General features: G+C 43.5%; 1 protein-coding gene, 1 long non-coding RNA gene and 2 pseudogenes across 2 annotated transcripts; 1 reads left to right on the plus strand and 3 right to left on the minus strand.

Moving 5' to 3' along the window:
• Nucleotides 1-21,691: 21,691 nt before the first annotated feature.
• On the plus strand, nucleotides 21,692-50,046 carry LOC123485574 (annotated as a pseudogene).
• A 1,272-nt stretch (nucleotides 50,047-51,318) lies between these two features.
• Nucleotides 51,319-55,810, minus strand: LOC121551001 (annotated as a pseudogene).
• A 1,723-nt stretch (nucleotides 55,811-57,533) lies between these two features.
• LOC123485573 (protein FRG1-like) lies at nucleotides 57,534-73,714 on the minus strand. Its single transcript, XM_045216571.1, has 9 exons — nucleotides 73,566-73,714; nucleotides 73,281-73,348; nucleotides 73,049-73,171; nucleotides 61,020-61,077; nucleotides 60,622-60,736; nucleotides 60,201-60,305; nucleotides 59,886-59,977; nucleotides 58,223-58,333; nucleotides 57,534-57,784 (listed from the first exon to the last, which is right to left on the minus strand). The coding sequence occupies exons 1-9, from the start codon at nucleotides 73,622-73,624 to the stop codon at nucleotides 57,748-57,750; spliced, it is 768 nt and encodes a 255-aa protein (XP_045072506.1). The 5' UTR covers nucleotides 73,625-73,714; the 3' UTR covers nucleotides 57,534-57,747.
• A 1,441-nt stretch (nucleotides 73,715-75,155) lies between these two features.
• LOC121551551 lies at nucleotides 75,156-81,668 on the minus strand. The gene is made up of 2 exons (XR_005997081.1): nucleotides 81,414-81,668; nucleotides 75,156-75,200 (listed from the first exon to the last, which is right to left on the minus strand). It is a non-coding gene; the product is annotated as an uncharacterized LOC121551551 (long non-coding RNA).
• Between the last annotated feature and the right edge of the window lie 62,511 nt (nucleotides 81,669-144,179).

Genomic DNA, 144,179 nt, shown 5'->3' on the forward strand with positions numbered 1-144,179 from the left:
GCCAAAGGAAAGGCCACTAGTAAGAAGATGATATTTCAAGAACAGAACTTAGAAGATAACCTTTTGAAGAATACTGATATGTCAACAACGAGAAAGAACAAGACGAAGAAACTCTGAAAACTCAATCATACAACTGGTGGAGAAGAGAAGTTTTGGTTATGAAGAATCAGAGTGAACCAAATCAACAATCACTGTTACAGCTTCAACTGAACAATATCCGGAAGGGGGTATCAGCTGAGAGCATCGATTAGAGAAGAAGAGAAAATAGCCAACAATTGAAGTAAAAACAACCGACCATTAGAAGTGATAGTGAATAGGGGAAAAACTTATCTGGGTTCAGCCTAAAGAGGTTAAACATATCACTCTGTAAAATAAACTAATTAGGTCAGGATAGGGATTGGAAGTAGTAAAACAGTTTAATTACTCTTAAGGAATCAATTGAGCTCTGCTATAGAAGTCAAATAGGAATTAAAAGAGACAATATACCAATGACATTGTAGGAAGAGATGCATGGTGTAAATTGAAGTGTTCAATCAGAGGCACACTAGACGACTGACTGTCTGGTAGAATATTTTAAGAAGTAGGGTTTTTGGGAATCATTTGCTTAAAAGATAATGTCATAGGAAGGATGATAATGTATTAGATTGCCTGTTAGACAATCTGTCTGGGAAAATAAACTTAATAGAGTGACTGTTATTCTGGGTTACATCCTTACACCAAGAGATTTGAGGTTAGGCTAAAGGTGTTTAGTCGGTTTTGCCAAGTCTGTGTGTAATGAGTCAGAAGCAGGTGGGGAACTTTCCCAATCACGTATTCTAAAAATTGGTGGGGAAGGAATTTTGTCAATAAATCAGTGGGAAAAGGTTTTAAATGTTATGAGAGAAAAGATTAGATTAAAATAAGTTAGGAGTAGATTAGGGTTGAAGGAACTCTGAGACAGTAAGCTAAGTTTTAAAGTTAGTAGTAAGAGAGAGAGAGAACAGTAATGAATGACACTTTAGAATAGGAAGATCAAGGTAATTGTGGATACCTTTTGTTATAATCAAAAGGTTTAAAGTTTAGAGGTAGAACTGAAAGGGGGAAAAAGTGACACTAGTGGTGATGGATGGAAGTACAAGTAAAGAGTTCAGAGCTTTGGGAAAACTAGGTTGATTATAGGGGTCCAGCACCAATTATAGGGGGAAAATACTGTTATTAGAGTTAGGATAATAATAATAATAATATGTCATTTAGGATGATGACGTTTCTTTCACAGAGAGAGAGAGATAATTATGAAAGCATAGACATTTGTTCCGGTTAAGAATTATTGGTTAAAGGGCTATGTAATTCGTAAAGTGAAGCTTATAATGGAAGATTTGAAGTCTGTAGAACGTTCCACAGTCATAGAGGGAGTTAAGGATAAGTTTATTACAGTAGTCACTCCAACAGGGAATAATCGAATAGGATGTTGGTAGTTTCCCACTAGAGGGAATTAAGGGTTTTAATTCATCGACTAAATCAACAACGTTAATGGTAACTTTGGGAAGGGATTAATGATACGATGGTAATAGCAAATGTAGGAAGGATGACAAAAACTTTTCTGAAATTAGAGGTAGCAAGAGGGACTCAGGAGGTTATGGAAAATAGGAGAGCAGATAGAAACAATATAGATTAATCTGAAATGGAGAAGAGAGATTCATCATGGAAGCTGCAGGATGGGGTCTTTTTGATTTTGATGACAGAGGGGGGCATCTGATCAGTGCTGCTCGTTCCTCTGTTGTGAAAATTAGAGATAGATTAACTCATTCTGTAAGAATCAGTGAGGAATCTTGAGGTTGATGTCTGTTGGGGATGCCAGCCCAAGACGTGTTGGACTCGGTTGCGCAGCCTCTAGCGGGTATGGGTCAGTGTTATGCTTTGTCATAACTGTGGTATCAGCAACAGTCATTGACCGATAAAATAATGTAGTTGTCAGAACAGTAGGGTTTAAGTGTTCTTGGGTAAATGGATTACCCTATGGGAATTGTTAGATGGAAAGTAAAGTCAGGTAACCGCAAACTCTGAAGCATTTGAGGTGTAACCATTGAGGGATAAAGGTTGTTGTTGTTCTAATAAAACATATGAGGTAGGGGGTATGTTTATGGGAATATAGGTTACTTTTTATATATCAGGTAGTAAGAAGAGCAGGACTTTGATGGTTAAAAGATTAGCTTTTGACTGACAGTGTGACTATGGGGAATTTTAGAGATATTTGGAGGGTTTGTGATGATAAAGCATCTATATTCTTACATTAGGGATGGACAGGATTTTGTTACATGTCAACGTTGAAGCTTCCATATGAGGTTTCTACTATTATAAGAGGGATAGCACCGGACACAGCTAAATCTAGGGTTAAAAGGGTGACATGGCTACATGTCATAGTCTTCAAGCCTATCATTGAAGGGTAAGTTTAAGGGAGAAGGGGGACTTCATTCATGGTATGGTGTAACATTTGGGAAGATCATTTTAATAAATATTAGTTATACTTTGAGTCCAGATAGTTCAGATAATATCATTGGGGTTATAGATGCATTATAAGGGATTGTTTGGGAGATTTGATAGGATTTGGTTGCAAGATCAGTTAGGCCAGTAGGGGCAGTGATGGGTCAGATTTTAGTCGCAGCTCTGATAGCGTTGTGTGTCATGTTTTGTTTTTGTACTTTGTTACTGACCTTTGCAAAAGCTATGATATTAAGATGGGTTGGAGTTGTGATGCCTGGAGACAACACTCAGATGCCGTTGTTGATTGTTCCTGATCTGGACGAAGATGGACGAGGGGATCTAGATGGACTACTGATGGATAAATATCCTTTTTGATTATTTGATCATTTTTACATTTTTTTCAATAGTAGTGTGATTTTTAGTATGATTTATGAATCAAGGGGGAATGGGTTTATGTGATTCATGCATCATTTATATATCATTTTTAGATTGTTAGTGGATATTGATGTTTAATTTCAAAATGTTGTTTTGCAAAAGATACTGTTTGGTCGTTTCTTTTCTTTTCATTCCAGAAGCATTTGGGGGAACATGTGACTCAAAGACAATATGAAGGGACAATATGACTGGAGGAGATGAAACAAGGAGGGTGTGGCTGATTCCATCATCAACAAGTCTATTGGAGGAGGAGACTACGGAGGAGATGAAGTGTAGTGGACTACATTCCAGTGGATGCAATGAAATATAGACATATTTGATGTGTAATACATAATGGTGTCATATTCTTAGGTATTGATTTTAGTAGAATGATGTTTGATGTTATTGAATGCAGATGAGGATCTTAGATGCTTTTGTTTATTTCGATGGGGTTAGGAAAGGGACGTTTAGGCAGGGAGAGATTCCCTTTCAAGTCCTATGGGTTGACCAGCCTGAGAGTGGATGTTTCTGGATAGGATTTTGTTTGCAGGGGAAACATGTGTATTTGGTGGCATCATAGTTTCAAATGTATTTACATGGTTTATGAGTTTATCTGGAGTACCGCGGTGGTTGCCTGGGGCAGAGGGACCGTGAGAGAATTTTACTGTCTTGATTGATGGATGGATGGATTTGGAACAAAGGTTGCCGGACAGGTTTTTCGCTCTCACACTCCATAAAGATTTATTCATAATTCATAGTAATGTTCATATTTCATAGTAATGTGTTAACATTTCATCAACAGTTATTCATATTTCATAAGAAAGGTATTTACACTCTAGAGGAGAATGTTTTTGGGTTTAAGGTTAAGGATATTCAATAAGATAAATTGTTACTGGTCATAATTATATTCTGTTTGTTTTCGAGACTTAGTTTAGTCTCGAAGGGGGAAATGTAGTGTATGGAAATTATGACTGTTTTAAATGTTTTTCATGAAGAAATGGAATGTTGGTTATGTTAGTATCAAAAGGCAATGTTTAGTATAATGTAACATATAATAGACAGGAAGTGTGTTGTAAACTGGTGATTGGCCAGAAGAGGGAGCCCATCTTGTTGCATTGGTTATAAATAGGGGTACATTTCGAAGAAGATAGAGCAGAGCAGACATTAGAATTGGAGGACACTGCTCTCCGGACCTCGCGAGTCTGTAATCTATGCTGTAACCTCGTGGTATGAATAAAAACTTCTGACACGATGCAGCATGGATGGACTCTTTGTTGACAGCGATGATTGCCACCATTCATCATATACGACAAGCACCTACTCATTCCAGGGTTTTTCTTTATTTTTACTATTTTATACATTGTAGAATAATAGTGAAGACATCAACACAACAAATGTTAGTCCCACTAAGCCCAAACCAGATGGGATGGTGTATCGCTGCAGAATGCTGTGGTAGCCATGCTGGTTAAGTGTGCCTTGAATTCGAAATAAATCACAGTGTCACAGCAAAGCACCCCACACCATAACACCTCCTCCTCCATGCTTTACGGTGGGAATTACACATGCAGAGATCATCCGTTTACCCACACAGCGTCTCACAAAGACACGCGGTGGGAACCATTAATCTCCAATTTGGACTCCAGACCAAAGGACACATTTCAACCTGTCTAATGTCCATTACTCGTGTTTCTTGGCCCAAGCAAGTCTCTTCTCCTTATTGGTGTCCTTTAGTAGTGGTTTCTTTGCAGCAATTCGACCATGAAAGCCTGATTCACACAGTCTCCTCTGAACATTTGATGTTGAGATGTGTCTGTTACTTGACCTCTGTAAAGCATTTATTTAGGCTGCAATTTCTGAGGCTGGTAACTCTAATGAACTTATCCTCTGCAGCAGAAGTAACTCTGGGTCTTCCATTCCTGTGGCGGTCCTCATGCGAGCTAGTTTCATCATAGCGCTTGATGGTTTTTGCGACTGCACTTGAAGAAACTTTAAAAGTTCTTGAACTGTTCCATATTGACTGAACATGTCTTAAAGTAATGATGGACTGTCATTTCTCTTTGCTTATTTGAGCTGTTCTTGCCATAATATGGACTTGGTCTTTTACCAAATAGGGCTATCTTCTATATACCCCCTACCTTGTCACAACACAACTGATTGGCTCAAACGTACAGTTAAAGTCGGAAGTTTACATACACCTTAGCCAAATACATTTAAACTCAGTTTTTCACAATTCCTGACATTTAATCTTAGTAAAATTACCTGTCTTAGGTCAGTTAGGATCACCACTTTATTTTAAGAATGTGAAATGTCAGAATAATAGTAGAGAGAATGATTTATTTCAGCTTTTATTTCTTTCATCACATTCCCAGTGGGTCAGAAGTTTACATACACTCAATTAGTATTTGGTAGCATTGCCTTTAAATTGTTTAACTTGGGTCAAACGTTTCGGGTAGCCTTACACAAGCGTCCCACAATAAGTTGGGTGAATTTTTGGCCCATTCCTCCTGACAGAGCTGGTGTAACTGAGTCAGGTTTGTAGGCCTCCTTGCTCGCATACGCTTTTTCAGTTCTGCCCACAAATTTTCTATAGCTTCCTGAGCAGTATGTCGGCTGCGCGGTCCCATGGTGTTTATACTTGCATACTATTGTTTGTACAGATGGACGTGGTACCTTCAGGCATTTGAAAATTGCTCCCAAGGATGAACCAGACTTGTGGAGGTCTACAATTCGTTTTCTGAAGTTTTGGCTGATTTCTTTTGATTTTCCCATGATGTCAAGCAAAAAAGGCAACGAGTTTGAAGGTAGGCCTTGAAATACATCCACAGGTACACCTCCAATTGACTCAAATGATGTCAATTAGCCTATCAGAAGCTTCTAAAGCCATGACATCATTTTCTGGAATTTTCCAAGCTGTTTAAAGGCACAGTCAACTTAGGTGTATGTAAACTTCTGACCCACTGGAATTGTGATACAGTGAATTATAAGTGAAATAATCTGTCTGTAAACAATTGTTGGAAAAATTACTTGTGTCATGCACAAAGTAGATGTCCTAACCGACTTGCCGAAACGATAGTTTGTCAACAAGAAATTTGTGGAGTGGTTGAAAAACAAGTTTTAATGACTCCAACCTAAGTGTATGTAAACTTCCGACTTCAACTGTATTAAGGAAAGAAATTCCAGAAATTAACTTTTAAGAAGGCACACCTGTTAATTGAAATGCATTCCAGGTGACTACCTCATGAAGCTGGTTGAGAGAATGTCAAGAGTGTGCAAAGCTGTCATCAAGGCAAAGGGTGGCTATTTGAAGAATCTAAAATTTAAAATATATTTTGATTTCTTGAACACTTTTTTGGTTACTACATCATTCCATATGTGTTATTTCATAGTTTTGATGTCTTCACTATTATTCTACAATGTAGAACATAGTAAAAATAAAGAAAACCCTTGAATGAGTAGGTGTTCTAAAATTCTTGACAAGTAGTGTATATTTTGGGATTCCGTCTCTGTAAACATAATTTGCCTCATGACACGCGAGTGGGAGACGCCTCTCCTCAATTACCTTTTTCAAAAGGAGGCGAGGACAGAGGTGAGGACGCGAGAGTCAAGCACAACCAATTGAGATTCTCCCGTTGTTTGCGTCCCAATTCTCCACACTTCTCTCAAAGTGTGCACTTAAACACTGCCCGTAATGGATTTCAATGCATTGGGTTGGTGTTAGCATTGGCTGGAGGCAGTTTCCATCATTATTAAATCCATCAGGACTCTAGAGAACATAATAGAACAGTGTTCCTCAATCCATTCCCGAGACCCCCAGGGAGTGCACATTTGTTTTAGCCCAGCACTAATCAGGGACTTGAATCAATGATTGGTTCATTAGTTCACCCCCTCCCCCCTTTTTTATTCTGAAAATTATAACATGTTTAATGTATTGATAACATCAGTCTTGCCATTCTCTCATAGCCTTGAGAGATATATATAAAAAAAAAGAAAGGAATTCCTGTTTCTAATAAGGTGAAAAGATCAACATACTTTGAACAGCCTTGGAGTTTCCTCACAGACTAGGACTGGTTTCCTACAATACTCTGCACTCCTTGATCATGAAATTAAATCAAACTCGTTTTACAAAAGTAAATGAATCACACATACTGTATATTTATCTTGAACCTACAACATGAATGATCCAGAGTTGCTTTGCTTTCCTAACAGAGTTGTCCATATCTTGCTTTCTTATTCCCAATCTCCTGACACTCTCCTGATCTCTGTCTTAATTGTCTTTATTTTTCCCAATTTTGTTCTGTTTTCTTTCTTTGTGGATGTTCTATAATTACTGTCCAGGTTCAATGAGTGTCTGAAGCTTATCCCACAGTCTCACCACAGTGAAAGGGTTTCTCTACAGTCCCTTTATGAGTCTGTAAATGCACAGGTAGGTTTTCCTTGAGTCTGAAGCTTATCCCACAGTCACCACAGTGAAAGGGTTTCTCTCCGTACCTTTATGAGTCTGTAAATGCACAGGTAGGTTTTCCCTTGAGTCTGAAGCTTATCCCGCAGTCACCACAGTGAAAGGGGTTTCTCTCCCGTACCTTTATGAGTCTGTAAATGCACAGGTAGGTTTTCCTTGAGTCTGAAGCTTATCCCACAGTCACCACAGTAAAAGGGTTTCTCTCAGTACCTTTATGAGTCTGTAAATGCACAGGTAGGTTTTCCTTGAGTCTGAAGCTTTTCCCGCAGTCACCACAGTGAAAGGGTTTCTCTCCCGTACCTTTATGAGTCTGTAAATGCACAGGTAGGTTTTCCTTGAGTCTGAAGCTTATCCCACAGTCACCACAGTAAAAGGGTTTCTCTCCAGTACCTTTATGAGTCTGTAAATGCACAGGTAGGTTTTCCTTGAGTCTGAAGCTTTTCCCGCAGTCACCACAGTTAAATGTTTTTTCTCCGTGTGTGTCAGTAAATGAACAGTTAGGTTCCCCTTCTTGTTGAAACTTTTCCCCGCAGTCATCACAGCTAAATGGCTTCACTCCTGTGTGAATCAGTGTATGTTTAGTTAGGTCTCCTTTATGCTTGAAGCTTTCCCACAGTCGCCACAGCTAAATGGTTTCTCTCCCTGTATGAGCCCATATATGCCTGTTAGGGTAACCTTCTGTCTGAAGCTTTTCCCACAGTCACCACAGCTAAATGGTTTCTCTCCTGTATGAGTCAGTATATGTGCAGTTAGGGTCCCCTTGTGTCTGAAGCTTTTCCCACAGTCACCACAGACAAATGATTTCTCTCCTGTGTGAGTCATCATATGCCTGTTAAGGCTAACCTTCTGTCTGAAGCTTTTCCGCAGTCACCACAAACAAATGATTTATCTCCTGTGTGAGTCAATACATGCCTGTTAAGAGAAACCTTGTGATTGAATCTTGTCCCACAGTCACCACAGCTAAATGGTTTCACCGGTGTGACTCGGATATGCTCAGTTAGGTTCTTCTTGTGTCTGAAGCTCTTCCCGCAGGCATCACAGCTAAATGGTTTCACTCCAGTGTGACTCGGATATGCTCATTTAGGGTCCACTTGCGATTGAAGCTTTTCTCACAGTCACCACAGCTAAAGGCTTTCCCTCCTGTATGAGTCTGTATGTGCCTGTTCAGGGGCCCTTGCAATTCAATATTTTCCCGGTGTGAGGTTTTTTAGACGTGGTGCTGGGTTTCTTCAGTGGTAGGGTTGGGGATCCAATGGTCGGCTGATGTCAGGTCCTACTGCATCACTGCTTTGCGGCTGATCTGTGGCTGGAGGCATTGTCTTGATTATATGGATCACTGGGATTGTCAAAGTGGGTCACAGCGACAAAAGGTTTGCGATTCACTGGTTTAGAGTCACTCTCTCTGTACTTGACCGTTTGGGGAAGAGTCAAAGACTGAAGTTGATCTCCTCCTGATCACGTTCACTTTTCACACAAGGAGGAGTGAATATGAACTCCTATGATGTCAGCCTGCAGCCCTTGAATCTTCCCTACCTCCTCCTGTTCCTTTTTAATCTGTATGGGAGCTGGGTCCTCCAGACTGTGGCTCCATTCCTGTTCATAGTGCTGCTGCTCGGGGATAACTCCTCCTCAGAGACAGCGAGAGAGAACTGGAGGGAGTCTATTCTACATAGTTTTATTTCTGGTGTGATCCGTAGAAGTCTCCGTAGCCGGTCATTCTCCTCTTTAGATCCAAATCTCCTCCTGGTACTCGGCGACCACTTTCTCTACAACGTCTAAAATCTCCACTGCAGCCACAGTTAAACGTTCATTAACAAACACAATCAAAGACTGTAATTTTGCCATTTTCAGTGGATTGACATTCGGTAATAAGTTCAGGGACTTTTGTAGTCCCAACAACGAATATTCAAATCCAAAACAAACTCGCCTCCACTGAGGTATGCTTGCCTCCAATTCTACTTCCGCGTTGTCGTCTTCTTTTGAGTTTTTCATAGGATGGCGCGCCTCTAGCTGGATTACCGCCACCTACTGTACTGGAGTGTGGGCCAGAGACAAGGAGAAACTAAATCCTACCTGCCAGCCAAGTTGCTCTTAAAAAAAAGATAACAAAATATTTGAGACTATATCTAATGACGTTCTACTCAATATACTCTTTAAACTCATTTCCTGTATCCCCTTCTCCCTCATACTAGATCTCATCCTCTCTCTTTCCCTCTCATACGCCCACACCCCATATTGTTATTTATTTTGCTCTTTTGCACCCCAGTATCTCTATTTGCACATCATCTCTTGCACATCTATCAGTCCAATGTTAATACTAATTGTAATTTTTTTTTGCACTATAGCCTATTTTATTGCCTTACCTCCATAACTTGCTAAATTTGCACACACTGTATATTATATGTATTTCTGTTGTATTTTTTGACTTTGTTTGTTTTGCCCCATAGTGTAACTCTGTATTGTTGTTTTTATCGCATTGCTTTGCTTTATCTTGGCCAGGTCGCAGTTGTAAATGAGAACTTGTTCTCAACTGGTTTACCTGGTTAAATAAAGGTGAAATAAAATAAAAATAAAATAAAAACTGTAGCAATACATGCTCCCACGGTCTCTGTTTCCTGGACAATAATCACACTTTCCTGTTGGATGCTTTCCTATCACATTTAATGTCTTATTCAACTGGCTGTGTCCCACCCTTAATCTTGTAAAAATAGCCTCCTCTCTTCTTGGTCCCTCCTGCCGTCCCTCCCCTCCCCGACTTTCCTCTGTAATTGAAATAAATGCCTTCCTTATTATCTCTATTCCACTGCTCCTGCCATCTCTGCATCACTGTATATATCAGTCTTTTTGCCTCTACCTTGCTCAATGAAACTTCAACATCAACATCCCCACTACTAAGTGCTTGTTTAGCCAGTACATCTACTGCCTGGTTTCCCCTCCACCCCCTACCGGGCTGGGACCCAAGTAAATCTTATCTGTATACCCATCTGTTTAATCCTGCCATGGGTTTGTAGCACCTCATGAAGCAGGTCTTGTCTGCTACGTGAGCTAAAGGATGGAGACTCATAACACGGCACTTGAATCAGAGCAAATAACTACTAGTTTGTTTGGACTTCCTCCACCCACTGCAAGGCCGCCAACAGTATGGTATGAGCTCTGCCGTATATACAGCAGATGATCTGTAATACGTTTCCTGACTTCCACCCCACATTCCTGCACTACAAATGCTGACCCAACTACTGGAGGGGGAGTAGCATGGTGGATTTACAGAAATAGCTACAGTTGGATTATACAAATATTCCTTCGCCGGGTATTACCCACCCACCCAAAGCTCGTGTTCTGTCTTCGCTCATGTTCCAGCATGCCTGTAAAATCAATTTGCAGGATGAGACACCCCATGTAGCTGGATGAGAGTTGTAGAAAAGAGTGCGGGTGAGGTTGGTGTCGGGCACATCTTATTCTGTAAACTTAAGCAAATCTTTGCAGTGGGTTTTTGATATCTCCAGTCTCAATTTATTATTAATATAGATTATAGGGGAATACAAGACACAATGTTTTATGTGTCTGTGAGTGGCAAACTTTTCAGCTCAGATGATAAGGTAGGTCTATTGCTTCACAAACGTGTTTTATCAATAATAGAGTTGTAACAGTTAGAATATTTAAAATTTTTCCATGGCAGTAGTGTGAGTGGAATACTGTAAATCATTGACCAATTTGAATAAATTCATTTAAACTTGATGTATGAAAAATGCAACATTTAGGCAAAACACTGACATTCTTCAACGTAACGCGTACCATTAATTAACCAATTCGAGAGCCTAAATAGTACATTCAATAGATTGCCCGTATATTAGTAAAATATGGCATACATAATTACAGTCACTTTGATATATCTTACATATGTGTGTGTGCATTTGAGAAAAAACATAACAGTATTGACGATGAGGGCTCTTGTTCAAGTAGCACTACTATTTTATATCACCTTCGCCTCCTTGAACAGGGAATATAATGGCTGACACTGGCGATAGCGTACGTTGACTGAGTGGATTCATCATCAACACCGAAACGACTTATTTGTGTTTATTGAGACACAGCCTTTCTCCTGGCTGTTAGAATGAGCCGTTGACTATAAAGTGTTACGAGAATTTCTCAAAAACTCACTGAGGTAATTCATTTCCTTTACACTACTTTTATTAGCCAAGCCAGGGCAAGTGGCTAGTTCACCACCAGCTAGCTAGCGTAGCACATCACGTAGCTCTCGCTATCAAGTTAGCTACCTCCTTACCCAAACAAAACTAGGTTGGTGCTGTATTTTCGAGTAGGCATTAGCTATTGTATTTAACCAGCTACGTGTACACATTTTGAAACTGTTATAGCCAACAAGAACTAACTAGGTAACTAGCTATCTAGGCATGCAATCTTGTCAGGCCGTGAAATCTTGTTTGTTTTTAGTTGGCCAGCTAGCTAGGTAACGTGAGCTACTAGCTACGTTAGCAAGTTGACGTTACCTAGCTTAACTGTAATTCCTACTACTGACAATACTTTCCCCTCCGAATTTAACACCAGCTTTGTTTTGAACATCAATTGTTCAAACTTTCCAAGGGCAGTGTATGCAACCATTAACGTTAGTTAGCCTTCAATGTATTTTCCATTGTCGGAATTTCACCTCCAGTTTTCGCGGGGAGGGGGGGGTGGTGGTGGGGGGGTCAAGCGTTACCATGGCGTGCAATTTCATGTTGCCAAACAGTGACAAAGGTAAACTAGTTTAGATTTGCATAGCTACATTGGTATCCCAAATGATGAATAAACCGCATCGATAGGCTATTTGAGTGGATATCGATGAAGGTTTTTGTCACCGTACTTCGTTAAGTTAGAACTTCTTAGGAAGGGGGGGGTTGTTAGTTGTTGCTACTGACAGTTGGCTCCCGCGAACTCGCTGAAGTGGGAGGGAATTCTAGCGGTCTACAAGGCTAGAAGTGCCTTTGTTGGGAAATTAGCTAGTTACGTAGTCAGCAAGACATCGCCCCTCAATCCGCGACCTCCCCAAAAGCAAACCAACACATTTAATAGTGGGTGACTGAATACACCGCACAGGTACGTAATCGATAGGTAAAGTAACGTTATTGATATCGGTAATGTTAATTATTATTATTATTATTATTAGCTATGTCATACAATGGTTTGTAGCTAACTATGGTGTTTTGGATTATTAACGTTATGCCTCACGTTATGGTTTAGTTTACTGTAATACTTGTCATACTAAGGGTAAGGTCTGTGAATGTTGTTGCTTAGTTGCAGGAACATTCCTCCAAACAAGCCACCGTTTCTGACTGGAGGATGTTTCTGAAAGCAACAAACACCTCTAGAATCATGCACTCTGTCAGTGTCATAACTGTGAAGCTACTTCGGAAACACATCTTGTTTGTTTTGACGTGTGTGTGTGGGTTTCCATTAGGAAAATGTGGCGCCATACAACGTGACATTAAATAGTTTAATTTGCTGCCAATTTGAGAAAGTACCTGACCCATAATGTTATGCATTGTGTGCATAACCCATTAGGACGTCCACCCACGGTGCTCAAAATGTCAGAAATTACATTTAGATTATGGTATTCATCTTAACAGAACATCCAACTCCTGTAATGAAGGAGACACTAAAACGTTATTTTCCAAACATTTGCCTTTAAATGCAATTCTTGGGAAAAAACACCATTCCAACAGTACACCTGATGCCAAAGGACGTTAGAAACTTAGGTTGATAATATGACCGGGATTGTGCCATTTTGGCTTCGGACAATGAAAGAAAGGTGATATGAATACCAACAGGAGAGATGCTGGTTTCAATGGCATATGAGGAAGTCCTTTATAAAATAATTGCCTCAATGTTTCTATGGTTAGATTTTTCCCCATAGTGCTTTGAAGAAAACATTCAGGTTTCAAACAATTAATTCGATTTTTCGAAATTCATACTGCCTCCAGTTCACATTGCAAAGTGGTGGGTGATGTGCTGATAGCATGCCTGGACTTGCCTTTTGCACTTGAATGGGAGGCGCGCCAATCGTGCCAGTTGATAGTAAATAGTAGTTATTTTTAATGGCCATCAAAACTGTTTTTAAGACAGGTGACTGTGTTCAGAATTGTTGCCCAATGACTGGTCTTATAAAAGTACATGTTTTACTCCAGCAGCAACGAGCTGAGGAGAGCATAACACGGCTAAAGCAGCAGTTCTAGCATTGTGCGCGGGTAAGAAATGATACATTACGAACAATGTTCCCTCTAATTATTTCCAGCACTGAGAATTTCAAGTCTGCTGAGTGTAAGCTTGAAAGTTGTGAAAATTCTGTGCAACTTCAGCGTGCGTTTACTCTGAACATTGAGGCTGTTTCCGCTTTCGCTAGTTTAAACAGTTGGCCATGTGGTAGACTACTGTGGCTATTTGATCATAATGTAGGCCTACCAGGAGTGGCCTACCATCAAAAACAATGAAGAAAATGCATCCCATAACATCTTTAACATGGATACTAGCTGTTCTATCATTCAGCCTACAGTAGCAGCCAATGTGTGGTGTTCAATGTAGGTTTACATTCCAATGAGAATTTTGAAAAAAAAAAAAACATATAGGGCTTGACAATAACCTGCGTTGATTCAATCCACAATTGCCACAGTGAAGGGAAACGCTGATAATGTTAACAGGGAAAACTCTAGAACAGTGGTCACCAACCTTTTCTGAGTTAAGATCACTTTCTGAGTCAAAATGCAAACTCGAGATCTACCTCTCAGATTTCTTTTTAACATGCCTTAAAAAATGTAAGCCTATGCAACATTAACCAATTAAAAACAGTACTGTAGCAATGAAGGTTGTGTGCAGTAAGCTATAGGCCCGAAACATTATCACTTTATATTAGCTTTGCTTGAATTACCCTGCCAATGCATTGTTGTTGGGCCATTTTAAAAAATATATATATACAGCTCTGGAAAAAATTAAGAGACCACTGCACATTTTTATTAAATCAGCATCTCTACATGTATGACAGCCATTCCATTCCAGTGTCTGTTGGAATTCCAACACAGGCACACAACATTCTACTGAATTAGGTACTGATTAGGTGATCACCGAACCAAATCTTATTTAACGAGGCAAAGTATAAAACCACTGCTGTGGTCATCACTAACTCTCTCTTGCAATAGGACCAGCTGGATGGCAAAAAATAGTTCTAATAGTATCTCAAAAAGTAATATTAATCAAAAAAATAACTATTGACCAGCCAAAAGAGTTGAAAAGGAATGTTTTGAGTGAGGAAAAGGTTTCAATTCTGGCTTTACTGGCAGAGGGATACAGTGAGCGCAGGGTTCCATCCTTAAAATTTCCAGAGACGGCGGTTCATAAGAACAAGGTTAAGCAGCAGACATTGGGTTACAAAGCTCAGACCGGCAGAGGGCGTAAAACGACTTCTACTTGACCGGGTTTGACCGCCATCTCATTCGAATGTCACTCCAACAACCGTAGGATGGCACATCCAAGTGACGTATAAAGAGAATGGCAAAACAGCAGCTGGGGGTGAAGTGCACGCGAGGACCCTGTTCGAAACAGGCTCTAGGGGAAGGGCTGAATGGTCGTGCAAAGCTAGAAAAAAGCCCTTCATCAATGAGAAGCAAAGAAGAGCCAGGCTGAGGTTTGCAAAAGACCATAAGGATTGGACCGTAGAGGACTGGAGTAAGGTCATCTTCTCTGATGAGTCCAATTTTCAGCTTTGCACAACACCTGGTCAGTCTAATGGTTAGACAGAGACCTGGAGAGGCCTACAAGCCACAGTGTCTCGCACCAACTGTGAAATTTGGTGAGGATCGGTGACGATCTAAAGGGGGGTGCTTCAGCAAGGCTGGAATCCGGGCAGATTTGTCTTTGTGAAGGACGCATGAATCAAGCCACGTACAAGGTTGTCCTGGAAGAAAACGTACTTCCTTTTGGTCTGACATTGTTCCCCAACTCTGAGGATTGGTTTTTCCAGCAGGACAATGCGCCAATGCCACACAGCCAGGTCAATGAAGGTGTGGATGGAGGACCACCAGATCAGACCTCTGTCATGGCCAGGCCAAATCTCCAGACCTGAACCCATTGAAAACTTCTGAATGTGATCAAGAGGAAGAGATGGTCAAGCAAGCCATCAAACAAAGCGAGCGCGAATTTTTGCGCCAGGAGTGGCATAAGGTCACCCAACATCAATGTGAAAGACTGGTGGAGAGCATCCAAGACGCATGAAAGCTGTGATTGGAAATCAGGGTTATTCCACCAAATGTTGATTTCTGAACTTCCTAAGTTAAAACATTAGTGTTGTTTAAAAATGAACATGAACTATTTTCTTTGCATTATTTGAGGTCTGAAATGCACTGTTATTTTGACCAGTTGTCATTTTCTACAAATAAATGCTCTAAATGACAATATTTTTATTTGGAATTTGGGAGAAATGTTGTCAGTAGTTTATAGAATAATACAAAAATGTTATTTTTACCCAAACACATACCTATAAATAGTAAAACCAGAGAAACTGATAATCTAACTTTTTTCCAGAGCTGTATATATATATATTTCAACATTTGAGGTAGGTATATGATCGCACCAGTAATATATCCGGTTATTGTTTTACTTGTAGGAGGCACAGCTGAGTGAGCATACATTTTAAATAATTTGCTTTTTTATTTGTACTTGAGCTGATTTTGCCTGCATCTGATGGTCAGTCTCAGCGGAGGTAGAGAGCAGCAGACTGAGGGTCCGCCTCCTAAACATCCCTCCACCTCTCCTGAGACTGACCAAAAAGGGACACCGTCTTCCAGCTGATGGCGAAACTCAAGTCGCACTGCAACATTTCTGCCTCATGCACAAATTCATGTTACTCCTATGGACAAAGAAAGTGAAATATTCCTCGGTATTAAAGAAGACCCAGCCACTAATAATAACAGCAAGACTATAGATACACTTTCCTACTCATTCATTACAGCTGCAGTGCTTGTTGTAGTGCTGAGTGGAAATAGGAAGAACGCACATTTTATGGCTTATAAAAAGTGTTGAATACAAAGTGTTGACAGTGCTGGGAGTAAGAACTTAAACATTAAGTCATTCATTAAAAACAGCAGCTCTTTGCTGTATTCGTTGACAGTTTCTTAGTATGTGTTTTGAAATCTCACAGTATCAACTTTGCTGTAGCTTTCTTTTATGCCTGCTACATTACTACAGACACGGGTAATCTGAGCCATCCGATTAGCTGTGAGGGCCTATAGTGCACTTGATTTGCTCTCCGAGCCCGCCCGGAAGGGCAGAGATTGTACCTTCAGACACATGAAATATTTCAAAATGTCAAAGTTGGCCTACACCGGCGTCGTGGGCAGGTGAATCGGGTGCACCTACCACCAACATCCCGAGACGAAGAAAAAGAAAATAGGAACACAAGGCTTTATCAATGACTTTTTTCACAGAAATGTTTGGCGTTCACTATGAATGGCAGTGGAGGTTGATCTGATCAAGCTGGTTGGTGACCACTGCTCTAGAAAGTTGAGTGAAGTTATCGTTGTGAGCTGATGTTTTCAGCAGTCCGCTACTTAGCGCTCCGCAGCTTAGAGGGGACATTGATGACTAATGAAAATACACACACCCAAATTTTAATTCTGCTAAATGTAACAAAATAACCTAATAGACCGATAAGCACGACTGTGAAATGTATTTCCATCAATTAATAAAAAGCATTATTTTGCACTGGGAGGAAAACAATTATCCTGGTCAATTTTGGCTGGCAACAATTTTTACTTACGTCTTTTTCATTTTATGGCCCAAAAAAGCCGGCAATACCGTAAACGGAAACCCTGGTGAGTGTGTGAGTGAATGAGTTGTGTACAGTATGCCAATATGAAAGAGACATACTATGTGTGTGTGTGTCGTGCACATGCTTCTGTCTCCAGTCCAAAGCCGTTCTAGAGTGTTGACTGACGATGGACATGTCAACGACCTTCTAACAGGTGCGGCGAGCCGAGGAGGACATGGCACAGGGGGCGTCCCGACGACTGCGCAGACGAGCAGGAGCTGCACAACTGGACCCGTTACCAACGGCAGCAGCCTAGAAGACCACGCTCAACAACATGGTACAGAGACAATGGATGCGTCCCAAATGGAACCCTATTCCCTATGTAGTGCACTGCAGTACTTTTTGACCAGAGAGCCCCTGGGTCCGGTCTGAGTGTGAAGTAGGGCACTACTGGAATAGGGTGACATTTGGGACGCGACATTGAGAATGGACACTAAAAGGCTGAATCCTAACTGGAGATTTGTAGAGCACTAAAATCTTTGTGTGCATTAGTTGTTTGTGGCGATGATATAGCCCCAAGTGGAGGTGTCATATTACCCATAAAACTAGCGGTCAAACAGGGAAATGGTTCCAATCATTTTTCCACCATTCATCTACACGAAACACAGCCCTTATTTGAAGTGTTTCTAAAAAAATGACCTATGGGGAAAAAAATAAATGGTGGAAAAACAATTGGAACCATTTCCCTGTTTGACCGCTAGGTTTTTATGGGCATTATGACTCTATACTGTGGTACTCTATAGCTCTAGTAAGGATTCAGCCCCCTCACTGACTAGCTCTAGAGTCTGTCAATCTACCTACAATGCTGATCAAAGCGAGACATGGATTTGAAATGGTCTATTACAAGTGTGTTGTAAATGGTCCCCTTTGGGGAACCATGATGTGCTTATCATCAAGCAGAAGTACAGCATTAAACAGTACATGTTAATATATAAAACACATGCAAGGACCTCTGTCCTTTTTAAAGCTCCAGGGTGAAGTTTCCACTAGGTAAATGTCAAGGATCAGCCCTTTCCCAATCCCAACCTTAACCACATTGTGGGGGAAATCCAAAACCGACCATCAGTGTTTAGTGATAACTTCACCCTACACCCCTTTTGAAAGCTTCCTGTCCCCTTTCAGGACTGGGGCATCCAGCAGAAGAAGGCCAACCGCTCGACGGAGAAGAACAGGAAGAAGTTCTCAGCCAGGCGGCGTGGCGAAGGAGAGCCGAGACCAATGAAATCTCCCCGGAGTCCACACCTGGCACGGGCGGAGGAGAACACACCCTCACTCCCCGCACGTCAGTCCACCCAGATCGTTCGGTGCCGCCGACCAGGCGGAGCTGGACCGTCTCCGGCAGAGGATCAACTTCACTGACCTGGACGAGGTGAGAGGGTTCTCCTTAGAGCTTTCTGAACTGTGCGTTTCTTCTTGGAGGATTCATCTGTGATTGTTGGGGTCTGTAGGGGTCCTAGTTAACATTTTAAAGTCCACCAAAGATGTTGTGGAAGTGTACTGGTGGTCCTCTGTAGCTGGGCTTGGTAGAGCACGGCGCTTGTAATTGCTGGTGGTAGTGGGTTCGATCCCCGGGACTACCCATACAAAAAAATGTATGCACGCATGACTGTAAGTCGCTTTGGATAAAAGCGTCTGCTAAATGGCATATTATTATTATTATTATTATTATACTGTTCATGTACAAAAATTAAGCTTTTTTGTTGTCTTTAGGAATGTGAAAGTTTTCCAATTATTAAATTGTTCCAAAGAACCTTCTTTCCAGCTTTTTATATACTTGAGAGGTTCTGCAGCATTGTTCTGTTTCATAGTACTGTAATTTAGACTACGGAAGCCAGGTTATGACATCCTCGCTCTCTCCCAGAGGAGCGTCGGCACGTGACTCCCAGGGCCGCGATCACAGCAGCCAACAACCAGCGACAGCTGGCGGCGGAAACAAAAAGCCCTTCAAATTCCGCCGCTGCACGCGCAACACCAACAAGAGTCGGGAGGCCCCCTCGCTTCTCGGCCCCGTAACCCCTGTCGCCGCCACAGCCAAGAAGCCGAGCCCTGGCTGGGTCTCAGGGGACGCTGTCAGCCCCCTCCTGCCCAGCAATGACACCCCTGGGCTTGGTAGTCGGGCCGAGAGAGGGCTTCTTCCCTCTAGGGAGGATGGGGAGAGGAGAGGTCCAGCATCGACAGTAGCCAGGTAGGTAATGTCTAGGCACTTTGGTTTAGTGAAGGATTAGGGCTTTTCAGGGCTTGTTTTTTTATACTGTCTCTATGTAGTCTTCGTTTTTGTTTGATCAACCACTTATTGCACAATGCAAATGATTTGGAAGTTTGTAGTTGTTTCAATACTTAGTTACAATAGAAACAAACAGGACAATGCATACGATAAAAGGTAGTTTAGTTGCTCGGTAGATGGAAGAAAAAGTGGGTAAATTTTTCCTACTCAGTAACACACATTTTGGACAAATCTCTATAAATAGCATACTTTGGAACAGCATTTTCACCATTCAAGTCTGTGCTTGCACTTGATGATCGTCCTGTACTGTCTGCAGACGATCACAAGGGGTGCCGTGCTCTACTCTGTAAAAATAAATAGTAGAACAAGGATGGGAGGACTAAGTGAGCAAGATGACGATGAAACCAGTGTGTATTTAGGGCAATTTAAAAATAAGCCACCACCGCAGGTTCCCAAGTGAGTTCTGCCCTCGCGCAGCTCAGTCTGCACTGAGCGGATTGGTATCCGCGCTCTCACACACGATTTCTCGCTCTCTGTCTCGCTCTCTCTATCATTTACACATGCACGCACACATGCTCTCTCTCTGTCACACTATCTCTCACACACCCTCACACTCTGGTGTCCCGGTCAGGTGGTGAGCAAGCTGGACTCAGATCCGGGAGTACATCGGCAAGGCCAGCTCCATGAGGGATGATCTGTGTGGAGAAGAACGACATCCGGCCAACGTGGAGGCCTCACCCACCTCTCATGCTCGCCCACCTCAAGGAGCAGGAGAGGTCCTACTCCGCTTCCTGCAGAAGATGCTGGTCAGGTACAGTATACGCCGGCTTATCACGGCTTTCTCTTACCTGTCTCTCTTTGGCTTTGTGTCTCTCTGTTTTTCTAATTTCTCCTTCCTCTCTTTGGCTTGATCTGTCTGTCTTTTTTTTATATATTTTTCTCTTTCTTTTGGTCTATCTCTCTTTCCATCCTTCTGTCATTTAAGGATGAGAGGGGCTGTTTTCGAGATACATTTTTAGTTTGAATTCACTCTGTGTCTGGTAGTGATTAGTAAAAAATAAGCTTGGGCTTTTGCCTGTTAAAGAAGCCTGCTACGTTCACTGCTATCTTTCTCACATTGATGTTGATAGTTCAAGGTGTTGTGTTTGGGAACTCTTCACTGCACCCCTGGTCATGTATTTTATGCCAAGGCGTCTGAAACACGCGACAGACACAGTCTGTATCTTGTTCCATTTGGCAGATAAATCTAGGACATGACACACATTGCTTTCTGAACTGCTGGATGGCATGTGTCATTTGATCTTGCTGTCAGCGCATCTTGCTATCAATATTAAATACGATACCCCCTCTGGCATATGTGCGGAGTACCTATGGCCAGTCCTAACTTTTTCACTCCAACCACTGTTCAAGTATTACATTGAAAAGCGAGGGGAAGGAAACGGTTGAGAAGACCTGGGTTCCCATAGCCACTACACCCTCAGTGTCCATAGCACCATAGTTGGGGCCAAGGAGGGAGACTGCTTTGCAGTCTGTGCCTACTATTTTACTGACGCCCCGTCTTCTGTAGCGCGAGGGGAGGACGAGGAGGACGAGGCGGGAACACTGGACTCTGCCGTGGGTTTAGGCTCATTGCAGAGAGCACCTCTCAAACAGAGGTGCGCTCCTCAGACTGCCTCCAACGCCACCGGTGAGTAGCCTTCCTCTAGTTCTGACAACCCTCCTGCTTCTGCAATTTTTTGTTTTGTAGAGGAGTTTGGATTGGTCGAGCAAACGAGATCATCTAATACGCTGCATAGGGATATGCTTCACCATCTCTACTAGATAGTAAGACACTGCTTCTGAAGTAGTGCCACCCAAGCAGACCGAGGCTAATCTTATTGCTGTCATCCCTCGCTCTTCCTCTCTCCCTCCATCTCTCCCATCCCTCCTCCACCTTCCATTGCCGGTGCTAACACCAGGAAATCTTAGCTGTTAGCGTCTGACCCAGTTCTGCTTGTTGCTGGCGTTTTTTCTTATGTGTGTGTCTAAAAACAGGGCTGCGTGCAGGGCCGCAGTGACCAGAAGGAGGAGCTGGAGAACTTGAGGAAGCAGCACGAGCTCCTGAAGAAGATGCTGGAGCAGCAGGAGCAGCTCAGGGCTCTGGGGCCGCCAGGCAGCACTACTGACCCTGCAGCACAGCCCCAGCACGCCTCCCACACTATGGCTGACACCGGTGAGACACGGACCACATAGAGAGAGAGCACACACTCGCATAGGTTGTAAAAAACACACACACACAGCGCACATGCAGAGCAGGTACCTACACACACGCGTAACCTTTTTCATTTGGTGTGTATGTTTGTGTGTGTTGTTCCAGTTCGCCGACGGAGACCACAGGCAGTGTGGTCAGGGCTGAGACATCACCTCGAGCTGAACGATGAGCTGAACGACCTCATTCAGCGCTTCCACAACCAGCTGCACGACTCCAGGTACCAGCAACATACAGTACTGGTCGTATTAATTAGGCACACCATAGCCAAAAGTATTAGCATTTTCTGTCTGGTGCCTAATGAATACAACCTGGCAAACATAAGGTAGCACTTTACAGCACGGGCTAAAGTTGCAATAACATGGTATTGTTACCTCTATTACATACGTGGTGAATAACCCTATAACAAGAATCATTCCATTTAAATGAAGGGATAACTGGGCAAAATGGGAAGTCTCCATGTTGAGTAAATGAACTTAGCGTTACCATGTTATTACCACTTTATCCCTTGTGGTAATGTGTGAAGTGCTACCCATCAAAGTAATAAATGATGAGTTGAATGTTTGTGTTTATGCGCCTACTAACATCCTGTGTGCCTTTCCTTCCTCAGACCAAGGCAGTAGTCCCAGACAACCGCAGACAAGCCGCGAGCTCTCCCTCTCTCGGAAGTCTGCCGCTCCCGCTCCTCCCAGCCTCCCCTCCTCCCCGCTCTGCCTCCTCCTCCTTCCTCCATCCCACCCTCTCACCTCCCTGACCTCCATCACCCCCCAGCGTCGGCCTCGGCGGCGAGCGCCAAGCTGACCAGCTGCAGGAGCTGCAGGACAAGAAGCAGACCATGGACAAGATCCTGCGGAGCTGCACTGCTCCGCGACCAGACCCCTCAACAACAACTCCTGTAAGTTTGGTTCGTCTCTGTAGCTGACTAGGAGTAGGATAACACCGTCAGGGATGGAGGGTCGGAGGGTCAGTGATATTTTTAGATTTTTTCAGAGATTATTGCTTATTTGAACACCTGCAAAGCTGTTTCCTGCAATCTAGAGCCTTCAATGATAACAAACTTTTTAGATGTGTTTTTTTATTGTGTTTACATAGTGGGCGCAGCTCCCATCTTACCCATTCTTTGGGGAGAAACGTGTTTTTATGATAGAAGCTTGTAAGTTTGCAGCCGTGCTTGTGTGAGTGACGCGTGTATGTTGTTCCCTCAGGTCGCGGCGCCGTTGTGTCTGTGTCCTCTCAGCGTAGCCTGGCTCTGGGCGCGGGGCCCTCCTCGGACCGCCCCTCTGCCCTGTACCGGGAGCCCAACGGGGCCTCAGCCGAGACGGGACCCCTCCCCTACCACCCCGCCACACACACCCAGCACCCCCCCAGCATGAGGACGCCCAGCAGACAAACTCCGGTACTAAACTCCAACTATTATTAAGATCGGTACACATCACACCACGGTTGTATTCATAAGGCACCAAATGGAAGAAAACCTGAAACACAGAGGAACTACCTGGACTTGCCCCAAATCCAATTTTATTGGTCGCATACACATATTTAGCAATGTTATTGCGGGTGTAGCGAAATGCTTTGTGTTCAACAGTGCAGTAGTATCTAACAATTCCACATCTCAAAGTAAAATAATGGAATTAAGAAATGTATATAAATATTAGGACGAGCAATGTCTGAGTCCGGAGTATATGTATGTGATGGGATGTATAGACATTATGGACAGTATGTGGATAGAATATTTAGTTATCTGTGATACGTAGGATTGAATAGTATTTATACAGCAATAGTTGAATAGGATCGGCTTGACTAGAATACAGTATATAGCATATGAAATGAGTAAAACAGTATGTAAACATGATTCAAGTGACCAGTGTTCCATGTCTATTGGGACTACCTGGACTTGTGCCCCTAATGAATAAAACCCAGTGGTGCCCTAATGAATACAACCCAGTGGTGCCCTAATGAAGTACAACCCAGTGGTGCCCTAATGAATACAACCCGTGGTGCCTAATGAATACAACCCAGTGGTGCCTCTAATGAATACAACCCAGTGGTGCCCTAATGAATACAACCCAGTGGTGCCCTAATGAATACAACCCAGTGGTGCCCTAATGAATACAACCCAGTGTTGCTAATGAATACAACCCAGTGGCAATGAAGCAAAGGAGACTAGTAGAGGGAACCAGCTCAGACTATTAGCATGCACCCTTTCTATCACTCTGGTACCGGCAGCTGAAGATCCATACTGTACTGTTCCTTCAGACAAACTCTATCATCCATCACCCTTATCCCTCTTATTCATTCATCAGTCTGAGCAACAATGGATCCAATTAGTCAAGTGTCTCTCCTTCATTGAAGCAGTTGTCCATGTATCAACCATAGTCTCTTTCCCCCCATTCCATTTCTCCCCATTCATTCCCCCACACTGTTTCTGAAATGTGACTCAAAGGGGAATAGACTGCTTGCAGCTCACGTGAGGTGCTGTAAATTCTTGGGTGTGGGGGGTTGTGAAGAGGTGCACACTTTGGGCAGAAGGCCAATCCAATGCTTTTAAGTCTTTGGACATTTAAAAAACGGAATCAGGCCTAAGTCTCTCCCCCACACCACCACAGGAAGCTGAAGGAGGTGCACAAAGCGTCTGAGCGAAAGCTGCGTGAGCTGGTGCAGTACTACGAGCAGACATCGGACATGATGGTGGACACCGTCAACGAGGATCCGTGAAGGAGGAAGAGGAGGAGGAGGAGATAGGAGGACGGCTCCATGCTGGAGACCATGTTCGACTCGGAGCAGGAGAACCGCCCCCCCATCACCAACATCAGGTACTTGAGGGGACACGGACAGAGTAGGGTGACGTCGTTATTATTCCGCATTAGAGCTGTTTATGGGTGGGCCCTGTCCAATTCTGATACTAAGCATCACAGACCTAGGATTGAACCTTGCAACCACTGACAGTCACTGGTTAGTTTCAAACCAAGCATATCATCTGTTCCCTTCATGTGCCCCACATTACCAGGTCTTTATTGTAAAATATAGCTTGTTCTCAATAACTTGTCTGGCTAAGAAATATTATAAAGGTTTAGCTAAATACAATTCCCAAGGGCAAATCACGCCGGAGAGTGAAATTGAGACTTGACCCTCTTCTCCATCTCTCTTTCCCCTGGTCAGAAACCCACGAAAGCGTTCTGGGAACTGGACAGAAATGAACAGTCTGACCAACGCCCGAGGAGGAGGCAGCGCTAACAACCGCGCTGGACGGGAGACTCAACACCGAGTGTGAGATCAACAACCGCTCTGCAGCAACAAACCTCCGCAGCCTCAACATCCCCTCAGCCAGTAGGTGCACGACACACATACGACATTACATGCTGTACACCCCCCATGCTGTTCACACACAACCCACTCTCATCTCACTAACCCTCATTGTCTCTGCCTCCAACAGAGTGCCAGTACAACCGCCCCTACAACGAGGTCAAGGACGACGATGATGAAGAAGACGATGCCCTGGAGGATGAAGAGGGCGCAGGGGCCGGGGGTCGGGACAGCGAGGGCTCGGGGTCGAGCGGAGGAGCAGCCTGGGGAACGGAGGACGCAGACTACGCCCACAAAGTCCACCGGCTGCAGACGGCCACAGAAACTACGGCAGCTCCAGGAGCTGGTGGCCATGGTGCAGGTGAGAGGACTGACCTAGAAACAGAGAAACATAGCATATGGAAGATAAAGAATCTGAAATAAATTGTAGGCTCCAAAGTCCAAGTCCATTGTCTGAAAAAAGGCACTGTGCGCTGACACAATATACCCATTAAATCATTGGGAGTTAGAGCATTTGCAGTGAAAAAGTATTAGCCCCCTTTCTGATTTTCTTTATTTATGCATTTTTTTTTATACGTATTTATTATCAGATCTTCAACCAAAACCTAATATTAGATCATTTTAAAATAAAAACACAAATTATACTTATTTTATTGATTTTAATTAACAAGTAATGCAACACCCAATTTCCCTGTGTGAAAAAGTAATTGCCCCCTTACACTCAATAGCTGGTTGTGCCACCTTTAGCTGCAGTGACTGCAACCAAATGCTTCCTGTAGTTGTTGATCAGTCTCACACGCTGTAGGAATTTTGGCCCACTCTTCCATGCAGAACTGCTTTAACTCAACGATATTTGTTGGTTTGCAAGCATGAACTGCTCGTTTCAGAGTCCTGCCACAACATTTCAAGTGGGATTAGGTCTGGACTTTGCTAGGCCATTCCAAAACTTAAAATGTGTTGCTTTTTAGCCATTTTCATGTAGACTTGATTTGTATTTTTGGATCATTGTCTTGCTGCATGACCAGAGCTGCGCTTCAGCTCACAGACCGATGGCCTGACATTCTCTGATACAGAGCGTAACTCATGGTTCCTTCTATTAAGGCAACGTCATCCAGGTCCTGAGGCAGCAAAGCATCCCCAAACCATACACACTACCGATGAGGTTCTTACTGTGGAATGCAGTGTTTGGTTTTCGCCAGACATAATTGGACCCATCTCGTCCCAAAAAGTTGACTCAAGTTTGCCAAAAAGCACCTGGATGATCATCAAGACTTTTGGAAGAATGTTCTATGGACAGATGAGTCAAAGTATAACTTTTGGACGACATGGGTCCCATTATGCCTGGCGAAAACCAAACACTGCATTCCACAGTAAGAACCTTACACCAACGGTCAAGCATGGTGGTGGTACTGTGATGGTTTGGGGATGCTTTGCTGCCTCAGGACCTGTATGACTTGCCTTAAAAGAAGGAACCATCAATTCTGGTCTGTATCAGAGAATTCTACAGGAGAATGTCAGACCATCCGTCTGTGAACTGGAAGCGCAGATCGGTCAGGCAACAAGACTGATCCAAAATAAACAATCAAGTCTACATGAAAATGGGTAAAAAGTAAACATTTGAAGTTTTGGAATGGCCTAGTCAAAAGTACAGACAAAATCCCAATTCAGATGTTGTAGGACTTGAAATGAGCAGTTCATGCTTGAAAACCCCAAAATGTAGCTGAGTTAAAGAAGTTCTGCATGGAAGAGTCAAAATTCCTCCACAGCGACGTGGAGACGATCAATAACTACAGGAAGTGTTTGGTTGAGTCATGCAGCAGAAGGCGGCACAACCAGTCACTGAGTGCAAGGGGCAATTACTTTTTTTCCCCATACAGGGGCCAAATTGTTGCATAACTTTCTTTTGAAATAAATGTGAAATAAGTATGTAATTGTTGTGTTATTTGTTCACTCCGGTTCCTTTATCTAATAGTAGGTTTTGGTTGAAGATCTGATATCATTCAGTATAACAAATATGCAAAAGAAAATACAATTTAGAATGGCGGCTACTTTCTCACAGCATTGTATATAGAGCGTATCGAGTAGAAACATATCAACACGTATAAGCAAATAATACAAAATAGAACACATGGTATATAATGTAATATGACCATGGTGCAGCTGAGTGGTCTAGACAGTTCAGAGTGGAAGAGGATCCTTTACAGTCCAAGAAAGTAAAGAGCTGGAATTTGAGTCATTTGAAGATGGGTGATGGCCTTATGGAATAGTAACCAGGTGACTTCCTGTCTCCCAGAGTGATGATACAGAGCGCCACCACGGCCAACGAGGACGAGGGTCACCACCAGCAGCCCAACAACACCAGAGTGCTGCTGCCTCCTCCTCCTCCGCAGCCAAGAGCCCCAGAGACCTCACCCTCACAGAGCAAGGCCAGGTAGGGAGACTCCCGCACGCCACACGGAGCACTAACACATACATAGTAGAGGCTGTTGAACCATCAGAAGTGTATGTGTATGAGCGTGCCTGCGTCTATTTATATATTGAGTGAGTGCATTCCTGCATTTAAGCATGTGTGAATTACACAGCTGGTGATTCTGTTTGTGAATCTAAAAGATGTTGTGTGTGTGTCTCAGGGAGAAGCTGTAACGAGAGAAGCTTCGTCAGCAGCAGCAGGAGTTGCAGCAGCTCCACGAGGAGCGCCAGCGGCTGATGGAGATCCAGGACAAAATCCAGGACCTACAGTGGGCCTGCCCCGACCTGCAGGTAACACACTGAGCACACATCGCCCTATTTCCTGATTGATTGTTTTGGTGTCAGAACTTCTTTCTGAACTTCTTCCTGGACTCTTTTTTAACAGTAGTGCCCTATATTGGGAATAGGGTGTTGAGACAGTCACTCTCTATCTCCTCCTCTCTCCTATCATTCTCTCTCTCTCTCATTCTACCTCTCCCTCCGCTCTTCTCCTCTCCAGTCGTCAGTGTCCAGCAGCACAGTGAGCCAGCAGGCCCTGATGAGGAAGCTCGGCTGCAACCTCCACCCCGGCCCCTCCCCCTGCGCCGGCTGCAGCCCCCAAAGCCAACGCTTCTCCTGCCGCCGCCGCCGTGCTCAAACCCACAGCCCAGGCCGCTGCTAACGCCTCTGTCACCGACAACGAGGTGGGTTCTTTATTTTGATTTCATTGACAGGTTCACAAAACATCAAGGCTAGTACAAACTTAAAGTGATGGCTCGTGAAACACTTGTATCACCCGCTCAGTGCAAGGCTTTTCCTGAGAGTTAACTGGTAAGGGTTAGCGTGACCGAGTTAGCCATGGCTAGATGTCAGGGAGCTCTTATAGGAGTGTGTGGGTTATCATGCAGATGTAACCATGAAAATGACTCCGCTCATTTACCTTCATGGTTCCCAAGCAGCTGTGGTGTGAGATGCGGCGCCACCAGATCTGCGGGAGGAGCTGCGCCAGCGGAGGAAGCACCTGGAGTCCCTGATGGCCGAGCACCAGAGGAGGAGCGGCCTCAGCGACTCCCCCTACAGGATGGAGGACCCAGATGGACACGCCGCCGCCCGCAGCCACTCAGCAGGGACGAGAGGTGAGAAAAGCGGTAGATTATTCACAAAGGCCCCCAAATCTACATCGGGGGTCAATTCTATGATGTGAACCGTTCTGAATGTTGCAGATAGAAATAGAATGATGCTTTTAGCAGGGGTGTAACGATTCGTTTTAACAACGATTCGATTTGTATCACGATTCGTGGTTGTCGACACGATTCAGGGCGATATTGGTTCATTTAGAACGATACGATCCGAAGCGATTCAGTGACTTGAAATCGATTCAGTAACCTTTTAGCCAAAATTCAACCAGTGTGACTGGAAATAAATACCTGGTAACCAGTTGCATTTTAATGGCTGGCAATAGTCTTGATATTTTTAACAGTGTTTCATGCCTCCATGCAGACCATCTGGTATTATGAAACTTACCCAGTTCCACAAAGGAGATCCCATTTTCTTCACATAGCTTTATTCAGTGCAGCAGTTTTTTTTGCTCCCACCTTTTTGTAAATAAAACTGCAGCAGCTTGACCACAGAGCGATGAAATGTCTCACAGTAAGGAACGTTGCGATCAGCTGATTTCACGCAATTCTCGGTGTGTGTGCGGTGCACAGAATGTACACAAGGGAGTCTCCAACCGCAGCATGTTGCCGGAGTTTTGGCACAACGCCGTTGTAGATACCTACGTTGACAGCAGCCCCGTCTGTGCACACAGCGACCAACTTTGTTGTCCAGTCATCCAAGCCTGTGTCCTGGAAAAGTCTCACAAGTCCGTCTGTTATGGCCTGTGCGGTTCGGTCAGCACCCAATTCAATCAGTCCAATAAAGTCCGAAGTAAACTCTCCGTTGCTGGACACAGACACAATGTAAACTATTTCCTGCTCCAGTTTTTGTGATGTCCTCAGATCCATCAAAAAGCAGCCCCCCAAAATTCAGCAGACTGCAACTTGCTCGTAACTCCCCGCTGATGGTGTGAGCGTGCTCTGCATGATCCGTGTGCCCCCTTCACGTGAATGATATGCACCTCCGACATTTACTCCTAGCTGCTTCAGTAAACGAACATCCTCAGAATAGGAAGACATGGGACGTGCGTGTTTAGCTTTATGGAAAGAGAAAAATATTAAACAGAGCTTGCCGCTGTTCTTCATTCAGCTTGTCTCGCCATCTGGCAGAGTGGCGACTGGACATTTATTCTCGGCTAGCTTTTAGCAATGGCTTGCGCCACATTCGTGTGCTCCTTGCTCTTTTCATGTTTGTCAAATAAAGGATGGTTGAAATTCTTTGAGCCTTTATAAAATGCACCTGTTTTGTCTGCTAGATGTGGATTTGAGCGGCAAATCTTGCACCACATTTCAGTGCGCTCATCGTTAGCTTCAAGCCACTGCACATCTTGAGCCACTTTTCCGAAAAAAGTATTTTCTTCGGCTCTGGCTCCAGTTGGCGTTTCTTTGTAGGTGGCGAAACGCCAAAGAAGCTGCTTAATGTCTGTTGCTTTTTGGACATCCCTGACAGTAGTTGACAAGCAACATGTCATGTGGAAGGTTAGATGAGAAGATCGGTCAAGTACGCAAAGGCGCGTAGTAACACAAGTGGCATTACGCATTCCTGATTTTTGTCGCGCTTGCGTATCTGCATACCAGTTATGTGCACCCCTGCATATAAAGTCTGACGTGCTTAAATCCAATGGGTTATTTCCTAGTATCGATACAATCGATTTATTACATTTTAAAAGCGATGTTAGATCGATATATGTTGTCCAAAAGGCCAACTCGCTCGAGCACAGATCGATGTAGTTGGATCATATGAATATAAATCGATACATCGATGTAGTAGATGGATCGTTACACCCTAGCTTTTAGCCATCGTATGCTCTCATGTCTACATGAAGTGCCTAGATCGGTTTAGTCTCTGAGTGGGGCCTTAAGCGACTTGTTACCCTCCTCAGGACCATGGCCACGTGGGCGGCTCCACCACCTGTCAGCTGGATGAGGACGGCTACCCCTCTGAGATGGGCGCTGAGGAAGAAGAAGAAAGAGGAGGATGAGGAGAAGAAGAAGAAGAGGAGGACGGAGCAGAGTCCAGCTCAGTGATGACCTGCATCTCTACTCCACTAGGAAGCAGCGATCCTACAGCAACAGGAAGACACTGGGCAGGTCTGTGAAAGATGTATACAAGGATACCCATTGTTTTTTGTATTAATTTTCGATTCAGGATAAAGATACAGGGCACAGTACTCTTAACCTCTAAAAGTCTAAGCCGTTGGGGTGGGAGGAACAAGCTACATATGGAATTGTTTTAAGATGGTCAGACCATTTAGCTGTTTGATATAGAATTTTAGGACCCCTTTAGCTTTAAAAAATATATAAACTACCAGTCAAAAGTTTGGACACACCTACTCATTCAAGGGTTTTTCTTTATTTTTTTACTATTTTTGACATTTGTAGAATAATTGTGAAGACAAACTGAAATAACACATGGATCGTAGTAACCAAAAGTGTTAAACAAATCAAAATATATTTTATATTTGCCATTCTTCAAATAGGCACCGTTTGCCTTGATGACAGCTTTGCACACACTTTGCATTCTCTCAACCAGCTTCATGAGGTAGTCACCTGGAATGCATTTCAATTAACAGGTGTGCCTTCTTAAAAGTTAATTTGTGGAATTTCTTTCCTTCTTAATGCGTTTGAGCCAATCAGTTGTGTTGTGACAAGGTAGTGGTGGGGGGGGTATAGAGAAGATAGCCCTATTTGGTAAAAGACCAAGTCCATATTATGGCAAGAACAGCAAAGAGAAATGACAGTCCATCATTACTTTAAGACATGAAGGTCAGTCAATACTGAACATTTTCAGAACTTTGAAAGTTTCTTCAAGTGCAGTTGCCAAAAACCATCAAGCGCTATGATGAAACTGGCTCTCATGAGGACAGCCACAATGGAAGACCCAGAGTTACCTCTGCTGTGGAGGATAAGTTCATTAGGTTACCAGCCTCTGAAAGTGCAGGCCAAATAAATGCTTCAGGGTTCAAGTAACAGACACATCTCAACATCAGCTGTTCAGAGGGGGACTGTGTGAATCAGGCCCCTTCGTGGTCGAAGTGCTGCAAAGAAACCACTACTAAAGGACACCAATAAGAAGAAGAGACCTGCTTGGGCCAAAAACATAAGCAATGGACATTGGGGCGGTGGAAAATTGTCCTTTGGCCTGTAGTCGAAATTTGATATTTTTGGTTCAAACCGCCGTGTTTTGTGAGAACCGATGTGGGTGAGCGGATTTGTAGTTCCACCGTAAAGCATGGAGGAGGAGGTGTTATGGTGTGGGGTGCTTTGCTGGTGACACTGTCGTGATTTATTTAAATTCAAGGCACACTTAACCAGCATAGCTACCACAGCATTATGCAGTGATACGCCTGGTTTGGGCTTAGTGGGACTATAGGTAGTTTTTCAACAGGACAATGAGCCAACACACCTCCAGGCTGTGTAAGGGCTATTTGACAAGAAGGAGAGTGATGGAGTGCCGCATCCAATGACCTGGCCTCCACAATCCCCCCGACCTCAACCCAATTGAGATGGTTTTTGGGATGGTCGGACGGCGGAGTGAGGAAAAGCAGCCAACAAGTGAGTCAGCATATGTGGGAACTCCTTCCAAGACTGTTGGAATTCCAGGTGAAGCTGGTTGAGAAAATGCCAAGTGTGCAAAGCTGTAATCAAGACAAAGCGGTGCCTATTTGAAGAATCGCAAATATAAAATATTTTAATTTAACTATGATTCCGTATGTTATTTCCATAGTTTTGATGTCTTCACTATTATTCTACAATGTAAAAATAAAGAAAAACCCTTGAATGAGTAGGTGTGTCGAACTTTTGGCTGGTACTGTATATGTATTAGGAGATTTAAGAAAGCTCAGGAAATATTTTTGTTTTTTTGTACATATTTAACCCCTTATTTTTTGTTGGCACTAAACTACCTCCATACTTCTATTCGTTTGTATGGATTACCTTCCAGCGAGGCCCGTGACATTTGTAGAGCAAACGGAGAACACCATCGTGTTCGTGACAGTCTACTCTTTCCATAGAGTTGTAGTCGGCGTTCCGGCGCTACAGGCGTTTTAGTGATGTCGGGATGTCTCATGGTCTGACACACCGCTATAGCTCAGCCACCTTCCACCACAGATGCGGAAAGCCGACATTAGTGTAGGCGGTGGATTGGGGGGCATCCAATTCAAAAAAATATATCTCTACCTTAAACTGACGGATTTTGATGGATGTTTTTTTATTACGGGTTCGTTAATAGACTCTTAAGGATGAATCAAACTTGGTGTGCAGGTTTTGATCCACCCCATGGATTCTATTGATATATGCTAACATACAGTATTCTACTACCATTTACTTTATGTTCGTATTCTTATTTTTACAATTTCCTATTGATGCATTGTCGAAGGAACTTGCAAGTAAGCACTTCGTTGGACAATGTATACCATCCGTAGCCCGTACATGAGAATAATAAAACTTGAATCATCATAAGACTAATAATACTTGAATCCTGGCATCATGAAAGTTCAAGGAAAATTGGGTCTGCATTCCCAGCAGCACCCACAACTCGTTGGACACCCAATAATACAAATATATCACTCTCCCCCCTTCGTTTCTCTTTCTCCAGCAAAGTTCTGAAGCCGCCCCAACAATTCGCATCCGAAGCTGGTGGCCGACCCTCTCTCGTTCTCGAGCCAGAGCCAAACAACCACAGCAGTCCCAAGCCCACGGCGCTCAGCATCGGGGTGCGAGGCGCCAGGAGAACCTGCGCTGGGCAGCTGAGCTGTCCTTCCAGGAGGGTTCTGGCACTGGGTCTGGGTTGGCATCACGCCACTGGCAGGAGCAGGTGGGCACACTACAGAGGCAGCTGGACTTTAGCACCAGCATGTGTCAGACCCTACTGCAGGACCACAGGTTGGTATAGCAGTTGGCACACACTTCAGTCACCTCACACACTAATATGTAGGCTTATCTCAAGCATTTGACATGGTTGAGGCGTGCCTGGTTTAGCTTGTCAGGTATGGGGCCAGCTGGCATGAGGAGTTTGGTTCCATTGTACCTGACAAGCTAAGCTATATCAAGGGAACCTCACATGTCAACTTTTTGGAATGTATTGATTTTAACTTGTCTGGTATGAGGGGTGTACATGCTTTTTGGATTATTCCATTGTTTTCATTGTACCTTCCAAGCTATTTTTTTTGAAGTGCCCAAGTATTTCAATATTTGGAATACTTATCCGAACCAGGTCTGAATTCACCTTACCAAATGAGGTACTTGAGGTTAATTTAGCTTGCCTGGCATGAGGAGTTTGTTTCCATTTTACATGACCAGCTAAGCCAAATAAAGTACACCAAGTATTTCAAATATTCTGAATATTATGTATTCGACCCTGGTCTGTTTCACCCAACCTACAGAAAAGGTAGCAGCAACCTAAGGCACACCGCCAAAGAATGTCTGGCATTTCTGCTCGCTTTCCTTACTGTTCAATGTCTATTACATTTCACTAAGGTTGAAAAAAGTAAGTTAATAAAGAAAATGTATTACTCACGCTAGTCTTGTGTTAAGAGGTGCCTAAATGGATTTTCTCCACATAGTCATTGATATAGCATGGCGGCGGTGACACTTATTAACCTATAGGGCATGGTGTTGAGTTTATTCAGGGTGCGTCGTCCTGATGGAAATGCCAGCGCTGCTATTCCTTTATAGAAATCAGCCGTTGGCTAGAGTTCCTATTTGACTGGGTGTCAGAACCTGTATGGAAACCAGCTGACTGACAGGTTCATGAATACCATTTTCTCCCCCCTTCTCCTTCCCTTCTCTCTCTCTATCTGTCTTTCCAAACTCTTTCTTTCTCTCTACACACTCTTTCTCCATCTCTACCTCTCCCTGTCTCTCACTCTTTCCTTGTTACTACCCCCCCCCCATCCATCCAGGCGTTGTCCTACATGCTCCAGACCCTGCTGACAGGACCGTACAGCGCGCTGCCCAACAACCTGTCCTCCCCCCAGGTCCACCTGGTCGTGCACCAGCTCAGCCAGTGTTACACACAGCTGGCCTGGCAGAGAACAACGTCGAAAGGTAGAGCGAACACAGACAGACAAAACAACAACTAGAAATGTGTATTCTATTGGTTTATTTACGTTCTAGTCATTTAGCAGACTTACAGTAGTGAGTGCATACTTTTTCGTACTGGTCCTCCATTGGAATCGAATCCACAACTCTGGCGTTGCAAGCGCGTTGCTCTACCAACTGACCCACGCGGGACCCGTTTGACACAGATAATGTACGACAAACATTGCACCATATTTTAGCTATACAGTATACTGTAGTTAATTTCCATCTGAAATCCCCAGATACTTTATTAGTTTACTAATATGTTAATGTCACCGGCTCAATGTACTGCATGGGGGAAATGATCAGTGTCTGTTTTCAAGACCTTACAATTCAGTTTATGAACATTTATTCATTGCAGCTTTCGTTAGTTAGGTTCACACGCATGTCATGTCTACATTAGTGTATCGTTCTAAGTGCATAGTTATTTAACCATGACTGACTATCTGCAGTATATGTGAACATGATATCCGGTTTAAACATGACTTGTGAATACATGAATGTGAATATTATTACGTTTTTAGCGCTGGCTTGCCTGTATTTGTCCGTTTGTCCCCAGACTGAAACTGGTGCTGAGCGACCTGCTCCGTCACAACAACAACAACAACAACAGCCCTCGTCGTCGTCAGGTCAGCAGGCCCAGAACCAGGGTTCCACGTCCCGGGACTCCGGCAGTGCCTGTCCCCCCCCCCTCTCCCCCCACCAGCCTCTTTCTCCCCTTCACCTCCTCCATGCCCCCCTCTGTCAACCAGGCCCTCAACCTGCCCCCTGGCCTGGCCGGATTCTCGCCCCTCTCCTCCGGTGCGACTTCCAACACCCCCTTTTATAAATGCACCTTCCATCCAATGTTTATAGATCCTTCCTCCTTGATGTTATGACATACAGTTGCAGTCGGAAGTGTACATACACTTAGGTTGGAGGCATTAAAACTCGTTTTCAACAACTCCACAAATTTCTTGTTAACAAACTATAGTTTTGGCAAGTTGGTTAGGACATCTGCTTTGTGCATGACCACGAGTAATTCTTCCAACTATGGTTTACAGACAGATTATTTCACTTATAATTCACTGTATCCACAATTCCAGTGGGTCAGAAGTTTACATACACTAAGTTGACTGTGCCTTTAAACAGCTTGGAAAATTCCAGAAAATGATGTCTTGGCTTTAGAAGCTTCTGATAGGCTAATTGACATCATTTGAGTCAAGTGGAGGTGTACCTGTGGATGTATTTCAAGGCCTACCTTCAAACTCAGTGCCTCTTTGCTTGACATCATGGGAAAATCAAAAGAAATCAGCCAAGACCTCAGAAAAAATATTGTAGACCTCCACAAGTCTGGTTAATCCTTGGGAGCAATTTCCAAACGCCTGAAGGTACCACGTCCATCTGTACAAACAATAGTACGCAGTATAAACACCATGAGACCACGAGCCGTAATACCGCTCAGGAAGGAGACGCATTCTGTCTCCTAGAGATGAACATACTTTGGTGCGAAAAGTGCAAATCAATCCCAGAACAACAGCAAAGGACCTTGTGAAGATGCTGGAGTAAACAGGTAACAGTAAACGCGAGTCCTATATCGACATAACCTGAAAGGCCGCTCAGCAAGGAAGAAGCCACTGCTCCAAAACCACCACAAAAAAAGCCAGACTACGGTTTGCAACTGCACATGGGGACAAAGATTGTACTTTTTGGAGAAATGTCCTCTGGTCTGATGAAACAAAAATAGAACTGTTTGGCCATAATGACAATCGTTATGTTTGGAGGAAAAAGGGGGTTGCTTGCAAGCCGAAGAACACCATCCCAACCGTGAAGCACGGGGGTGGCAGCATCATTCTATGGGGTGCTTTGCTGCAGGAGGGACTGGTGCACTTCACAAAATAGATGGCGGCATGAGGAAGGAAAATTATGTGGATATATTGAAGCAACATCTCAAGACATCAGTCGGGAAGTTAAAGCTTGGTCGCGGGGGTCTTCCACAATGACCCCAAGCATACTTCCAAAGTTGTGGCAAAATGGCTTAAGGACAACAAAGTCAAGGTATTGGAGTGGCCATCACAAGGCCCTGACCTCAATCCTATAGATCATTTGTGGGCAGAACTGAAAAAGCATGTGCGAGCAAGGAGGCCCCTAAATACCTGACTCCGTTACACCAGCTCTGTCAGGAGGAACTGGCCAAAATTCACCCAACTTATTGTGGGAAGCTTGTGGAAGGCTACCTGAAACATTTGACCCAAGTTAACAATTTAAAGACAATGCTACCAAATACTAATTGAGTGTATGTAAACTTCTGACCCACTGGGAATGTGATGAAAGAAATAAATAATAATAATAAATAATTATATCTACTATTATTCTGACATTTCACTTAAAATAAAGTGGTGATCCTAACTGGCGTAAGACAAGGAATTTTTACTAGGATTAAATGTCAGGAATTGTGAAACTGAGTTTAAATGTATTTGGCTAAGGTTTATCTAAGCTTCGACTTCAACTGTATCTCTATTGTATGAGTGAAAGTTCTCAAAGGAATGAAACATCCAAGAATGTGCACAGAGTATACCAAACATTAGGAACAACTTCCTAATATTGAGTTGCACCCCACCCGTTTTGCCCTCAGAACAGCCTCAATTCATCGGGGCATGGACTCTACAAGGTGTCAAGTGTTCCACAGGAATGCTAGCCCATGTTGACTCCAATGCTTCCCACAGTTGTGTCAAGTTGGCTGGATGTCTTTTTGGGTGGTGGACCATTTTTGATAAACACGGGAAACTGTTGGCGTGGAAAACCCAGCAGTGATGCAGTTCTTGACACAAGCCGGTGTGCCTGGCACCTACTACCATACCCGTTCAACAGCACTTACATTTGTTGTCTTGTCCATTCATCCTCTGAATGGAACACATACAAAATCCGATGTCTCAAGGCTTTAAAATCCTTCTTTAACCTGTCCTCATAGCTTTAACCTGGATTCACCTGATCAGTCTATATGTCATGGAAAGAGCAGGTGTTCTTAATGTTTTGTATACTCAGTGTATAGTTAGTGTTCAAATATTGTCTCTTTCACTCATCACCTTGGACCAGTTCACTTCAGAGGTTCGCTTTGGAAATTGGAAGCTCCTGGCACATATGGGCGTGATTGGGGACTAGAGGGCATACTGGAATAGTAGGAAATTCCGGTTTGATAAGTTTGTAACCAAGTTGTTGTGTTCCCAGATCACAATATCGCAGGTTGGCGCTTGTCATCAGTCTTGTCCTGGAGGCAGAACTAAGCGATTTCCCCTTAAGTTACCCAGCTGCAAAAAAAAATAAAAAAGGTCTATATTGTAAAACTCATTAACATAAAATGAGCTTTTTGGTCTTAATTTAAGGTTAGGATTAGGCATTAGGGTTAGGTTTAAAATCAGATTTGGTGACTGTGGCTGTGCCAGCTAGTGACCACTCTGCAGAGCTGCCTCCAGAACAAGATTCATGACGGAAACGCGCTAACCTGCACAATATACCTCAATATGTGTGCTCCACATCACTTATTTTTCTCCTACACAGGGTTTAACTTCAACCCCCTGTTCCCTTCTGCTATGGGTGAGTTCCCTCACAGTGCTGGTAGCCAGGCCAGCCCAGACAACCAACAGCAGCTGGATCCCAACACCTCAGTCAAGACAGAGTACCTGCTTCCCCCCGCCCCTGCAACGCTCCCCACTCAACACTGTAGACAAAAGGTGTGTGTTAGTGATGGGAGAAAAAAATCGATAGTTGCATATTGTGATATCATTTTTGGGCCGATATTGTATCGATATTATCAGCGTTTGACTCCCAAGTATCGGTTTGTAAAATCAATGTAGGTAGCGTTAGCTGGCGCTGTCGGCTGTACCTGTGCCAAAACTCCAATATTTTTCATCCTATAGCATGTTCTCCATCTTTTTAAATAGTGAGCCAACATGTTTTCAGCACTTTCCCTGACTGATCAAAACTAGTTTTCTCATGCTCTGTCTCTCTGCAGCAGACTTATAGTGAGCTATATGTTTGGAACATCAAATCACAATAAAATCTTTGTTTATTCGCAATACATGTAGAATCGTGCGAGTCGCAATACATATCGTATTGGCACCTAAGTATCGTGATAATATCGTATCGTGATGTCCCTGGCAATTCCCAGCCCTAGTGTGTGTGTGTGGCACATTATTACTACTTAGTTCTCTTTACTCACACATACAAATTTCTTCCTTCATTAGTCCAACCGTCGTTCTGTCTGTATCCGTCCCACCAGGCCCCAAGGCAGAATGAAGGAAACAGCAGTCGTGGCCATGAATCTGGCTGGCTCAACGTCTCCCAGCCTCAGCTCCTATCACCGAATCCCCCTCCCCTTTACCCCATAGTGGGGCTAACAACACCCGGCCCCAGGCCTTGACCAGGCCTCCCAGGAGAGCTTTAGCAGCATGCCGGACCCCGCTGACCCCACCACCGTCACCCAAGACCTTCAGGGCAGGGCGCAAGGCCTCTGCCCAGGCCAGCCCCTGGCCTCCCGCGACAAGGCGCCCAACTCCAAGAGGGGACCCGGCGGGCCAAGGACACCACAAGAACGCGAGTGCGGGGACAGGGGAGACAGTGTAGGGACATGTAGTGATTTATATTGAGCGCTTTTTCTCTAGTACTTGACATTTCCTTCCTCTCCGGCAGCTCAGTTAGGAAGGCCGGGGGGGTAACTCAGCTCCAACCACCACCACTGTGTAGCACCTGCCTGTTTATATATTTAAAACATCATAAGAATAGAGATTTGAGGACCTCCAAATATTTAGGAGACACAAGCTGAAACAGTATTGCTCAAGGCTACAATCTATCCAAAAGACAAATGCACGAATAGGGTCTTTTTTTAAACATACGATGTGTGTAAATGTTTATTTGCGTATCTCACACTTTCTCCCCTCTATTCGTTTTGAATGTCTACTTTCTCTTTCCTTGCTTGTGTATTCCCAGGAGTGGAGAGTGACAGCGTGTCTAGCACGGCCGACTTTGTCCAGGAGAGGGCGCCGCAGCCCCATCGCCAGCGGGACCAAAACCAGAACCAGAGCCTGCTGGACAAGCCGGCCCAGGAGAAACTGGACAGCAAGACCAAGACTGGCAACAAGCCCAGCGACCTCTCCTCCGGTACAAAACCTTAACCTCATCACACCACACCTTGTCCACTCGCATCTTCAGTTTCATTATTATTATTTGGGTTTAATCTTGGTTTAATTGGTTTCATGTCCTCACCTTTTTTGTAACGTGACCACGTTTTACTTTCGTTTGTTTGTTTATGTCGTCACTTTTTTGATTTTCCTCACAGCCTCTGCTTGGAGAACACCTTTCCTCTCTAACAGAATTGCATGCACTGAAGCGCCAGGTAAACTCACCCCTAGCACACAGCTAAGCACCAGCTAACACTGATTGTCACTGATTTAAGTTTTGGGTATTTTTTCACAACTTTTTGTGTAATATCGGTCATCCAAGCACCTAATGCATGTAATACAGTTAATCTTTTAACGTACTCAAACTAGGTCCCAACCTTTGCTAACCTTGGAGTCTCTAGCTTTAGCTAATTAGCTTGGCTAACAATTAAGTAATATGCTTGGCATTTTAATTGGCTTTAAAACCATTAAAACAATTCAACTGCTTTTTTAGAAACAACCTAAATTTATTACAGTACTATCCAATATGGTTTAATATATCCCAGTATCATTGCCTTAAATAAAACTACATTGCTCTTAGAGAACTACTAGGTATGCAGGTTTTGCTCCAACTCTACTAACACCTCTGATTCAGCTAATCAAGGTCCTAATGAAGATTTGGGTATGTTTCAGCAGGGCTGGAGCTAAAGCCTACACCGCCACCTCTGCAATACTGTATGGAAACCTGAGATGTATCCCCAATAGACTGCCACAGATGACTGCTTCTTATACCCGTGAGAACATCTTCTTGAGTGTCTGTCTTGTGTTTCACACCTCCAGATGCCAGCAGTGACTTCTCCCTGTTTGAGTTTGGGAGACCATCTACTCGGAGGTTGCCACACTCATCTCCCAGAGCGAATCGCGGCCCCCACTTCCTCATCGAGCTCTTCCCCGAGCTGCAGCTGCTCAACACCGACTATCTGCGCCAGAAGGCACTCTACTCCCTACAGGTAAACATCTCCGAACAATGATCTAGTGCTGATCCTAGATCCGCTCTCCTACTATGAGACTGTAAATAGTATTTCCATACAATCTATGGGTAAACCTCATTGGAATGGATACAAGCCACAAGGAGCTGCTGATAAAGACCTGAGGGGTCAAATGTTGTGGGGAATCACGTAGGAGCATAGACTGCAGTGTGCAGGTATGTTTTCATCATTTACAGCTCATGCTTGTAACCTTGTTCCTTGCTGTTGGATTCCCATGTTTGACCATGTCTCTCTGCCGTTGACCTCCAGGACATAGTGACCAGGCACCTGACGGAGAAGAGTGCGGCCGAGGACCAGGCCTCCTCCCTGGGCCCCGTGGCCTGGGCAGCCGGCTCCCAGTCAGAGCTCACCCCCAGCGAGAGCCTGGCCACCAGCGACGGGGGTGAGACAGACGGATATATACACACACACACACACCTGCCGCCTCATTAAATCACTTGGCTGTCATATCACCCACTCCCTCCTTTCTCTTCTCAAACTTTCCCCATCTCTCTCACTCTCGCTCTTTTCTCTAGCTCTCTCGCTCCCATATCTCATTCCCGACACCTCTCACTTTCTCTCAACATCTCTCGCTCTCTCTAGGCATATATCTTAAACACTCTGCCCATCTCTCTCTTGCTCGCTCTCTTTCTCTCTCGCTCTCTTGCTCTCTCTCTCGCTTTCTCTCTCTCTCTCATATCCATCTTAAACACTCCGTCCGTCTCTTTTTTTCTCTCTCCATACCTCCTTTGTTCTCCGCCCCCCTCTCTCGTCTTTGAAATCCAGTCTTCCAGTTGTCAGTAAGGCTGTGCCTTGCGGCCCATCCGTCAGTCTGAGCGAAGCGTTGCGGTTGCTGCCTGCTGGACAGATTAGATGAATGGCTGTGCAGGTCTTTGTTCTAGCCCAGGTACCCAGAGGTTTCGCTAATTAGAACCGTCCTTTTTGTCTTTGTATATCACTCCTTTGTTGCCCAGTGATGGATGAGACACCCGATTTCCCCATGTTAGGAGAAAAGGATAGAAGGGCAGATGCGCTGCCAATTGTTGTTAGTCTATTGCATCCCTTGCTAATTTAACGAGATAGAACAGACGAAATCCGTCAAGGGAGTTTAGCAGAGGTGTCTCCGACGAATCAGCGTTTTTTGTACGTCGTCCCCCCTCCCGTTCGAGACAATGAAGGATGAATGGGTTCTCTTTTTTGAAAATGTATTTTTTCTCTTCTCCCTAAATTGTGTTTGTTATCCCTCCATGGGTGAGTGGTGTGTAACTGAATTCCATTTTTACCTCTGTCTCTCAGGACGTGTCAGAGAAGAACATCCGGGTCATCAAGCATCACGAGCCGAGTAAGAAGCGGAGCGCGCAGAATCGGTGGACAACGAGAGCACCCTGTCCACCACCTCCAACCTGGAGCCGTTCGCTAACGACGACTTAGGTAAAAAATATAAAATACAAATGCATACAATGCTCTAATCCACAGCACATTAGGTCAAAAGAGAACTTCAGCTTGTGGCAACTTAACTTGAGTTTATTATCCCTCATTGCTCTTCTAATATCCTTCTCTTGCGTTCTCTCGCTCTCTCTCCCTCCTCTCTCCTGCCCCTTGCTGTGCTGTGCTGCCAGGTAACACAGTGATCCACTTAGACAAGGCTCTAGCCAGGATGAGGGAGTACGAGCGCATGAAGCTCAAGGCTGAGTTTAGCCCCAACACAACCGCTGCTACTGCCTCTGAGGCCTCTGCTAACTCCTCTGCTAGTGCTGCTCAACTGCTGGAAGGTACATCTCTCGCTCTCCACATCTCTCTCTCTCTCTCTCTCTACCTCTACACCTCTCTCTCTCTACATCTGTCTACATCTCTCCCTCTCTACATATATCTCTCTCATCTATCGCTCGCTCGCTTTCGACATCTCTACATCCTCGCGCCTCGACATCTCTCCATCTCGCTCTACATCTCGATCTCGCTCTCGCTCTACCTCTCGCTCTCGCTCTACCTCTCGCTCTCCATCTCTCGCTCTTCATCTCTAGCTCTCGCTCTACATCTCTCGCTCTCTACATCTCTCGCTCTACATCTCTCGCGCTCTCTCTACATCTCTCTCTCGCTCTACAGAAATGGTAGAAATGCGTAACGCTTGCTCCCCAAAGCCATGTGCCTCGTCCCACTCTCCGGTCTTGTGGTCTGAGGGTGTGAGCACTCCCACACACGTGTTTCCAAGTGCAAGGCACTTTGGCTGTCTGCGATCTCATGTAGAGCCCTTGAAGTGTGCAGTCGTCCCCTCACGCTCGTAGTAAAGAAAAATGGGACGTGGCAATGGTGTGTTGAGCTGTTTAGATTTCTCTTGATGTCAGCTTAAAAAACACACACCTCAGATGGGAGATGTGCTAATAAATGTGTGTGTGTGTGTAAAGGTGCGGGAGTCTGGTCAGGTGATGTCCACTGTCCCCAGATCGACACCCAGCAGCTGGACAGACAGATTAAAGCCATCATGACCGAAGTCATCCCCTTCCTCAAGGTAGGAACCCAGGACACACCTTAATACTCTATAGTGGTCTCCTTCCCTTTCATCTCCTCTCCTTCATTTATACTAGGGGTGGTCAATCCTCATCCTGGAAAGCTACTGGTCTGGATGTGCAGGCTTTTTGTTCCAGACTTATTCTACATTTGGAGTGAGATAACATAAGACTATTGTGATGTATGTTTTGTGTGACTTGAGCAATGATTCACATAATGTTCTAAGAACAGACATTTTCACTCTTGGAATGAAATGCTTGGCAGTGGAATAGCCCTTGTTTCTGCCTTAGCCAACTTGTTGATGTCCCAACAAACAATTTGGCAAAGCTAGCATGATTTGAATCCAACAACAGTCATGTACCCAGGCTAGCAATATTGAATGTTGTTAAAGTCAAAGAACTGAGAGTGGTTGTTTTTGTTCTTGTGGTCTGTCAGGAGCACATGGACGAGGTGTGTTCCTACCAGCTGCTGACGTCGGTGCGGCGCATGGTGCTCACCCTCACCCAGCAGAACGACGAGAGCAAGGAGTTTGTCCGCTTCTTCCACCGACAGCTGGGAGGCATACTGCAGGTATGATAAGCATTATGATATTGTTTCAAATGTAGGGAGGGGTTTTCCCCCACTGTGACTCAAACCTCAGATTAGTTTCTTTTGGTAGAATAAGAGCTGAAAACGTCCACCCAAACAAGTTAACAAAGTGCAGACTAACATAAGAATATGTATCCAGAAATATTGGTTCAGCCATTTTAAAATGCGTAGTATCAGCAAAGATTTTTTATAACTAAACCAAGATAGACCCACAGCCTGTCGTTTCCAATGGGAACAAATGAGCCATAGTGGGCAGAACAAGCAAGTAGGGGGCAGAGCCAAGCACGAGCTAAGCGAGATCCTATTGGTTCAGCCATAAAAAAAATAAAAATATAAAAAATAGTATCAGTGTGCAGCTTTTTCGATTTTCTCAACACCTATTCTGTCTATTATCTAGTGCAGTTTTAGCTTATCATTATTATCAAAATGGAGCCCTAAGTTTCTCTCCCTCCCCCTCAGGACTCTCTGAGTAAGTTTGCAGGACGTACTCTAAAGGACTGTGGCGGGGACCTGCTGGTGGAGATCTCTGAGATCCTGTTTAATGAGCTGGCCTTCTTCAGACTCATGCAGGATCTGGACAGCAACAGCATCAGTACTGCTACTATAGCTAACTCCCAGGCCAGGCACAAGAACAGGAGACAACCACCTAATAACCAAGTCAAGCAGGAACACAGGAATAATGAGGTAGGTGGAGGGAAGGAGTCTGGGGAGGGTGGGTGTGTGTGTGTGTGTCATTCGATCTATAATGAAATGAGGGAATCCATTTCAAGACTGGTAAACATTTGTCTACTTTCAGGAGAACAAGTCGCGGAGGTCGAGAAGGCCTTTTCCCCAGCATATCTCGATGAAGACAAAGTGAGAAATCAACATTCAACATCTGATTTTTCTAGTGTGGTTTCAAGCCAGATCTGTCTCTTTTTAGACTACACATTGTGTAGTCCAGGGGTGTCAAACTCAGAATGTGTTATTTCCTCAGCGTCAAAATCAGCAAAAAATATTCCAGCGTTTTTGTTTTTTTTTACGCTCCTGACTGTCTAGCTTTCATTTCAGTGATTATTAGCAAGCTGGACACTGTATGAATGTAGGTCCATTTGTATAATTTCTACACAGTTTCAATTTGGTTTAGTCATTTTAAAGTATATTGAGTAAATGTTCTACCCCAAGAAATTGTCTAAAGAAAATTCTAATTTGACACCCCTGGTGTAGTCTAAAGGTTGGAAGGATAGTGTAAATGTCTTTAACTGTTTACATCTCCCTCTGTGTGTAAATGTCTTAAATAACTGTTTACATCTCCCTCTGTGTGTAAATGTCTTAAATAACTGTTTACATCTCCCTCTGTGTGTAAATGTCTTAAATAACTGTTTACATCTCCCTCTGTGTGACAGGATGAAGATGAGACAGAGCAGAAAGAGACCGAGAGGGAGCGGCACGGAGGAGAGAGGAAGGACAGCAGGAGCAGCGAGGCCTCCGAGGTGGAGGTGGAGGAGGAGGAGGAAGAGGAGGATGGAGAGGGACTGCCACTCTCTATTAGTGAGTGAATACTACAATGCGAGAAGCCTCAATTAGCATAAAAGCTACTCTGTAAAGTGAGTTCAACCACAGCGAACCTTGCTAGTGACCGTAGCTACTAGAGGAAGCTTGTGAACGAGTGTTCTGCAGGTTAACAATGGAGGATTTGTTGTGAATTTTTATTGTCGTGGCTTTACAAGTGCCGCCTACCTATTTCCAACCAAGTAAACTCCTACTACTACTAGGATTATGAAGAGTGCCACACCCTAGACTAGTTACCTCCCAGTGCTAACCCTTCATGGTTTATGTTCTTGGCCAGATCTGTCCAAGGCGGAGACCCAGGCCCTGACTAACTACGGCAGCGGGAGGATGAGAACGAGGTGGAGGAGATGGAGGAGTTTGAAGCTGAGCCCCCGGACGTCCAGACCTCCCTGCAGGCTAGCAATGATGGCGGAGAGCAACGGGTTAGGAAACACACACTCAGTACACACACTTCCATTAGACTGTCTAGTTACCATCTTCTCCTGTATTTCAGGGAGCAAATGAAGCCCCGTCAAATGGAAACCGAGAGACAAAGTCGGACCAAGAAAGCTCTGAGAGTAACGATGGTAAGAACGTTCACTGTCTCTTAGCTTTTAGCCAGCCAAAATAGTGCCCGTTTTTCTTTACGTCTACCTTTTTGCTGTGTACATTGTCCACATTTTGATAAATGGCTGTCGGGTGTTTTCATTATAGCAGTGTTTGGTCTGATGGATGTCTTTGTGTTTTCAGCCCCTCTGATTCTCAATTAACCCCATTTCCCCCCGCTTTCCTATCCTTTACAGTGGGGAAAAAAAGTATTTAGTCAGCCACCAATTGTGCAAGTTCTCCCACAAAAGATGAGAGGCCTGTAATTTTCATCATAGGTACACGTCAACTATGACAGACAAAATGAGGGAAAAAAATCCTGAAAATCACATTGTAGGATTTTTAATGAATGTATTTGCAAATTATGGTGGAAAATAAGTATTTGGTCAATAACAAAAGTTTCTCAATACTTTGTTATATACCCTTTGTTGGCAATGACACAGGTCAAACGTTTTCTGTAAGTCTTCACAAGGTTTTCACACTGTTGCTGGTATTTTGGCCCATTCCTCCATGCAGATCTCCTCTAGAGCAGTGATGTTTTGGGGCTGTCGCTGGGCAACACAGACTTTCAACTCCCTCCAAAGATTTTCTATGGGGTTGAGATCTGGAGACTGGCTAGGCCACTCCAGGCCCTTGAAATGCTTCTTACGAAGGCACTCCTTCGTTGCCCGGGCAGTGTGTTTGGGATCATTGTCATGCTGAAAGACCCAGCCACGTTTCATCTTCAATGCCCTTGCTGATGGAAGGAGGTTTTCACTCAAAATCTCACGATACATGGCCCCATTCATTCTTTCCTTTACACGGATCAGTCGTCCTGGTCCCTAGCATGATGTTTCCACCCCCATGCTTCACAGTAGGTATGGTGTTCTTTGGATGCAACTCAGCGTTCTTTGTCCTCCAAACATGACGAGTTGAGTTTTTACCAAAAGGTTCTATTTTTGGTTTCATCTGACCATATGACATTCTCCCAATCCTCTTCTGGATCATCCAAATGAACTCTAGCAAACTTCAGACGGGCCTGGACATGTACTGGCTTAAGCAGGGGGACACGTCTTGCACTGCAGGATTTGAGTCCCTGGCGGCGTAGTGTGTTACTGATGGTAGGCTTTTTTACTTTGGTCCCAGCTCTCTGCAGGTCATTAACTAGGTCCCCCCGTGTGGTTCTGGGATTTTTGCTCACCGTTCTTGTGATCATTTTGACCCCACGGGGTGAGATCTTGCGTGGAGCCCCAGATCGAGGGAGATTATTAGTGGTCTTGTATGTCTTCCATTTCCTAATAATTGCTCCCACAGTTGATTTCTTCAAACCAAGCTGCTTACCTATTGCAGATTCAGTCTTCCCAGCCTGGTGCAGGTCTACAATTTTGTTTCTGGTGTCCTTTGACAGCTCTTTGGTCTTGGCCATAGTGGAGTATGGAGTGTGACTGTTTGAGTTTGTGGACAGGTGTCTTTTATACTGATAACAAGTTCAAACAGGTGCCATTAATACAGGTAACGAGTGGAGGACAGAGGAGCCTCTTAAAGAAGAAGTTACAGGTCTGTGAGAGCCAGAAATCTTGCTTGTTTGTAGGTGACCAAATACTTATTTTCCACCATAATTTGCAAATAAATTCATTAAAAAATCCTACAATGTGATTTTCTGGATTTTTTTCTTCTCAATTTGTCTGTCATAGTTGACGTGTACCTATGATGAAAATTACAGGCCTCTCTCATATTTTTAAGTGGGAGAACTTGCACAATTGGTGGCTGACTAAATACTTTTTTCCCCCACTGTATGTCTCTCCCACCCTCCTTTTTTCCTCACCTTCGCCTGTCTGTCCTAAACTTTCCTGCTTGATTATCCCCCCCAGTCAAGAGCAGTAAGTCCGAGTCCATCGAGGTGGTGGACTCCCCAGAGGAAGAGCGTGAGGCGGAGGGTGTGGAGCGCGGGAGGCCAGAGGGGGAGAGCCAGGGAGGTACGGCCTCAGCAACCACCAACAACCAGGAGGGCTCCCACTCCCAGGGCTCAAACAGCAGCAGCAGCAGCCCCGACACAGAGTCACCCGTCATGATCAACATAGACGTAAGACCACTACACCGACCTATGGTCCTTTTTTTCCCTCTTTTTTTTTTTGCTACAAAAATTGTATTGGATTCAAGTCTGTAATCAGATTTTTTTTATTTTATGTATTCCAATGTCTTTATTACTTCTCCAAATGCTCTTCATGATTTATACCCTTTAAATCTTTATGATTTATACCCTTTTAATTATTTATGCTTTATACCCTTTTAATTCTTTATGATTTATACCTTTTTAATTCTTTATGATTTATATACTCTAACGCTTTAATTTTAATTCATGCAGGAGGTGGGATCAGGAAACACGAGCCAGAAGTCAGACGAGGAAGATTTTGTCAAAGTGGAGGACTTACCCATGCAGCTCAGTGTCATATGTGAGGTGGGACTAGCCAGAATGACTCCATTTCCCCTGTTGTCGATACGTCCACTTCCCTTTTCCTCTTCTTACAAACTGTCTGATCATTGGTCTTATGAAATCTAATAATGTTCTCTGTGTGATGAACAGGAGGCGCTCCAGAAGAGGATAGTCGAGGAACAGCAGAATAATAATCTGTCTGCTGAGATCCTCAGTGGGAACACTGACACACTGGCTGGACTAGTGGGAAATGGACACACACTCAAAGAACCAGGTAGGTACAGACAAGTACCTAGTGAAATGATGCACTGTCTGGCACAGTTTTCAATTCAAAATTGTTTCATGAAACCGGTAGAGCGCAACTTCTTCACAGAATGTCCAGGTAAATAAATGTATGTTGCAGAACTGATATTATTCTGTCATGTAGACAAGTAAATGTTGCCTATATACTATGTTATGAATGACTATTTATACTTTATACTATTGTATCTATCTGCTGTGTTTGCGATATCTCTAGAAAGATAGAATCCTTCTACTACTTTTTTCTCCATCTTTCTTACAGAAACGATAGGTGCACAAAGTGCATGAAGAGACTGTCTTGTACAAACGTTGTCGAATGACCACCGTCTCATTGACCACTACAGAATAACCCTAAAGATGTTCAGACTCCTATTGGTACTTAATGATTTGATTATTGGACGGTAGCAAGGGTTGGCGAGAAATGTCAGGACGTGCCAGTGACTAAGCTGCGCTCGAAACAGTTCAAAACAACTACAATGGTTAAAACAACTATAACTGTAATGTAACCAATACGGTTTTGTTTATTTTAACTCCTGAGGCTGTATCTATTAAGCTCATCAGAGTAGGAGTGCTGAAGATCTAAGGTCAGTTTGGGCTTTTAGATCATAATACATATTGATTGTATGGACAAGCTGGACCTGATCCTGGATCAGCACTCCTGCTCTGAGACGCTTGATACATATGGCCCCTGATTCCTGAATGTGTTCTATGATTTGTTGCTGATTTGGGGTTTTAGGGTGGGGTCTCTCTCTCGCTCTATGCTGCTGTGTTACGTATAAAGTTTAACAAGCCTCGTTTGAATCCTCTAGTCTAGCAAACTTGTTGAAAATCGCCTTAGTTCTGTTTTTTCCAGATATGGGATCAGTTTGAAATCGGTTTTGTCATGTTGAATTGTTTTATTTGTTTGTGTTCTTGGCCTTGCCTTATTCTCTCGCTAGCGCCCATGCTTTTCAAGCAATTGACCCTTTGAACTCTTAAGAACTACAACGCTAAAGAACTACAAGTACGACTTCAAACTAGATTCAGGCTGCTGGTGAGGCGTTGCATCACCTTTGGCTGTAAAGACTACATTGGCACCTAACATCTTTTCCTTCTCATGTCATGGGGCTGTTGGTCATCTTTACTGCACTATTTTAATGTTACCTTTTCCCTTCCAAATCTTAGTTTTACCTTTTGTAGGCATGTTGATATCTCTTTTTGTTTTGCTTTTGTTTCTCGGGGCAGTTTCCCATGATTTCCATGTAATTAAAGATGTTAACCACTATGTAGTTTTAAAGAATAAAATGATGGAACTTTTCAAAGCGGTGGCTTGTCTTTAACTAGTGTAGTTTACTGGAAGTCTGTAGACATAAAAGACCCATAATCAGATTACTTGAATGCAAAAAAAATTGGAACTATGAACTGATTGATCAATGTTTTCATGTGCCCAGTTTATACCTGGCGCTAACACGTGTCCTGGGCACTTTCTCAATTGGGTAAAAATCTGTCCTCTTCTTAACTCCTTATGTCCTCTTCTCTGTGACCCGTAAATCGAAAAGCGGTCGCCATATAGAATAGGTGAACGGAGGCGTTTCCTCACCAAGCACTCATTACATTTACGCTCCCTTATCATCCCTACCGCGGTAGAACGTGTAGGCTCTTATCGACGATAGAAATAATGATGGGCTAATATAATTGTGTTTTGTTAATTTGTAACAAAGCAGTGAACAGCATACAAAAATTGAGGTGCCATTTGTTAACCCTTTACACTTGTGGGAATTAGCCTATATGGATAGCATATGCATGACCATGGAAGCAATTGAAAGGGAACAGTATGGATATAATGGGGAAATTATTAGACCAAGGAGTACACAACCGTTCACCTGACAACTGAATCCAAACTTTACACATTTTTATTTGCATTTTAGCCATTTAGTGTACTTTGAGTACATTTGATAATGAAATCTAAAAATAAATAAAAATCCGGATATTCCTGGAAAATGTGGGGTATGTGCAACATAAGACCATTTTTACAAGGGTTTGAGTGAGGACTACCTGGTGTCTCGGTCCACCCACCTCCAAAGCATGGACAGTTCCTAAGAAATGTCAATGCACTTATGACTGTCTGCAACTATAAGACACTTTTTTAGCTCTCCTAGCTGTGCCGTTGAGGAACTAGAGCACACTTGTTTCGTTTGGAACGCAACCCTGTATCCCCGCCATCACACAATTACTGTTTATGCAATCCAAAAACTGTCCATTATAAATTGCAATCTGGGTCAGGTGGGCATGATTTTAATGCTTGTTCTATTGCCCACATGACTAGCTAAGTTAATACGATCTTAGTTAGGCTTTCAAGGCAATTCAGAGAAACAGATCGTAATTTTGGTGCGCATAGAAAGGAGTCTTGAGTGCATTCAGGTGCAGTGAATTTTCTTCAATAAACAAATGGGCTCATTCTGTTCAGACCAACCAAGGGTATGATATGTCATCTTGTAACTACATCAAGCATAGTGATCATAAACGTTGACACTGTATAGACATGAGATTTATGATTTGGAAATGTGAAGTGCACATTTGGACTCTCAGGTGTTTGGCTTGCTTATATGACATCAAAGCGGTATTTATTATAATCCTCAACGTCTCATCTTTCAAAATGCATAGTCATTTTAAATTTCCAACATTTCCCTTTTTTTCTTCTTTAATTTTTTTACAAAGGTTGCCCCCAGCCCTTCCGGTAATTAGGCAACTTCTTTTAGTGTGGTGCTCAAGTTCAGAATGGCTGTCAGTCAAAACTCATACAGAGCTGTGAAGCGGAGAACCAGAGCTCTGACGTCATGTATAGCATGTTACTGTACAGCCACTATGTTCCAATTTAGGGGCTTATTAGTGCCCAAATCTGCCATTTTTACCCTGTATACGGATACGAGTGTTACAGGTTAAGCAATTGAGGTTGAGGCAATATTTGGATCAGAGCAGTTAGTTACAGTGCAAAGACTTGAAATATGTACAACATGATTCTCCAGTTGTGTTTCTGAATCAGTTGAAGCCACCACCGTTCTGTGCAATAGATCATTTAGAAACTGATCTGAGGTCTGTGTTGGAGGCTTCACCAGGGCATACAGGGGTTGGGGCAGTCACGGATGTAGGATTCCAGTTTTCCCTTGTTCACGTCCATCAACGTGGTGTATGTGGTCAACTGCAATGACGAGAAGAAGTCAATGTCACTCCGGACTTATGCATTACACTTTTTATTGAATCGATAGAAATACTTTGAATGGTTCATTGCGATATGGTTGATTAATGATAAAACAGTAAATAAGGGCTCACCTTGTTCAAGACTGGTTTTGTCGACAGCACGTCGTACACGGTCTTCAGTGAGATGTTCTGAGGAGAAAGGAAAGGGGAAAAGAATCTTAGCACTTTGTTTAGCACAAAGATACTTTCTTGACTGAGTCCGATTTCCTCTTGTACAGGAAATTAAAACAAACATCCAGAAATATAATGTAAGGAGCAGAGCCAAATTATAGAGTTGACTTTTTGTTCAGCCATGGAATGGTTGGTAGTCTGCCCACCTATGCATCTATGGCTTATCTATGGTTGTAGTACTCAGTACTCACTGCCTGCATGGTCTGGTTCATACACTTCATGGCTGGAGTCCTGCGGTTGTCCAAGAACAGAGGCTCATTCCAGTGATCGTAGTTGGTCTCCAGAACGTACCAGCGGCCCAGCTTCAGATCAATCCTTCACAACAAACACAGGAGTACAATGTTTAGGAATTTGATGCTTCCTGTTTAAATCAGGAATATCTACATGTATCCTTATGTAATAGAAACGAACCTATCGGCTAGACAGATTTCCCTGCTTTTGTAGTCTTGATCACATCCCTGAATGTTTTACAAACCCAGTGTTTAACAATATGATTTGTATGACTATTGTGATGCAAGGTGATCTTGGGCATCATTATCTACTTTCATTAGTTGAAATTTGGACTCAAGGATTTCCAACAGCATAAATGTGGTATTTTGGAATAGAATGGTGTGCCGTCTTTTGTTCCCACCCCCAAGACCTTTTCAAATCAAACATGCTAGTGCTGGGCTGGAACAAAGCCTGCATCCAGTGTTTCTCCATGACAAGTTAGAGACCCCTGCTTCACTAGTAGTGTGTTTATAGACAATTTCAGTAGTTGAAATTGGATAGTAATATAGTGTTTTTAGCCACTCACTCCCAGATGTCGATGCTGAGGACTCTGGAGCGGGTGATGACACAGCCCTGGCCCGTCTGGTTCCCTCCCAGGATGAAGTAGGCCGGGGCCAGCAGCTTGGTCTGGGCCAGAAGGTGCTTAGCCTCCTCGTAGCTGCATACACACAGGGTTAAAGAGAGGGTGTGTTTGTGAGACCAAAGAAATGTCCATTTCAAAATGCTGGTCTTGAATGTACTCAGGTTTTCCTCCATAATACAGCCCTTATCTCTGATTCCACTAAGTATTGCCATCATATTAAAGCAAGAATAAGAATGGGTATTATTACCTTCAATAACAAAACATATACATATAAATACGGTTGACATGATATTGTAATTTGATACTTCCATGAAAGTGGAAAGATACCTGGTAGCATTCTCTAAGACTGAGCGAGTGAGGAAACTCATCCACATCCCATCTCTATTCCCCAGGATCCACTCCACGATCCCTGAGAAAGGACAGACACACTTAACATTCCCCGCTCCGCATTCATCACAGGTCTATAATGTACTGATTGAGAGACCGGGAGAGTTTTATAGCTCACCGATGTATCCTCCATCAAGGCTGAAGCGCTCATTCATGGTCAGAGTGAAAACATGCTTCAAAGAAAATGAGAAATGTAAAAAAAAGTGTCAAACATTACACTGTTTCACAACTACCATGATATTAAAACAGATGTAAGAAAGCCATTTATTTTTCTGTCATCATTGGCTAAAAAGACACCACTTCAGGGTCACGTTCTAAAGGCATGAAAAGGGATTTCTGACAATGTTCCCATTTGAAAATGTTGCTTTCTTCCATTTGTGCCTGCTGAATGCAGCCCGGAGCAGACTGGAACTCACCGGCTTGATGCCAGTCAGCATGCCCACATAGCCGGCGAAGTTAGTGGACTTGAAGACCGTCTTGTTGCCTCTCTGGAAGTCGATGTTGACCACCAGAGGCTTGAGTTTCTCTGTTATCAGCCAGGACCTGTTCTTCATGTCCCACCTGGTAGAGAAAGAAACAATATAAGGGGATTCTTTTCAGTAAAGAATAAAACGGTGTAGCAACTGGGAAAAAAAAGTTGACAGAAAACCAGTGAAAAACAAATCACATTGGTTAGAAGGTATTGTTCATCCAAATAACAAATGCAAACCACATTATATAACCACATTATATAAATCAGTGACTGACTAGTGATTTGGGTTTGTAATAGCTACAGTGTCCTATTAACACAATGGAGCACAAAACAATGTGTGGTAGGACCCTTGATATGCCTTCTTTTGTCACTAAACCGTAGCAGTGACATTCTTACCCCATGAATAGTCCAAAGTCCATATTCCGCCCATGGATAAGGTTACCTATGACAATGCAAGGAGAAACCAAAATGCTGTGTGTACATGAGAATTTCAAGCATCACGTCCTACTATGATGACATGTACTTGCTGCATAACTAAAGTATTGATTCAAATGTGTCATAACATAACATGAGTTACTTACCATTTGAGTCCTCTGCCACTAGAGAAGTGCACACCGTGAAGACCTCATAGAAGATGTTGAAGAGGACAACCTCGCCTGGAATGAAACATGTATAATACAATCAGAATAGGAGGGAGGTGAGACAGAAACTAGAGACCGAATGATAGTGAAGTTACGGTCATGGGTTGAAATTAGGCAATTGTGGGTTACTGTATATTACCAAGGGGAACACCGAGGCAGTCGCAATTCCTTTTATTTCCTCGTTGAATGGGTAGGGAAGGGGTACTCACTATCAAAGGCTGCAGAACACACAAAACCATTAGTCATGGAGAAACAGTTACATGATCAAATTAAACAATAATTGAAATGATTTTATGAGACGAGGTGTAATAGAGTTTTCCAGTGAAATGATCAAACGCTCTCACCAAGTCCTTGTCGACCAAATCTATTAGTTTCCCACTAGGAACGAAAGCGTTGGCCAAATCCCTGATAGCCTGGATCATGCTGACCAACTGAAGAAAACCAGACAAATAGTGAATAAGAAAACAGTACAAGTATTGATCCTATAGTAAATACATTTACGTAATTGAAATTGATATGAACAAGACATGTAATACTCTCACCTCAGCTTTTTTGTCAGTGATGATTAGCTTCCATCTTTCGCTGGGGGGCAAATCCAGGTCTATTGTGTACCAGGTGACGGACCCTTTGAATCTGATCAAAACCGTGACATGAGACATTTTAGATTGATGCATAATGACATTGAGGTCACTTTACTATCCCCTGAAAGTGGTATTGCATAATATTGTCATGTGAGACTCATTCACATTAGTCACTAAAGTAGTCATAGTTGCCCCAGTGCAATTACAATGGACAGAGGCAGGTAGCTAATGACATTATGCACCTGGTTATACACAATACAAACACTTCCTGTTTACCTTGCATAAGGTGTGCCGCCTCATGCATGAGCTAGGAGCTTGTGCCAGGTGTTACAAAACTTATGCAAGTTGTTTAGTTGGACATTTGACAGCACCTTGGACAACTAGCAAGCACACTGTGACTAACTAATGGCAATACTTACGTTGGACCTTTGGGAGGGTACATGCCCGTCTGACATTCTTCGGTATACTGTTAGAGGGCGAAAGAAAGCAAAGCTTTGTTCAGGTGAAGACACACTTTCTAGCTAGCACTCAGGCTAACTAATATTTTGATGACAGAATAGTCAGTATTTGGATGCACTTACCGGTGGCACAAACTGTGCCGATACTGCAGATAAGGACACCAAGAGAAGAGAACACAACCAATTCATCTTGTGCCCCGTTGTTTGTGTGTGAAGCTTCTTCTAACTTTTGGTCCGCTTCAAAATACGGAAGTGCATGCTTTCCTCGTGATTTGAGAGGAGCGTACCATTACACTATGGGCAGGCGGCTTCAACAGATTTTATACATTAATTTTTCTCTGATTCAGATACATTATTTGTTTTGTTTATGTCGCTTATTACACATAAAAATGGTTAAGTGTATAAATAGGCTTCTACTGATGTGAAAATATATAAATATGTCCTCCCATCCCTGATACTGGTACATTCCTGATTGTTATACTGAAGTGAAAACAAGCACATGACATGACTGGCAGTAAAGAGCAATAGAATGGGCTTATTGTAGTTAAAGTTCGGCACAGGTTACTCATAAAACAACTGAAAGGGGTTGTGTGTGACAAATTACTTTTTAAAGCAAATTCGCTTGTCATCAAAGGCTGTTAAAAATAGTTTAAAACTGAGGAGCTTTGCCATATTCACACCTTGAAGCTGTAGTGGAGAGTGTGGTAAATTGAGCCAGGGGTAAACTGAGCAACCGTTGTTTCTAGGAAACCGAATACAAAATAAATAGTATGTGAGGAAAGAAACCGCATGGAAAAAGTAGTAAGCAAGTTAGGTCCAAAAAACAGATTTTCAACAAGTTAAATTAATTTGTGTTGAGGTTTCATGACGCTTGTATCAAAACCAAAGTAAATTATTGTAAGATTGTTCTATACATCAGTTTGTGCCTCTATAAGCTTCAATATGAGGCCATAAAACTAGCATTAAAGTGCATCCTTGTAGCTGTGTGGGCTAATATAGTCAAAATGTTGGGATAAGTTGAGAAAATTGAAGTATGTTTTCTTCCCAGGTGTAATGCAAGGCATTATTCCTGGGATATGAGGTAACAACAGGGCCTAGCCTATGTTAAAAGTACCAAGTGTTTGTTAGGTGTTAAGCCTGTGTTAAAATATGCTTAATATGATTAAAAGACAAAAAAGCAATTGTGATTGTGTTGAATTGTGAGTGTGTGAAAACCTTGTGAAGACTAACAGAAAACGTTTGACCTGTGTCATTGCCAACAAAGGGTATATAACAAAGTATTGAGAAACTTTTGTTATTGACCAAATACTTATTTTCCCCCATAATTTGCAAATAAATTCATAAAATCCTACAATGTGATTTTCTGGATTTGTATTCCTCATTTGTCTGTCATAGTTGTGTGTACCTATGATGAAAATTACAGGCCTCTCTCATCCTTTTAAGTGGGAGAACTTGCACAATTGGTGGCTGACTAAATACTTTTTCCCCCAATGTACCCGGGGTAAGTTGTCAAGACACCACTTTTTCTGGACAAGCTATGTTTTCAAAACTGTAATGTTTACATTCATTCTGATTATTTCCAGGGATACACAACATCCTGAAATATATGTAGATGTCTTTGTTAGAATTAATACTATATTTCCCTTGACAGAGTGATGCTGAAAGCAAAAAATGGCTCAACTTACCCCACTCTTCCCTACAGTATTTCCTAATAAACAAACATCAATGGACTGTCCCAACATCTGACAGATCTACTGATCTGCAGTTTTTTAGGGCAAAACAAAGATAGTGGTAGTAGGCATGTTGGCAATGATTTACAGGAAAATGGGTCACTGGGTAATCTCTCGAATACAATCCAGTTTATTATCTGAGAGATGACGCCTAGGGAAACCCAGTGAAACAAGCTACTCCGTCTTCTGAGCAGCCAGCTAGGGAAGGGGTTTAGGGATTGAAATTACACAATAATCCCACAATTTACTCTCTCTTAAACAAATACAATTTATTCATGATAAAAAGTTACATCAAAACAAATTCATCAATGCCAGTCAAACAATCAAACATATTCATCAATGCCAGTCAAACAATCAAACAGATTCATCAATGCCAGTCAAACAACCAAACGAATAAAAAGGAAATACTTTTTGATTTTAACATAAGAAATTCAAAGACGAGTGGACAATCCATAAACTCTTGTATCTTCACTTGCAGTATCGGTCTGCTTTCATCTTGGCTCTCCTGTGGACAAACAAAAAAAGGCACGAGTGGTTATTTTCAGTCCTTACATCACCACTATCCACCAGACAATGTAAATAGCTATCACGTGACAAGTCAGCTTGTCGCAACATGTTGAATTGAAACAGGTTTGTGCAAATAGGTTTCGAGTGTGTTGGCAGTTTGACCAATTATCTGACCAACTCCTGCTATTAAATGGCCATCAGTAGGAGTCATGTCAACAGTCATTTGGACCAGTTCCAGAGTGATTTCTTGGAAAGGATGTTTGGATTTGTTGATTATTAAAACCAGTTTGTGTGTGGTTGTTTCCTTTGGGGAAGCTACCTCCACTGAAATCAAATTTTCACTTAGTCATGCATTGATGTCAATGGGAGACTGAATGAAAATTAGACTTAAGTAGAAGTTTAGGATTTGCCTCTTTATGAGATGTTTTTCCCCTACCTGTCTAACAGCTCTTCGTGGAACTTCCCGTCTTTCCGGGCCATCTTCAGTGTGGTGCTGTCCTCCTCGTTCAGCCTCAGCCGCCTGTCCTGGAAACTCTGGAACTTCTTTCTGTAATATCAGAAATCTGTGTTCAGTGAGACTTATTACACACACAAACAAACAAACACACAAAGTCATCATACAAAGCCTCATGATAAGACATGGAAGGACCAGTCACACACCACTATCAAACACAAAGAATAACGACACTGAACAAAAATCTAATCAATTTTATTGGTCGCGTACACATATTTTGCATATGTTATCGCGGGTGTAGTGAAATGCTTATGTTCCTAGCTCCAACAGTGCAGTCATACCTAACAATACACACAAATCCCCAAAATAAAAATAAAGGAATTACGAAATATTAGAACGAGCAATGTCAGAGTCCGGAATATAAATAATATTGCACTCTCTGGGGCATAAACCTGACTACATTATCAATGACAAATGTGAATGCAAACGTGTATAGAAGCGACTTACACTCGTTAGTACCGTGCCATTTCCATTGAAGTAAACAATCCTGATAGTAGATACATACAGAGTGCAATGGGGCCGCAAACAAACGCATTGGTTTTTACCAGGCGCTTTAACGACATTTAGTCCCTCTAGCAGTGGTTACAGTGGTTTATGATTCACGGGCAGCGCTCTGTTCATGCAACACGCTCGGGGATGCTAAGCACTACATCACGATGACGGGCTCAAGGGCAGCCATTATCTTCATGTCAACATGATGAGTCCATTTCCCCTGTGTTTTCCTCCTCTACAATAAAAAACTATGGCGAGAACAGGGGAAGATAAAAAATTGAACACGAAGTTGAGGGTGGAAGAGGAGAAATGGAACACAATGACAGCCTTGTTCACGCTTAGCCCTCAGAACTTAATGGGCCGCCGCAGGCCGTAAAAGCGGCAGCGGCGTTCCGTTCTCATTCCCGTTTCCATCCCCGTAGCGTTGGCCCATCAATCGGCCTTTTAAGGGAGCGGGATTGATGAGGTGGCACCTGCTCCTCACGCATCAGGGCCTGTGATTTAGTTGTCAAAATCTCACCAGAGCGGAAGGTTGTCGGGTGAAAACGGAGGGAAATCACTGTCTGTCTACAGAAGGTCAGTGTTCAACCCCTCCACCTTCCTCGCTGTCTTTTCTACATAAAATGCTTCACCCCCCCACTGTGAGAACTGGTAGGTGAAGTTTAAAGGAAAATTCCACCCCAAAACTATCTTTTGGTATTTGTTTCATTAGTCCATTGTTGATATAGTCCCAAAAAAACAATCACGTTTAAGATATATAACTTTCAAAATACAGATATGCAGCCAGTGATGCAAAATGAATCATACTGGCTGTATTTCTGATTTTGAAAGTTACACATCTTAAAACTTGATTGCTGACATGCAAAACATTTTGGGACTATATCAACAATGGACTAATGAAACAAATACTAAAGATAGTTTTAGGGTGGAATTTTCCTTTACCATTTCTTATGTTCATTTGGACAAGATGAGCCATACAACAAGGGTTACAACCTCTCTAGACTAGAGGGCATGGAATCCCCACCTTGTATGATTACCGCTGCAAATGTTGCAGCCACTGTGAGTGTGACGTAGGTAGACAGACAGTACATACACGTAGTTGAGCTCGCAGTTCTTCACGTTGCCCCTGTCCTCGTCTGCAATGTCGTCGTTCCGCTTGACCTCCCTCTCCGCGCATGACCGGATCTGTTCATCATCATAGAGAGACAGAAGGAGAGAGGGCGAGAGAGAGAGAGGGGAAAACACAAAACAGTTGCAAGTTGAATAGCAATATCCTGCCACCCTAATGTTCAGAGACATTTTGTTTTTTCTTTCCGTCACCAACTTCAGACTCCCCCATGGGGATGTCATTTCTATAGTATAGATGGGGGGGGGATTATGGAGCGACCTTGTGAAATATATACATCACCTTAACCATCTCGTCGTCCCCCGCCAACTTGCTCTTAGCCTCAATGTCCCCACTTTCACTGTAGGAGATGAAACAGCTATTTGCTGCCATGAGAGCCATTTTGCCCTGGAACAGCGGAAAGAGAAAGTTAGAAATTAGTTTAAAAAAATGGAAAACAAACAGAAATGAAATGAAGAGATTAGTTGACAGATGAGTTTCACCTCATGCTGATACTCCATTCGCGAGGTAAAAGCTCAATTATATGCAGAGAGCGTCAAGCTTTCTCTCCAATACGCATCAACAAAGCAACAAGCTGTGAGGAAAACAAGGCCTATCTATATCTAGGGTTACTATGCAACAAGTTCTATGATATGGCATTATGTCACAGTTTTTGTATGCATTGACTTTGAAGTTTTTTTTTATTGACAGTTGCTTCACTCACGTCCTGGAAAACAGGCTCCCACTGTTCCCGGGAGCCGATGGCGTCGGAACGCCCCACCACGACCCCCTCCGAGGTGATCCCTAGATACTTCCCATAGCCAGACTTCAGAGCTACCCTGGGGGAAAAACACAGGAGAACAAAATTCATTCCTGGATACTGGCAGGTTGATTTGAGTCTCTAAAAACTTTTCCAAAGACTATTTAAAGATAAAGACCATTTGAACAACAATGTTCTAATTTAAATCCAATTTTGTATTTATAAAATTGTAAACCTGCAGAGACTGTAATTGTTCTTCCGAAGTCTATTATAACTCACCAGGGGACACTTCCCATTCAGATTTGGAGAGAGGAAGTCAACATAAAATGTGCATAGGTGATATTTACTCCTTTCATACACACCTAGAGTCTGACAGCTTGATGGCAGTGAACTGCTCCGGGGGGTCTGGCCCTTCATCGTCTGCAAAATATAAAAAGATAACATTTCCCTTTTTAGAGTCACGAATCACTGATTGATTTTCTAATCAGAGCATTTTCAAAAAAAAAATGTTCTTCCTTATTTTTATCCAAGAGGAGCCTTCGTTTTGGATTAATGAGGATTAAAAAAAGATGTCACTTTATTATCACTTCAAAAATTTGGGAACTTGGCTCTGCCGACTTAACATTCAGTGTTGAAACATTGTGTACGATTAGCATTTCTCACATTCTCTCGCCATGTTCATGATCTTGAAGAAGAAAAATGAATCTGTCACAGTGGTGCCAATACAATGCATTTGATCTCAGATGTATTAACATACAATAACAATGTGTCATTCTGAAAACAGACCATTTGCATAATTTCCTCTAGCAGCGGGTCTACCCTTGAGACGTACTGACGTAGAGCCTTCATGTTTTACTAATGCTTCATGGTCATTAACAACACACAACCTTGGGCTACGCGATGTTGCTGCTGTGTGCTATTGATCACCTACACCCACCCTAATCTCGGAAACCCAGACCTCAAATCTTGCATAATTGCATCAGATGCTCGATTAGGTTCTGGGGTGAGATGTATGAGAACGGATATTATAAAACCAGAGAAGTCTCCACTCCCTTAAACGGAAACTCTCAGCTAAAGGCTCCACCTTTTCAAAAAAAATTTCCACTTGAAATCATTGCTTGAAATCCCTGCCCCAATTTAAGCACCCAATCCTGATACTGCCAAATAACCAGCGACAGAAAACCAAAGCACCGGGACTACTGTCGCCGTTAGTCATCGTAGTCCGTCCACAAGAGATTATATCCACCCTGACAGCTGTAAAATGACAGGCAATCCTTATCCTGAGTTCCAAAACTCTTCTCTGGCTTCGCATGGCTCGGCCCTAATTTATGCGTTCTGTCACCTGGAGCTGCATGGCAAATGGTCCAGGAACAAAGGACAATGCCCAAGGACTAGTCAGCCCTTCCCCCTCTAAGGGGACAAAATGTATCTCTGTAACAGTATGCAGAGGACTGATAGAATAATGCTATAGTATCCATGTTTGGTATCTATCTGAAACTTGTTCACTGAGGATAACTCTGATGCTAACTATATGTATGTATGATCTCTGTGGTTACTTGTCTCTGTATAGGGTGAACTCTGAATTACTATATGCAAAAGGTTTTATGGTCCTCTTAGAAATTCTGTCTGATTTACATTGGTCTCATCCCCCACACAAGCCTTTAGATGCTGTGACATTGTGTGGAGATTGGGCCTGGGAGTGTTTAGGTTACTGTCAACTTACATTTACATTTTTAGTTATTTAGCAGACGCTCTTATCCAGAGCGACTTACAGTTAGTGAGTGCATACATGTTTTTTTCGTTTTTTTTCATACTGGCCCCCCGTGGGAAACAAACCCACATCCCTGCCGGCCAAACCCTCCCCTTACCTTGGGACGACGCTGGACCAATTGTGCGCCGCCCATGGGTCTCCCGGTCGTGGCCGGCTGTGACAGAGCCTGGACTCGAACCAGGATCTCTAGTGGCACAGCTAGTACTGCGATGCAGTGCCTTGAGACCACTGCGCCACTCGGGATCATTTGATTGGTCAATGGTGGTTGGTTTTGGTGGGTTGAAAGGTTAACCCAGGGGTGTCAAACGTCCGGCCCGCTGGGCCGGATCAGGCCCGCAAACAGGTTTAATCCGGCCCGCTGAGATGATTTTGTAAAGTATAAAAATTAGCTGCAATTTTTCAATAAAAGAAACTGCTGTTCCAATTGTGTCCACTGGATGGCGCAATAGCAATTGTGTTAAGCAAGCAAACTGTTTATACCGGGGCAGAGCAAATAGGTCAAGCAAGTGCAGCCAGTCCGGATGAGCTACTTTGTTTTGCCCGCGATATTTATTACGGCTTCTACTTTTAACATTATGTGCTTTGGCACCCTCATTGCCCCAATATGTCTCTGTCAAAAAAGAGAAAAGTGGACGCAGAGTGCAGTGTTCCAAGAAAAATTGTCATCCTTCTATTTATTCACGGAATTGAATGGGAAAGCTGTATGTTTGGTGTGTTCACAGCATGTTGCAGTGCTGAAAGAATATAACCTTCGTCGCCACTATGTGAGTCTTCATGCCGACAAATATGACAACTTTCAAGGACAGCGGAGAAGAGAGAAGGTGAATTAACTGTTGGCGGGTCTGAAGAAACAGCAGTCTGTGTTTACTCACAGCCGAGACATCAGTGACGCTGCAGTGAAAGCTAGCTACCTCATTGCTAATGAAATCGCAGTGGCTTCAAAACCATTTAGTGAGGGTGAATTTGTAAAAACATGCATGATGAAGGCAGCGGAGATTGTGTGCCCTGAAAAGCACCAGGCTTTGCAAATATCAGCCTGACAATAAACACAGTTGTAGACAGGATTTCCGATCTTTCAGTGGATTTGGACAGCCAGTTGAAGCAAAAAGTAAAGTAATTTATTGCGTTTTTCGGTTGCAATTGATGAAAGCCACGGACATTACAGATGTTGCACAACTGGCCATTTTCATCCGCAGAGTTGATGACACATTGACCGTCACCGAGGAGTTCGTGGAGTTGGTGCCGATGACAGATACAACGACAGCAGCTGATATTTTCACTGCACTCGTCAGCGCGCTGGACAGGGTCGGAGTGGACTGGTCCGCGCTGTCAGCCTGGCTACAGATGGTGCGCCCTCAATGATCGGGGAAAAAAAGCAGGCGTTGTGACACAGTTCAGAGAGAAAGTGCAATCTGCAAATGGAGGACGTGATTTTGGACTTTTCACTGTATTTTTGCACCAGGAGGCTTTGTGTTGCAAGTCATTAAAGATGGATAACGTCATGAAGGTGGTTATTATTTTTATTATTATATTATTATATTATAATTATATTATTATTATTATTATAATATTATCCAAACTGTTAATTTCATCCGATCCAGAAGCCTGAATCAACGTCAGTTTGACAGCCTTCTCAGAGAGAAAGACCACATCTATGGCCTGCCATACCACACTGAGGTAAGATGGTTAAGCCGAGGTGCTGTGCTGAGGCGTTTCTTTGATTTACGAGAAGAAATTGAACAGTTCATGGAAGAAAAGGGCAAACCAGTGTTAGAATTTCATTCCGCAGAATGGATGCAGGACCTTGCATTTATGGTGGATGTTACAGAGCACCTGAATAACTTGAACAAACAGCTGCAAGGGTGCAACAAAGTTGCCACGCAGTATTATGACAGCATACGTTCTTTCAAGTTGAAGCTGTCATTGTGGGAGCGCAACTTCGCCGGTGGTGATGCAGCTCACTTCCCCTGTCTGAAAAAGTGTGCGCGACCCAACATGTGGCAGACATGAAGCGGTTCAAAGATAAAATAACGGGACTGTTAAGGGAGTTTGAGCAACGCTTTCAGATTTTTGTTGAACTTGAGAAAGACTTCAACGTTTTTTGTTCGCCATTAACCGTGAATCCCTCTGATCTGCCCGTCAGCATCCAACTTGAAATAATATACTTGCAGTGTGACTCGGATTTGAAGGGCAAATTTGCCGCAGCTGGCTTGGACACATTTTATCAGAATCTCTTGCCAGGTTACCCCAACTTGACAGCCCTCGCTGCAAAACTGTTGTGCATGTTTGGAACCACTATATCTTTGTGAGCAAGTTCTCTGTAATGAGCATAAATAAAACAAAGCTGCGCTCAAGGCTCACGCACAAGCACTTGAATCACATCCTGAAGTTGGCTGCCACTCAGGATGTGACGCCTGATATTGATGCGCTGGTGAAAGCTAAAAGATGCCAGGTATCAGGAGTCAAATAAACTATGCAACCCCACTTAAAGTGCTGCATGAGACACCCTGATATAGTTCTGTGATCTGTGATATACTTCTGTGAATCACTGAGGCATTGTGTGTTTGTGTGTTGTTTGTCCTCAGAATTTCAAATAGCTTGAGGTGTTTTATGATTAATAGTGATGTTGTGCTTTTAGACACACTGTCCTCAGGCTCCAGCTTTATGTTTATATGTTTTTATGTTGATGTGCTATTGTTTTTAATTGATTTTATTTGTATATTTAACCTATTCTTGACTCTGTTTCTTGCACTTGTTTGGGGAACAGGATTTCATTATTTGTATCTACATTTCTGCCTGAGAAATGACACCCTGATATAGTTCTGTGATCTGTGAAACAGTTCTGTGAATCACTGAGGCATTGTGTGTTTGTGTGTTCTTTTTCTTTAGAATTTTCAAATAAACTTGAGGTGTTTTATGATTAATAGTGATGTTGTGCTTGTACTATTTTGGACACACTGTCCTCAGGCTCCAGCTTTATGTTTTATGTTGATAGTATTAAAACAAAGAAAACAATCTGAAGTTGTTGTTTTTTTAAGTTATATATACCATGATTTTACCGGTCCGGCCCACTTGGGAATAGATTTTTCCTCCATGTGGCCCCTGAGCTAAAATGAGTTTGACACCCAAGGTTAACCCTTCAGATGTTAGAAATTGAATTAAAAGCCTTTGTTATCTCCCTCTTATCCTGTATCCAGTCCATGGAGGAAGGTTGTATGATCATTTCTCATTTCCTAGACTTCTAGGCCTTTGGCCTAGTAAGCCTCTCTTTGTTCATGCACTGTCCTGTAAGTTCACCTTAGGATCTATATGCTTGGAATATTGCCTAATGCTTGCTTGTATATATTAATTATCTTTATGGAGTCAGATAAACATTTTAATAGACTAATTGCTTAGTCACATTTTATGTATATACTGTATAATATACTGAATATTCACATATTACTATTACATATCAAATATTACTGCCCACTACAGCTTTATGCCCTTTTCTTTCTCATCAGTGATAGATGGAGTTGTGGATGGAGTTCTACCCTACTGCTTTGACCTATCATGTCCTGCCAGATCGGGTGGCCATTGATGAAAGGAAGCTAGTTAATCATACCCGGAGAAACACACTCCGTAAGGATGTGACCGTCACAGGTTCTCACAACGTTAGGGAAAGTTAAGGAGGGGGGAAAGTATGTCAATTTTAAGGACAGATTGATGCAAATGTAAATTGGGAAACCACACCTCTGTGTGCAATCATTGGACATTGGGATAGCGAATAATATCCCTAGGCTCACATACCTCTATGTTTCTCAGACCACAATAATCAGAGACAGGTTATAGTCTAATCATATTCCATCCCCTAAAGCATACCTATATCTCCGTGACCCTTGAGTTTACACAGAGGGCATTCACAACTTCTCCTGCATCCAGTGACTAATCACCTTGAGGGCTTTTCTCAGATTGAGAGGGCTAAACTATTCTAGACGGGTTTCCTTCTTACTGAAAATCCCATAAAAGTGCAGAAACATAATTTCTCTCTCTCTCTCTCCCTGAAACTCCATTGCTCTTTCATCTCATTTAAATGAGCCTGCCTCCCGAGTCAGAGCCTCACCAAGGGAATAGGAATGGTTCATGTTTTTATCTCCTGGCCGTTTTCACTCTTTCTCCCTCTTCAATAGAAAACCGTGCGCTGAATCCCAGGTCTGTGTTTCTGTCTTTGGAGGGTGGATGGGTTTTATTGAACATTTCTCAAACATGTCTCGCCTTAGGGCAGAGAATCTTTGCCTGGAAACTCCCATTTAGTATAGCTTGGTTAGTTAGGCTAGGTGCTCCACCCCCAAGTCGAGGCATTTTGCCTGAGGCTCAGGGGCTGTTGTAATGGGGCTCTGGCCTGTTAGTCAGTGGGGCTAACGATGGGGAGACGAAGCATGTCGTCTGTGAGCCTGGATTCAAAGATGTGATTCCAGCACGTTGGCAATGTCCCTCCTCTAACTTTTCATGCACGGCAACTTGGAATGGTAAACATACTATCGAAATTAAATGGTTGGTGCCGATCCTTCCCGTTCATTTTGGATTGTGGACTACCGTTTTCACCTTAGCCTAATCAGTGGGTCCGGATACTCGCAACAGATGCTATCTATTGTGGACCCTAGACACAATGCCACTTGGTGGTATGAAAACGTGTGACCAATTTAAATGTTGTGCTGCAAAACTATCCATTTAAGATGCAAGGAATCACAATGACATTAGGTCAATGATACTCATGTGGATCTTGATATCCATAAACCATGAGACGAGAGAGAGAGCTCTTTGCCTGTTACCTTGTTGAATTCTAACCCATCACAGAGCTGTGCAATACATTTCCTCCAGGTAAATTATTTCATTGTCTTCCTGCCTCCACAAGTGGATGGGCACCATAAATCGTAGCTAGCACCGGATTCATATTGATGATATCCAATAACGTGCTTGAGAGGACAAAGAGATAGATTAATGCCTGGTGTGTGTGTGTGTGGAGGAGCAATTCCAGCTTCCTCTCTAAACCATTACCCGGCAAACTGTGCAGAAATGAGTGTCCTAATAGCTTCTGAAACAACATAGTAGTTCAGTTCTCCCTTTTATTTTCCGTGTCCACTCTCTCAGAGTGTGACTTCAAATTGATTTAGAACGAAACGCCACTAAATCTTATACCGTTTAGGACAAAATTGGTTTTGATTTCAAAACGCTTGGTACTGCACACAGGCAGCCATCGAATGCAGCGGTCATCGAAAAAGCAAGAAAATGAAGTTGGAGGAAACAATTAGTGAATTCTACCCCCCCCCATTCTCCACAAATGAATGACACTAAAAATTGCCTGCCGCTTTGCCAGGCTAGCCACGCTAATGGAACGCGACGTCCATTACGGCTCTTTGGTTTCCTCTCTTCGTATTGGAATAGAATGGAACATGAGAAAACTGGGCTCCATGGGGAGATTTTCTTCCATTCTCTTCTGGGATTCATTCATTCCTGACAATTACCAGCTCCATTTGCTATGCCTATAATGCCAGATTACAGAATCTGACACAGACAATTTAAGTAAATGCAAGCAACATGCTGGGCTGGTTTGCATTTCAAAAATGACTTTTATTTCAGTTTGAAATGCAAGGCTTAACAAAGTGAAATATTTTAAGGACTTAGTCATTTTAGAGTGACTCATTCTAACAACCTGAGTGAAGTTGCCATCTAAAACGGTTGAACAAGACACCACACCGCCTTGACTTAAGCAGTTTAAGTTCACAAACAAAAACAATGTGTGCTCAAGCTACCAGTTGCGAAACCAAACCTTACAATAACCATAATGTATGATGATTATAAGCAAATCAAGTTCCCATTGAAACTATGCTCCCATGAGTTTTTCCTGAGACATGAAGATGCCTTTAGTTTAGTGGGCCAACCTGTTTTGAGTTGTGCAGAACAGCCAAGTTAGAGATTCTGATTGGTAACATTGGTGCAAGTCACTTGAATCACAGTCGATTTCAGCAGCTGAACTGCTAGGGATCAAATCAAATTTTATTTGACACATGCGCCGAATACAACAGGTGTAGACCTTACAGTGAAACGCTTACTTACAAGCCCATAACCAACAATGCAATTTTAAAACAAAGCCCCATATACTACCCACCATTGTGACCCGTACGCTCTCGTTGGCTGGCCCTCACTACATATTCGTCGCCAAACCCACTGGCTACAGGTCATCTATAAATCTCTTCTAGGCAAATCCCCGCCTTATCTTAGCTCATTGGTCACCATAGCAACACCCACCCGTAGTATGCGTTCCAGCAGGTATATCTCACTGGTCATCCCCAAAGCCAACACCTCCTTTGGCCGCCATTCCTTCCAGTTCTCTGCTGCAAATGACTGGAACGAACTGCAAAAATTTCTAAAGCTGGAGACGCTTATCTCCCTCACTATCTTTAAGCATCAGTTGTCAGAGCAGCTTACCGATCACTGCACCTGTACACAGCCCATCTGTAATTAGCCCACCCAACTACCTCATCCCCATATTGTTATTTACATTGTTATTTATTTTGCTCATTTGCACCCCAGTATCTCTATTTGCACATCTATCACTCCAGTGTTAATACTAAATTGTAATTACATTTACGTCATTTAGCAGACGCTCTTATCCAGAGTGACTTACAAATTGGTGCATTCACCTTATGATAGCCAGTGGGACAACCACTTTACAATATATATCTTCTTTTTTTTCTTTTTTTTTTTTGTTGGGGGGGGTGGGGTAGGGGAGGGTAGAAGGATTACTTTTATCCTATCCCAGGTATTCCTTAAAGAGGTGGGGTTTCAAGTGTCTCCGGAAGGTGGTGAGTGACTCCGCTGTCCTGGCGTCGTGAGGGAGCTTGTTCCACCATTGGGGTGCCAGAGCAGCGAACAGTTTTGACTGGGCTGAGCGGGAACTGTGCTTCCGCAGAGGTAGTGGGGCCAGCAGGCCAGAGGTGGATGAACGCAATGCCCAAGTTTGGGTGTAGGGACTGATCAGAGCCTGAAGGTACGGAGGTGCCGTTCCCCTCACAGCTCCGTAGGCAAGCACCATGGTCTTGTAGCAGATGCGGGCTTCAACTGGAAGCCAGTGGAGTGTGCGGAGGAGCGGGGTGAATTATTTTGCACTATGGCCTATTTATTGCCTTACCTCCATAACTTACTACATTTGCACACACTGTATATAGATTTTCTATTGTGTTATTGACTGTACGTTTTGTTTATTCCATATGTAACTCTGTGTTTGTTGTTTTTATCGCATTGCTTTGCTTTATCTTGGCCAGGTCGCAGTTGTAAATGAGAACTTGTTCTCAACTGGCTTACCTGGTTAAATAAAGGTGAAATAAATAAAAAAGAAAAAAAAAGAAAGAATACCAAAACAAATAGCAAAAAAACAATAGCGAGGCTATATAAAGGGGGTACCGTACCGAGTCAATGTGCAGGGGCACCGGTTAGTTGAGGTAATTGAGGTAATATGCACATGTAGGTAGAGTTATTAAAGTGACTATGCATAGATAATAAACAGAGAATAGCAGCAACGGGGGGCAATGCAAATAGTCTGGGTAGCCATTTGATTAGATGTTCAGGAGTCTTATGGCTTGGGGGTAGAAGATGTTTAGAAGCCTCTTGGACATAGACTTGGCGCTCCGGTACCGCTTGCCATGCGGTATAGAGGTCCTGGATGGCAGGGAAGCTTGGTCCCAGTGATGGTACTGGGCCGTACGCACTACCCTCTGTAGTGCCTTGTGGTCGGAGGCTGAGCAGTTGCCATACCAGGCAGTGATGCAACCAGTCAGGATGCTCTCGATGGTGCAGCTGTAGAACATTTTGAGGATCTGAGGACCCATACCAAATCTTTTCAATCTCCTTAGGGGGAATAGGTTTTGTCGTGCCCTCTTCACGACTGTCTTGGTGTGCTTGGACCATGTTAGTTTGTTGGTGATGTGGACACCAAGGAACTTGAAGCTCTCAACCTGCTCCACTACAGCCCCGTCGATGAGAATGGGGGCGTGCTCGGTCCTCTTCTTTTTCCTGTAGTCCACAATCATCTCCTTTGTCTTGATCACGTCGAGGGAGAGGTTGTTGTCCTGGCACCACACGGCCAGGTCTCTGACCTCCTCCCTATAGGCTTTCTCGTTGTTGTCGGTGATCAGGCCTACCACTGTTGTGTCATCGGCAAACTTAATGATGGTGTTGGAGTCGTGCCTGGCCATGCGGTCATGAGTGAACAGCGAGTACAGGAGGGGACTGAGCACGCACCCCTGAGGGGCCCCCGTGTTGAGGATCAGCGTGGCGGATGTGTTGTTACCTACCCTTACCACCTGGGGGCGGCCTGTCAGGAAGTCCCAGGATCCAGTTGCAGAGGGAGGTGTTTAGTCCCAGGGTCCTTAGCTTAGTGATGAGCTTAGAGGGCACTATGGTGTTGAACGCTGAGCTGTAGATGCTACAGAGATGAGGGGGATTTAAGAAGTGTTTTGGCGGTAGCTTGCCAAACTACCCTCCCAAAGCTCCTGCAAAATCTGGCTGACATTTAACTGTGTCCGTGGTTACTAGCCTGGCTCCACAGCTACACCACCGGAGGAAGGGGAGAGGGTGATGATGAATGGCACATTCAGCCCCTGGTCAGAGGGTGCCACAAGAGGGCGTGGTCTCACCATATCCTTTTCTCCTTCACATGTCCACCCGAAAAGTTGTCTTCAGTGACACTGGGTATGCTGATGATGTGGGGCTGTCCCGAGCCATATACCACTAACCAGCATCCAGGAGGACACTTCCATGGGCTTGGAGGCAAAGCAGCTGGATGAGTGGGCCACATCCAATAACATGCTCCTGAATGGGTCTGTGGAAATCCAGATATGCCTTTCGAGAGACCCTCCACAACCTGCACCACTCATACTAGGAGGACAGGAAGTACCAGTGGTAACAACAATCAAGTATCTTGGTTTTCATCTAGACTAACCTCAGTGGTGACACACAGTCTGTGAGGAAGGCCTCAAATCGCCTACACTTTGACTGTACTCACCAGAACTGGCCTACCCATTGAAGATCTGGTCAGTCTATATACTACCCTGGTGAGGCCTGGTCTGGAATACGGTGGAGTGCTGTTAATTGGATGCAATAAAAAGCAGCAGGCCCAACTGGACAGGGTGCAGAGGGAGGGCCCTGAGTATTATATCCAGAGGTGGCGCAGTCCAACCACAGCTCCAGTCACTGCAGAGCAGGCTGCAGTGCACCTGGCAAAGGACCTGCACACTCTTGAACACCCACTGCATGACCTGCTCCCTCTAATAAGGGAGGTGACTGCACCACCAGGTTCTGAGAAACATACATAACTCTGTACCAATATTACGGCCTGTTTATAAATAAATAAAACGCACTACTACCTTCTATCAGACTGTATAATAACTCTAGCTCTTACATGTTTTCAAAGTAGATCTTTTTAACAAGTCAGTTTTCCATCATGAGATGAAATGTCATATATACAAAATTATGTGGACATCCCTTCAAATTAGTGGATCAAACTAAAGCTACTCAGTACTCATGTCTTGTGATGAGTAACCCTGCCCCAAATATTTGTGTTAGGGGTAAATCCATTTGAATTCAATCACTTTTTGACAGCATCCCTTTTGATTTAAACAAAACTTTCCATACATGTTTGCCTATGGAAACATTTGTCAGAAAGTGATTTTTGGCCCAAAACATTCAGGAGATAAAGGTGCTCAAAGTTGAACCATTTTGCACACCCCACCATACCATGAGACATCCATGTCTTCATCACTGGAAAAGATAAACGGTTGAGTTTGATATCATTTAAAAGCTTACAAACAGTGTTGTCAAACTATTACAAAAAGCAACTTTCTGAGCACTTCTACAATGGGCAAATATGTATAGAAAGGTTTAGTTCAAATCAAAAGGGGTGCTGTCAAAAAAGTGATTGAATTCAAATGAATTTACCCTTAGGTCTTGAATTGTGCAGACGTCCCTGTTTGATACCCGTGGTTAGCAATCTCTTCCACTGCTTGTGCCTCATAACGGTCTCAAACAGTAATCTGTATCTAAACAAATCAAAAGTTCCACTAGGTTCAACCTCCCTCCCTGCCCCCTGCCTCTGCTCCCTGGTAACAGGTGGAGCAGAAGAGTGAGAGCTGTAACAGGGATCGAACCCTAGCTCATACAGTGCAGAGGTGAACGCCTAACGGACTGTACCACAAAAGCCTCTGGGTTGAGGCAGTACAACGCTCCCATACACCACTTACTCAAGCATGACATTTTATGATCACGCCCCACACACATCACCGACACTTAAAAATTTGACCTTATCGTCTCAGTCATGTAACAAAAGACAAAATGCCTTACGAAACACTTCCCCCTGTCCAATCAAGTAGCATAACAACCTAGTATGGCATACAGCAAATTGTGTGCATCTGCATCATCATCATCATCATCATGCATTAATGACTAAACACATGACACCCTACTCCCTATATTATTGTGCACTACGTTTGACCAGAGCTCTACGTGGCTCTGATGAGATGTAGTGCACTATAAAGGAAATATTGGGTACATTTAGCTAAAGATACTCTCTCTCACTTTTCTTACCTTGATGTGGTGCGCCAACTGTGAACAGACCAGTATCCAGGGCATGGATGTAGGAATTAGTCTGCATCTCTATTGCAACCGTTCCTGAAATCTCCCCAAAGCCACTGATACACCACCATCCACCTAGAAAGCAGAAAGAAAAATGATTTTTTAGTACTTTGTGGAATATCATAAGAACCATTTTCAATTAGTTAGCTAGCTAGCTGCCAAGATTTACCAGCAAACAACATACCAACAATATCCGGTTTATCTTCTGCATCGTCTCTTTTTCTCTTCTTATCCTTGTGCTTCTTCTTCTTTCTACAAGACAATTGTGGATCAATATTAGCCAGGTCAAATTAGAAATGGGAGAAAAGGAAAATAGCAAACAGTTAGCTAGCTAACATTAGCCAGTAGCTAACTGTTAATGCCTGGTCAGTCGATTAATGATAGCTAGGTAGATAGCATTATTAGCCAGCTTGATTCGCCATCTTCTACACAAACACATATTGAATTCGATGTTGAGGAATAAACTCACCCCTTGTTTAGTCCTTTCAAAACAAGTTTTGTTGTTTTCACTTTTGAATATTCAGCCATATCTTCAGATTATGGTAAACTAGCTAGCTACCAAGCTAACAACGTACACAAACGAAAACAACATGCAAGTACGGTGGCCGTAAAGGTAAAAACGAATATCAGTTATCAAACGAGCGACATCTATTGTTTGGAGAATATATTATATTGTATGTGTTCGCATTCGGAATTCTGCATTGTTTGTTTAGCAGTTTTTTTTTTGGTGCAATTTAAAAGTTGATGTGTTACTAATTATGTGTTACTAAGTGTGACAGAGAGTTGCACACTCTATATATAAGCTCCCGGTAATTTATTGGGTAGAGTAAACCACCAACGTTTCTTCTGGGTTACTATGGTCATTGGTTGCACTAATTGCACTGTTTGTCTACATAACCTGGTTCAAGCATTCATGACATTACCCTGAAGCAGGCACAGTGATGCTTAAACGTTGGTGGTTTACCCAATAAATTACAGGGAGCTTATATATATATGTTAGTCAGCACCTTTACTAACTTGTTTGGGTGTGCAATAGCTCATGCTTTTCAATCGACTAAATGTGACAGGGAAAATCACACACACAAACAGTGTGATGCAATCGCCATCACACTGCCCTATCCCATCTGGACAAGAGGAATGCCTATGTAAGAATGCTCTTGACTATAGCTCAGCATTCAACACCATAGTACCCTCCAAGCTCATCATTAACCTCGAGGCACTGGGTCTGAACCCTGCCCTGTGCAACTGTGTCCTGGACTTCCTGACGAGCCGTCCCCAGGTGGTGAAGGTAGGAAACAACACCTCCACTTCGCTGATCCTCAACACAGGGTCCCCACAAGAGTGCGTGCTCAGCCTTTTCCTGTACTCCCCTGTTCACCATGCTATCATCCAGAAGGCGAGGTCAGTACAGGTGCATCAAAGATGGGACAGAGAGACTGAAAAACAGCTTTTATCTCAAGGCCATCAGACTGTTAAATAGTAATTAATAGCACATTAGAAGCTGGCCACTGGCCACTTTAATAAATGGAACACTAGTCACTTTAATAATATTTACATATCTTGTATTACTCATCTCATATGTATATACTGTATTTTATCCTATTCTACTGTATCAGTCTATGCCTCTCTGACATTGCTCGTCCATATATTTATTTATCTATTCTTAATTCCATTCCTTAGATTTGTGTGTATTGGGTATATGTTGTGAAATTGTTAGATATTACTTGTTAGATATTACTGCACTGTCGGAGCCAGAAACACAAGCATTTCGCTACACTCGCAATAACATCTGCTAAACACGTGTATGTGACCAATACAATTTGATTTGACACACACATGCACTTAAACTTGCACATGCAGACACTCACAATATCACTCCAACTCACACACACACACACACGCATGCCGTAGTCGAGGAGCATACTTAAGTCCAGGCCAAGGCTGGCAGTGTGAGTGTGAGGGAGATCTCCTGGCTCAGAGGGGTACTGGAGTTTGGCTTTTCTCTCAACAGACTGTGTGTCTGCTGTCCCTGACCAGCAAATTACTGTAAATTACTACCCAGATGTTGGCTCTGTTTTTTCATTCACCAAGACTCCTGGAGGGGCTGAAAGAAAGCATGAACACAGATCAATGCACGCACACACACACACACACACACACACACATACTCTCACACACACACAAACACTAATTCCTTCCACTTCAACGAACACGCATATGTGTGCTGCTAAACATGTGCCAGAAAAGTTATACACTGACTCCACCGACTGCTAGAAGGTACATGGCGTTGTGTCACAATCCTGCATCAATTCCTCCTAGAGTCTTCATTGAAACAATCAACCTGTGAGCCATAGCAGGTATTCGACCTCCGAGAGAGGGGTGCGCTCAAATGAATGTTTATACTAATGACTCCCCATTAAGGAAGAATAGCCCAATCAGGAAGCCTGTGACGGGAGGTAATAAATCATTGGATGACAGTGTCAGGAAGTAAAATTAATGAGACAGAAGCTTGTGCGACCTGCCCTTTGTGGTAAAGCAAAGCGCTACCAGGCAGCGGTGTTTCTCGAGCTGAAAAGTCCCACAGACAAAGAGGAGAGACTCAGATGATGTGGGATCAGTGAAGTCAATTAAAGGCTTTCAGTGATGATAAATGGTAATTTTAGGGAGTTGTATTGGCTCCTTGTTAGTTGATATTACAACTTACGATCAATCAATCAAATGTTTTTATATAAAGCCCTTTTTACATCAGCAGTTGTCAAAGTGCTTTACAGATACCCAGCCTAAAACCCCAAAGAGCAAGCAATGCAGAGGCAGAAGCACAGTGGCTAGGAAAACTCCCCTAGAAGGCAGGAAGCTATAAGAAACCTAGAGAGGAACCAGGCTCCAAGGGTTGGGCAGTCTTCTTCTGGCTATCCTGGATAGGGATTTAAGAAAAATCAAATTTTTGTTTCACAAACTACTCTACCATATAGGCTACTATAGCCATCATACTCCTAACCAGTGACTAGTGATCTGCAAGGACATGCCAGGTGCACGCAATATGGTGGAATTGCCTCACACATTTACACTTACCTATAGTTTGGAAGGAAATTAGGCAATTTGATTGCATCACAGCCCAGTAACATTTCTCAAATGGGAAGATTGTAGTGAAAGTTCTCTGGATGCCAGACTTCATATATATTGCAGTGATAACAAAAATCGATTATAAACATTGCTGCTTTTGAAAATGTTTGCAATGAGTTTGAGTCGGTGGAGCGAGTAATACCAAATCAATTTGCAAACATGAACGTTAGTCTTGTTTTCATAAATAATTTTTGACATTTAGACTAATTTGCGAGTGTGAATCAAATGAAAATCAAGAATCAAGCCTCAAATTAGCAGAGCGCTCTACCAAACTAAAGATGTCGCTGGATGGGAAGAAAGTCACTGCAGCTTAGATTTGACTGTTTTTGACACAACTATTAAACCGGTTCCAAGCAAACACACAATTGAAGGCGCTCTCTGTGGATGTTCAGATTGTGTGTGTCCCAAATGGTACGCTATTCCCTTTGTAGTGCACTACTTTTGACCAGGGCCTATCCCATTTAGGGTCAAAAGTAGTGCATTACAAAGGGAATAGGGTGCCATTTTGGACTCAGATTCTGTCTCTTGGTAATTGAGCTCTGTGATGTTCCCTTTCTGTCTTTTGTCTCTTTTTCATGTCTTTAAATGCATTTGATCTAACAAGTCTTCCTGCCCCATTAGCTGCCTTTCAGCTGTGAAGGAAAATTCATCATCCTTTGTGAGGCCAAGACCCAAAACAAGGATAACAGAGAATTAGTTTAGGAAATAGTGTTTCAGAGAGAAGAGAGTTGTTAGTGGCATTTAATTGTCTGGCATTTTAGTTTGTCTTCTAAACGTGAAGGGATTGTGACAGTAAACTATGACAAACCATTAAAAGTTAATATCAAAGTGCATGCAACCGCAAGAGCACACACACTTATACAGTGGCTTGCGAAAGTATTCACCCCCCTTGGCATTTTTCCTATTTTGTTGCCTTACAACCTGAAATTAAAATTGTTTTTTGGGGGGTTTGTATCATTTGATTTACACAACATGCCTACCACTTTGAAGATGCAAAATATTTTTTTTTGTGAAACAAACAGAAAACTTGAGCGTGCATAACAATTCACCCTCCCAAAGTCAATACTTTGTAGAGCCACCTTTTGCAGCAATAACTGCTGCAAGTCTCTTAGGGTATGTCTCTATAAGCTTGGCACATCTAGCCACTGGGATTTTTGCCCATTCTTCAAGGCAAAACTGCTCCTTCAAGTTGGATGGGTTCCGCTGGTGTACAGCAATCTTTAAGTCATACCACAGATTCTCAATTGGATTGAGGTCTGGGCTTTGACTAGGCCATTCCAAGACATTTAAATGTTTCCCCTTAAACCACTTGAGTGTTGCTTTAGCAGTATGCTTAGGGTCATTGTCCTGCTGGAAGGTGAACCTCCTTCCCAGTCTCAAATCTCTGGAAGACAAACAGGTTTCCCTCAAGAATTTCCCTGTATTTAGCGCCATCCATCATTCCTTCAATTCTGACCAGTTTCCCAGTCCCTGCCGATGAAAAACTATAACCAAACGTGTTTGCTTATTTTTTTATTTAAGCAATGGCTTTTTCTGGCCACTCTTCCGTAAAGCCCAGCTCTGTGGAGTGTATGGCTTAAAGTGGTCCTATGGACAGATACTCCAATCTCCGCTGTGGAGCTTTGCAGCTCCTTCAGGGTTATCTTTGGTCTCTTTGTTGCCTCTCTGATTAATGCCCTCCTTGCCTGGTCCGTGAGTTTTGGTGGGCGGCCCTCTCTTGGCAGGTTTGTTGTGGTGCCATATTCTTTCCATTTTTTTTTACAATGGATTTAATGGTGCTCTGTGGGATGTTTAAAGTTTCTGATATTTTTGTATAACCCAACCCTGATCTGTACTTCTCCACAACTTTGTCCCTGACCTGTTTGGAGAGCTCCTTGATCTTCGTGGTATTTTTTTTATTTCACTTCACCAATTGGACTATTTTGTGTATGTCCATTACATGAAATCCAAATAAAAATCCATTTAAATTACAGGTTGTAATGCAACAAAATAGGAAAAACGCCAAGAGGGATGAATACTTTTGCAAGGCACTGTACACAATCACACACCACAGTAAACTATGAACCCTATGATGATGGCTATGCAGACAGTAAGAACATCCAGTAGTTAAACGCCCAGGAAAGCAATCCCTTTTGTAAAATGATGAGATTGACCAGAGGTATTCCTAAATAACAGCTATTCAGTAAAAAGCCTCTGGAGGAATGATTGTTCCCATGGCAGATAACGGCAGACAGTACAAGACGTCTCAATTGATAGGAACTGACATGCAACACTCTCTTCCCTCGCTCTCTCTCTCTCTTTCTCCCTCATTCTCTCTCTCTCCCTTCTCCCTCCTTGTCACCCTCCTTCTCTCCCTCCATTCCTTTCCCCCAAAACCATTAGCATTACAGTCCCTCAACTCCTGTTCACCCCGCCTTGCAAACATAAGTGCCGTCTACTCTCTCCCGCAACCACCTCCCTCCTCTCTCTCCAGTCACTCAAACCCTTCCTGCGAGGACTCGGGTGATTCGGGGTGAAGTTACTGACAGCGCCCGAGCAGGTGTCCCTGACTCTGTTAAGTGACGGCGCGCAGTTACGCTCCCCTATGGGCCCCGCTCACTTTGTCAATGTCACCGGGCCCCGCTGACGGCTGCTCCTCAGGGATTACGACGGCGGCGCAGATGTACCAACTCCTGGAGTGCTCTTTGATGTGGGTGACATTGGAGAGATGGTAGAGACGGAGAGAGCTCGAGTAACGGATTCTTAAGATGTGGTCCCAAGGGGCCCACGGAGTTAAAAATGACATAGTGATGTCATCTCCTGACTGGATGGGGGGGGGGGTATTTTTTTGTCATTTGAGAGGGGTGTAACCTCTGGCCTGATTATTGAGTAACCATATAGGAGCGGTCGGGGACCCAAACTATGGATACATGGCCCAGTCCAAAAACAACCCTTAGCCTCTAAATGAAAGGCACTTTCTGTAGATCTGAAAAAACTGTGTGAGTATTCACACAATATGTTAGTAGCTCCACCTTATACTCTGATAGTTTAGGCAGAATTTATGTAATATCCCTCCAATTCTGTCAGCTCTACACAAGTAGTGAAGGGCTCAGGGCTTGGGGTTGGGTTTAGACTGTACTTTATTTTTCTATGTCACGTATCCCTTGGAAAAGAAGCCTTCTGATCTCATAGGGACTTCCTGGTTAAATGAAGGTTATATATGCATTTCCTGAAATGGCAAAGTCAAGAGAAGACATTCAGGACAGGACATGCTGCCTGCACAAACGTCTCTATTATCATGTCAGTACCAGAGATATGGATATAATGACAAGATACTTATGTCTCCGCCCCTAACAATGGGATTAGTTAGCCACAAAGCTCCAGACTATTCCTCTCTTTGGATTGGTGGATACATCTCGTTATTTGAATAATTATTTGAATACACTCCTTTCGTAGCCTCCAACTGCTCTTAAACACTAGTAAAACTAAATGCATGCTCTTCAACCGAACGCTGCTTGCACCCGCCCACCCGACTAGAATCACTACTCTCGTGGGTCTGACCTAGAGTATGTGGACAATTACAAATACCTAGGTGTCTGGTTAGACTGTAAACTCTCCTTCCAGACTGACATTAAGCATCTCCAATTAAAAGTTAGATCTAGAATCGGCTTCCTATTTCGCCTACAAAGCCTCCTTCACTCATGCTGCCAAACATGCCCTCGTAAAACTGACTATCCTACCGATCCTTGACTTCGGCGATGTCATTTACAAAATAGCCTCCAACACTCTACTCAGCAAATTGGATGTAGTCTATCACAGTGCCATCCGTTTTGTCACCAAAGCCCCATATACTACCCACCATTGTGACCTGTACGCTCTTGTTGGCTGGCCCTCACTACATATTCGTCACCAAACCCACTGGCTCCAGGTCATCTATAAATCACTGCTAGGCAAATCCCCATCTTATCTTAGCTCACTGGTCACCATAGCAACACCCACCCGTAGTCTGCGCTCCAGCAGGTATATCTCACTGGTCATCCCCAAAGCCAACACCTCCTTTGGCCGCCATTCCTTCCAGTTCTCTGCTGCCAATGACTGGAACGAACTGCAAAAATCTCTGAAGCTGGAGACTCTTATCTCCCTCACTAACTTTAGGCGTCAGTTGTCAGAGCAGCTTACCGATCACTGCACCTGTACACAGCCCATCTGTAATGAGCCCATCCAACTACCTCATCCACATATTGTTATTTATTTTGCTAATTTGCACCCCAGTATCTCTATTTGCACATCATCTTTTGCACATCTATCATTCCAGTGTTAATACGACATTTTAACTATTTTGCACTATGGCCTATTTATTGCCTTACCTCCATAACTTACTACATTCGCACACACTGTATTTATATTTTCTGTTGTATTTTTTACTTTGTTTTGTTTACCCCATATGTAACTGTGTTGTTGTTTTTATCGCACTGCTTTGCTTTATCTTGGCCAGGTCGCAGTTGTAAATGAGAACTTGTTCTCAATTGGCTTACCTGGTTAAATAAAGGTGAAAAAAAATGGGTGTTGATGTCAACCGCCTGTATTCAATGGTGAGTGAGATGCTAGCCTCATGAATATGCATAGACCATCTCGGATTTCAAAAGGGACAACTCTGATATATAGTGTTTTTTCTCACAATTGCTGGGATGTCACATGCATCACACTTATATAAGTACACTCGTAACAACTTAAGCATTACGAAACTTCCATTAGATCAAATAAGCCTCAGGTATCAATACAAAAAACTCCTCACCTGCTTAATAATTAAGATTCCGCTTTACATGGACATAATTTGGGCAGAGATAGCCCACTGGGCGCAGACGTCAGTTAAACGTCTATTTTTGATTTACATTTGGTTGAGTTGTCAAGAAAAACATTTAATTCAAGCTTCACACAGCTCAAACAAAGCTGGCACTTGGCGAGGAGTTATGTCTGTGGGCCCTGCATTTACAATTCTGTTTCAAGATAGAAGAGAGCTCGCAAATAAAAGATGGAGACCAGCTAATTATGGGGAAACTGAAGATGTGCTGCGCTGTATACTCTCAAGTTTAAAAAATGATTAACTTGGGAAGAAAAAGGGGGTTCAGACGATAAAATAAGTAAGAAGCAGTCTAGGGGCTAGTGTTTTGGAGCGAAAGTACTTCTCTCATGGTGTGCTGGACTGCGGTATTACCTGACTTCATGGGGATCAACTTCGGGAAATTGACTACAGTCTCTAGTCATTTCTGGGGCTTTTGGCAATTTGCCACAGGTTATGGAAGATGGGAGTTCAGCAAATGGATAAACAGCCGTGAAATTTCCTCTCAGCACCTTGTAGGAGGTAACAGACAACCTTTTCCCGCTTTGTTTCTCTCTCCCCCCTCCTTTTCCCCGCCTGTCTTTTTCTCAACGCTCACTCGGAGACTAGGGAGGATGAGAGACTTTTCACTCTCTGGGGGACGAGTGTCCCGCGCGACGCCGCAGGGAGGGAAACAGAGGTAACCACTTGATAGGTTCCACGTGAAAAGGTCGGATGTTGGCGATAGGAAAAAAAACCGAGTAGTAATTCTCATAAGGCCAAGTGAGAGACAAGTCGACGGTGGTCTCACTTCGCCAGACATGCCATTTCACGGTGACGCACCTGACAAAGCTATTTCAAACAATGAAATTGATGGAGAACTGACATATGAATGGCTGCCAAACAAAGATCCATGGTGAAAATAGTAATTATCAAAATGGCTCCATCCACGGTCATATAAAACAGGGTCTCTTTATTTGAAGGGTCCCTACATAAACACATTCATAAATCCATACATAATGCATTCATGACAGTAGCCTACTTAAGCATTTCATAAGTACTGAGTTCCAGGTGGCCAAATGAGGGTGGCTCATTTCATTAATGCTTATGTCAACAAATGCATAAAGATAATTGCAGTAGTAGTGACATAGATGTAACAAAATCATTTATTAGTTCCTCATATTAGGGGTTTGGAGAAAAACAGTGATTTGAGAAAATCCCCTTTACAACCGTCAGCCTTCTCCGATTGCATATAGTGCCAGGGACCACGGTTAAATGTAGGGCTGTAGCTGGCTCTCTGTAATTACAAACTGCAGTGGAGATTGAAGAAACCAGTCATTTTGGTGACCAGTAAAAAACATTTAAAAAAATAAAAATGTCTTCCCTTCTCTTTGTCAGAGCACAGTAATACTCCATTGGACACACTAGTGACACTCAGGCTTCTCGCAGGTTACTCTGCGGTAGATGTCCTACGCATGAACACCAGCGGAAATGCATGCACACAGACAGACACACACAGACACACACACACTCCCCAGGTACACCTCAGTGTGCCTTATCCCTGGCAGGTGTTTGCTGTGTGGGGACTCTGCATGCCGTTGGCACACACTCCCGTTCCCGCTGCACAACTCCCTCTCCTTCTGTCACTCTCTCCTTCCCATCCTTGTTCCACTCGTCTTCTGCAGGTCCCTCGACCCTTTCATCCTTCCAGTCCTAAAGGTTGTGCTTCATCAGTTGTGAATGTTAAAGAGACTCATTTAGCAGCCAAATGGGTCTTCTTGCAGCTGGGCCAATGAGATTAGGCTGTAGAGGCCGGTCAATGTGTGTGTGTGTGTGTGTGTGTGAGAGAGAGAGAGAGAGAGAGAGAGTGCATGTGAGCGTGTGTCTGTGTGCTAAAACTCATTTACAATATGTTATCATAGTCTACCCTCGCCTCTGTCACATGCCAACACTAGGGGGCAGTGCCACCTCATAGATACTGTATGTGCTATCCGAGTTCCTTGGGATGTCCCTACCCTAAACCCTAACCTTAACCATTACCATAACCATGACCCGGCCTTATCTAACCCTCACCTTAACCCTTACCTTAACCATTTTAAATTTCAAGTCTCAAGGATCCAGAATTGCAGAGACCTAACCACTACCAGGCCAAGCCAAGTGAAATTGCTCATGCACAGTGCTTCGTGCTGTCAGCCTGCCACAGAGTGTGCCACTGAGATTTAGGAAGCATTCCAAAGTAAATCATACTGAAATGTATTTGGGCTGTGCATATCTGAATGTGTAATTCAGAGGAACATCATTATATTTCAAGGAAATCTAATATGGCTTGTGATTAGAGTGTTGTAGCGGGTGTAGAGGATGTGGTCCTCTGTAGCTCAATTGGTAGAGCATGGCGCTTGTAACGCCAGGGTAGTGGGTTCGATCCCCGGGACCACCCATACATAAAGATGTACGCACACATGACTGTAAGTCGCTTTGGATAAAAGCGTCTGCTAAATAGCATATGATTTATTATATTATTATGCAGGACAAGCCACCTGGAATTAAAGGAACTGGTTTAAAACCACACATGATTTTCATTTAGGTAATTTTTAATGGCATAGGTACAGGTTGTAGGAGTTGAACATATCCATGTTGTGATAGAGTTTGAGTTTGTCTACTGCTGCTTCTTATTAAACGGTTAGATCCAGCAACTTAATCTGATTGTTCAGTGAAGGGTCAAGCTGTGATTATATATTGCAGTGTGTTAAATTAATTAGACCTCATCAAAAACAACTAACAGGTCTACATAAATTATTGTTGACATCCTATGGACATCCTTAAGGTTTTGAGAGAAATACTGTATAGGGTTGTGTTCAGTAGGGCATACTGCAGCAAAAGGTTTTTCAATTGAATTTATGATCCTCCAATCAAACAGTCCTCCACTGTAGGAGGCCCTGCAATCATAAGCTTTCATTGTGTGTGTGTGTGTGTGTGTGTGTGTGTCTGTGTCTGTGTCTGTGTCTGTGTCTGTGTGTGTGTGTGTGTGTGTGTGTAATTGTGTGAGTGTGTGTAATCGTGTGTGTGTGTGTTAGGGTTTAATAATTTCCGGTTATTTTACAAATATTACAATATATATTACAATAAACTACATTTCTCCCATTTCTCCCGGGTAACCCGGTATTTCCCACCAAAACCGTAAGTGTCATTCAAAAGCATTATAAAGCATATATATGTCTGGATTTTATTAGAGCTTTGATCAGCATGATAATTCAAACCTGATGCTACCTGAGCCTGATGAGCCATACATTAAATACATTTTATGAGCCCTACATTAACAACATTTAATGAGGCCTAGCCCAATAAAGGCCAAATGATTGTGCCATTATCCAATACATACAGTGCCTTGCAAAAGTATTCATCCCCCTTGGCGTTTTTCCTATTTTGTTGCATTACAACCTGTAATTGAAATTGATTTTTATTTGGATTTCATGTAATGGACATACACAAATTGGTGAAGTGAAATGAAAAACATAACTTGTTTCAAAAAAATTCAAAAAGATAAATAACGGAAAAGTGGTGCGTGCATATGTATTCACCCCCCTTTGCTATGAAGCCCCTAAATAAGATCTGGTGCAACCAATTACCTTCAGAAGTCACATAATTAGTTAAATAAAGTCCACCTGTGTGCAATCTAAGTGTCACATGATCAGTCACATGATCTCAGTATATATATATACACACCTGTTCTGAAAGGCCCCAGAGTCTGCAACACCAATAAGCAAGGGGCACCACCAAGCAAGCGGCACCATGAAGACGAAGGAGCTCTCCAAACAGGTCAGGGACAAAGTTGTGGAGAAGTACAGATCAGGGATGGGTTCAAAAAAATATCTGAAACTTCGAACATCCCACGGAGCACCATTAAATCCATAATTAAAAAATGGAAAGAATATGGCACCACAACAAACCTGCCAAGAGAGGGCGGACCACCAAAACTCACGGACCAGGCAAGGAGGGCATTAATCAGAGAGGCAACAAAGAGACCAAAGATAACCCTGAAGAAGCTGCAAATCTCCACAGCAGAGATTGGAGTATCTGTCCATGGGACCACTTTAAGTCGTACACTCCACAGAGCTGGGCTTTATGGAAGAGTGGCCAGAAAAAAGCCATTGCTTAAAGAAAAAAATAAGCTTTGGTGTTAAGTTTTGGTGTTCACCAAAAGGCATGTGGGAGACTCCCCAAACATATGGAAGAAGGTACTCTGGTCAGATGAGACTAAAATTGAGCTTTTTGGCCATCAAGGAAAACGCTATGTCTGGCGCAAACCCAACACTTCTCATCACCCCGAGAACACCATCCCCACAATGAAGCATGGTGGTGGCAGCATCATGCTGTGGGGAAGTTTTTCATCGGCAGGGACTGGGAAACTGGTCAGAATTGAAGGAATGATGGATGGCGCTAAATACAGGGAAATTCTTGAGGGAAACCTGTTTGTCTTCCAGAGATTTGAGACTGGGAAGGAGGTTCACCTTCCAGCAGGACAATGACCCTAAGCATACTGCTAAAGCAACACTCGAGCGGTTTAAGGGGAAACATTTAAATGTCTTGGAATGGCCTAGTCAAAGCCAAGACCTCAATCCAATTGAGAATATGTGGTATGACTTAAAGATTGCTGTACACCACGGAACCCATCCAACTTGAAGGAGTTGGAGCAGTTTTGCCTTGAAGAATGGGCAAAAATCCCAGTGGCTAGATGTGCCAAGCTTATAAAGACATTTTTATGAGAGGCCAGTTACCTCCTGAGTGGCGCAGTGGTCTAAGGCACTGCATCGTAGTGCTAGCTGTGCCACTAGAGATCCTGGTTTAGTCACATAATTAGTTAAATAACCCATGGGGCGGCGCACAATTGGCCTAGCGTCGTCCAGGGTAGGGGAGGGAATGGCTGGCAGGGATGTAGCTCAGTTGGTAGAGCATGGCGTTTGCAACGCCAGGGTTGTGGGTTTGATTCCCACGGGGGGCCAGTATGAAAAATACAAAAAATAATGTATGCACTCACTAACTGTAAGTTGCTCTGGATAAGAGCGTCTGCTAAATGACTAAAATGTAAAATGTAAATAACCCAAGAGACTTGCAGCTGTTATTGCTGCGAAATGTGGCTCCACAAAGTATTGACTTTGGGGGGGATGAATAGTTATGCACGCTCAAGTGTTCTGTTGTTTTGTCTTATTTCTTGTTTGTTTCACTCAAAAAAATATTTTGCATCTTCAAAGTGGTAGGCATGTTGTACAAATCAAATGATACAACCCCCCCAAAAAATCAATTTTAATTCCAGGTTGTAAGACAACAAAATAGGAAAAATGCCAATGGGGGTGAATACTTTCGCAAGCCACTGTATATGATATAGGCTGCTGCACATTACACACGACAGAAAAACATAAAAGCCCATAGATGTAGCTAGCTATATGCTCTTTTGTGTAAATAAATTAAACTAGCTCCAGTAGGCTAATCTTTTTCAGTGTGAACTATATTACTGTACTGTATTGTATTGTATTATATAGACTGGAATTACGCACATCGTTCAAACTATGATAAAGCAGAAGAGAACATGCAATTCTGGTGCAGCACATGCGGCCTACAAATTTATAAGTATAGGCTAGCTAATTTGATTTTAATTTTGAAGTATAATAGGGCCTATTTGTATAATTAGTTGGCCGACGCATATATACCTTTCATAATATTTCCCCTAATGTTATTAGCCTACCTCCTCTTTCTCTCTATTGTTGCTTCATTCCTTCCTCAATTTCAACAGTTAGGCTAAATTAAATACGTTTTGTTGTCCTTGTCTTAATCATTCTAATGACATCCTTGAATAATATAGGATAAGAATTAGATGCAGAAGGCTTTCACTTCTCTTCACAAAGATTGAATGGTTATGGGTCTGAATAAATAACTGCTATAGCCTACCGCCATCGTGTGTTCACTCTTCTTTCAAACTACCCGTGAGTTCTATTGGCTGCTGTATTTAACATTCAGCAAAAAAAGAGCTTGCGTCCCTCTTCGAATAGTCTATTAGTATAAGAAATGCAAAAAAATAAATTATGTCAAGCAAGCTATTCTAGTCTAGCTTTTCCTGCATGGGACTCCAAGAGCTAAGCAGCGTTTTTTTATGAGAGGCCAGTGAAGCACAGGTGCTTGTGTATTGTGCAAGAGACAGCGGCTATAAGTTAGAAGCTTATTTTTCATAACCCATCATTAATGAGCTAAATATAAGGCTAACACTGCATTGAATGTATTACCTGAAAAGGGTAGGCTAGGACATCTACAGTATATATAGGGCTACAGTATATATCAATCTAGAACAGGATTATCTATTTTGAATGGAGTTGATGGAGAGAGAGAAAGGCGAGAGTGCTCGTGCGTGCACTGATTTAAAGCAACGATTTTCGAGTGATAGGCTGTTTTAAAACTGCAGCGGCAAAAAAAACTACATACATTTTTACAATTAAAAAACAAGGTGACTCCCGAAAGCCAGATGGCGATTGGTAACTTAGACTCGCATCCGGTCTTTATATTACTGTAGCATAGACTATGCTGCAGCAAATGTAGGCCTACCTTTCACAATAAAAAAAAGTTACCATGAGATGATAGGTCGACATGCATTGTGAAGTGTGCTCCATACTGAGATGGGTCTGTCCCCACCCTGAGCGTTGATCATGCAGAGGCCGCAGAGGCCGTAGAGAAGCCAGATTTAGACATCACATATAATTTAACAGTTTCATTTCACGCCATGCTGTTCATATCAATAATTTATTATAACTTACCGGTTTCTCGCAGTTATTTATCTCTGGAAAAGGGAGTGGTTTTGGCCGGTAAACCCTAGTGTGTGTGTGCATGGCACTGTGTGTGTGCAAACCTGGCATGAAGTGAAGATACGCTGAATGATTAACAGTTTGTCAGTCTCATGGCAGCTGGAACATGATTCACATCTCTCTGCATTATACATGTATGGGGAGGTTTAAAAATACACAGGTTGGTGAATAATTCAGCCCCTCCCTCTCACTCCGAGTGATTTTAGCCTGAAATGTTTGTTTGTGTCCCAAATTCCCTATGTAGTGCACTACTTTTGACCAGGGGCCATAGGGCTACAATGTAGGGCTTAGGGTGCCATTTAAGACGCAACCCTTTACAGCTGCTGGGAAATGTTACACACAGCATGTGCTCCATGTTTGACAATATACTAAGGGTGACATTTTCCCATCCACCAAACTGTCTAGTAGTCCTATCCCTTATAACCTTATAATACATTGAGGCCTATGGCTGGGGTGTGTTCAGTAAGGTAATTTCCATGTAAAAGGACCCATGAGCACCAACGTGAAATTCATAGGAGCATGTCAAATTGTGTGTCAAATGAAAGCTAAGAGTGTATATTTGTATAAAATTAAGGCATATATCAATTTTTCAACCATTTTCCATCCCAAAAATTAGGAATAAGCAAAGGTTGTGCAAAGCTGTCGTCAAGGCAAAGGGTGGCTATTTGAAAAATCTCAAATCTCAAATATATTTCGATTTGTTTAACACTTTTTTGGTCACTATATGATTCCATATGTGTTATTTCATGGTTTTGATGTCTTCACTATTATTCTACAATGTAGAAAATAGTAAAAATAATGAAAAACATTTGAATGAGTAGGTGTGTCCAAACCTTTGACTGGTACTGTACATTTTTCAACCATTTCCCATCCTAAAAATTAGGAATAAGCAAAGTCTATGATTTCTTGACAAACAGATAGAAAAAGGGTCAAACAGAAAACATCAACCAGAAAAAGTCTAAAAAGGTATTAGAAACACATCGAAAGACAATAATGTTTATGTAAAGAACCCTGGCAACTAATATTAACACTTTTATATATAGTTTAGGAAAAACATTTCTGCCTTGAAATTCTGTTACCAAAAACCCATCGGAAAGTATTCAGACCCCTTGACTTTTTCCATATTTGTTACGTTACAGCCTTATTCTAAAATTGATTAAATTGTTTTTTCCCTCATCAATCTACACACAATACCCCATAATGACAAAGTAAAAACAGGTTTTTAGAAATTGTTGCTAATGTATTAATTTTAAAAAAATGAAATATTACATTTACATAAGTATTCAGACCCTTTATTCACTACTTTGTTGAAGCACCTTTGGCAGCGTTTACAGCCTCGAGCCTCGGGTATGACGCTACAAGCTTGGCACACCTGTATTTGGGGAGTTTCTCCCATTCTTCTCTGCAGATCCTCTAAAGCTCTGTCAGGTTGGATGGTGAGCGTTGTTGCACATCTATTTTCAGGTCTCTCCAGAGATGTTCGATCACTGTATATATATGAGGGGGAGGATAATGAAAGTTCACAGAAGTAACAAGTAAAGGTAGACCTACCAAGTAGTTATAGTGTTTTTACTGATAGCAATTTTGTTTATGAATTATTAAATGATTAAAACTCAAAATTCAGTAATGGAATTTCTGCACTTGAATTGGCTACAATTGGAAATAATAAAAGTTACAAACCATAGTTGTGTTCACAAGTTGGAACAGTATAGTACACTACAGTACAGCACAGTACTACACAGTAGAGTGCAGTAAAGAAAAGTAGAGTATAGTTTAGTAGCACAGCACAGTGCAGTGCAGTACAATAAAATAAAGTAGAGTATAGTTCAGTATAGTACAGTAGAGCACAATAGAGTTGAGTACACTCTACTCTAATGTTCTGTACTGTACTCTACTGTACTCTACTGAGCTCTACTGTGCTGTACTTTGATGTCCAAATGTGTGAAACACAGACGTCTATGATTTGTTTAGATTTGGTCTGGTCCGGACCAACCAAATGTGGTCTTTTTTGGTGGTGGAGCTCATTAATATAATAGCCATTGTGTAGAATAATACCCAAATATGCAAATGAGGATATTGCATTCTTCTACCTTTGTGTACCTACTGTATTTAGGATACATCACCATGAAGAGAATAACATTAATATCCGTAATCATGCATTTATGTGTAGTACAGATCAGGGACCCATGATAAAAATTCCGTTACCGCAATTCTGTTACTGTGGTTCAATAACCAAAATAGATTTTTTCAAACTCAAGGTATCATGTCATAGCTGACACCCCATTTTTTCTGAAGACATCTTTGAGTCTTAATTCGGAGCAGATATTTAACAGAGTTTTTGGAAAACGTGGACACAAAAAACGGAGGGGCATTTTACCGAAATTTTGTTACTGAACTTTGCGTCTGCACAGTTCTTCCAGTAAATGGGTTTTTGTAAAATGTTCAGTGTAAATTATTAAAGGTAGTCCTGGTGCAGAGTTGTATGGTTTGTTAAACTTTGAAATCAATGGTTTATGTTAGGTATACATTTTAAGTGAAAAATCTGAGTCTCAGCACAATTCTGTTACTGTGGAATTACAGGTAACTGCCAGTACACTACAACTATCAAGATTGATTTGACAATTGTTAAGCTCCAGTGTTCCCAGAACGGAGGATTATCTTATCAAATCCTCATGTCAGAAACATTTTCTGCAATTAGTCGAGGAAATAGTAGGGTAGAGCATCACATCCACTATTCAAAACAAATTACAGAGAGCTACTGCATTGCAAATGCATTATTCATCAAATTCTGAATCAGACACACAGCTAGGCAGTAGGTAGGCTCATTAGAATTTCTCTCTGCTGCATTTGAGATGATGCAAACATCCACTCTCACTCCAAATGTCAACAATCTAGAAACAAAAAACCTATCTGAGACAACTGAAGCGTTTTGATACTCGGGTTAAGCTCAGAGAGAAAATATTTCGATCTGATCTTAGATCAATTTTGATTCAGAAGTTGTATTCTGAGAGAAGAGAGATACCGGGAATGGGGTGGAAAGGGAGATAGAGAAGAAGAGTGAAGGAAAGAGAGAAAGAGGGAAAGAGAGACAAAGCAAATAGAGGAAATGGTGGGGGGAGAGAGGCGAGAGGTAAGAAGAAAGACATGGAAAAGGGAGATGGAGCGAGAGTGGGGGGTATTGAGAGAGGGAGTGAGATAGAGAGATGTGAGGAGGAAGTGGGAAGGAAGAGAGTATAAGCGTTCTGCAAAATAAATAGCCTACTCCAAACAAAGCCAAAAGAGAGGATGTGCTGTGAAAGGTAATGGTGTGAAGGAGATCCAATCTGCCATAATAGGGTGTCAATTGAATTCAGCGAGTGTAATGTTTGACTGTGTGAACCCTTTGCTTTGCACAAATCTCAATGGTGTTATATGGACAGTACATGATGAAAACAAAGATTTAGAGCAAGGGAATTCCAGTAAAATAGGATATATCTGATTTTCTCGTATTTGATTGAAAATGTTTAATGTATTCCAGCATTTCCAAATAAGCTCCTCTCTTTACCCATGGCAGACAAGTCCACTTGCAAATCCCATTAAAGATCTAGATAAGTCAACTCATCCATTGTTAATCTTTTCTTTAGCCACATGGTGCCTGCATGGTCTTTCTGTGGTATTCTGAGGGAAACTGAATTGTCATCAGCTCTGCAGATTCATTTAGAGGAGATTTACATTGGAAAGTTATTTTCCTCCCCTTCAGTGATTCTTCCTCTAGCCAAAACCACCACTGTGTCCATTCCAGAGCTGGTGGGAACTTTAGGCACTCAGGCTGTCTGGAACTAGCTGGGGCAGAGTTGGACTCTATTTATTTTGAGATTGGAGAGTCGCTGTCCATCACAAAAACATTATCTTTCTCAAAAAGTCTTACCCTCATTCTTTGTTTCCTTTCTCTTTGTCTCCTTCTCAAAAGGCATTGGAGGAGACGGTTCGTGGGGAGAAACTTTGGATCTTCATGTGAAGCAGCCGAGAAGAGAGGAGGTGAGGAGAGAGGAGGCAAGGAATTGAGGAATCGAGGAAAGATAAATTGAGAGAGCCCTTTTATCGTTATTCATGTTCAATGCTGAGAATAGAAAACATTAAGAACACCTGCTCTTTCCATGACATAGACTGACCAGGTGAATCCAGGTGAAAGTTATGATCCTTTATTGATGTCACTTGTTAAATCCACTTTAATCAGTGTAGATGAAGGGGAGGAGACGGGTTAAAGAATAATTGTTATGCCTTGAGACAATTGAGACATGGATTGTGTATATGTGCCATTCAGAGGGTGAATGGGCAAAACAAAAGATTTAAGTACCTTTGAAAGGGGTATGGTAGTAGGTGCCAGGCGCATCGGTTTGTGTCAAGAACTGCAACGCTGCTGGGTTTTTTCATGCTCAACAGTTTCCCGTGTGTATCAAGAATGGTCCACCAACTAAAGGACATCCAGCAAACTTGACACAACTGTGGAAGTATTGGAGTCAACATGGGCCAGCATCCCTCTGGAACACTTTCGACACCTTGTAGAGTCCATGCTCCTCAATATTAGGAAGATGTTCCTAATGTTTGGTATACTCAGTGTATATGAAAAGCTAACCTGTACTAAGATAGGCTATACTCTGAATCGCTATTCACAATTTCCCCACCGTGGGGGAAAACGTGTGAGTTCTCATAGACTGCCAGCAAAAACAGCCTCAATGTACATGTTGCTTATGAGTGCATTTCACACTACTTTTGGATTATAATTGGATTGTAAGGCTCATATGAATGTCCTAATATAATGTGTGTATCATCATTGTAAATCAACTACATTATACTTAAAAAACACTTCAACTTCAACCAGTAAAATGGTTGTAGCAAAGCTACAGCCTATCATATGTCAATGAGCATTAGCATTCTAGCTAACAACTTCTGCATCCAAAATAGGTATTTTGCTATCACAACCAAATCTAATCTTATCGACTGTTCAAGCAATAATCAAAACAACATTGTAAGCCTGTGAGAACCCCAAAAAGTTGTTTTGTTTTAGAAGTAATAGCTACTTAAATCTAGGCTATGTTGAATGGGCATAAATGGCAAAAAGGGCAGTTGTTCTCCTCCAGGGTGGCCGTTGTAGGCCTTGTTTATGAGGTGAATTGCGACTTTGAGTATATCAAGGTTCTATGGTTACCATGGCGCCGTGAGGAAGCCTAGGCAGAGAGCTCTATAAATATTGTATGTGTTATTTTTAAGTGTTTGTTTCGTTTTTTGATAACCTTTTGAGGGTTGAGCTAATATATCTGGTGGTGACTCATAGAATTGCAGGACTGACAATGGCAAGTTTGTTTACTTGGCTTGGCTAGCCATAGCTAGCTAGCTGGCTAATCCAATTTGAATGATGCATCAACACCTGCCCCGTTTTCTGGAAGAATGTGGACTGTGGTGTGAGGGTATGACAGAGGCTCGCCTCGTAGGAGACTGTTGCTGATTACTGCCGAGGTGGGGTGGTCTCTCAGGTACTTATAGCTGCCGAAACATCACCCAGGTGGGTGCTACACATTCGGTGGTGGATGTTCCAGCCTACCTACAGAGGAGGACGGCATTTATTTAAGATACTCTTTAAAGCAGTAGGGTTTCAGACATTTTCAGAAGATGGGAAGGGACTCTGCTGTCCTGACATTAGGGGGAAGCTTGTTCCACCATTGGGGTGTCAGGACAGAGGAGAGCTTTGACTGGGCCTAGTGGGAGATGCCCTCCGTACCCGGCGCCAGGATAAAGTGACTAAGGGGGCAGTTGAAATCGGTGAGGGGACTAAATGTTTGGAGTTCTTGCATTGGAATTATATTGAATTCTGCTTATATACTGTAATCACGCTATAACACAATAAACATAAAATTTAAATGCAGAGACTCCGAGATCATTGAGTCCTTTTGAAATCTGTAGCCTATCTCTACTGCGCTGTATTAGCACAATGGACAGCACCATACAGCTAGACCGTTTTGGTAATGAATATAGGCTACAAGATAGATAGGGCAATTCACCTATTACAAACAGCCTATTTGAATGCAGCCGTACACACAGCTGTCTTACCAAAATAATGCAAACTAAATGCTGGACAAGTGCCTGGATTAGGACTTGCGCCGCTTCCTGTGTGAGGAAAGGTCATACTCTAAGGATGTTGTAGAGCATGAACCTGCAGGAGCAAGTCACTGCTTTCATGTTTGCAGAGAATGACAGGGTGTTGTCCTGGGTCACACCAAGGCTCTTTGCACTCCAGTTGTCAACCATAATGGAGAGGTTTTGGAGCGGGCAGGCCTTCCCCGGGAGGAAGAGCAGTTCCATCTTGTCGAGTTTGATTTTTAAGGTATGGGCTGACATCCAAGCTGAGATGTCTGCCAGGCACGCAGAGATGCGTGTCGCCACCTGGGGTGTCAGAAGGGGGGGAAGGAGATTCTTTGAGATTCTGAGATTCTGTATGAAAAGTGCTATATAAAATAAATATATTATTATTGTTTTTATTATTATTATATCATGTGGGCCAAAAGGTGACTCCTGAAAAGAAAGAAAGCTTGCACACTGTAAATGCTGCTTTGAAGTTTTTCTATTAAACCTGCACCCCCCTTGGGAGCAGAATATGCGGTGTGCAGGCTTTCTTTCTTTTTAGTCTGTTTTCGGCTCTCCACCGGTGTGAATATTTGGGATGTGCACATGTACAGGTAATGCACAGAAGGGCTTCAATATAACAATATGACATGAAGTCAATCATGAACAAGTTTTCAACCTATTTTGACAAATGTTTTTTCCTCTGTTACACACATCAAAGATTAATCACACACTCTTCAAAAGGTGTCTCCACCTTGTACAGTCATTGGTCTCCACCCAGAGCATACAATACCTCACTGTAGCAAACAAACAGGTTACAGTGAGGTAGCTCAGGTGTGTATACAGCCATTGCTTAGAGACAGAGGGAGGAGTTATTTGACGTGGCTATAGCCTATACAGAGTGAACATACACTACATGACCAAAAGTATGTAGACATATGCTCGTCGAACATCTCATTCCAAAATCATGGGGATTAATATGGAGTTGGTCCCCCCTTTGCTGCTATAACAGCCTTCCTAGATGTTGGAACATTGCTGCGGGGACTTGCTTCCATTCAGCCACAAGAGCATTAGTGAGGTTGGGCACTGAGGTTGGGCGATTAGGCCTGGCTTGCATCCCAAAGGTGTTCGATGGGGTTGAGGTCAGGGCTCTGTGCAGGCTAGTCAAGTTCTTCCACACCGATCTCGACAAACCATTTCTGTATGGACCTCGGTTTGTGCATGGGGGGCATTGTCATGCTGAAACAGGAAAGGGCCTTCCCCAAACTGTTGCTACAAAGTTGGAAGCACAGAATCGTCTCAGAATGTAATTGTATGCTGTCGCGTTAAGATTCCCTTCACTGGAACTAAGGGGCCTAGCCCGAACCATGAAAAACAGCCCCAGACCATTATACCTCCTCCACCAAACTTTACAGTTGGCACTATGCATTGGAGCAGGTAGCGTTTTCCTGGCATCAGCCAAACACAGATTCGTCCGTCCGACTGTCAGATGGTGAAGCGTGATTCACCACTCCAGAGAACACGTTTCCACTGCTCCAGAGTCCAATGGCGGTGAGCTTTACACCACTCCAGCCGACGCTTGGCATTGCGCATGGTGATCTTAGGCTTGTGTGGCCGCTCGCCATGGAAACCCATTTCATGAAACTCCCGACGAACAGTTATTGTGCTGACGTTGCTTCCAGAGGCAGTTTGGAACTTCGGTAGTGAGTGTTGCACCCGGTAGTGAGCTTCAGCACTCGGCGGTCCCGTTCTGTGAGCTTGTGTGGCCTACCACTTCGCGGCTGAGCCGTTGTTGCTCCTAGATGTTTCCACTTCACAATAACAGCAGTTACAGTTGACCGGGGCAGCTCTAGCAGTGCAGAAATTTGACCGAACTGACTTGTTGAAAAGGTGGCATCCTATGACGGTGCCATGTTGAAAGTCACTGAGCTCTTTAGTAAGGCCATTCTACTGCCAATGTTTGTCAATAGAGATTGCATGGCTGTGTGTTCGTTTTATACACCTGTCAGCAACGGGTGTAGCTGAAATAGTAGAGTCCACTAATTTGAAGGGGTGTCCACATGCTTTTGTATATATAGTGTAGTTCAACATACACTACCTCACTGCAGTAAACACACAGGTTACAGGCAGATAAAGCTCAATAGCCACCATTGGTCTTTCTCCTGAATTTAATGTGGCTTAACAAGTTGATTCTACCCAGAACATATAGTACCTCAGTGAGACTATGTCTTTGTAGAGGTGGAGATGTGTCCTGAGGCAATCAGACAATGTTAACTAATCTCATTCTATCTGATATATTACTCTTGGGAAATAAATAGGCCTGTGGATTTAGTACCTGGTTTACTCATATTCTGAATATCGACGTCACACACACCAAGACATCAACATAAAGAATTATATACAGTACAAAATACTTTCTATATGTCTCATTAAATCCTACATAAGCGGCTATAGCCCACTCTTTGAAGAGATATAGGCCTATATGAAATTGAACATTGCATACAGTGTCCATATTAGGACAGCCTCAGTCTCCGCAGGCTGTCCAAATATGAACACCTTACATTGCAGACTGGGTCATATTGGCCACATCCCACTGGGCACACACTGGTTGAATCAACGTTGTTTCCACGTCATTTCAAGGAAATTACATTGAACCAACGTGGTTACCGGGGGCAAACTACCTGCCCTCCAGGACACCTACAGCACCCGATGTCACAGGAAGGCCAAAAAGATAATCAAGGACATCAACCACCCGAGCCACTGCATGTTCACCCCGCTATCACCCAGAAGGCGAGGTCAGTACAGGTGCATCAAAGCTGGGACCGAGAGAATTAAAAACAGTTTCTATCTCAAGGCCATCAGACTGTTAAATAGCCACCACTAGCACATTAGAGGCTGCTGCTGCCTATTGAAATCACTGGCCACTTTAAGAAATGGAACACTAGTCACTTTAATAATGTTTACATATCTTGCACTACTCATCTCATATGTACAGTGGGGAGAACAAGTATTTGATACACTGCCGATTTTGCAGGTTTTCCTACTTACAAAGCATGTAGAGGTCTGTAATTTTTATCATAGGTACACTTCAACTGTGAGAGACGGAATCTAAAACAAAAATCCAGAAAATCACATTGTATGATTTTTAAGTAATTAATTTGCATTTTATTGCATGACATAAGTATTTGATACATCAGAAAAGCAGAACTTAATTTTTGGTACAGAAACCTTTGTTTGCAATTACAGAGATCATACGTTTCCTGTAGGTCTTGACCAGGTTTGCACACACTGCAGCAGGGATTTTGGCCCATTCCTCCATACAGACCTTCTCCAGATCCTTCAGGTTTCGGGGCTGTCGCTGGGCAATACGGACTTTCAGCTCCCTCCAAAGATGTTCTATTGGGTTCAGGTCTGGAGACTGGCTAGGCCACTCCAGGACCTTGAGATGCTTCTTACGGAGCCACTCCTTAGTTGCCCTGGCTGTGTGTTTCGGTCGTTGTCATGCTGGAAGAACCAGCCACGACCCATCTTCGATGCTCTTACTGAGGGAACGAGGTTGTTGGCCAAGATCTCGCGATACATGGCCCCATCCATCCTCCCCTCAATACGGTGCAGTCGTCCTGTCCCCTTTGCAGAAAAGCATCCCCAAAGAATGATGTTTCCACCTCCATGCTTCACGGTTGGGATGGTGTTCTTGGGGTTGTACTCATCCTTCTTCTTCCTCCAAACACGGCGAGTGGAGTTTAGACCAAAAGCTCAATTTTTGTCTCATCAGACCACATTACCTTCTCCCATTCCTCCTCTGGATCATCCAGATGGTCATTGGCAAACTTCAGATGGGCCTGGACATGCGCTGGCTTGAGCAGGGGGACTTGCGTGCGCTGCAGGATTTTAATCCATGACGGCGTAGTGTGTTACTAATGGTTTTCTTTGAGACTGTGGTCCCAGCTCTCTTCAGGTCATTGACCAGGTCCTGCCGTGTAGTTCTGGGCTGATCCCTCACCTTCATCATGATCATTGATGCCCCACGAGGTGAGATCTTGCATGGAGCCCCAGACCGAGGTTGATTGACCGTCACCTTGAACTTCTTCCATTTTCTAATAATTGCACCAACAGTTGTTGCCTTCTCACCAAGCTGCTTGCCTATTGTCCTGTTGCCCATCCCAGCCTTGTGCAGGTCTACAATTTTATCCCTGATGTCCTTACACAGCTCTCTGGTCTTGGCCATTGTGGAGAGGTTGGAGTCTGTTTGATATTGTGTGTGGACAGGTGTCTTTTATACAGGTAACGAGTTCAAACAGGTGCAGTTAATACAGGTAATGAGTGGAGAACAGGAGGGCTTCTTAAAGAAAAACTAACAGGTCTGTGAGAGCCGGAATTCTTACTGGTTGGTAGGTGATCAAATACTTATGTCATGCAATAAAATGCAAATTAATTACATAAAAATCATACAATGTGATTTTCTGGATTTTTGTTTTAGATTCCGTCTCTCACAGTTGAAGTGTACCTATGATAAAAATTACAGATCTCTACATGCTTTGTAAGTAGGAAAACCTGCAAAATCGGCAGTGTATCAAATACTTGTTCTCCCCACTGTATATACTGTATTCTATAATATTCTACTGTATCTTAGTCCATGCTACTCTGTCATTTCTTGTCCATATGTATATATTCTTAAATTCCATTCCGTACTTAGATTTGTGTGTATTGGGTATATGTTGTGAAATTGTTAGATATTACTAATAGATATTAGAAGCACAAGCATTTCCCTACACCGCAATAACATCTGCTAAACAGGTGTATGTGACAAATATAATTTGATTTGATTTGATTTGACTAGACGTTGAATTGACGTCTGTGCCAGGTGGGATGGTACTATAAATACTCTACCAGTTATTTTTCCCCCTCAATCCTAATCCCATGGGAACTGTGTTGGGATTATACACAAAAGGCACATATTTGACATGGATTTGCATGTTTGGATGTTCCCCACCCCCCATAAAAAAAAGAAAAAAGTGGTTGTCCCACTGACTATCATAAGTTGAATGCACCAATATGTAAGTCGCTCTGGATAAGAGCTAAATTACTTAAATGTAAATGTAAAGCCTTGTAATAGGAGCTTGTAGAAAGGTACCATCTTGTGCTTGGTTCCCCTTCTTTTTTTAATCTTTTTTTTTTTACAAACAGACATTACTCATCTGAGCCGAGTGTGAGGGCCAGGATAATTTCTGTTCTGAAAAATAGAAAATAAAATAAATATGTTTTCTTGCTTCTATCTATGGGAGGCAGATGCAGGAGTCTCGAGTCTCAATTATCAGCCTTGTGCGTAAAGCTCCTCGCCTCGACTATCTACTCTAAACAACAGACAACCAGATCAAATGGTCCAATTTGCATCTCCGACTCCTCAGAAATGAGCGAGACTGGAAGAGATACCGTGCATTGTGGATTCTTTGAGCTCTTGAGTGCTGTCCTATTGTTTCTTTGTTTTGCACAGCATATGTTTTCCTTACACACATTCTGCACACATTTCCAGTCGATTCTCACTCTGCCTACAGCATATCCTTTCACAAATTACGGTGAACAAAACAATCAATTGTGAATAGCAGGTGCCCTTTAGTAGGCCTATGTTTATTCAAGCTACACCATGATATTCTCTTCTCCTTCTTCACCATTCCTTTCTTTGACAAAAAACAAGCAAAATGTACAGTAGTCCTCTGGGCGATCATGTATTATGTATCTCCACACACATTTGCTTATCTAATAGGAGCGTATTGTCTCTGTGATTTAGAAAGCTTAGGGAAGAGAACGCCCTTGGGCCTCGCGTGATTCTAATCCTCAGATCTGGCTCATGATGTCACATCGCTCCTGGGAAGGAACCGGAAGAAACTCAATGGCTCAAGACGACGACTCTCGTCTCATAGCGTAAAGTGAAGAGGCTTTATGTTGCTTAAAGTTATAGTCTGCAATTTGAAAACAACAAAACGGGGGTGCCCTAGATGCAAGAACTGACAGTCCATGACATCCAAGACATTGTTTGTTTTCGTTCCTGTTTTTTGTAAAATAAATAGATCATATAACCTTTTAAATAAGTTATATTCTTCAAGAATCAATAAGTAAATCTCAACATTTTTTATGACCATTAAACAGCTTCTCTAATCCCATACTGCCCCTTTGAAACTCAGAGAGAGAGAAAAGTCTGAAAGGCCTTGACAGAGAGTCTACATGATGGGTGTTGTAGTCCTCATAGTGCCTGTATGGCGAGATAATACTCACTGTATCATCATATCTATCTCTAGACTAAAGACACGCACCATATTGGCATTACAAAGGACTTTTCTTCCAATCACCGGTTGGCATAGATCAAGGGCTGACGTCTGTGAAACGTGAATAAAACATAATTCATAATTAGCTCCCATGTGACACCTTTCAAAGGACAGTCATTTACACCGCTTCGTTAATTTAATTAATTAACCTGTAGGTTAATTAACAAGGGTTTATGAAAATCTTGATGTATATAATGTATTTCTTTCAAATATTAAAAAGCTGCTAATTTCATTAGCCTTCCATTGAATTGTTCTATTGGTATGTCTTCCGAAAGACATGCTGTGTTGGCTTATCTCTTTGGATGCACTTGAATAAGCTTTACATGACCATTCCAAAGATCAAGAACAGTCAAGTCACCCACAAACGGATCTGATATGACATTGGCTCAATGACATCTATGTCTATGTCTATTGAACTCAACCAGATTTCGTTTGAATGGGTACAGTGTCCATATTAGGACATCTGAATGTAACAAAATGAATAATTGTTCAGGGGGATAGTAATTAAGCTAACATTGAAAACTCACAGACCATCCCTTTAGCTGAGTTGCTGGTATGTGAGTCACTTCCTTGGACATCCTCCCAGGTCAACATGACATTGCCTTCAGCGTCTCCCAGTAACCAGTCTTGACAAGGAGCACACCTCTGGGCAATACAAAGGATTAGCTGTTCTCCTGGGCAATGTTTCTCAAACTCTTTGGTAGACCGAACAATGCACTGTTTTGTTCTAGCTCAGCACTAACAGCTTAACAGGTCATTGTGAAAGATCATTTGTTTTCGTTGAGTTACCTGGCAAAAGAAAGATTTAAACCGGATTGAACAAGTCAACTAATCACCTGATTCAACTAATCAATGCATCATCAAGCCCTTTGTTCAACCAGGTGTGTTAGAGCTGGGCAAGACAAAGAAAAGTGCAACCCTATGGATCCTGTATAAGATTGAGAATGTGTACTCATGTTATATCAAGTTTATTCATCCATTCCACCTGGGAGGACAGGTGCAGTTGTCAGGACTATAGGCTGCTCAGCACATACAGTAGTAGGAGTGGATTACTGTTTATTTGCGTGCAGTGGAGGGAAAAGTCCCAGCATATGACCCAGCGCTGGAAATCACAGCCGGGGACAGAGAGACAAATCAGTGGAGCAGCATGGAGACGGTGGCATTCATCAATGATAGATGGGCCTCACTCCCAGCCAGCAGCCAGCAGCCAGCACACTGTGGAGACCACAGTACAGTACAGCACGCTGAGAAGCACACACACACAGATGCATTCACACACAAAGACATAATTACCTATTCTTCTTGTTTAAAGCCTACTTTGGGGCCATATCAGATAATATCTGATGTACGGTGTCCATGTTAGAACAGCCTCAGTCTCAGCAGAAGGCTGTCATAATATAGACACTATGTATTTGTGCCATGACAAACCATTATGTCCAGTCGTTATTATAAAAGGTCATCAGGTTTGAGCTGAGACTGCTTAAGTCTCAAGTTCTCCAGTGTTTCGTTGTCATTGACTTTAACAAGGTAACCATGTCATCACGTGAAAGAGCCTAGAACAACATCCCAAAATGTTTTGCATGTCAGCAATCAAGTTTTCAAGATATATAACTTTCTAAATACAGAAATACAGCCGGTATGATGAAATACAGCTGGTATGATGCATTTTGCATCATATGATGCAAAATGCATCATACCGGCTGTATTTCTGTATTTTGGAAGTTATATATCTTAATTGCTGACATGAAAAACATTTTGCGACAATATCAACATTGGACTAATGAAACAAATACCAAAAGACAGTTTTCCTTTAAGGAACAATGGACTGAGCGTTTTCTCCCAAGTGAACTTGACCGGAATATTCCGGTCAGGTTCTGAGCCTCAGTTGTTCAAGACCTCGCTCAGAGGACACCCAGAGGGAGCCAATCAAAGTCCAGCGTGAAGCATTATGATGCGAGAGCACAACTCTTATTAACATCCAGTGTGTCCAGACAGCAGGACATTGGCTACAGGTTGGATGAGTTATATATTTAATTACTGGCTGTTAACCACTTTTCTGAGTCCTCTTCAGCCTCTGGGCATCATGGTGTCCATATTAGGACAGCTTTGACTGCTGAGACCGAGGCTGTTCTAATATGGACACCATACTGGTAGAAGCTGCTCTTCCTCTCTGAGGCGACTGTAATTCTAAAGTCTTGAATGAATTTTGAGGTGGAATTATTTAATGACAGCATACCATACAGTAACAGCACTCCTGCGGAAGAAAATAAAAGAAAGAATGTGTGCAAGCCAAGGAGAGGTCAACACTACAAGGGACAAAAGGCAAACTCTGTGAATATTCTGAAATGATCCTGCAATGATTTTCCCACTCCAGTCAAATATGCCATGCTGCTGAACAGACTTTCTACTGATTACCTAAGGCTCTGATATAACTTGCTCTACTGTTGTAAACTTAACTTAAGCAAATTAGCCTTTTTCTACTTCTTACAAAATCTGTCGTGCTACAAATGTATTTGCTGGAGCTTAAAAATTGATGAATGACTTGTATTCACAAGATCTGACACCACGAATGAAGTTCCCTCTGGAAAAATAAAGTGAATCTATTGTATTCATCTAACTTCAAGTAACTTCCTTCATCTAACTCTATTATTGTGAAGCAATGTCTACAAAGTTTCAAGTGTTTTATCGATTGTCATCATTTATCTATACTTAGAATCATGTGGAATATACACTGCTGCCGGGAAATGAATCTCCGGTGGTCAGTAAATGTTTAACGCAGATTGACAGGTACTTGCAGTGTGTCATCAGGTTAATATTGGGATACATAGTAGCATACACGTGTTGTCATGTGTCAATACATGAACATGGAGGCTACACAAATCAGTTTCAGTAATGTTGTCAGATTCTGCTGTGGGTGCATGTCAATGCCTCTGCAAATGCTGCAGCCATGGGCTGCGTCTCAAATCGCACCCTATTCCTACATATTGCACTACTTTTGACCAGAGCCTTATGGGCTGTGTACCAAATGGTACCCTATTTCCTAAATAGTGCACCGAAAGGTTGCTGGTTTGAATCCCGAGCCGACTAGCTCCTGTAAGTTGCTCTAGATAAATGACTAAAATGTTTAAATGTAACAGGAAATAGGGTGCGATTTGGGACGAAGCCATGGAATTCCCCTTAGAGTGTGTTATATATTACAGATTCATGTTAAACCTATGATATGATATGATATGATATGATATAATGTTAAACCTATGATATGGGTTCATATGGAAGTTAGGACACTTCAAGGGTAAAATGGGGGTTTCAATTGTGTGGTGAGTTTTGTTTTCATGCAAGCTCAGAATCTCGATTTTTCCACTATTAATTAACTATGGGAATTTTAGAAACACTTAAAAGAAGGGCTGTGTTTCATGTAGGCTTACCCTGGCGTGACGTTTTGATAAGCATGTAAATCTCTCTCGGACAAGGTGACTTTTATCAATATATTCGGCTCTATTTACTCTCAGATTCAAACATGGTAATTAGCATAAAGGTAGCTCCTGCATGTCATCTCTATCTGACACCTTTGCTAATAGGTAGTGTGTCAATTTAAAACTTGTGCAAGATAGTTCACAGAATTGTCCATTTAAATAAATGTTGCCAATTTGTTAATTACTACATTTAGCTAACATTATGTAGTTAATCCAGAGATTCTTACCTTTGCCTCGAAATGAGCTCAATTTCGAGTCTGTCACGGATTCAGCCGAGGCTGCTCCTCCTCCTTGCTCGGGCAGGCTTCAGCATTCGTCGTCACCGGAGTACTAGCTGCTACCGATCCATGTTTCTGTGTTAGACTTGTTATGTCTTGATTATGTACACCTGTTTCCCATTATGTTGTATTGTCTTCCCTATTTAACCCTCTGTCGTACACTGTGTGTTGTGTGTGATTGTATTCGTGATCGGCTGTCGTTAGTGTGCGGGTTATTTCCTCCCTGTGTGGAGATTGTATATGCTCAGTTTACTTTCAAGTAAAGTACGTTTCGGATAAGCTCTGTGTCCTGCATTTGACTTCGCCCACCGCAATTCACTGACGCCGTTGACAGAATCACACACCAACCCATGGAGTCAGCAGGAGCAGCGGTGCCAGCCGGATCAATGGAAGAACACGTAAAACAACAAGCGGCCATGATCCAGGCTCTCGGCACCGCCATGGAACGTGTGGTGAACACAATGGAGCGATGGGAGAGAGGAGGTCTGCCTAAATCTCCTCCGATTACACCACCACCATCATCGATACCCATCGCTTCACCTCCGGGGTCCAGTGGGATTCGGCTCTCGCTCCCGAGGGCTTATGACGGCACAGCTGCCGGGTGTCAGGGTTTTCTGCTCCAGGTAGAACTCTACCTGGCAACCATCCACCCGCCCCCTCGGGATACGAGAGCGTGTCCGCCCTCATCTCCTGTCTGTCCGGTAAAGCGCTGGAATGGGCCAACACCGAGTGGGGGGAATAGACGCCGCTACTGTCAGCTATGCGGAGTTCACCCGCCGCTTTAGGGCGGTATTCGATCATCCACCAGAGGGAAAAGCGGCGGGTGAGCGTCTATTCCACCTCAGACAGGGGAAGGGGAGCGCGCAGGAATTCGCACTGGACTTTCGGACTCTGGTTGCCAACGCGGGATGGAATGAGAGGGCCCTCATCGACCACTACCGATGTAGCTTGAGGGAGGATGTGCGTCGGGAATTGGCCTGCAGGGACACCAACCTAAGCCTGGACCAACTGGTGGACATGTCGATTCGACTGGATACCCTGTTGGCTACCCGCGGACGTCCGGATCCGGGGGCCGTCCATTCCATCCCCCAGCACTTCCGAGCCTACCCCCATGGAGCTCGGAGGTGCTGCTATGAGGGGAGACCAGGAGAGGGGCCGTCCCTGCACCAACTGTGGCTGCAGAGGACACACTGCTGGTCGGTGCTGGGGAGGACCTCCTAGGAGTCGAGGCAGTAGGCAGCCCACTGATGAGCCATTCTAGGTGAGTAGGCACCCAACTCACCCAGAGCTCCCTGTTGCGCATATGTGTATGAATGTTGTGTTTCCCGAGTTTTTCTACTCAGTCCCAGCATAAGGCGCTAGTAGATTCAGGCGCAGCTGGGAACTTTATCGATCGTCCGTTTACCCATAAGTTAGGGATTCCTATTGTGCCAGTCGATGTGCCCTTCCCCTATCCATGCCCTAGATAGCCGCCCTTTAGGGTCAGGGTTGATTAGGAGGTCACAGCGCCTCTCAGGATGAAAACGCAGGAGGGGCATGAGGAGATGATTAGTTTGTATCTGATTAATTCTCCTGCGTTTCCCGTGGTGTTGGGGCTTCCCTGGTTAGCTTCTCATGACCCCACTATTTCATGGCAACAGAGGGCTCTCAAGGGATGGTCTGATCAGTGCTTGGGGAGGTGTGTAGGTGTTTCCGTAGGGGGTAACGACGGTGGAAAGTCCGAACCAAGTTCCCACCATGCACATTCCGCCTGAATATGCCGATTTGGCTCTCGCCTTCTGTAAAAGAAGGTGACTCGATTACCACCCCATCGACAGGGGGATTGGGCGATAAACCTCCAGGTAGGCGCTGCGCTTCCCCGGAGTCATGTGTATCCTCTGTCTCAGGAGGAGACGGCGGCTATGGAGACATATGTCACCGAATCTCTGAGACAGGGATACATACGGCCTTCCACTTCCCCTGCGTCACCGAGTTTCTTTTTTGTGAAGAAAAGGATGGTGGTTTACGCCCGTGCATTGACTACCGTGGTCTAAATCAGATCACAATAAAATACAGCTATCCACTACCTCTGATTGCTAGTATGACGGAGTCACTGCACGGGGCGCGTTTTCACAAAATTGGATATCAGGAGCGCGTACAACCTGGTGCATATTCGGGAGGGAGATGAGTGGAAGACAGCATTTAGTACCACCTCGGGGGACTATGAGTACCTCGTCATGCCATACGGTCTGATGAATGCTCCTTCAGTCTTCCAATCGTTTGTGGATGAGATTTTCCGGGACCTGCATGGACAGGGTGTAGTGGTGTATATCGATGACATTCTAATATATTCCGCTACGAGTCGAGCATGTGTCCCTGGTTGCGTCGGGTGCTTGGTAGACTGTTGGAGCATGACCTGTATGTGAAGGCGGATAAATGTCTGTTCTTCCAAGAATCCATCTCCTTCCTGGGACACCGCTTGTCCGCGTCAGGTGTGGAGATGGAGATTGACCGCGTTTCGGCCGTGCGTAATTGGCAGACTCCAACCACGGTGAAGGAGGTGCAACGGTTCTTGGGTTTTGCCAATTACTACCGGAGGTTTATCCGGGGCTTTGGGCAGGTAGCGGCTCCCATTACCTCCTTGCTAAAGGGAGGGCCGGTGCGTCTGCAGTGGTCGGCTGAGGCGGACAGGACTTTTAGGCATCTGAAGGACCTGTTTACATCGGCTCCGGTGCTGGCTCATCCGGATCCCTCCTTGGCATTCCAAGTTGAGGTGGATGCGTCCGAGGCTGGGATCGGTGCTGTACTGTCTCAGCGCTCGGGTACGCCACCAAAACTCTGCCCCTGTGCTTTCTTTTCTAAGAAGCTCAGTCCGGCAGGGCGCAATTATGATGTGGGGGACAGGGAGCTGTTAGCTCTGGTTCAAGCCCTGAAGGTGTGGAGGCATTGGCTTGAGGGGCCATTTTCTCATTTTGACTGACCATCGTAACCTGGAGTACATCCGGGCGGCGAGGAGGTTAAACGGTCGTCAGGCAAGGTGGGCTATGTTTTCACTCGATTTGTGTTTACGCTCACCTACAGACCAGGTTCCCAGAACGCTAAGGCAGACGCCCTGTCCCGACTATATGACACAGAGGAGAGGTCCATTGAGCCCACTCCCATACTCCCGGCGTCATGTCTGGTGGCACCGGTGGTGTGGGAGGTTGATGCGGACATCGAGCGGGCGTTACGTACCGAGCCTATTCCCCCAGTGTCCGGAGGATCGGATGTACGTGCCGCTCGAGGTTCGTAATCGATTGATTTATAGGGCTCACACGTCAGCCTCCTCTGGTCATCCTGGTATCGGTCGGACAGTGCACTGTCTTAGTGGGAAGTGCTGGTGGCCCACTTTAGCCAAGGACGTGAGGGTTTATGTTTCCTCCTGCTCGGTGTGCGCCCAGTGTAAGGCACCTAGACACCTGCCCAGAGGGAAATTACAACCCCTACCCGTTCCACAACGGCCGTGGTCTCATCTATTGGTGGACTTTGTCACGGACCTTCCCCCCTCACAGGGGAACACTACGATCTTGGTCGTTGTGGATCGGTTTTCAAAGGCCTGCTGTCTCATTCCTATGCCAGGTCTCCCTACAGCCCTACAAACTGCTGACGCCCTGTTTACACACGTCTTCTGGCACTATGGGGTACCTGAGGATATAGTGTCAGATCGAGGTCCCCAGTTCACCTCTAGAGTCTGGAGGGCGTTCATGGAACGTCTGGGGGGTGTCGATTAGCCTTACCTCAGGTTTTCACCCCGAGAGTAATGGGCAGGTGGAGAGAGTGAACCAGGATGTGGGTAGGTTTCTGAGGTTCTATTGCCAGGACCAGCAGGGGGAGTGGTCGGGATATATCCCCTGGGCAGAGATAGCCCAAAACTCACTTCGCCACTCCTCAACTAACCTTACGCCTTTCCAGTGTGTGTTAGGTTATCAGCTGGTCCTGGCACCTTGGCATCAGAGCCAGATCGAAGCCCCTGCGGTGGACGAGTGGTTTCGGCGCTCGGAAGAGACCTGGAACGCTGTGCATGTACACCTGCAGCGGCCTATCAGGCGACAAAAGGGTCTGGCTCTCGACCCGAAACCTGCCCCCTTTGCCTGCCCTGCCGGAAGCTGGGTCGGCGGTTTGTGGGGCCATTTAAAGTCCTGAGGAGATTGAACGAGGTTTGTTATAGGTTACAACTTCCTATTAATTACCGTATTAACCCCTCGTTCCATGTGTCTCTCCTCAGGCCGGTAGTAGCTGGTCCACTCCAGGAGTCTGAGGTACGAGAGGTTCCTCCGCCACCACTGGACATCGAGGGGCTCCGGCGTACTCAGTCCGTTCCATCTTGGATTCGGGCGTCGGGTGGGGGGCCTGCAGTATCTTGTGGAGTGGGAGGGGTACGGTCCGGAGGAACGGTGCTGGGTCCCTAGGACATCCTAGAGATTTCCATCAGAGTCATCCGACTCAGAGTCATCCGACTTGCAGGTTATTTCCTACCTGTGTGGAGATTGTATATGCTCTGTTTACTTTCAAGTAAAGTACGTTTCGGATAAGCTCTGTGTCCTGCGTTTGACTTCGCCCACCGCAATTCACTGATGCCGTTGACAGAGTCTCATGGCATTTATATTTTTTGGGGGTAAATACAGGCAAATATATTGATGAAAGTCACCTTGTCCTAGAGAGATTTTACACAGTTATCAAAACGTCACGCCAGGATAAGCCTACATGAAACACAGCCCTTATTTAAAGTATTTCTAAAATCCCCTATGGGAAAAATGAATGGTGGAAAAACAATTGGAATCATTTCCCTGTTTGACCGTTACGTTTTAATGATATTATGACTCATACTGTGGTAGTCTATTCATATTAGGAGCTGACGTGGGTACATTTGTCCATGATATTGGTTTGTGTCAGGATCTTGTAGTCGGGACATTATTCCACGATATCAATTCACTGACTGCACCCAACTCTAATACATTATTGGTGGGAACTTAGGCATGTGCCTTCTCGCTGGGTCCAACATTAAATGAGAGCTTCCATCAGAGCAGCACACACTCATTCTCTTTATACCTGATGGGAGGTGCTAATTCCAGCACTCTGATTGGTGTTTCCACACAATCACACCTGATGCTTCTCTACACTGAGTAGGCCCCTCTCTTGAGCAGGGGGAGGTACCCCAAAGCAAAATAAACTAAACGTGCAGGGACACAACCCACTGGGCACACACTGGTTGAATCAATGTTGTTTCCCTGTCATTTCAATGAAATGACATTGAACCAACGTGGAATAGACATTGAATTGATGTCTGTGCTCAGTGGGAAGACAACATAACGGAGGGAATAGGAGGACGGACAGACACACCCATACAGACACTCGCACATGCAAACACACACATTGAGACACGCACACTGTGATACACACACACACTTTTGACACCAACATCATGCAATTCTAATCCACAGAGCGTATGCTACCTTATTTTTGATTACCACAACCTTCCCAGATGTGGTGTACCTCCTCAAGTCTCCACCTCTCAAACACAAGAGTCAACAAACACTGACTGGCTCACGTCTTCAAATTAATTGGCAATTAAGCCTATAAATGTCTGTTCACATTCTACCTGCATTCTTTCCCTCCCTCCATCATTTCCACCTGCCCGACTTTGCCTCCAACAATCCGTCCCCTGTGTCTCTCACGTTTGTAACCTTTCAGGATGCTAATGGTGGCGGGAAGACAGCTGAGAGCTCAGAGAGAGGGAAATAGAGAGAGAGAGAGAGAGGGGTGGAAAGAGACGGAGAGAGAAGGAATGAAGAGAGAGGGGGAAAGAGAGGGGGAGAAAGGGAGAGACAGTGAGTAAAGATGGGGGAAAGAGATGGAAAGAAAAAATGAGGAGAAATGGGTGGGAGAGAAAGAGAGAGAGGATGGACGAGAGAGAGGTAAGAAAGGAGGAGAAGACGACAGCAAAAAAGGGAGAGCACATGGAAAGGTTATGATCCGACCCTGATCCCCACACCTGTCTCTTCCTACCACTCCTACCGCTACATAAATCTGCAATTCAGCAGCCATTAAGAATGACCCTCATTAGCGTTAATGACCCGTGCTGTACTCAGCTCCTAACAGTATACAGGGTAGGGACCATATCATCACACAATCACATCACAATCACATACAATTATTCAAACACTATTGAACACATTCATGTGCTTACTTTTCAAAAAGTGAGTCTTGAACCAGGGGTGTCCAACCCTCCTCCTGGAGATCTACTGGGTGTGCAGGCTTTTGCTCCAGCCCTTCCTATTACAACTGATTCGGCTCATCTTATGAGATGATAATTAGTAGAATCAGATGTGATAGTGTAGGGCTGGATCAAAAGCCTGCACATCCAGTAGCTTTCCAAGAGGAGGGTTGGCCACTCCTGGCCTAAAAGGTCAAGTCTGTGACCTTCTCCGACTGCAAGGATCGATGCGATACTTGGCATGGTGTTGAAATAGACTGCTGTTTACTTTAGGATGTTCTGGCTCTCACTCAGTGAGAAAGGTCAGTCTATTTACGTTACTATGTTGCTGAGAGACGGAAGGGTAGACGGTGAGGTGGGCAAGCCATACAAATCCATCCCTAGAATGGGCAAAGTCCCATCTCAGAAAATTGAATTGAATGACCCCAGTCTGAGGTCCTGAGCGCTCTGGAGCAAGTTTTCATCAAGGATCTCTCTGTACTTTGCTACATTTATCTTTCCCTCGATCCTGACAAGTCTCCCAGTCCCTGCCACTGAAAAACATCCCCACATCATGATGCTGCCACCACCATGCTTCACCGTAGGGATGGTGCCAGGTTTCCTCCAGACGTGACGCTTGGCATTCAGGCCAAAGAGTTCAATCTTGGTTTCATCAGACCAGAGAATCTTGTTTCTCATGGTCTGAGAGTCCTTTAGGTGCCTTTTGGCAAACTCCAAGCGGGCTGTCATGTGCCTTTTACTAAGGAGTGGCTTCCGTCTGGCCACTCTACCATAAAGGCCTGATTGGTGGAGAGCTGCAGAAATGGTTGTCCTTCTGGAAGGTTCTCCCATCTCCACAAAGGAACTCTGGAGCTCTGTCAGAGTGACCATCAGGTTCTTGGTCACCTCCTGACCAAGGCCCTTCTCCCCTGATTGCTCAGTTTGGCTGGGCGGCCAGCTCTAGGAAGTGTCTTGGTGGTTCCAAACTTGAATGATGGAGGCCACTGTGTTCTTGGGGACCTTCAATGCTGCAGACATTTTCTGGTACTGTTCCCCAGATCTTTGCCTCGACACAGTCCTGTCTCGGAGCTCTACGGACAATTCCTTCGACCTCATGGCTTGGTTTTTGCTCTGACATGAACTCAATTTCGAGTCTCATAGCAAAGGGTCTGAATACTTATGTAAATAATGTATTTCTGTTTTTTATATTTAATTCATTTGCAAAAATTTCTAAAAACCTGTTTTTGTATTGTCATTATGGGGTAAGGTGTGTAGATTGATGAGGAAAAAAAGTACTTTAATCCATTTTAGAATAAGGCTATAACGTAACAAAATGTGGAAAAAAGTGGGTCTGAATACTTTCCGAATGCACTGTATGTTGCTGAGACACGAAAGGGTAGCCAGTGAGGTGGGCAAAGTCCCATCTCAGAATGCTGAATTGAATGAGAATTTTGGTTCTAGTCATTCTAATTATACGGAGCAGCACTGGTGCTGTGAGGCCACAGGTACTTCAGGGTCACATTCATTAGGTATGAAATGGAAGAAAACTGAGTGAAACGGGGAGGTACTACCTGAAGTTGTCCAATAAGAACAGCTTGCTTTCGTTTTCAGTTGCGAATTGTTTCAAAATGTTTTGCTATGGTGTGCCCTGATGAACATGCCCCAGGTTTTTAACCTACAACCCTTCAACAATCAACTAAACAAAGTCGCCTTGTCATCATCCCTGCCTACTGCTGTATCCCTCCTCAAAGAGACAAGTCCAAACACAGCTTTATCAGCGAACGGGGCGGCTCCCTTTGAAGGCCTCGAGAATGTGCGGGTGCAAAGCAAACTGCCCCCAGCTCAGCTCTCTCAGGGTTTGTGTTCAAAACACCACAGCTGAGTCACTGTGGAGAAAGTGTCAACAGCGGCAGCCATTGAACTGTGAGGAGAATGAAGGCTAAGGGATTAAGCTCTTTAAACATGACAGCTCTGTGTATGACTGGGAACACGCTGTACTAATATAACCTAGTCAATTATTTTACTGTTATATTAGACATCCTTTTCTTTTATCTTTTTTTATTCATTTCTTTTATTGCCTTGTTTTTGTTTTTGATCTCAGTTATTTGACTGTTTTACTGTAAAGTGTTTGGCAATTTGAAATGCACTGCAAATAAAGTTTGATTAAATGTGATATATTGTAGTCATAAGGCAACTCCGCGTTTTTCTAGAACTACTTCTCAGTTCTGTAGTCTCAGAAACCCTGTCCAGGTCCCGCTTCACTTGAATCACAGGTTGCTGGTAATCTGTACAGAATATCTGTTCCTCTGTGCTCTCTTGTAATCTCAGCTGTGTTTTGTGTCAGAGAGGCAGCGCTCCTCTCATCTCCCCAGAGTGAGAGTGGAGCAGCTCTAGCTAGTCTTATCTGGCCTGGCTGCTGGCTGGCTGGCTGGGTCCTCAGCTGCCACAGGGGAGATAGATTCATCTGGAAATACACTTTACATGTTCAGGGAGGGAGGAGAGGATGGAGGGAGAGGGAGATGGGATTGGGGTGGAGATGGTGAGAAAGAACAAAGCGACAGCACGATACACAGAGTGAGGATGAGGATGAGACTAGACTAAGCTAGGCTAGACATAACAGAGGAAATGTGATAAAGCTTCAACTCGGAGCAGTGTAGCGAGGGGCTGTTCTGTATATGCAACCAACTGATCTTTTCCATTTTGTTTTGTTTTTGTGCAATCTCTGTTTAGTTTCATCATGTTGCAAAATTCCAAGGGGCCTCATTTATGAATGATGCGTAGGCACAAATCTGTGCATAAACCATGCGTGGGATCATTTCCACGCAAAGTGTGAGATTTAGCAATATGAACGTTTGCTTGAGAGTGTTCGTAAATTTACGCACAGCCATGACCATGTGTACGCACAGTACCACGTGGTGTAATAAAGGGAACTGCTTGTTAAGCGTAGAATAGGGGAAATATATGTTGAAAATGTGTGAAATAATTAAATAGTTTTATTTAATTGTATTTACACTGTGGATTTATGCTATATATAATTTGACCACATCAGTACAGTAATTTGTTAAATTAGAAGCACATGTGAAAGTGAAACCATTGTTGAAATACTACAAAAGGGGGAAATCGAATGAGAGACGGCTGATCTTGCTCTGTTGGAAGATTTGGCACACACTGCATTTTGCAGAGGGTGCGTTTTTAGAGACAGGTAGGACTCATTTGCAGAAAGTACAGATGGTCTCATCAGATATCAATTCCCAACACCAATCGAATAGGATCTTTGCAAGGATTTAAGATCTAATTTAAAAAGGCAAACACATGCCATTCCGGTGCACATCCAAGTGCTATCCACCCTCGCGTTTTTGGCAACGGCCACTTTTCAACAGGAGCTTGCCGGATCGGCATCTCACAGCCCTCGATGAGCCAATGTTTTGGATGCAATCATCAGCAAAACGTACAATAACACATACAATTTCCATACACCATCGCACAACAAGTTGAAGTCACAAGGGGTTTCTTTGCCATGATGCCATCAATGGGTTCCCAAATACGAACGGAGCAATAGACGGCACCCACATCGCCATAAAATAACCATTTCAAAATTATTTCAACTATGTGAACAGAAAAAACCCTAATCATGTCATAGCATGCTTCAAATGAAATCATAAATAAACATACAGGGCTGCTTGTGTTCAGGTAAATGCTTTTAGAGGACAACAACACTCTGAACTAAACTATCTCTTCACTCTGAACGGCCCCATGAGAGTAAATACACTCTCCATGTTTTGTCTCTGCGTAGCAACGCTGCATAATTGTTGAGGTGCTGCACTTACAGGGTTGCCTGCTCTGTATGGTGCTCTGGACTAATGTGTGTGTGTGTGTGTGTGTGTGTATGCCTGTGTGTGAGCTGCCTGCTCAGCTCTACATGGAGGTTTGTATTAATGTGTGTGTGTGCGTGTGTGTGATGCTCTGTACTAATGTGCGGGTGCGTGTGTGTGTGCATGTCTGCATGTGTGTGAGCTGCCTGCTCTGCATGGTGCTCTGTGCTAGTGCTGCCAGCATCAAGGTGTTGTGACAGTCAACTCCCTGCTGTGGAAGCCACTCAGTATTTCTGTCAATTTAACAAAACACTTAGTTTTCTCCCTTTCAGGCAGCCGCAAACAACAACAACAATATTTCCAAAGAAAATGTCCAAAACATAATATTGGATTGTAGTGAAGACCAGGACAGAACTTGTTTAGCGATGTGTCATTGGCGTTAGAAAAGGGAGAGTTCCTGGAGGAGGGAAATCCAATAGAGCCGTAAATATTCCAGGAGCATCAGTCAAATCATCTCTGGACTGTTGGTCTGTTTGTCTGCTGCAAATGAAAAGACGCCAGTGCCGGGTATTCATGGATGCCAAGGGAAGCCAGGCTTCCCCAAAAATGGACCAACACAAAAAAATAAAAAATAATTATGTATCTTTTGTCTCTGTGTTTCATGAATTTCCTTCAATTCGCAAGAGGCTCAATGTATCTCACCGGAGAAAGCATCCGAGCGAACAAAACAGCACCCCTCTGTCTCAGTATATGTAGCTTATCTACAGTGAATTCGGAAGGTATTCAGACCCCTTGACCTTTTCCACATTTTGTTACGTTACAGCCTTATTCTAAAATTGATTTTTTTTATTCCCTCATCAACCTACACACAATACCCCATAATGACAAAGCAAAAACAGTTTTTAGATTTTTTTGCTAATTTAAGGGAAATATCACATTTACATAAGTATTCAGACCCTTTACTCAGTACTTTGTTGAAGCACCTTTGGCAGCGATTACAGCCTCGAGTCTTCTTGGGTATGACGCTACAAGCTTGGCACACCTGTACTTGGGGAGTTTCTCCCATTCTTCTCTGCAGATCCTCTAAAGCTCTGTCAGGTTGGATGGGGAGCGTCGCTGCACAGCTATTTTCAGGTCTCTCCAGAGATGTTCGATCGGGTTCAAGTCCGGGCTCTGGCTGGGCCATTCAAGGACATTCAGAGATTTGTCCCGAAGCCACTCCTGCATTGTCTTGGCTGTGTGCTTAGAGTCATTGTCCTGTTGGAAGGTGAACCTTTGCCCAAGTCTGAGGTCCTGAGCGCTCTGGAGCAGGTTTTCATCATGGATCTCTATGTACTTTGCTCCGTTCATCTTTCCCTCGATCCTGACTAGTCTCCCTGTCCTTGCCACTGAAAAACATCCCCATAGCATGATGCCACCACCATGCTTCACCGTAGGGATGGTGCCAGGTTTCCTCCAGACATGATGCTTGGCATTCAGGACAAAGAGTTCAATCTTGGTTTCATCAGACCAGATACTCTTGTTTCTCATGGTCTGAGAGTCCTTTAGGTGCCTTTTGGCAAACTCCAAGCGGGCTGTCATGTGCCTTTTACTGAGGAGTGGCTTCCGTCTGGCCATTCTACCATAAAGGCCTGATTGGTGGAGTTCTGCAGAGATGGTTGTCCTTCTGGAAGGTTCTCCCATCTCCACAGAGGAACTCTGGAGCTCTGTCAGAGAGACCATCGGGTTCTTGTTCACCTCCCTGACCAAGGCCCTTTTCCTCCGATTGCTCAGTTTGGCTTAGCGGCCAGCTTTAGGAAGAATCTTGGTGGTTCCAAACTTTTTCCATTTAAGAATGATGGAGGCCACTGTGCTCTTTGGGACCTTCAACGCTGCAGAATTGTTTTGGTACCCTTCCCCAGATCTGTGCCTTGACACAATCCTATCTCTGAACTTTAAGGACAATTCCTTCGACCTCATGGCTTGGTTTTTTGCTCTGACATACACTGTCAGCTGTGGGACCTTACAGTATATAGACAGGTGTGTGCCTTTCTAAATCATGTCTAAACAATTGAATTTACCAAAAGTGGACTCCAATCAAGTTGTAGAAACATCTCAAGGATGATCAATAGAAACAGGATGCACCTGAGCTCAATTTGAGTCTCAAAGCAAAGGGTCTGAATACTTATGTAAATAAGTAGTATTTTTTATTTTTTTAGATACATTTGCAAACATTTTCTAATAGCTGTTTTTGCTTTGTCATTATTTGGGGTATTGTGTGTAGTAGATTGATGAGGACATTTTATTTATTTAACCAATTTTAGAATAAGGCTGTAACGTAACAAAATTATCACAAGACACAGGTTGTAATATGGCTTTTTTGAGCTTGAGATAAAATGTCACCTTTTATATGAAGGTATTTTGATACATATTTGTTTTATAGTTTAGAAATGAAAGCACTTTATGTATCTCGTCCCCCCATTACAAGGTGTTATAAGTATTTGTGATAAAGGAAATAATTGCAACATCATCGTATTGCTAATGAGGCTGTTCGGGTGACTGTGTTTATGCTCAAACTGAGCTCACAAGACCTCTGAGAAGCTAAATAATTTTGATTAACGTACAGTGGCTTGCGAAAGTATTCAGCCCCCTTGGCATTTTTCCTATTTTGTTGCTTTACAACCTGGAATTAAAATTGATTTTTGGGGGGTTTGCATCATTTGATTTACACAACATGCCTACCACTTAAAAGATGCAAAATAAGACAAAAAAACAGAAAACTTGAGCGTGCATAACTATTCACCCCCCCCAAAGTCAATACTTTGTAGAGCCACCTTTGGCAGCAATTACAGCTGCAAGTCTCTTGGGATATGTCTCTATAAGCTTGGCACATCTAGCCACTGGGATTGTTGCCCATTCTTCAAGGGAAAACTGCTCCAGCTCCTTCAAGTTGGACGGGTTCCGCTGGCCTTTGACTAGGCCATTCCAAGACATTTAAATGTTTCCCCTTAAACCACTTGAATGTTGCTTTAGCAGTATGCTTAGGGTTATTGTCCTGCTGGAAGGTGAACCTCCGTCCCAGTCTCAAATCTCTGGAAGACTGAAACAGGTTTCCCTCAAGAATTTCCCCTGTATTTAGCGCCATCCATCATTCCTTCAATTCTGACCAGTTTCCCAGTCCCTGCAGATGAAAAACATCCCCACACATGATGCTGTCACCACCATGCTTCACTGTGGGGATGGTGTTCTCAGGGTGATGAGAGGTGTTGGGTTTGCGCCAGACATAGCGTTTTCCTTGATGGCCAAAAAGCTCAATTTAGTCTCATCTGACCAGAGTACCTTCTTCCATATGTTTGGGGAGTCTCCCCATGGCTTTTGGCTAACACCAAACGTGTTTGCTTATTTTTTTCTTTAAGCAATGGCTTTTTTCTGGCCACTCTTCCGTAAAGCCCAGCTCTGTGGAGTGTACGGCTTAAAGTGGTCCTATGGACAGATACTCCAATCTCCGCTGTGGAGCTTTGCAGCTCCTTCAGGGTTATCTTTGGTCTCTTTGTTGCCTCTCTGATTAATGCCCTCCTTGCCTGGTCTGTGAGTTTTGGTGGGCGGCCCACTCTTGGCAGGTTTGTTGTGGTGCCATATTATTTCCATTTTTTAATAATGTATTTAATGGTGCTCTGTGGGATGTTCAAAGTTTCAGATATTTTTTTATAACCCAACCCTGATCTGTACTTCTCCACAACTTTGTCACTGACCTGTTTGGAGAGCTCCTTGGTCTGCATAGTGCCGCTTGCTTGGTGGTGCCCCTTGCTTAGTGGTGTTGCAGACTCTGGGGCCTTTCAGAACAGGTGTATATATACTGAGATCATATGACAGATAATGTGACACTTAGATTGCACACAGGTAGACTTTATTATTATTATTATTTTTTTTTTTGTCATTTAGCAGACACTCTTATCCAGAGCGACTTACAGTTAGTGAGTGCATACATTTATTTTTAATTTTTCATACTGGCCCCCGTGGAATCGAACCCACAACCCTGGCGTTACAAACGCCATGCTCTACCAACTGAGCTACATCCCTGCCAGCCATTCCCTCCCCTACCCTGGATGACGCTGGCCCAATTGTGCGCCGCCCCATGGGTTATTTAACTAATTATGTGACTTCTGAAGGTAATTGGTTGCACCAGATCTTATTTAGGGCCTTCATAGCAAAGGGGGTGAATACATATGCACGCACCACTTTTCCGTTATTTATTTTTTAGAATTTCACTTCACCAATTTGGACTATTTTGTGTATGTCCATTACATAAAATCCAAATAAAAATCCATTTAAATTACATGTTGTAATGCAACAAAATAGGAAAGTATTATCCCAGTTTACCTATTTGCTTATGGTCTTGCCTACGCCTAGCGAACAGTTCTTTAAATTATATGAGAAAAAAAGATTCCATTTTATTTGGACGGCCTATTTATATGATGAATATGAATTTGGAGTACAGAAATTATTAAATATTAAAGCATTAGACCTATCACTAAAAGCTTCAGTCATACAAAAGTTATACTTAAATCCGAACTGGTTCTCTAGCAAATTAGTAAGATTGTCTCACCCAATGTTCAAGAATGGTCTTTTTCCCTTTATTCAGATTACAACCACTCACTTTCAGTTATTTGAAAAGGAGATAATCTCCCAAATATCACTATTTCTAAAACATGCCATAGAAAGTTGGTTGCAATTTCAATTTAATCCTCCAGAAACGACAGAACAAATAATGCAACATATATTGTGGTTAAACTCAAATATACTAATTGACAAAAAAACTTTTATTTTTGACTAAATGTTTAAAAAAGGTATAATCTTTGTAAATGGTATCATCGGTAGAACTGGTGGAGTTATGTCGCACATGCAGCTAACAAAAACATATGGAAATGTCTGCTCTACCCAAAATTACAACCAAATAATTGCAGCCTTACCACAAAAATTTAAGAGGAAAGTGGAAGGGGGAGAAAGTAAGGAACTTGTCTGTCGGCCTTGCATTAAAGAACATAATTGGTTAAGGAAAACTGTGATAAATAAAAAAAAGTATATCAGTTTCATTTAAGGACCAAAGGATTGACAGCCGTCCCATATAGATTGCAAAATAGTTGGGAAGAGATTTTTGACGTGCCGATCCCATGTCATAGTGTTTATGAACTGATGCAAAACGACACCGGATTCAAAACTTAGAATCTTTCAATTTAAATTATTATATAAAATTCTTGCTACCAATAGAATGTTATTTATATGGGGATACAATCTTCCCAGCTCTGCAGATTTTGCTGTGAAGAGACAGAATCATTAGATCATTTGTTTTGGTACTGTCCATTTGTAGCTTGTTTTTGGACACAGGTCCAGGAATGGATAAAGGATTGCAATATTTACCTGGAGCTAACCTTGCAGATAGCATTACTGGGTGATCTGAAAAGTCATAGTCAATCGATCAATAACATAATAATACTTTTAGCAAAAATGTTTATTTTCAATTCACAATCTGTAGAAACAATGAGAATAGAAAGGTTCAGAACTTTTGTAAGACATCACAGCACAGTTGAAATATATATGGCAAATAGAAGATGGTGTTAAAAGATAGATGGGAGGTGTTGAATGGAATTGAAGGATGGGACTAATAACAACTAACAAATAATAATAACAAGATAACTAATAATGTAAGCATACTGTGTCCATAATAAGTATATAGGTTGTAGGTTGGGAGCTTTTGTGAAAGAGCACAGTTAGAACGATATGGCATATAGAAGCAAACCGGATGGACATCATGAAAATGATCGGAGAGGTTGAGAGTAGAGGAAGTTCAGGAGAAAAAACAAACAAAATATAATTATTGTAAAATTGACTGTGTCCATAAAATGTAGATAGTAGGTATTAGCTGGAAGTAGAGGCCTAAGCATTGTTGTTCACTAGTTTACTCCAAGTAGGGAAAGGGTGGTGAGTTGGAAAGTAATAAAAGGGGAATATATATATATATTTTTAAAGGATATGTATGTGTATGTATGTATGTATGTATGTATGTATGTATGTATGTATGTATGTATGTATGTATGTATGTATGTATGTATGTATGTATGTATGTATGTATGTATGTATGTATGTATGTATGTGTGTATATGTATATATATATATATAATATATATATGTATGTATATATGTATGTATGTGTATGTATGTATGTATGTATGTATGTATGTATGTATGTATGTATGTATGTATGTATGTATGTATGTATGTATGTATGTATGTATGTATGTATGTATGTCTATATATATATATATATATGTGCATGTATGTATGTATGTATGTATGTATGTATGTCTATATATATATATATATGTGCATGTATATATATATATATAATTATATATAAAAAACATGGGGGATTGGAAGTGATGCAGACAATTACATTGATGTAAGTTTCAATCTATCTACAATATTAAGCTGATCTACCCCCCAAAAAATAGGAAAAACACCAAGGGGGATGACATTTTTGCAAGGCACTGTATCCTCATTATCATGACTGATGTTGAGCGTACCATAGCTGCTGTGTAAATCTACCGTGGCAAGAAGAAATCAGATACAGCATTTGCACAACAGCAAAATCATAACAAACTGATTCGCTAACCAATTGGACACCTGGAGATGCACTAGTAGGTGCATCTGTACCAAACATGCACCACTCACTGTGGGGTTTCAGAGGAGACTACTATGAAGGCTGGGAATAATAGGGCTTCTAATTTATGTCTCCCTCCACTCTTCAGCTATAGAATCTGTCACTTCTCTCTCCAGATATACTGTAGATGTATTTCTGTAGAATCTATCTCTCCACTCTCCAGATATAGATGTATTTCTATAGGATCTGTCACTCCACTCTCCAGATATAGATGTATTTCTATAGAATCTATCTCTCCTCTCTCCAGGTGTTGATGTTTCTATATAATCTATCTCTCCTCTCTCCAGGTGTTGATGTATTTCTATAGGATGTGTCACTCCACTCTCCAGATATAGATGTATTTCTATAGGATCTGTCACTCCACTCTCCAGATATAGATGTATTTCTATAGAATCTATCTCTCCTCTCTCCAGGTGTTGATGTTTCTATATAATCTATCTCTCCTCTCTCCAGGTGTTGATGTATTTCTATAGGATGTGTCACTCCACTCTCCAGATATAGATGTAATTCTATAGGATCTGTCACTCCACTCTCCAGATATAGATGTATTTCTATAGAATCTATCTCTCCTCTCTCCAGGTGTTGATGTTTCTATAGAATCTATCTCTCCACTCTTCAGATATAGATGTATTTCTATAGGATCTATCTCTCCTTTTCCAGGTACATATGTATTTTGTAGGATCTGTGCCTATTTGAACAACACAGTCTGCAGAATCAGGGGGATAATCTATTTCCTTGCGGTTCTACACCCAGGGAGACAGATTTGCAGCTAATAACATCTGAGCAGCTTCCCCAGAGCAGCACTGCTGTTCCCTCCTCCTGCCAAAGACCTGTCAGCAACACACTGGAACTGGCAGGACAGCCAGACAGACAGACACAGAAGCTAGGAAGAGGGAGACACACACACACACACAGTCTTGTTTTACTAACCTTGTGGGGACACACAATTGACACACACACACAAACACACACACACACACACACACACACACACACTGTTAGCTATCTGAATGGCAAGTGTGTATTTCATGTGACTTTCGGCTGTACAGGTCACCTCCTCAAATGGTTTCATAATGGACATAAACTCTATTTTTTTCACTTGCACCATCACTCATAACCTTCAGCTGGCTGGTCCAGTGTGTTTATTTGGATCCCCATTAGCTTTTTCAGAAGCAGCAGGGGTCCTTCCTGGGGTCCACAAAAACACAAAGCATGACAAGTAACAAAACACTGATACACTGATAGACAAGGACAGTCACACACATTTGAAATACAATGATTTGTTTCATGAAATGCACACAACTGTGATGAATACCAATACTGACCTCTTTCTAAATGGCTTCTGATATCATCAGGATAATTCCTGTGGCCTGTAAATGGGCGGAGAAGAGCTAAATTAATTTGCACTGTGCACCCACAGTATGAATACCATTTCAACAAAAGGAACCGTATATTTCACAGAGTCAGTCTTGCTGACGACCTGCCACAACAATTGGATCAAACAGGCTCTAGTCAGTTTAGTAAAACAATGATGTGTCGGTCCCCTCGGCGGTCAGAAAGGGCCTGTGTGTGTGTGTACATGTTTCTCCTGACAAAGTGTCATTTCCTTCAGGTGTATAACAATAAGTACTGATCCATCTCCTGGGAGGGTGTGTGTTTCAGGGTGTGTGTGTGTGTGTGTGTGTGTGTGTGTGTGTCGTGCTCCTCCTCTGCCTCAGAGTTGCGTAACAACGAGGTTAGAGTGTAAACCCAAGGCAAGGGGAAGAGCGAGATGAGTAGAGAGAGAGAGAGAGAGAGGGGTATGGGTTTCTCTCAAGTCTCACCTTTACATGTCATTTGTTCTTTTTACAGGAAACGAAGTGCTGTGAGCACCGCTGTAGAGGTGTAGAGCAGCTACTCCTGTTTGGAAAGGACAAAGCTGTTACTCACAAAGTCAATATTTTCAAATATTGGAAATTCTTCATGTTAATAGGCCTTCAGGGAAATCATAGGCCTATTTCTCAGCCGTACGTTTCCCATTGGGGACGGTATAAACACAGACAAGTCTCTCTTGTAAAATAGATTTTTATTCTCAGTGGATTCACCTGAATAAATAAAGGCAAAAATAATTACAAATATTTGAAATAAGCTATTTAAAAGTATTGAACATGGTGAGAAGCTTTCTCTCTGACATTGCATATGGTTGACAGTGCTGTTTGTCTCTGTCTATTTTGAGTGGCTCTCTACTTCTCACAACAGCCCACTCTGTCTGGCACAGCGACTCCATATATTCATATCTGACAAATAAATCTTAAACCGTAATGACTGACTCCAACTTAGGCATGACTTATGGGCCCGCCTCCAGCACTCATCTGCCACCAATTGGCACATCTGTTAATCAATCACCCCCCTGCGCTCTGTCCACTCTGTACTACTCGTGCAGTTATCATTCGTTTCCATCCATTCTTCAGCAGCTGTCTATCACATTCATCAGGATGGATGAACTGATTAACGATGATGCTAGCCCTCCTCACGGCATACTGCCCACTATACCTCTGCTAGCACTGTATGACGTCTTATTCTCTCTCTCTTTCTCTCTCTCTCTCTCTCTCTCTCTCTCTCTCTCACTCTCTCGTCTCAACGAGGAGCTTGGTGTTGCAGCAGGCTTTCTTAATCCTGGCATTGGGGTGCATAGTTTTGTTCTTACCCAGCACTAATTAACCTGATTCAGCTAGTTAAGGGCTTGAGGATAAATTGAATCAGGTGCATGTGCTACCGCTGGCTTCCATTGCATTCATTGCTGTACAGTGTGTTATTTTAGCCCCACTAGCCCACACTGTATTGTATATAATAGCCCGTAGCCTGAGGCCCGTTAGCTTCCTAGCCTAGCGTGCTAGCTCATTACTATGCTAGCTTGCCCTGTTTGTACATAATAATAATAATATGCCATTTAGCAGACGCTTTTATCCAAAGCGACTTACAGTCATGCATGCATACATTTTTGTGTATGGGTGGTCCCTGGGATCGAACCCACTACCTTGGCGTTACAAGCGCCGTGCTCTACCAGCTGAGCTACAGAGGATTGTGTGCTATGCTAGCTTCCGCTGTACATAGTGTGCTATTGTTTATTGCTACTTAGCCTACTGTCTGGCTGTTGAGAGCTATGTTTAGCCTGCTACAGGTCATAATAATATCCATGTTTTCTGCTGGTAATGACAGCTCTTTCGCGGAGACCACCACAAGGTGAAGCTCTTTTTCACGACTGATGGATCAGTTTAGTGCAAGGCCACATTTGTTTTGTGCACTGATTAGAGGGACTAGTACATATCATATCTTTCTATCACAGTGCAGCATATCTTCTCTTCTCTTCTCTTCTCTTCTCTTCTCTTCTCTTCTCTTCTCTTCTCTTCTCTTCTCTTCTCTTCTCTTCTCTTCTCTTCTCTTCTCTTCTCTCTCTTCCATTCTCTCCTCTTCCATCATCTCCTCTTCCATCCTCTCCTCTCCTCTTCCCTCCTGGTAAAACATGAGAGCCAGACCTGTTGAGTTGCCTAATGGGTTGATGTGGTAAAACATGTGAACCTGACCACCACGTCGCCCTCTCTGGCACCAAGCCAGTGGCCAAGCGTTTCTCTCCTGCCAGCCGCTGTCCGTCAGGCCATGTGAAAAATGTGGAGGAAGAGCCGGGAATCAGTGGTGGAGCGCATGCAGGGGATGAGGGGGTGGAGAGAGGCTTCGGTTATATGATCTATCACCACCACCAGAAGATAGGTGTGTGTGTGTGTGTCTTACTGGGGCAGAGGATATAAAATATCCTTTGCTGCAACATTTATAATTTAAAACATCCAACAGCATTCAATACAACAAGTACCATTCTTGGAACCTCTTGAATGGAGGCCCTCGGTTCTTAGTTAAGAGTAAATTACACCATTTTACTACAAGGAAAAGGTTTTCCCCAGGAAATGAGAAGGAAGATAAGTGAAAATCTCAGGTCAAAATTGCTTTAATTTCTGACTTAATTACAGACTTTTGGCGCCTTTTTGCTGGCAGTACATGGCGCTGCTCCTCCAAGATATTTTATTCTCTGAGTAACTTCCCTCAAATATAGTGTACTACTTTTGACCTGGGTCCATTGGGCTCTGGTCAAAAGTAGTGTACATATAGGGAATAGATACAAATTGGGGACGCACCGTTAGAGCTAGTCCAACGGTAAGCGTCCCAATTTTGGTATCTATTCCCTATATAGTACACTACTTTTGACCAGAGCCCAATGGACCCAGGTCAAAAAGTAGTACACTATATTTGAGGGAAGTTACTCAGAGAATAAAATATAGAGGACAAAATAATAGTGTGATTATGGTAAAAGGAGACATGTAGGTAGAACAACAGCCAATCGTTATGAATAATTGGATTCTAAGATTCATTTGTGAAGAATATAGTCAATTCCTGACAGAGAATGAAACATATTGGAGATTCAGTCCTTATTGCTGAATATAATTTTATGCCAAGCTGTCCTTATCAATCCCAATTCCTCAAGGTACTGTTTGAGAAATCAGTGCCATTTCTTATTTGAATGAGTGCCACTTACAGAATGCAATTAGCATTCAGGACTGTGGTGGCCATACATTGCTTGCAAGTTTGCTCATATTCAACAAAACAATTATTGATAGGATTCCAACTTTCAAAAATGTCACAATCAACATGACAAATAGGAACACTGTTGACTTGGGGGTCATGTTCAGTAGGGATATAACTTTTGAAACAGAGAGAAACAGGGAGGTATTACTTCAACTTTTAATAAGAATACAGCTTTTAATTTTCTGTTGCAAAATGTTTTGCTATAGATACAAGCAGTATAGGGCACTCTCATTTTCCTCCAAAACACGGAACTGAACCATAGCAACCATAGCATCACATTGTTTAGCATAGCATCACATTGTTAATTAATATACCCGTAATCAATTGACATTTACATTTACATTTACATCATTTAGCAGACACTCTTATCCAGAGCGACATTCAAATTGGTGCATTCAACTTATGATAGCAAGTGGGACAACCACTTTTATTTTTTTATGGGGGGTGGGGGAAGAAGGATTACTTTTATACTATTCCAGGTATTCCTTAAAGAGGTAGGGTTTCAAGTGTCTCCGGAAGGTGGTCAGTGACTCCGCTGTCCTGGCGTCTTGGGGGAGCTTGTTCCACCATTGGGGTGCCAGAGCAGCGAATAGCTTTGACTGGGCTGAGCGGGAACTGTGCTTCCGTAGAGGTAGGGGAGCTAGCAGGCCAGAGGTGGATGAACGTAGTGCCCTCGTTTGGGTGTATGGTCTGATCAGAGCCTGAAGGTAAGGAGGTGCCGTTCCCTCACAGCTCCGTAGGCAAGCACCATGGTCTTGTAGTAGATGCGAGCCTCAACTGGAAGCCAGTGGAGTGTGCAGAGGAGCGGGGTGACATGAGAGAACTTGGGAAGGTTGAACACCAGACGGGCTGCAGCGTTCTGGATAAGTTGTAGGGTTTAATGGCACAGGCAGGGAGCCCAGCCAACAGCGAGTTGCAGTAATCCAGACGGGAGATGACAAGTGCCTGGATTAGGACCTGTGCCGCTTCCTGTGTAAGACCTACTATACTCCCTGATTCAGATCAGAACTCAATGAGGTCCACATTAGAAACCAGAGTCTCCACTGTACTCCTGACTTCAGATCAGTTCAGAACTCAACAAGGCCCCACATTAGAACCCAGAGTCCCCTACAGAGCTGATGCAATGAGAATGAAATGCTAATATATTTTTAACACAGAGGCATCATCTCCCCGTCAGCAGATCCATATTAGGATCATTATCTATATACACAGTCAGTGTCTCTGGAGCCCAAATCTGCAACTGCAGCTTTACAAGAGGAATGTCACCCTGGCTCTGCCACGGCATATAGTCATTACTATATTAACAACATTACATTTTTATCATAAACATCACAATTATCCAACCCACGTGCTAGAACTCGCACATTTTAATTTCATTTCCATCATAACTACTGTACACGCCTAACCTGGATGAATATGGACCAGCGATCAATAAATCCATTCTAATTTCATCAGAATGTGCAGGAAACTGCAAGGTCAGTTGCGTAGAGTTAAACTACTGTACGGGTGTACATTTTAGGATGCCCCTACTCCCTATGACGTAATGCCTATGACACACTGCGTATGACATACTGCCTGTGACATATTGCCTATGAGATGGTTAATAAGCCTTTTGCTAACATATTCAAACGTGCCAACGTGTGTCTAGTGGATAGCAAAAGGCCAACCTGTTGTGCCTGCACGTACATAGCTAATATTTTGCGATTCGAACAACCTGAGCATTTCTTGTGAGATAAAGTTTTTCTGGCCGCACCAGCTTACATACTGTTGGGTTGTAATTTCAAATACTTGCTATACTAGAAGTTAATGGGTACATGTATGAGGAATGTATATGGTGGGGTCAATGGAGGTTGGATAAGAGCCATGGGTCTGGAAATTTACTAAGTAAGGGAAAAGGCAATCACATGGTTGCGGTCACTGATAAGGGTGGATAGCTGTGGATTAGTGAAGAATGTGGGCCGAGGTCAGGTCAGGTCACATGAAGGGAGAAGGAACAGTTGTATTACCCACATCACTTAACTTTCTGCCTAGCAACAAAGATGTAGTGCTTAGAGAAAAGGAAGAGACTCCACCTAAAGGAGGGTATAAATACTTGTGCTGGTGGAAACATGTCTTTGTTGCTGTTTGACCCATTGGGTGAATAAACTTGATTTGAGCTTTGACTAGTTGTCCATTCGTTTTTCACTCTGTTTGTCAGAACCTAACAATACAAATTGTATTTTGTCTGCAATATTCACAAAGCTTCATTTCTGCATTACCATATCAACGTAACCATTCCCTGTAAAGGAACGTTTAGAATAGCTAACAAAACAGTTGCTCCATTGTTTAGGATACGATTGCTGTACAAACCGCAAATAATTTTTTAGGTACAATTTCTTATATTGTATCCTTATTTTATCGCTACAGCCAAGCCTACTTGTGGTTTATTGTAGGTGGGTGATGCATAACAAAGAACACAATACTTTTTGTATAAACTTTCAAACCTTTTAAAACTGATGTTGTCCTTCAGTGCTTTGGGCTAGACGCAAGCTGAACAAAACATGTTCTCTGAGTGAGGCAAGTTTAGATAACCTCTTAAGGATCGGACCCATTTTTTCAATTTTCGCCTAAAATGACATACCCAAATCTAACTGCCTGTAGCTCAGGACCTGAAGCAAGGATATGCATATTCTTGATACCATTTGAAAGGAAACACTTTGAAGTTTGTGGAAATGTGAAATTAATGTAGGAGAATATAACACATTAGATCTGCTAAAAGATAATACAAACAAAAAAACATGCGTTTTCGATTTTTTTCATCATTTTGAAATGCAAGGGAAAGGCCAAAATATAATATTGCAGTTAAGGCGCAATTTAGATTTTGGCCACTAGAAGGCAGCAGTGTGTGTGCAAAGTTTCAGATTGATCCAGTGAAGCATTGCAATACTGGACTATTTTGTATCAAGTCTGCCCAAATGTGCCGAATTGGTCAATTGATACATTTTCAAGTACATAACTGTAGAGAACATACAAAAATGATATGGTAATACAAAATGTAATTTTACATACTCCCAGGAATGTCATACATGATGGATCATTAGCTTATACACTAACTTTCACACATCTAGATGGCCGGGCGGGATGGGTGTGGAGCCAGAGACAGCAAGGGTTCAAACTGTAGAACCCAGTTCCTACATTTGAATATAAAAATGGATTTTATCAAACAAAACTATGCTACATTTTATCTCTGGGACCCTCAGGATGACAAATCAGAGCAAGATTACCGAATGTAAGTACATTATTTACCTTCAGAGGTGAATGTATCAAACAATTTTTTGTTGTTGTCAGGGTTGAGTGTAGTGGGAACGTGGAATCACACGCAGGACACAGAGATTCAAAAAACAGATGTCTTTAGTGAAGTCCGTAGTACACGCCAAACACGGCAACAGGCCACAGGCGAAACAAGACGCACACTAGACTGTCCAAAGTAAGAACGCACAACGTGCGGGACTCTCTTAAACAACACGAAATAAAGAGAGCACAAAACAGAGGACCAAACAACAACACGTGACAATAGAACAATTACACACAACACCTGACCAAACACAAGATAACTAAATAGGGTGCCTAATGAACACTTAACAATAAACAGGTGTAACAAACAGACAAAACCAATCAAACATGAAACATCGAACGGTGGCAGCTAGTACTCCGGAGACGACGACCGCCGAAGCCTGCCCGAACAAGGAGAAGGAGCCGCCTTGGCCGAAACCGTGACAGTACCCCCCGACGCGCGGCTCCAGCCGTGCGCCGCCCGGCCTCGGGGACGACCAGGAAGGACGCGGAGCAGGGCGCGTGGGATGACCACGATGGAACTCGGTCAGAAGAGACGGTCTAGGATGTCCCTCCTCGGCACCCAGCACCGCTCCTCCGGGCCGTACCCCCCACTCCACGAGATATTGGAGACCCCCCATCCGGCGTCTCGAATCTAGGATGGCCCGAACAGTGTGCGCCGGAGCCCCCTCGATGTCCAACGGGGGCAGAGGAGTCTCTTCTATCTCAAAGTCCTGGAGTGGACCAGCTACCACCGGTCTGAGGAGAGACACATGGAACGAGGGGTTAATATTTTTGTAATCAATGGGCAGTTGTAACCTGTAACACACCTCGTTCAATCTCCTCAGGACTTTAAAAGGCCCCACAAACCGCCGACCCAGCTTCCGGCAGGGCAGGCGGAGGGGGCAGGTTTCTGGTTGAGAGCCAGACTCGATCTCCAGGTGCGTACACTGGCCCCCTCACTGCGGTGGAGGTCGGCGCTCGTCTTTCTGTCGACGGATGGCCCGCTGCAGATGGACGTGTGCAGTGTTCCACGTCTCCTCCGAGCGCCGTACCCACTCATCCACTGCAGGGCCTCGATCTGGCTCTCATGCCAAGGTGCCAGAACCGGCTGGTACCCTAACACACACTGGAAAGGGGTTAGTTTAGTAGAGGAGTGGCGGAGAGAGTTCTGTGCCATCTCGGCCCAGGGCACATATCTCGCCCACTCCTCCGGCCGGCCCTGGCAATATGACCTCAGAAACCTACCCACATCCTGGTTGACACGTTCGACCTGCCCATTACTCTCGGGTGGTAACCCGAGGTAAGGCTCACCGAAACCCCCAACCGTTCCATAAACGCTCTCCAGACTCTGGAGGTAAACTGGGGGGCCTCGATCAGACACTATATCCTCGGGTACCCGTAATGCCGGAAGACGTGAGTAAATAGAGCCTCAGCGGTCTGTAGGGGCAGTAGGAAGACCCGGCATGGGAAGGAGACGACAGGCCTTCGAGAACCGATCCACAACGACCAGGATGGTGGTATTCCCCTGTGAGGAGGGAAGGTCGGTAACAAAATCCACCGAGAGGTGAGACCAGGGTCGTTGTGGAACGGGCAGGGGTTGTAACTTACCCCTGGGCAAGTGTCTGGGCGCCTTACACTGGGCACACACTGAGCAGGAGGAGACATAAATCCTCACATCCCTGGCTAACGTTGGCCACCAGTACTTTGTACTAAGGCAGTGCACTGTCCGGCCAATACCTGGATGTCCAGAGGAGGGTGACGTGTGAGCCCAATAAATCAGCCGATCCCAGACCTCGAGCGGGACGTACGTCCACCCACCGGACACTGTGGAGGGCTAGGGGTCGGTGCGTAATGCCCGCTCGATCTCCGCATCGACCTCCCATACCACCGGTGCAACCAGACAAGACTCAGGTAGTATGGGAGTGGGCTCCACGCACCTCTCCTCTGTGTCATACCGCCGAGACAGGGCATCTGCCTTCCCGTTCTGGGACCCAGGGATGTAAGTGATCTTAAACACAAACCGGGCGAGAAACATAGTCCACCGAGCCTGGCGAGGATTCAGTCTCCTAGCTGCCCCGAATGTATTCCAGGTTATGGTGGTCAGTCAGAATGAGAAAAGGGTGTTGAGCCCCCTCAAGCCAATGCCTCCACACCTTTAGGGCCTGTACCACGGCTAACAGCTCCCTGTCCCCTACGTCATAATTCCGCTCCGCCGGACTGAGCTTTTAGAATAAAAAAGCACAGGGGCGGAGTTTAGGTGGTGATGCTGGACCGTTGTGAAAGAACAGCCCCGATACCGGCTTCAGACGCGTCCACCTCCACTTGGAATGGTAAAGTGGGATCCGGGTGCGCCAGCACTGGAGCCGAGGTAAACAGGTCCTTCAGTCTCCCAAAAGCCCTGTCCGCCTCAGCTGACCACCGCATAGCGCACTGGACCCCCTTCAGAAGGGGACGTTATGCCAGGAGCTGCCACCTGTCCAAAACCCCGGATAAACCTCCGGTAGTAATTCGCAAAACCCAAGAACTGCTGCACCTCTTTAACCGTGGTTGGGGTTTGCCAATTACGCACGGCTGACACAGGTCAACCTCCATCCTCACCCCTAGCGCCAGACAACTGATAACCCAAAAAGAGACCGACTCCTGGAAGAACAGACATTTCTCGGCTTTGACATACAGGTCATGCTCCAACAATCTCCTCAATACTCTGCGCACCAGGGCTACATGCTCGGCCCGGGTAGAACTGTACACCAGAATATCGTCTATGTACACCACTACTCCCTGCGCCTGCATGTCCCGGAAAATCTCATCTACAAAGGATTGGAAGACTGATGGAGCATTCATTAACCCGTATGGCATGACGAGATACTCGTAATGACCGGAGGTAGTACTAAATGCTGTCTTCCATTCATCGCCCTCTCTAATGCGCACTTCGAGTTATATGCGCTCCTGAGGTCCAATTTTGTGAAGAACCGTGCCCGTGTAATGACTCCGTCATAGTCGCAATCAGCGGGGAGTGGATAACTATATTTCACAGTCACCTGATTGAGACCGCGGTAATCAATACACGGACGCAAACCTCCATCCTTTTTCTTCACAAAAAAGAAGCTTGAGGAGCGGGTGAAGTGGAGGGCCGTATGTATCCCCTGTCTCAGAGACTCGGCAATGTATGTCTCCATTGCCCTCTTCTCCTCCTGTGACAACGGATACACATGGCTCCGCGGAGCGCAGCTCCTGCCTGGAGGTCTATCGCACAATCCCCCTGTCTATGAGGCGGCAACCGTGCCGCTCTTGTCTTGCTAAACACGAGTGCCAAATCCTCATACTCCAGGTGGAATGTGCAGTGCGGGCATCTGGTTCGGACTCTCCACCGAGGTCGCCCCTACGGAAACACCCAGACATAGCCCCTCACACTGAGCAGACCACCCTTTAAGAGCCTTCTCTCCGCCACGAAATAGTAGGATCATGGGTAATCAACCAGGGAAGCCCCAGTACCACCGGATACGCAGGAGAGTCGATCAGATAGAGCTGAATCGTCTCCTCATGACCCCCTGCGTCTCCATCCTAAGTGGCGCTGTGACCTCCCCTAATCAACCCGGATCCTAACGGACGACTATCTAGGGCATGTACAGGGAAAGGATTATCAACCGGAAGGAGGGGAATCCCTAACTCTACACAGAATTTGCGATCTACAAAATTCCCAGCTGCGCCTGAATCTACTAGCGCCTTATGCTGGGAACGAGGTGCAACCTGTGGAAAACAAACAGGTATAGTTATGTGTACGACAGAAAGCTCTGGGTAAGTGGGGCGCCTACTCACCTGGGAGGACTCCCCAATGTGTGGTCTGCCGTCTCCTCCACCAGGGAACCCTCCCCAGCACCTAGCCGCGGTGTGCCCTCCACGGCCACAGTTGGTGCAGGGGATGGCCCCCCTCGGGCTCCTTCTTCTCCTTCCTCTAGCGCCAGCACCTCCGAGCTCCATCGGGCTCGGCTCGGGAGGCGCTGGAGGGTGGAATGGGCGACCCCCACCTGGGACGTCCGCGGGTAGCGAGCAGGGTGTCCAGCCGAATGGCCATGTCAACCAACTGGTCAAATGAGAGTGTAGTATCCCTGCACGCCAACTCTCTGCGGACGTCCTCCCGGGAGGCTGCAACGGAAGTGGTCTATGAGGGCCCGCTCATTCCACCCTGCATCTGCCGCTAGAGTCCGGAACTCCAGCGCAAATTCCTGAGCGCTCCTCATCCCCTGCCGGGAGGTAGAATAGACGCTCCCCGCCGCCTTCCCCTCTGGTGGATGGTCGAACACTGCACGGACGGCGGGAGAACTCCGCATAGGTGATAGTGGCGGCGTCTATTCTCCTCCATTCGGCGTTGGCCCACTCCAACGCCTTGCCGGTGAGACAGGAGATGAGGGCGGAAACGCTCTCGTGTCCCGGAGGGCGCGGGTGTACGGTGGCAAGGTAGAGTTCAACTTGTAACAGGAACCCTGACACCCGGCAGCGGTGCCGTCGTACGCCCTCGGAGCGAGAGCCGAATCCACTGGGTTCCGGTAGTTGGACGGGGCGGGCTGACCGATGGTGATGTTGCGGTAGGTGGGGGGTGTGGGTACCCCGCTGGTCTCCCAACGATGGAGAGTGTTCATCACTCGGTCCAGGGCGTGCCCGATTTGGTTGATACGATCCTCCTGACCACGAAGGCGCTCCTCCATGATCTCGGTGGGTGCGGGTGCTCCTGCTGATTCCATAAGATGGTGTGTAATTCTGTCAGGGTTGAGTGTAGTGGGAACGTGGAATCACACGCAGGACACAGAGATTCAAAAAACAGATGTCTTTAGTGAAGTCCGTAGTACACGCCAAACACGGCAACAGCCACAGGCGAAACAAGACGCACACTAGACTGTCCAAAGTAAGAACGCACAACGTGTGGGACTCTCTTAAACAACACGAAATAAAGAGAGCACAAAACAGAGGACCAAACAACAACACGTGACAATAGAACAATTACACACAACACCTGACCAAACACAAGAGAACTAAATAGGGTGCCTAATGAACACTTTAACAATAAACAGGTGTAACAAACAGACAAAACCAATCAAACATGAAACATCGAACGGTGGCAGCTAGTACTCGGAGACGACGACCGCCGAAGCCTGCCCGAACAAGGAGAAGAAGCCGCCTCGGCCGAAACCGTGACAGTTGTTGTGCACTCTCCTCAAACAATAGCATGGTATTTTTTTCACTGTAATAGCTTACTGTAAATTGGACAGTGCAGTTAGATTAACAAGAATTTAAGCTTTCCTCCCATATAAGACATGTCTATGTCCTGGAACAGTCATGCCTAATCACATTAGCGCACGTTAGCTCAACCGTCCGTATCGGGATACCGATCCTGTAGAGGGATAAGGAACTTCAACTTCAACTAACAATGACTTACATTTAAACTAATTGAAGTACAGTTTAATGGGATCACGTACAGTTTAATGGCCTCTCGATCTCAAATAAAAATGAAAAAAACCCAAGGAGGTCGAGATGCAAAAATGTACTTAATTTAATCCATGCTCGAAAGAATACAAAAGGTGTAAGTGCAAAGTGCTAAAAAGAGCTCAACAGAAAAAGTAGCATAAGTTCAGGCTTTTACGCCTTCCTCAGTGCTCTACAAACAAATTAAGTGGAGATACATTTCTCCACGCACTGACCACTCTTCATTTTAGCCTGAGCGCTGACCCTCATACTGGCTTTCCAAACTAATTGAAGTGGACACATTTTCTGCTTCGGTCTTGAGCTTTTGTTGAATTTGATTATTATTGCAATTTCAATAGTTTACTTACAAGTTAAATAATGTTTTCCCCTGAATAGGTGTGACATTGCATTGAATTAGACATTTATTTCAATCTATCTGTGAAACTGTAGGCACTGAACAGAATGAGAAATCCTATACAAGGCCAATAATCCCAGTGAATTGCTTGAAACAAATTCAACATCACACAGAAATCACGAAAATATAAATAACGTTATACTGACAAATGCCTTAAATGCCTTTCAGCTCTATATATTTACTGTATACAAACATGTCCCAGGAGATACAAACATTGTACAAGTATATTACAATTCAAATAAGAAAATAGAATACATGTTTTTGTTATTACTCTAGCCCAAATGGCCCCCTTTAGCAGGCCATTGGTGTTCAACCTTATCAGTCCCCTGGTTGGTTTCCAGGGGTGACCTTCAGACACTATCTCCCCCCACTCTCCCTTCATCAAAAGGGAGCAGCCAAATAAGAGCTGACTGGGGAGATAGAAGCACATTTGTCACAAGAGCCTGTTTTAGCAATGAAATGGCAATAGCCCTCAATGCTGTCACAGAAGTAATCAATGGCAAAGATAGGATTGCCCTCTTTCCATCTCTATGTGCCTGCCTCATACAGTCAAACCTCCCATGGCCACACTGGCCTTCTCTATCTGTATTATAGAGGGCTTCACTGCCCACAGATGTAATGCACTCTGCTGCCATCAAGGGAATATCCCCATGTGTCTGTTGCAGAAAATTATCCTCACCTGGGGTACCGTTTATGTAGGATTGCCCTATTTGTATAGTTCAACACATGACATTAAACAACACATCGCTAGGTGACATACAACTAATATGTAAGCATAAGTGACTACAATGGTTAAATATCAATATGTTAATATATTCTAATGAGAACACGTTGCAGAGACCATTGTTCACAGCGCAAGATCAAACACTGGATGTGACCTTGGGTTCAGATAACAGTCGGTTGAACTCAGATAAGCTCAGCATGTTGGCTAATTAATTTAATTCAAGCTCATGAACACTTTGGGACTTCGACACCCAACTTCCTCTTGCAGGAAATCAATCGGTTTGTTATGGAAAGCTTTGTTTTGCCACATAATAATTGATTTGAATCCAAAATAGAATTACAAACGCAGCCAAGTTTCAGAGATGAAACGATCCACCCATGTCAAAATCTATGAATAGTCAATGACACCCAGGAGATAGAGGAGTTTATTTGAATAAAAAACATGGAGGTGAATGACATTATTTGGGATGAGGCAAAACTGAATGCTTTTTTGCACGTGGGCGCACACTGTGAAAGGCAATGCAATTAAGATAAAAAAGATAAAATGATGTGTTTGTGCTGATCGTCAGTGTGGGACACGTGGAGATACTTTTTGGCAGGCAGCCATTTTGTGGAAAGAGATGGCTTCTTCTCTCTGTGTTAATGAACCTGGAGACAACTGATCAAAGGGAAATGTTTTGACCAAACTTGGCAAGGTTTTAGTCAAGTTCACTGACATTTCTCCAAGACACTCTTTAACTCTCATGTGGCTAACTAGGTTTTGCGGCAAAGGTAACTACATACTGATGGTCGCCTCTGGATTCTCCTCCAAAGGGGATGTTCACTGTGAATGCAATCACGTTAATAGAGGAGTCTATTCAGATAGTTGCTGTTATAGCCGTTTAACTGTATCAGTGAGCCATTCACTTATCAGCTCGTATTACAACGGCAATATTTATACTGCTTTAAGAGAGATAACATGGAGTCTCTATTGTCTCCTATTCAGCTCATAAACCAATAAACAAATGACATCGATGGTGCCTCTATGTCTAGAGATAAGATGACAGTGGCATTAGACAACGGCTATTTCAACCGTGGAAGCGAATCCAGATACATATTCAGCAAGATTAATAGTAATGATCGGAAAAGAGAGGGGGGAAATCACCCACACAGCAGTGTTTCTTGCAATTAAAAGATGGAGCCATGGAAAGGGCATGGTCATTTTGTTTAAAATTAAAAAGGATGAGGTTCAATTAATGACTTGTTGGTTGCGAGGAGCCTGAAGCAGAGCTCCAGTGGTCCTGATTTATGGTCACGGCTGCTAGCACGTTGACAGATGATATATCATGTGACTTTCTCCTCCATTAGTATGCTATCCTGTTAATTCTGACTGTGATTTTCGAGAGTAAGGAATCCAATTAGACTACTTGTATTAAGAATGCCAGTGCTGGCAGAAATATTGAAAAGGCACAACTTATCTCCAAACTGGGAACTAGGAACATTGCCTCTTCTTGTCACCATACTACAGTTTCTGGTAAAAATGTGCCACCTGTTTATAAAACATTATGAATGTACTAAAAGCTACAGTCTGTGATTCGAAAAACAACTAAATGGCCACCCACTATTTGTTTTCAAATTGGATGTACCAATCCCAGACTGTTGCTTTAAAGTGCCTAATAGTGCTTTATATGACTTCCTACAAGCGTTTAGCTCAGAGGCTCATTTTTAGCGGACGTATAAATGCCTAAAGGCTATACATTTATGATTTAGATTTTTTTGATTTGATTAGGAACCCCATTAGCCGACGCCAATGGCGACAGCTAGTCTTACATTCATTAAGTATTACACACACAAGTGATAATATGCATAATAAAACAGCTCATTGCTCCTCATAGGAAATGTATACGTTTAAAACGGGTGACTCATAGAACGTGTCTGAGTGTTATTGGCTGTCTTACACAGTGTAGCCTAATATTGTCAGTAGTGTATTTTAACCGAAATTCTTCAATATCCAAACCAAATTCTAAAAGTAAGCGACAATTCAGTGGGTACACCGAAATAGGTCACCAGAAGCACCTTTGCGCTTTTCCTTCACCAATTACCTAAATCACTGTGAAAAGGCATCAAAGGTATCATGGATTATCCTGATCGAGCTCCTTGTTTATAACCCTATTGAAGTCTCATTGTTAGCCTTCTCACACCGTATTACAGTAGCTGTGTTTGGGCCAAAGGCTTTTCACTTTTCTTTCCTTCCTCCATTTTCTCCTCTTTTTGTGATGAGTGGATTATGGGGGGAGTCTGAGTGTGGTCCAGGGCTGAGGAAGAGGCCTGCTGATTTATGCCCAAGAGGGTTGCTGGGGAGATTGCTACTGCACTTCACTAGACCGACTCATAGCCACTGCTGACTGCTGTCAATGTGGAGATCCACAGAACCCTTCAGAGGGATATGGTGGATTACATTCTGGGTCACAATTATAGGGCTTTTGTTTGAAAGGATTCTGTTTACCTGGTTATGCAAATTAGGCCCCAGAAGTGATAGTACACTTCAGTATATATTTAGAGATTTTTACAGGTTTTACAAATTGAAATGTGTTATGCTGTATTGCTGGTCGCTGTCATGAAAGATGATTGCTTGCTGTTTGTTTGATTTCAGGTCACAGTGTGTTAAAACTTACAGAGTCCTATTGTTTTAAGTATCGAAGGAAAGGTCAGTTCCCTCCTAATAGTCAACCTACTGTATTTGTGTCTACGTATTCCCTCAGGATGTCAAATCTTCCATTAACCTGTGGGCGGCCTTTTCAGAATATTCCTCAATTCACTTTTAAACGTGCTAGACACCTAAGAGACAGCCTGATAAGAGCAGATTAATATGTACCCCCTCAGCATTTTCTATCTACCCTCCCCTCAGGCAATTTTCCATTTCATAATGTCACGCCCTGATCGAGAGAACTCTTGTTGGTTGGGTCAGAGTGTGAGTTTTCTGTTGAGATCTATGTTAGTGTGTATTTCTATGTTGTAGATCTAGGTTGATCTTTCTATGTTTGGCGGGGTGTGATTCCCAATCAGAGGCAGCTGTCGCTTCTCTGATTGGGGATCATACTTGAAGTAGCCTGGTTGCCTACCTTAGATGTGGGATCTTGACTTGTGTTTGTGGCGTGGCGTGGCGTGGCGTGGCGTGGCGTGGCGTGGCGTGAGTATCGCCCATAGGACTTCACGTTACGTGCGTTTGTTGTTTTGTCAAGTGTTTATCTTCGTTATTAAATATGTACGCATACCACGCTGCACCTTGGTCTGACCCGTCTCTCAACGATCGTGACACATAATTGTATATCAGGGGTAGAATATCTTGTAAAACAAAATTTGTGATCTATTTACTGAAGTGTCCATGTGGCTATTATTATGTTGGGAAGCCTAAGAGAGAATTGAAAGTGCGTATTACAGAGCTCAAGAGCAACATCAGAACTGATGACGAAAAGTCTCCTGTAGCCAGACACTTTAATGCAGCGGGACATGATGTGTGCCAACTCAGATTCCAGGGCTTAGAAAATTGTACAGCCACCAAAGAGAGGAGCTGATAGAGAAATACTTACAAAGAGAGGCATATTATATCCATGCCTTACAAACAGAGAACCCTAGAGGCATGAATGAAGAACTTCTGTTAGGATGCTTCCTGTGTTTTTTTCTTGTGGAAAACAGTAGAAAATGTATGTAAATGATGAATGCAAATAATGAATGTAAATGACTGGGAAATAAATAAAGAAGCTGGACCATAGTGTAATCTATAAATATTGGTGAAACGCCTTCTGTCATCCAAACACTGATGAAGGCTGTTGCCGAAATGCATCCCTTTTGCTCTGACCTCTGCTTCTAAAAAAAGCAACATTAAAATGAAAAAAATATCCCAGTGATTGTGGGCTTTTCTTTTTTTCAGTTCAATGTTACACAATGGAAGAACACAATTGGTAGAGGATAATGAGGAAATTAGGTGAATAGTTAGAGTCTATTCCTAGAAACATTGAACCGCTGTAGTTTACAACTATTATAATTTCTAAAGTGGAAGTTGGGAGAGTTATATTTGAGTGTTTCAGTGAAACGTAAGTGAGGGAGGCCCCGCTCTCTCGCTTTCCCAGAAGTTTAGTTCATTTAATTCCGATCTCCTTTGCATTATTGTAGCCTTTCTCTGTAGCCTGTCAACTATGTGTCTGTCTATCCCTGTTCTCTCCTCTCTGCACAGGCCATACAAAGGCTTCACACCACGTGGCTCTTTGCGCGCACGACCCACGTGGAGTTCCAGGTCTCTGGCAGCCTCTGGAACTGCCGTTCTGCGGCCAACAAGGCAGAGTTAATCTCAGCCTATGCTACCCTCCAGTCCCTCAACTTCTTGGCGCTGACGGAAACATGGATTACCACAGAAAACACTGCAACTCCTACTGCTCTTTCCTTGTCTAACCATGTGTTCTCACATACCCCGAGAGCATCTGGTCAGCGCGGCGGTGGCACAGGAATCTCATCAATCCCAAGTGGACATTCTCTCTTTTCCCCCTGACCCATCTGTCTATCTCCTCATTTGAATTCCATGCTGTCACAGTCACTAGCCCATTCAAGCTTAACATCCTTGTCGTTTATCGCCCTCCAGGTTCCCTTGGAGAGTTCATCAATGAGCTTGACGCCTTGATAAGTTCCTTTCCTGAGGATGGCTCACCCCTCACAGTTCTGGGTGACTTTAACCTCCCTACGTCTGCCTTTGACTCATTTCTCTCTGCCTCCTTCTTTTCACTCCTTTCCTCTTTTGACCTCACACTCTCACCGTCCCCCCCTACTCACAAGGCAGGCAATATGCTTGACCTCATCTTTACTAGATGCTGTTCTTCTACTAATCTCACTGCAACTCCCTACATTTTACATTTTACATTTTAGTCATTTAGCAGACGTCTCTTATCCAGAGCGACTTACAGGAGCAATTAGGGTTAAGTGCCTTGCTCAAGGGCACATTAACGTCATTTAGCAGACGCTCTTAGCCAGAGCGACTCACAAATTGGTGCGTTCACCCTATAGCCAGTGGGATAACCACTTTACAATTGGGGGGGAAGGATTCCTTTATCCTATCCCAGGTATTCTTGGGACTTGGAGGTATTCCCTCCAAGTCTCCGACCACTACTTTGTATCCTTTTCTCTCTCGCTCTCCTCCAACACTACTCACTCTGCCCCTACTCAGATGGTAATGTGCCATCGCAACCTTCGCTCTCTCTCTCCCGCTTCTCTCTCCTCTTCCATCCTATCATCTCTTCCTTCTGCTAAATCCTTCTCCCTCCGATCTCCTGATTCTGCCTCCCTCAACCCTCCTCTCCTCCCCTTTCTGCATCTTTTGACTCTCTATGTCCCCTATCCTCCCGGCCGGCTCGGTCCTCCCCTCCTGCTCCGTGGCTTGACGACTCATTGCAAGTTCACAGAAGAGGGCTCCGGGCAGCCGAACGGAAATGGAGGAAAACTAGACTCCCTGCGGACCTGTCATCTTTTTCACTCCCTACTCTCTACATTCTCTTCTTCTGTGTCCGCTGCTAAAGCCACTTTCTACCACTCTAAATTTCAAGCCTCTGCCTCTAACCCTAGGAAGCTCTTTGCCACCTTCTCCTCCCTGCTGAATCCTCCTCCTCCTCCCCTCCCTCCTCCCTCTCTGTGGATGACTTCGTCAACCATTTTGAAAAAGAAGGTTGACGACATCCGATCCTCATTTATCAAATCACACCGCTGGTCCTGCTCACACTGCCTTACCCTATGCTTTGACTTCTTTCTCCCTCTCTCTCCCGATGAAATCTTGCGACTTGTGACGGCCGGCCGCCCAACAACCTGCACGCTTTACCCTATCCCCTCCTCTCTTCTCCAGACCATTCCCGGAGACCTTCTCTCTTACCTCACCTCGCTCATCAACTCATCCTTGACCTCTGGCCATGTCCCTTCCGTCTTCAAGAGAGTGAGAGTTGCACCCCTCCTCAAAAAACCTACACTCGATCCCTCCGATGTCAACAACTACAGACCAGTATCCCTTCTTTCTTTTCTCTCAAACTCTTGAGTTTGGCATCTCCGGCGCGGCTCACTCTTGGATTGCGCCCTACCTGACAGGTCGCTCCTACCAGGTGACGTGGCGAGAATCTGTCTCCGCCCACGTGCTCTCACCACTGGTGTCCCACAGGGCCTCAGTTCTAGGCCCTCTCCTATTCTCTCTATACACCAAGTCACTTGGCTCTGTCATATCCTCACATGGTCTCTCCTATCATTGCTGCACGCAGACGACACACACAATTAATTTTCTCCTTTCCCCTTCTGATAACCAGGTGGCGAATCACATCTCTGCATGTCTGGCAGACATATCAGTGTGGATGTCGGATCACCACCTCAAGCTGAACCTGATGCAAGACGGAGCTGCTCTTCCTCCCTGGGAAGGGACTGCCTGCTCCATGATCTCGCCATCACGGTTGACAACTACATTGTGTCCTCCTCCCAGAGTGCAAAGAGCCTTGGCGTGACCCTGGACAACACCCTGTCGTTCTCTGCTAACATCAAAGCGGTGACCCGATCCTGCAGGTTCATGCTCTACAACATTCGCAGAGTACGACCCTACCTTACACAGAAAGCGGCACAGGTCCTAATCCAGGCACTTGTCATCTCCCGTCTGGATTACTGCAACCTCGCTGTTGGCTGGGCTCCCTGCCTGTGCCATTAAACCCCTACAACTTATCCAGAACGCCGCAGCCCGTCTGGTGTTCGACCTTCCCAAGTTCTCTCATGTCACCCCGCTCCTCCGCACACTCCACTGGCTTCCAGTTGAGACTCGCATCTACTACAAGACCATGGTGCTTGCCCTACGGAGCTGTGAGGGAACGGCACCTCCTTACCTTCAGGCTCTGATCAGACCCTACACCTAAACGAGGGCATTGCGTTCATCCACCTCTGGCCTGCTAGCTCCCCTACCTCTACAGAAGCACAGTTCCCGCTCAGCCCAGTCAAAGCTATTTGCTGCTCTGGCACCCCAATGGTGGAACAAGCTCCCCCACGACGCCAGGACAGCGGAGTCACAGCGGAGTCACTCACCACCTTCTGGAGACACTTGAATCCCTACCTCTTTAAGGAATACCTGGAATAGTATAAAGCAATCCTTCTACAACCCCCTCCCCCATCCCCCCATAAAAAATTGAAGAAAAAAAGTGGTTGTTCCACTTGTGTTCATAAGTTGAATGCACCAATTTCTAAGTCGCTCTGGATAAGAGCGTCTGCTAAATGATGTAAATGTATTTATGTAAATGTTAGATAATAGTTAATATGAGAGAGTAGAGTCAATAAGGGTCAGAATTTATATTGTGATCTGTGCAACATTTCTCTTTTCAAAGACTAATAAAATATGAAAAGCAAAGATAAAAACATGAAAGGAGTCATTACAAAATATGGACCTGAAAATCTATTAAGATACTGTATCTCTTTGAAGAGTTGACCATCGACTAGATTTCTTGCCAAGTTAATTATCTTTATCCCAGGTGATCTTTTATCTACAATTTATCTTTATAACTTCACAATGTGAAATATTAACAAGAGCATTCAAGGTAACATATGATTACCAGTAGAGGGCTAGTTATCGACCTATAAGCTTACTAAATAGTGATATCAAAATGCATCTGCTAAGATTGCAATAAAACTATATATACACCACCAGTTACAAAACAAGATGACGTTTGTGCATTCTGAACCCTTTTCTAATCACACCATACAACATGTAACACCCCATACACCATGTCAGTATGGTTGACACTAGACTTCTAGGGGGTAAATTCAGGTGCAATCTGACTGAGAGCTACATCACTGCTGATATCACGTCCTCTCCATAAATGATAGGGAAATGTTTGAAAATAAGCAGAGAGAGTTATCGGCCCATAACTTTATTAAATGGTAATTGTAAGATATAATAAAATATAAGATTAAAGCTAGCCACTCTGTGGATCGTAAATAGTAGGTGTCCACAAGGTAATTCTCACCAAACGTGCTCCAAAGTTGTAAATAAACCAGCGCCCAACCGACATCTCCTGCGTCATACAAACAAACATGCATTTCTGATACAAACACTCGATTTCCAAGGTGTAGATTCATGTGCAAATGTGTTTCTGTTTACTGGTGATTGATGGAGTTGCAGAAAGGCAACATGAGGCAACATGCTCACGTTTCAGTTCCCTGCCTTCCCAGAGTGTGTGGATGTGTATGGTGCAGCGCTGCAGCCCCAGACGGTTTATCAGGGTGAACTGTTCGGGTCACAAAGCTCCAGTAAGTCACGCTTCACAGCCCACCTCAGGCAGAGCGTCATCACAGAATCACTGCAGCGAGAAATGACACCTTTCTCTGATGTGTCTCATTTCAGCTCTCGTACAGATTGTACATTTTCATTTTGTTCCCAGATTAACGAACGGAGTGAAATAGGGTTTTGATCTGCTCTGGTAGGCTGTATCCTTGGCTCTCGTTTCAGTGTGGAAATGCGTGAGTTTTGTGCTGACATGTTCATATTGAAGATGGTGTAGTTGTCATTGCTATAATTGGATATTGAAATATAGCCTGGAAGAGATATGTATCAGACATGATAATTCAATTACAAATGAATTAATAATTCATATAAAGAAACAATAAATCAGAGGTACTGAACATAGTGGTATAATTACACTAAATAGTGAGTCCATATTGTATATCTGTACAGTATAGTTCTTGGGGGCTTTTGAAGGGCCAATTAAGCAGTCAGATATTCCAAATAGAAAATAAGTCATCTCACCTTGAGTTCCTTATTTGATCCTCTAATGAAGTTTGAATTAATTTCTGCATCCAGTTTTGAAGAACCTTTTCCCATATGCCTCAACAAAGTACATGTACTGTATGTTAAAGAACCA

Source organism: Coregonus clupeaformis, unplaced genomic scaffold (assembly GCF_020615455.1).
Source record: "Coregonus clupeaformis isolate EN_2021a unplaced genomic scaffold, ASM2061545v1 scaf0741, whole genome shotgun sequence".
In the NCBI taxonomy this organism is placed as follows: Eukaryota; Metazoa; Chordata; class Actinopteri; order Salmoniformes; family Salmonidae; genus Coregonus; species Coregonus clupeaformis.

Bases quoted from the DNA above. Each gene is read 5' to 3' on its own strand.
- LOC123485573 (XM_045216571.1), bottom strand. From the start codon at position 73,624: ATGGCTGAATATTCAAAAGTGAAAACAACAAAACTTGTTTTGAAAGGA. The intron at 73,172-73,280 runs GTATGTTGTTTG...TCTGCTTTCTAG, and splicing joins AGATAAACCGGATATTGTTG to GTGGATGGTGGTGTATCAGT. The intron at 58,334-59,885 runs GTATGTACTGTC...CTGATATTACAG, and splicing joins AACTGCGAGCTCAACTACGT to AAAGAAGTTCCAGAGTTTCC.